A 144,179-nucleotide genomic window follows, 5' to 3' on the forward strand; every position below is an offset into this window, starting at 1 on the left:
AGGGGTCACCAGATACAGCTTCCATGCTCTGCAGACCAATCCACGGAGAAAGAAAGTTTCCTCCTCATAGTGTGCTGCCTCTACATGGTGTTGTCTCACCTTCCTCTCTCCTCTGGCAGCATCTCTCTTAGGAAGGGGTGTTCTCACATCATTACCTCTCATGTAAATCCCCATGCAGGTTCCCCATGAGAAAGTACAGCAGAGGGAGAGTTGCAAGAATTGAAAGTGGACACAACTCCCACTTTAGAGACACCTTGTAATGGCGCTGCTGAATTCAAATGTCTCACCAGAGCTTTGTGTGTACTGAGAATCAAAGGCTATGATAATAAGACAGCAGGTGCATCAAGGTAGAATTTGGTCTAGCTAGTGAAAAGTCCCTTGATTTCATAACCTCTACATTTGCTCACAACATTTTAAAGAGAAAAATCATCCTACCTTTAAAAAAAAAAAAACACACACACACACAAAAACTAAACAACCAAATATAAAGTTCAAACCACTACTGTGTCCCACACACAAGACGCTGACCTAAATTACCATGTTGGGTTTTACTGCGGAAGAGCTTGGCTTCAGCTGTTTTGTTGAGTGCTTTTGTTAAGGCAGCCATTTACAGCTCTTCATACTAGTAAATCTTCAAAAATTTGACCTCACCTTTAGCACAGCCTAGCAATGTATACTCAGACCATTATCATCCGTTAGTTTGAATTTTGATCTTGTAGTTGTCTGTGTAAAACTGAAATCACCATGTGCACAGCTAATACAGGGTTACAATATGCTGAATCAGCAGGAGGAGAAGTGACAATAACTACATTTAGAGGAGGTATTATTTAAAAATATTGCAGACTTTACTCAGGACCCAGAAAGTCTATAGGAGTTAAGGATGCTTAGCACCTCACAGGATGATGTCCATCAGGCAAAATTCCCACCTATCTCAATGGGACACTTGTCTGAGTGAAGACGGAAGGAATTTGCCCAGTGGCTAATGTGATTTTTTTAACCGAAGTAAATTAGTAAATATGCTAAGGAATCTAAATAAAATTATCTGAGCCTTTTGAAATTTTTTATTTCTAATGGTACAAAATGTAACCAGGTTTTTGCACATGCCATTGCTGGGCTTTTGTGCTTTCTTTATTATTATTTATTTCTATTGTATTCTAAAAGCTTAAAATCTAAATATAAAACAAGAAACAACCTGTGGATACAGACAGACAGATGGAGGAGCACAAGAAAATAATATTATTATTTTCCATTATTCCATCCTCAGCAGGGTGAAGGCTAGGGTGTCACAGTGAGCAGAAACTGGCACCATGCGATTACTCTGCAGTATGGGATTTAATTAGCTGAAAAAATAAAACTAAAGGCTAGCTGCTGAGATGTCTCCTTACGGTTTTAATGGGAGGCAATGTTAACTTTGTTCAGTTCTTTACAGGTTTCCAAAACATCTTTTATCTGAATTATTTGCTGTGGGCCAACTTCTAGGCTCACTGAAATCTATGGGAGTTTTGGATCCTGTAAGAGATGCTATTTCTGAATGCAACATTTTGATAAGCTTGTTTCCTGGCGCCTACATCAATAATTACCTGAAAATAATAAACAGCTCTGTACAAGTCAAGATTTAATGTATTTTGGATGTGACTTTGAATTAGGAGTTGAGATTTGCTTGTATCCACATACAGGCGCTTATATACTGAAATAGGGGACCTGCATCTCACAAAACAGGAGAGCTCCAGGATCCAGGCAGATATCACTGGAAGCCAGGGCCACCTTTAGCATCTCGTAATCCCACTCACCCCTCCACCAGTCACAGCATCCAGAGACCCCTTTAAGGAGATAGATTCAACAGCATGGAAGATTCAACAGCCTGGAGGAGAAAGTGAGTATGCTAATGCTGAACAAGTTAGCATTATCTTTCTCCCCTGAAGTTCCATGCAGCAAGTGGAAAGAGATGCCAACACACCCCCAACCTGATTCCTTCTCACATATGAATCCTAAACCCCACAGAAGGGTATCAGTGAGATTGGTAGAAAAGGAGAATGATGCTATAGAAGCAGATCACCTTCTAAGATCAAGATCTGATGGATCCCTACACCCGCTGTTTGTGGAAACCGAAGTTACAGTGTGAGGCCTCATAGCATTTACCACAACCAGGTTACAGGTGGGGAAGAGAGACAGGTCAGGGACAGGACCAGGGACAGATTGGGCAAACAGGACAGAAGGGGTCAATCTGAGGGGAGGGGCATAATAAGCAGAAATGACTGTACCTATTAGAGTACACCCCACTCCAGAGTCTGGAATGGAAGCAGGGGTGCGTCTACGCTGCATGCTTCTTTCAGTGGCAAGTAGTGTATGTACCGGTGTAGCCCCCCCCCCACCCCCCAGCATAGATATAAATAGCAATGGAGATAGTGAGACACTGTTTAGGCGAGTTGAGTAAAGACATGCCTGAAGGGTGTGGGTACGTACTCAAGCACATACAGTTTGGGTGAATGGAGAGCCATGTAGGGGGTCTCCCTGACTTTGCTGCTATTTTTAGCTGGAAAAGTCTCCGACATCAGGGAAAGGCTTTGTCATTTCCCTGCTTCAGGGAAAGTTCCCAGCAGCAGGGAAAGGTTGGCAGAACCGACCCCTTGCTCCTAGAGCCATTCCCCTGCTGTAGGGAGAGACTCTGGCAGCGGGAAAGGCTCAATCTTGCTACAGGGAAAGGCTCCAGCAGCTGGTAAGTTAGAGGTATCAGTATTACAATCTATGGCAGCAGTTCTTAAACTGGGGGTCACGACCCCAACGTGGGTTGTGAGTTTCTTTTAATGGGGTCACCGGGACTTTTGTTAGAATCCCTGCTGCCAGGGGCGGAAGCTGAAGCCCGCGCCCCACAGCCCGGAGCAGATGCCAACACATGAGCAACTTGGCCCCTCTGTGGAATGGGGCCAAGAGCAATTGCCCTGCTTACCACCCCCTAACGTCGGCCCTGATTCTAGACTCTAGAATTCAGAGTAATACAGGACACTGGGATCGTGCAGTAATTTTTGTTGTCAGTAGTGGATCACAGTGCAATGAAGTTTGAGAACTCTGATCTACGGAACTAATCCAAACTCCCTTCATGTGAATGGGAGTTTCCACTGAGTTCAATGGGCTTGCCTAAGTCCGAAACTGTCAGCACACAAACACATATTCCACCTGTGGACAGTGTCTATGCCATTTAATAGCATGAATTAGGTAGGGATGATCATATAACATATAAGGGGTTAACCCATAAATGACTTGTGCTGTAGTATATCAAACCTAACAATCAGAAAGGCATGTTTCGCTCATGCAAGGTATATTCTGTTTCTATTATTCTTGGTTCACAAATATATGGGTCATATTTTCAAACATCTTCCAGACCTAGCTGAATTAAAATAAAATATCATTATTATTATTATTGCTGTTCGCCCAGCTCTAAGGTTTCCTTTCTTAATCAGTATTAGAAACTTTCATCTGATTCAAGTCAGATTTCCTGGCAGCAAACTGTGCTGATCGCAAGTGCAGCCTCTCTGAGAATCCCATTGTTGAGTTAATTGGCTTGAAATCAGTTGTATCTTGGTAAGCTGCCAGTTAAAATTACATCTTTTGTGTTTGAGTAGATTTTTGTATCTCACATAGTTTTGAACACTTTTGAGGAGACTGCCAGCTCTAATGCCATTAGGTAATTTTAAAATATGCATGTACTATGTGTGCAATACTTTGTGTGTTCATAATAACCATGAAATACATCCCTTAATTTCTGTAATCGTTAAAGATAGTGCATAGTATTCTCACATACCAGAAATACAAAATAAAGAGTCTTGGCAATGGTTACTTGTTTGGCATTCTGTGCGTATTCTCATATCAACAAAGGAAACTGTTCCTTTCAATGGAAAGTTCTCTTTGGCTTTAGACAGGAGATAAACATCCATGCTCATACCGTTAGATTTGTCAGCAGTTTCTGACACAGCTGAACATGGGGGGTTACTGATTCAGCTGAGCCCTCACAGGAGTGGACAGACTGACACTTAGGTGATTCTAATACTTACTTTCAGAAAGATTCATAGAGGAATGAATGCTTTTCTGCCTCATGACCACTCTTTTGTGGAGCCCTCCAAGGATTCCCCTCCTTGTCAACATTTATATGAGACTTCTGGTTCTACTAGTCATGTATGCTATAAATACTCAAGGGATGCCCCGTGTTACATCTTCTTCACACTGAACATAGAGAGCACTATTTCACAGCTTACTCAGTGCCCCAGTGGAATCAGCAGCTGGCTGAAACTACACTGAGGCAAGTTGGAGCGAATGTTGGAAAGCAGGAGATATGCTTTGAAGAACTGACCTATACCACATCACTTTCATTCAAAGGCATCTACTCTCTGATCACAGTCTCGGGACCCCTCTGGGCTCTTCATTGCTTTTGGATAGTCAAATAGTTCTAGTAGCCAAAAATACAACCATCTTTGGTAGGGCAGGAGGCTTCACCCCTTCCACTCCAATGCAGATATGGCCATATGTGCATCACCTCAAGGATCAGTGATTGGAATGCTCTATACCTGTCTGAGAATGCTATTATGGAATCCGATGGTACAAGATGCAGGACCCTGTCATTTAGCTAACACAGGACAATGAGAAGTCATCACCCAGTGTTCCTCACTTCAGTGCCCCCCTAGTCTAATGCAAGATCCAATTTAAGGCCCTAATCTTGATCTTCAAACCATTTGGGCCCAGCTGTGCAAACTTTACACAAGCCATTGAGGAAAAGCCAAACAACATGAATAATAGTGACACAGGTCAGTTCTGAATTTACTGGGCTTGACTATCTCAGAAACCATCCCTCTATCCAGGAACTTGAGCTAGCACAACAGTTCCCTTCCACAGGAGCACCAGAGCTCATCATGCTGAGGGTGTGTCACAAGTACAAGGGACTTCTCAGCAGCTACCTAACAGTTATGGAACCCTCTTCTGCAAAATGTTTGAACACCGTCACATCTGTCCACTTTTGAAACAAATTGTGAGACCCGTCTCTTCATGTTAACATTCCCACAACTTCCCAGGAGTGGGGTAACAAGGAGGGGCAGGAGGAGGATAGAGAAAAGGAAGAAGAAAATCAGTATCTATTTACTTGGGAAAGGAAGAAAATACAGTCTTCATACTTAGGGCCCCTAGCTAAAGCCCATTGAAGTCAATGGCAAAATTCCCACCGACTTCAATGAACTTTGGTTCAGGCCTCTATTTATTTATTTATTTATTTTGTAATTACAATTCTGTCCAGACACCACGGTGATGGGCAAGATTTTCTATGTCACACACATTGCACTATGTGTAATATGACTTCCAACTAACTACAATAAAGCACCTGTTTGAGAGCCATAAATAGGGCTGGCTGACAATTATGGTTTTGCTTAAATTAATTTTTTGCAAAGTATTTGCTAGCCATGGACAATATTGATTTTTCATTAAAAAAATGAATACCCCAAAACCAAAAACTTCAGGGTTTTTTTGCCAAAACCATTAATATTTCAAGTTAGAAATGCACTCATGGTGCCATATGCCTCCACTCTCCTCCATTCTAATCTATATAGATTTTACAGCGTTCATCGGCGTAATATTTGAGTGCCTTCCCATAGTGCATTAACCAGCATGAGTACACAATCTGTCACATGTGGTTTGTTCTCTCGTCCTCATCCACAAGAAGCATGTGCAGTGGAGAGTCTTGTTTTGGTAGGGTTTTGTTTGGTTTTGTTTTTTTATATCGATACCTGTTTCTGTTGTTTATATTAGAGAAGGCAATGCGGTAGTATAACCCAGCTGGACTACATATCTTCTATGACAGGGGGGGGCAAACTACGGCCCGGGGCCACATCCGGCCCTTCAGACGTTGCTCTTCACGGCTCCTGGAAGCAGAGGCATATCCCCGTTCTGGCTCCTATGTGTAGGGGCAGCCAGGGGGCGCCACACCTTTCCCCCGCCCCAAGTGCCGCCCCCACAGCTCCCATCGGCCGGGAACCAGCGCCTGTGGACAGCGCAGCATGCAGAGCTGCCTGGCCATGCCTCTGTGTAGGAGCCAGAGGGGGGACATGCCACTGCATCTAGGAGCTGCTTGAGGTAAGTGCCGCCTGGAGCCTGCACCCCGACCCCTTCCTGTGCCCCAACCCCCAGCCCTGATCCCCCTCCCACCCTCTAAACCCCTCAGTCCCATTCCAGAGCACCCTCCTGCACCCCCAACCCCTCATCCCCAGCCTCACCCCAGAGCCCGCACCCCCAGCTGTAGTGCCCACCCTCCCCACACCCCCCAACCCACTGCCCCAGCCCGGAGCCCCCTCCTGCACCCTGAACTCCTCATTTCTGGCTCCACCCCAGATCCTGCACCCCAGTTGGAGCCCTCCTGCCAAATTTTTACCAAATTCATGAATGCCCACTATACAATTTCCATACCCACATGTGGCCTTTGGGCCAAAAAGTTTGCCCACCTCTGTTCTGTGCGGTACTGTGGCCATGGACTCTCATGATAAACTGCCTTTCCTCCCCATAGAGCCCAAATTTTCTGTGGAAATTTTTTTTGTCCAACCTGCTCTGGATGCAAACAATATCTGTTTTTTCCCCTGTATTGGTTTTAAAACAGCTGTGAAGATAAGGCAAAATATTTCCTAGTTAAGTACATGCAGCCAAATTCTCCTCTCACACATTGCTAGAGAAATCTATTGAGATCCCATGTCACTTGAGAGCAGAATTAATTTATTTTCCCTCCAGTGTATTCATTTCTTTTGAGAACAAAGTGATTAAAATATTTAGACATATCTTAAAACAATTCTATAAACCGTTTGATCAGGCAGAGAAGGTAGGAGAAAGTTTAAATTCAGCGGATAATCATTTTTTTTTCTTAAACTGAAAAAGATATCTGGCAAAAGAAGTTCATCTCTTTCATGCTAAGACTTGCTGCTCTTTGAAAAGCAGACACTGGGGTAGAATTGTTAAATGCAGCACAAAGGAGGTAAGATCTGTGTGCTTACTTTTCTCTCTTCAAGGGAGACTCAGAGAAGAGAAATAATAGGTATTCACCGGTCAAAGCTCATACTGCTGATTGGTGGCTGGGCCTGTGGCAGCCCTTTACAGGAAATCAGACAACATTCTCCAAAGGAGATTTCTCAGTATTGCTGATACTGAAGAAATAACACTGAAACCCATTCAGCTCTGTAAAGCATCTAGCAATGGTGCACAGAATTTGCTTCATAGGAAACAGCATCTCAGAGCTTTGCTGCCTCAGATCACACATATCTTCAGGTAAACCTACATGAATAACTCTTATTTCTGCCTAAACTCTTTTGCTTTTGAACAAGCTTCTCCTCCAAACAGGCGTTTTAAACATGGGAATGATTTATGGTACCCGGCCTGTTCCTTCCCTGACAAACTTCTCATGCTACTTGAGGCAAAAAAGATTGTACGGTATGTAAATGCTAACTGTGCGTAGTCTGCCATATGCAAGACAGCTGCAGTCAAAAACCTCCAGGCTTCAGCATTTTTAAATCATTTTCAGTCTTCAACTGGACAATCAATGTAACCACTTCCAATCAACTGAAATATTAGACCTTTTCTGTTAAGTTCTCTGCATGTGTCAATTTCATTGCTAATTTATATTTCTTTGCAAAGCGATGTGTTAAAAGAGGACTGTATTGTAAAGTTAAATTGAGTTACCCCACATCAGGATTTTATTAAATCAACAAACAGCTTTACTTAAAAATGTTGGTGGGAGCTCCTATCAGTTATATACTAATATATTCATCTTGGTAATACGTTGCTTCTGGCTGCATTGCTAGCAAGTGGAAGAATCAAATGAACATGTTACTAAAATAAATTGAGCAGTGTGCTAATTATGTCAGAAACAAATTAGAAACAAACAGACCGGGTTCATTTCAGTCAGAGAAACAAGTTCTACAGCTTGTCTCTTCTGCATGTGACTTTTTTCCGTTGTTATGGGAAGAAATTTCTACCCCATGTGGCAATTGATAGAACATATATGTTTTTTCCACTATCTAAAAGTGATCCTTCTCCTACTACATTCTACCATCTGTGACTTGATACGGTAGAACTTTTCTATATGAGATATGAAAGGGCGACAGTGGCAGGGTCAAATACTATGCTGACTTACATTCTATGCACCTTGATTGGAGTCAAGGCCTGTGATAGATTTTCTGTGTCAGGCATATAGTACTGCTTAATACACTTCCAATTCTTTCCATTAAAACTCTACAATAAAAAAATATATAAGCCAGGCAATGGAGCTGAATGGGTCCATATAAAATTTTACCCACTGCCTCTACGCTGTTGTCATCTCTAATTAATAGTCAGGCTACATTTAGGCATGTTATTTTAGTTGTTACTGTGGGCTCTGATGTTAAAAACATGGTTGAATATAGTTATTTGAAGGCAACCGAGGGACAGATTATTTAGTCTGTCCTTGGCCAGACTTCTCATTGAGTTCACTGGCAGTGTGTCTGAATAAGGACTCCTTGAGGATGTGTGTGTGTACTGGAGTTGCAAGAGAGTGGTTTATTTGGCAAAGAGTAAGGATATTTGAGATTATCCATCCAATCAAATTTCAAGATCATTAAAACTAAGATTAAAAACTAACATGCACATGGGCGGAAAATGTGCTCACCAAGTTGTACAATGAAACACCTGTGTCTGTGCTTTAACAGAGCGGTTCAGTCCATGGAGACTGCAGGTCCAAGTGCAGCGCTCCATCTTGATCCAGGCAGCCAGACAACTGAAGGAAAATTCGAGGTGAAGCACATTATGCTTCTGGTTTCAAAATTTCTTGAGCTGCCACTCCATATTAACAAGGAAGGATAACTTGGTGGTTTGAGCATTGGCCTGCTAAACCCAGCGTTGTGAGTTCAATCCTTGAGGGGGCCATTTGGAGATTGGTCCTGCTTTGAGCAGGGGTTTGGACTAGATGACCTCCTGAGGTCCCTTCCACCCCTGATAGTCTATGATACTAGCTGCTCCATTTAATGTAATTGGGTGGGCTGGTCAAAGGAAAGGGAAAATAATTGTGAACATTTTTGCAACCTCCCCCCCTCATTGTTTTTTAATTTGACATTTCAAAGTGTCTAGCTTTGGAAAAAAAAATTGATTCATTCTGCTTTGAGTTCCTGGCAAATTGCTAATTGCAACTTGGCTGGTATGTTTGGACAATGCTTTAGAGATTGGCTAAAGGTGTTTCTCCACCAATACACAGAATCATAGAATCGTAGAATATTACGGTTGGAAGAGACCTCAGGAGGTCATCTAGTCCAACCCCCTGCTCAAAGGAGGACCAACACCAACTAAATCATCCCAACCAGGGCTTTGTCAAGCCGGGCCTTAAAAACCCTCTAAGGATGGAGATGCCACCACATCCCGAGGTAACCCATTTCAGGGCTTCACCACCCTCCTAGTGAAATAGTTTTTCCTAAAATCCAACCTAGACCTCCGCCACTGCAACTTGAGACCGTTGCTTCTTGTTCTGTCATCTGCCACCACTGAGAACAGCCTAGCCTCACATAAAAGTTAGCTGTGGCCCAATTCCTGACCATTCCCTAGTGACACTTCAGTACACTTTTTCAAAACTGTTTACACAGTTTAATTTAAAGAGCCATAAGTCACTCAAGGAGCAATAAGATTTTGCTGATTATTAAGACTGTGCAGGGTCTCTCTTTCTTACTATGTGTTTATACAGCACCTAGCACAATGGGACACTTCTCTTGGTTGAGGGTCCTAATGCTACTGCAATAGTAATAATAAGAACAATTATTATTGCAGGGTTTTTTATTAAAGAAGGTTTTTCTCTATCTTATTGAAGACTTATCCTACTTTTCAGCTCCAGTTGAATGTGGTGCTCTAGTGGTGTGACATCCATTCATTCCCATAGGATCAACATCTTAGGGAATGAAATTTCAGCTGGGTGACTCATTCCTAAAACAATAAGAGAGAAGAAACCAACTAGAAATTAGATTCCAGGCTTGAATCACAACAGTACAATAAAACCGTCTTTGGATTTATCTAGTACTCAGAAAACAAGAAGGTGTGCAAGGACAAGGGCAAAAGTTGTAATAATTCTTTTTTCCTCTTGAAAAAGTTTTTTTTTTCCTGACAAAGCATTTTTCAGACTCTGGGTCTTTCCATTTTTATTAACACAAGCAAGCTAAATAGCTATCTAGAGATTTGTCTTACTTGTAACCTGTCCTCTTCCTTCTCTTTCTCTCTAGCAAGCAAAGGTGGGCAGGGCTAATTGGTGCAGTGGGTTATTCCACTAGACGGAGAACCGAAATTGTAAATTTAGATCAAGTCACTCGTAAAAATAATCCAATGATCTCTACCTAGTTCCTAACAGATGTGTCTCCAAATTACAAGTCAAATTATTTCTTCTATGTAGTTTCAAAAGACATCAACATAGTTTCTAAGCGCCTGATATGATGCTGCAAAAGGTAGGAGTCTGAGCTCAGTGGGCCTGGAATGGCGTAAGTGTGGTTTATTAGAGTACTGGGGAAGTTTGCATCATGCCAGTTCTCCACTATGGGCCAATTCCTGCTGGGTTTATTCTCATGACTAAATCTTTTGACTGCAGTGGCACCATTTCTACAAATAAGTTGAGTATGCAGCCAAATCCTATCTCAGCTCTCACTGTCATTGGAGTTCTACTGGTGTTTCCATATCTTTGTCCCTATCTCATCTATCATATCCCATACTGCCAAACACCAAGCATTCAAATTCAGGATGCTCCCTCCCCAAAAATCATGAGATTTGGGGGTCCTCTGATTTCTCCTCTGCCTTTTGAGCTTTTACAGTTCACATTTTCAAGTTTTCACATTTCCATGAGGTCTAGAAACAGAAAAGAAAGGAAATAGATTCTCATGTAATACATGGCTCCAGAAGCTGCAGCTTTAAGAACACCTAATACCATGAGACGTGATAAGTCAGAGCTTGCAAAACTGCACATCTGTATGTTGTCTATACAGTATGAGTTGCTCCATCCTTGCTGTTATCCCTTTAATAGTCTCAGCATCAGATTAACAGTGAAAACAAATCTTTCACAGAAGAACTATAGGCCTAAATTTTTATAAGTGACTAATGATTTTGGGCCGCTAGTATGTGACTTGATGGGGCCTGATTTTCAGAAAATGCTGAGTATCTGCCCTCTGAAAATCAGGCCCCTTTAAGGTGTTCAAACTGAGACACCCAAAAAACATTTTTTTATTAAATGTCGGTCTTGCTGAATTATTATTAGAGAGAAACTGACACCTCATGAGGAAATTTTGAAAAACATTTCATTCATACACAAATATGTTGGTATATTATATATTTCCTGGGTTATTTTCTTCTTCATTCCATCTTCATTATAAAAGATGTATAGGAAACCATGACCTTTCGTAATTAAAGGTTCATTTGCTCCTGGTGCACCTCCAATGAATCACAAGCCACAGCCAACTAGTTGTGCTGTCACAAACAGATGACTGTGACTTCAGGTGAGGAATAATAATAATGCTTTAAATCTATCAAGAACTGTACAAACATTAATTAATTAACAGCAAACAGCAGGAGTGGGTGGATTTTACAGATCAAAACTTTTGTTTCCATACAAATATCAGTGGGCTACAATTAAAATTAGGAAAAGAAAAGTATATGAACAATTTCTCTTTGAATAGAAAGCTTAGTAATTTTTTATGGGGAGGTACCAGAATGTCTTCAATGCAAATTTAAAATGAAAAGGTCAAGAAATTGTACAATAAAGGCAGACAACTCAGGAGATAGCCCATAAATATGTACATGACTGACAGATTCCTCCTCCTACTCATTCCTGACTTTGCCCATTGACCCCATAGCAAAAACAATGCAGTACCATGCATGTGCAATGGGTCTCTAACTGTATGGAGAAGTGAGGCATGTTTCTTGTGGAAACTTAAAGGGGTTATATAGCCAAAGAATAGCAGTAGCCAATACCGCTATTCATTCAGGTACTTCTCTGGCCTTATCATTGTGACAACCTGGGATGCAGGTTATCAGGTCTAGTGACTGGTGCAGGAGCCAGGAAGCCAGTAGGAAAGCAGGGCTGGAGTAGACAGGGCAGGACAGGAGCAAGGCTGAGAACAAGGCAGGAACTGGAAAAAATGCACCTGTGGGCATATATATTGAGCAGCCAGACATCAGTTGGGTTAAGAGCAGACTTGCTAATTTCCTAGGCCGGTCACCCCTGCTACACCTCAGGTGTGCTCCTCAGCTGGCTGGAGGTTGTGCAAGCACAGCTGTAAATCCTCATTCCTGATAATCCTAATCCAAAAATTAAACTTTGGCTCATTTTATATAGTGTGTGGAAGTCCATGATAGAAAACAAAAGTGCTTTGAGGAGGGAAATGGAGGAGAATGGGGATGCTTTGTAACAGGAAGAGAAATGTCATTCCAGGCATTAGGAGAAAGTTATGTTCATAGCATAAACACAGAGAAGTAAGATAAAAACAAATACTCTTGATGGAAGGTTGCAGCATAACACTATTTCTTAGAATTCAGAATGATAACACCCAAGAACCCCCAAAACAGAGACACACACAGCAGGCTGCTCCCTAACACGGAAAGGTACAACTCACCTCACCTTCCCATAGGCTGACTTTTTCCCAGAATGACTCTGATTGTATACTTCCTTCCAAAGGCACCCAGCATGCTAGCAAGATTAGGAAACCACCTACTCTTACAGTGATCGCTTGCAATTTCAACAGAGCCTTCAATACACCACAGAGAAAAGAGTGAAAAAAAACATGAAGGAGACAATGGGAGGAGGAAAGACTGAGTGCAGTGCAGACATGAAGTGATTAGAGATGAGAACTGGCAGGGGGAGGGCTGCTCAGAGCTTTAAAGATATTCTATGGAAAGAGACAGTGAGCTAGAGGAGCCTGTTGACATGCTCAGAGTTCACTTGATTGAAGAGGAGCTTAATTTAATTCAGGTGTGTGAGAGATAACTGTGGTGTGACCCAGATTTTTGGCAGTGGGAACAGAGCAGTAGAATGAGTTTTAGAATGTTATGGAGGAGAAGCAACAATTTGACAAGAGCCCTGAAGAGAGAAGAAAATGGAGAGGTTGTGGATAAGACCAGGTTGTGAAACTGAGAGAGGGTGAGATGGAAAGTTTAGAAGTTCATTGTTTGGCTGTGTTTAGATTAAGGGATAGTGAGGCATCCATGAGAAATACCAGTGAGCCAGGAAGAGATTAGTGGGATGCAAAGCTACACTGATAGTCATCAGCATAAAGGAGATTGCAATTTAATAGCTGACTGACAATTTCCAAATGATTTTTAGCATCAGCAAGTTTAAGAGCCAAATCAGCAAGTATTTGGAGCCAAATGTAAACAAAAAAAACCAAAAAGAGCCTCTCCTGTATGAATGAGCAACTTCACAGACACATACACCTGCACATGTTGTTTGGCAGCACTTACCTCTGTACAGTTTTGAAAGATACTCATGAAGTTCAAACACAGTTGATAAGATTTACACTTCTTCCCCCGCTTACCAAAAATCCATGTGGAATTGTACATGTGATCCCCATCACCTGTGCACACAGATGGTAATGCTAGCACAGTATGTGCATGGGTGCTAAACTGCAAAAGCACAAATGGAGAACTTATTAAGGCCACCTTTGAAAACATGGCCCTTACTGTCCACCTGCTGCTCCCTGCAGTAATGATCAAAACATCCCAGAAACAGATGCTCCCTGAAAAACAAAACAATCCCTTCTGCTTTAAAAATAGATGACATTTTGAATTAAGAACCTGTCTAGTTAAATGAAAAGCTTTATTCTAACATTATGTAGGGCCCATTGCTGCGGCCCATTGCTGCAGCCCTTGCTTACACTAAACTCCCACTGATTTCAAGGGGAGTTCTGCTTACAAGAGAGCTGTAGGATTGGTCCCTTGATCAAGTTAAAACAATATTCAATGGTAATATGTCAGCTAGCTTGTTATTTTTAAAGACCTAGATAAATAATTTCCTCATGTTCACACCGGACTTTCTCTTCACAGACTGACCAGAAGATTTTGTATTAAACGGGTGCCTAGAATCATGAATAGAGAGTAAGTACTGTAACGTGACATTTATCATCCTGTCATTGTCATTGCATTCATTCGTAATTTCATGGTACTGACTGCGTCACAGTAGAGGTAAGGAGACATGGGATCTCCCTACAAGAGCTTACAATCAAATGTCCCCTTCCTGCAAACCCTCAAGCATGCGAGTAAGGGTACGTCTACACTGGCAAGTTTCTGCTCCACAAGTTATACCACTTTTATAAAAACACTGGAATTAAACTGCTGTTGCGTGTCCACACTGTGCTCCTTGTGACGCTGGAGCGCATCTACATTAGCAGCTTTTGCAACGGCAAAGACAGCCGTGCATTGTGGTAGCTATCCCACTGTACAACTGGCCGCAGGGTGCTTTGGGAAGGGTTTGCAATGCCTCATGCGGAAGGCAAAGCGTCACATGATGCAGGTTTTCTAATCCCATTGTTCCATGGGCATCCTACTACATTGCTAGCTGCTTTTCAACTGAAGTGATGGGGTGGGGCAGAGTGTGTGACAGGGAGAGTGTGTGTGTATGGAAGGGGAGGAGAGAGACAGTGTGCTTTGGGGGATGGAGAGTGTGTCAGCATGCTGTCTTGTAAGTTCAGACAGCGGCAGGAAGCAACCAGTCCTGAGGCAGGGGGAGGGGGAAACCCGGTCATCAGTCCCCACCTCGGCTTTCTCTCTCAGATACCTCTCTCTCTCACGGACACCTGCCTCTTGTTACGAATTATACCTAATTGGTCACGCACATAAACTGCTGCGAATTATATCTGACAGGTCACGCATACAAACTGCTGCGAATTATACCCAATAGGTCACGCACAGTTCTAGTCTAGGCTGAGGCACACGAACAAAGTCCACAACTGCAGAGTTCCCAAAGATACTAAGTTTATTACGCTCGAGCGTGGTGCCCCCCTGCTAATCAGGAGGGGACCCTGAATGCAGGTTATACAGAGATTATATACCTTTTAGCAAAGCATGTTGCCCTCGTGCATCGGAAACCTTAGCCAATAGACAAACCCTTCGCTTAACCACCACCTATCCCTGCTAAGTGCATCCCCCGTGCTAAACCATTACTTCAACTACACAACATGGTCCTAAAGCAATGCACCAGTAGCCTTTCTTATCAGGATGGAAGGCTCACATCAAGGCCAGGAGGCAGGAAGTTAGGAACAGACAAAGAACAGAAACCGGGAGTCGAGACAGGCTGGAAACAAGGTGCGGGGGGGATTCACAGGAATGCAGTATCTAAGGAACACTCCTCCTGGTGCATGATTGTTTGCTTTTAGACAATGGTGGGCCCCAAACCAAAATGGAGTCACATATGCACATATGCTAACTTTTCCTTAACACTCTGTGTTCAATAGCACGAGCTTCCACATTAGTGGTTTGCTTTGTGTCCCGGAGCAGATCAGCACAGCACACAACAGCTGTCAGAAACGGTGCTTTGAAAGGGGTGCATGTCTCCAGGGAAGTCGAGTTCAAAACAATGAGCAGAGTGGTCACTTGAGGCATTATGGGACAGCTTCAGAGGCCAATTACAGTGCAGAAAGCAATCAAGTGTCTACACTGGCAATAGAGCACTGGAGCCTCTGTGCAAATAGCCTTACGACTCTTGTCGAGGTGGTTTTTTCTGCAGCGTTGTAAATGAAGAGTTTCTGTGCACAAAGTGGGTTGGCCGTTTGTATATGTCTGCAGTTTGAGCGCAAAAAGCTGCTTTAGTGCACAGAAACTTGCCAGTGTAGACAAGCCCTCAGTAGAACATGGTTTACGGGCCTAGACCCTAATGACACAACAAAACAGAAGGGTACAGTTGAGGGAAGAGAGAGGCCGGGCCTACACCAGTAAGATTATATAGTTATTCAGCAAAGACACATGTGCATCGTGGTGAAGCAAGGATATTTTTTACATAAATAAATGTCTTTGACTCACTTTTTGTGGGAATCGTAATAGAAGGCAATGGCTCCGTGGACTAGCTGAGGAAGAGTGTTCCACGCACAGGGGATGAAGTGGAAAAAAGCTTAAGTATTTGCAGGACCAGCCCTTAAGAGAAGAGCTTGCTTTTCTGCCCACTGCTGTTCTCACCCTACCGCTTGGACATGTGGAGGGAGAAGCGCCACCCTCACATCATTCTGGAGATGGAGGCCACTGTGGACCTAGAGCCAGTCAAGTGGGAAATGGGTGGGGAGGACCCAGCCTGGACTGCTCTTGCAGTCACTGCTACTTTCTCTCTGCCTCCTGGGGGATCTGGAGGAAGACAGAAGTATATATTCTCCAGTCCATTCTTCCTGCCCCGCAATCTCTCTCCCAATGTTTGTGTTGTCTTTATTCCATCTGTGTAGTGATAATAAGGTGATTGTACATCAGCATCACTACCCTGTAGCCAAAGCTTGTGAGATAATTAATAGTTTTATTTTTGCTGTGAGGTTTATTCCCCCCACCAACAAAGAACTTTTTAAATAGTAAAATCTCCTGTAATTGAGTAGCATCCGGGATAGTCCTACATTCCCAGTTTTCCCCAAACTCTCATTCACTTCAGCGGGAGGCACTTTGTAAACAAGAAATGCTGGATTTATCCCTATAGGAATACTTCTCTTTACAATCACTCCAGCTTTTATTTACTGTGTGGGCTGCTATTGGGCTCTAAAGTCCAAAATAAATTTTGCCATTTGCTTTCTAAAACATTACACAAAATGCATGAAATGATAATTTTACTAAAGTATACAGAACACAATATTTTTCTCATTGTAAATTTATGATGTGATCTAGTTTCAATTGATACTGACGACAAAACTTCCACTGCCTCAGAAAAAGGGGTTGTTGTATAGTTCCTTCTTTTTATCCAGCAGACTTCCTGGTCTCGTTGTGCCATTCTGTGATGTTGCATTGTTGACTATGTAATTCTTGTCAGGCACTCAGGTACCATGGTGATGAGCATGATACAAAGAGGAAGACAGCTATAATCTGAACACTTGAAACAAATAATATGTTAGATAAAAGCAATTGAAATTTGAAGTTTATAATTAGGAGATGTTTTTGTTTAGGAAAAAACAGGTTTTGGTCTGAATCTTTGTTAGTAGACGTATTTATTTGTATTATGATAGCATGTAAAGGCCCTAACCGAGGTCAGGGTGCCATTGTGCTAGGCACTGTGCACATACATAGCAGGATACAGTCTCTCCTGAATAGCTCACAATCTAAATAGACAAGATAGACAAAGAGTAGGAGGGAAAACAGAGACATAAGTGATTTGCCCAAGGCCATAGAGCAAATCAGTGGCAGAGCCAGAAGTAGAAACCAAGTCTCCTGAGTGCTAATCCACTGATCTGCACTGCCTCTTGTGTTCATTTTTCATTTGGGAAAGGTGAAGGTTAAACATGCTTAGAGAATTGTTTTCACTCTGCATTAGGGGCATCAATAACACACACTGGTGCACAGCTCTAAAAATATAACAAACTGAAGCCAGCTGTAACCTCAATTTAGCACCAACTAACTTAAAAAAATCTTGATCACATGTCTCTCCTTCTCAGCTGAGATCCCTGGGCCCTGGTTTTCAGCAGTCCTGAGTACACTTTTCTCATTAATGGAGGTGGCCCAATTAGCACACCCAAATTAGCAGAGAATCTGGAAATATAAGTTATGATGTGTGAGTACAAATAGCTTTTCATTATCAATATCTGGCGGAAGGGTATATTAGGAGTTACTCCTAATTTAACAGTGTCCCTTGAAGAGAATGTCTAAGCCTAAAAGATTCAAAGGCAAGAACTAACTTTTCTCCTTCTAAAAGTTATTTAGCCTCTTTTCTGCCATACCCAATCATGGATTGAACAGAGACACTGGATTTATGGCTTATTATAACAATCTGTAACCAACTAACCCCCTTTTTTTGTCTTATGTCTGCAGAGGTGTTAACTGACCACTCTACCTTGAATGATCCCTTACAATATGTGCTAACAACTTATGCTAAACAATCTGTTCCATCTTGCATTTTGCTGTGACACTGCTAGTTCCTTACCCAGATGTGAAGAAGAGCTAAGTGTGACTCAAAAGCTTGTCTCTCTGGCCAACAGAAGTTGGTCCAATAAAAGATATTACCACACCCGCATTGTCTCTCTAATACCCAAGTGTAGATCTCTTCACTTGCAACCACAGACAGTAATGCAGCTGGGAGCCAACTCTCTTGCCTCTGCTATTTTTGTTTATTCATTTCATAGAATCATAGAAGATTAGGGTTGGAAGAGACCTCAGGAGGTCACCTAGTCCAACCCCCTGCTCAAAGCAGAACCAACACCAATTAAATCATCCCAGCCAAGGCTTTGTCAAGCCAGGCTTTAAAAACCTCTAAGGATGGAGATTCCACCACTTCCCTAGGTAACCCATTCCAGTGCTTCACCACCTAATATCCAACCTAGACTCCCACGCTGCAACTTGAGACCATTGCTCCTTGTTCTGTCATCTGCCACCACTGAGAACAGCCTAGCTCCATCCTCTTTGGAACCCCCCTTCAGGTAGTTGAAGGCTGCTATCAAATCCCCTCTCACTCTTCTCTTCTGTAGACTAAATAAGCCCAGTTCCCTCAGCCTCTCCTCATAAGTCATGTGCCTCAGCCCCCTAATCATTTTCATTGCCCTCCGCTGGACTCTTTCCAATTTTTCCAGATCCTTTCTGAAGTGGGGGGGGGGCCCAAAACTGGACACAATAGTCCAGATGTGGCCTCACCAGTGTCGAATAGAAAGGAATAATCACTTCCCTTGATCTGCTGGCAATACTCCTACTAATACAGTCCAATATGCCATTAGCCTTCTTGGCAACAAGGGCACACTGCTGACTCATATCCAGCTTCTCGACCACTGTAATCCCTGGGTCCTTTTCTGCAGAACTGCTGCTTAGCCAGTCGGTCCCTAGCCTGTAGCAGTGCATGAAAGTCTTCTGTCCTAAATGCAGAACTCTGCACTTGTCCTTGTTGTCCATTTATTCAAGTAGAGAGGACAAAGATGCAAGAAATCCATTGCAGTATTCTCTAGCCCTGTCAAAAGATGTCGGGAGAAATCCTGGCCCCACTGAAATCGATGGGAGTTTTGCCAATGAGTGCAATAGGGCCATGATTTCATTGCCATCCTTTTGGTTTTCATGCTACTTTTTAGAAGTTCATTATTTTCAGTGGCACAGGGTGGTTTTATTTTGTGTTTGTTCTTCTTGCATCTTCCCAAAGACCAGCCAGTTCCCTAACAAGCTGACCCATCATTATTTCTACTGTAGAGAGAGCCATCTATCCTCTGATTCAGTCGCAATGATTAGAGGCTATGGACTGCGGCATCCAAGCTTCCCCTCACGCTGCCTCACTCATACCGACATTGCATCTTTAAGCCTCCAGTTTATGATGGTTTCACTTGCTACCAAGTGCCACGAAGTCACTGACCATTCAGTGCCCTTAATGATCCCTTGCCTGTTTTCTGTGCTCACTGTTAGCTCAATTTACTTGTATTTGCAGGTTAAAGATACCTCATGCTGTATCAGGATTCAGCAGCACGCAAGGAGAAAGTACCCAGCACTGTAGTTTTAAATATTCACTTGTCAGTTTGGTAAAATATAACAGAATGCCCCAAATGCCAAAAGGAATGCATTTGTTTTTACCTCAGTATGATGGGGGTTATGGATATACCTGCCATTAGGGAATGGGGCTCATTAATTCCTGAATACTGAACTGAAGAAGTCCCCCAAGACAGAAAATAACTGGCTTCCCACTTTTCATAAAATCAAACACTCTCCCAATGTATCTTTTCCCCTCACTTTGCTTCCTTCTCCCACTTTTCCCGTCATCCCTCTGTTCATACTGCCCCTAAGGCCAGGGACTTCCCTTCTCCCCTCATGCATCCATGTGTTGGGAGCATTACAGACACCTAGACATGCCTACACACTGTTGCTGTTCTAGAAAGGAAAGTTGCTGCTACTACAAGCCCATAAATGTTATTTTAAAGCTTTTGAATGTTTTCCTGTATATTCTATGGGTATATTGTTTGTGTGTAGGGCCTAACTCTTTGACATGGAGGCTGCTTCAGACCACTCTGGCAGTGTAAAGAGGTCTTGAAGGGGTGCAAATGTAACATACATTCACTATGAGGCACTTTTACACTACCAGAGTGGGCTGTGTGGGGAGTGGGAGGAGGGAGGGGGGAGGGCAGGTTGGACAGAGATTCACACGCTGAACTTGGTTCATAGACTTTGGTAGCAGCAATCAAGCATCAGCTAGTTTGCTTGAAGATTTGAGTTAAACTTCAAGGGAAGCACCCCATTGCCAGGTCCTCCTGCCAGGAAACACCAAACTCGCACTTACTGAATTAATGGCTTCCTGGTTGTCCTGGTATTAATTGGGGACGTGAAGGAAGCCAAATAATTCAGGGCTGGGTTGTCTCTGTTAATTGTTTGTGCAGCCCATTTGTGGGTGTGTTACTGTGATTCACACAGAGGCAGTGAGTCTGTTACAGCCCCAGTTAGGGAGCCCTGGTTTTAGTTCAAGCTATAGCACCTGGTGCTTGTCGCTCTAGAGCAGAACTGAGAAAATAGTGGCGCTTTCTGTTCAGGGGCCACACAGAAATATAAAATTAAAAATAGTCCTGTTCAATTGGAACCGAAACACATTTATTTTTTGCATATTTTTGTCAAATTCAAAATGGAAAAAAAAATGTTATAAATTAACCAAAATGTTTCAGGTTAGCCTGAAGTGAATTTTTTCCTCACAGGTTTTTCATTTTAATTCAGCTGTTTTGCATGGTTTTGGCCATTGTGTGTTTAAACAGAATAAAGGCCAAATTTAATATCAAAATACCATTTAGAATTGAAAAGTTGAAACAAAGTGTTTCTAAATGAAACAGTCAAAATGAAGCCTTTTGAAATTTCTCTTACCCAACTGAAACAATTTGTCAGATATGACCCGAATTTGGCAAATACGTTGGACCCTGAAAAAAAAAAAAAAAAAAAAAAAAAGCATTTTTCAGGAAAAAATTTGTAAAAATAATACAGAAGTCACCCAACTCTGCTCTGGGATTCTCTGATCCAAATCACAGTATGCCACTCATCCCATTGGTTCCTCGCACAATGGAACTGGTGCCTCTGAATGCCACCACAGTACAAATAATAACCACCAGAAGAAAGAAGGTTTTCTGTGGAAAAGCTCAGCTTGTATTTCACCAAACTTCTGTAAGCCGGGGCTAAAGTTCACAAAATCACTGAATTTCTTGACCAAAGATTCCATGGAAATAGATTTGATGTTCAGTGCAAATATTTTGTAGATCTCTCAAGTTAGCTTCAATTTAACTTGGATGAATTACCATTGCTACAACATTTGCATTGTGTAATTTTTATTTAATAGTGTAAACTTGCAAGCTTTTATTTTATTTTTTGTTTTGGCACTTTAAAACTAAAATGCACCAAGGAGATACAGCAAAATTCACATCAGATGCCCCACATAGATTTTGTGTGTGTGTGTGTGTGTGCGCGCACACAAACACTAAGGTAATAAACTAAGGTAATAAACTAACAGAAACATGTATGCCAGGAGGTACCTCTGAATTTTCATTGAATTCTGTAGTATATGAGAAAAAATTATTAATAACAGGCATTTACTGGTCAAATCTGTCTGAAGAGTGATCCTCTTTACTGTTGATATTTTTTGTGGGGAAAAGAGATGTTGCCAGTTCTCATGGTATAATCCTAGCTTAATCAAAAGGATACACAATATTTATTTTCTGAGCTCTCTCAAAAATAAAATACTTACTCTAGACAGTAAGATCTGCTCAGATTACTGTACCTAAGGGCACAGGGAGGGGAAAATGTGATGTCAGGAAGTTGTGAAAAGCTGTCAAGACCTGTGCTAAGGTATAGGTAGACTTGGCAGAATTCTTTTTTTCTTTCTTTAAATAGTCTCTGTGAATAATATTGAAGTTTAATTTTAAGATTTTTGTTTGTTTCTATCAATTTAAATTTTCACAGTTGTGCAAAATTGTGGGGTTTAAGCATTTTTCTACCTTTTTTTATTTTAAATTTTCATAGTTGGAGGAAATTATAGGGATGTCAGACAATTATTTAGTGACAGCAGACATTGAGATTCAAAAAGTTAAAGCTTTGGAACCATTAAAGACAAATTGTCATCATCACATATCAAAATGTACAAAGTAAATATCTTTAAATCAAACTCTAATAGAGTTCTCAAGAAGCATTTTTGTTACTTTGCCTATCGATTATTTCGATTATCATTGATGGAAAGATTTTTTTGACTGTTTCTGCTTGTGCTGTGAAATCAACATTTACCAACATTTATTGATTAAAATCCAATCCTTCCAACACTAGTTATGGGGTGTATAAGCAGCTATTGGTCTGTGTGTATATGATAAAATCTCAGTTCTGATTAACTAGCAATGTCTGAGGTTGACAGTTCTCTGTCTGATCCTACACTTTGTATTTTTCTAATTTTGCATTTCAGTAAAAATTCCCATTTCTGAATATTTCTGCACCTCAAATATTAATTGGGGCCATTATGCATACACATGCCAGTTTTTATAACTATAGAAATTCAGTGATTATTACATGTGCTACTGTAGATTTCAGCCCTGCAAGCACTTAACTATGCATGTAACTTTACTCAGCTGAGTAGTCCCTTGAAAATTGCTCATGTGCATAAAGTTATTCAGTATATGCAGGAACAGGGCCATAATCAGTGAAATAATGTAAAACTAATATAAAAGTGTCTCTCTCGTCGCCCCCCTTTGCAATTAGAGTAACAAAACCCTTTGAGCTATTCTGTCTAAAGTGTATCTGATCACAATCCATTGAGAATTAGCTTGTTTGGTCTAGCAATAGTTTTCCTATTTGGTTTTGCTTACATGACAGAGTATGGAAATCAAAAATCTTCCTCTTCATTGTTGTGTTACTATTGAAGGGAAAGATCTTGAAAAACACAAATGGGAGTTAGGCACCAAATTTAAATTGTCTTTCTATGGGTGCTGAGTGCGTGACTGACCCTTTTGCCTTTGAAAATCTTTCCGCTCCCACCTTCTGGCCTTCAAACAACCCCCACAAACTCAATCAGCAGCAAGCTCCCCACAGAGCAGGACATACCAACCCAAAATGGTACCAGACCCTTCCAGAACAACACATGCGAAACCTGCAGACATCCCCCACAACACACCTTTCAAGATCTATGGGTCTTACATATGCCTATCACAACATGTGGCATACCTCATCCAGTGCCCTAAATGCCCCAATAAAAACTATGTGCGTGAAACCAGACAACTACCATGCTCTCAAATGAATTCACACAGAAAAATGATAAATGACAAAACACAACAACATCACCCAGGGGTGAACACCTTTCACAAAGTGTTCACTCTATATCTGACCTATCAGTCCTCATCCTGCACAACAACCCTTTCAAAAGACAAACCTGGGACTGGGAGGTTAAATTCTTTATTTTGCTAGACACTAAAAATCATGGTCTTAATAAAGACACTAGATTTATGGCTTATTACAACAATCTATAAACCACTAACCCCCACTTTTTGTCCTATGACTACTGGGGTATTAACAGGGCACTTCACCTTGAATGGTCCATTAGAATATGTGCTAGCTACTTATGATAAGCTATCTGTTTGATCTTGTATTTGCCTGTGACACTTTTGAGTACCTTTCCCAGACCTTAGGAACAGCTCTGTGTAGCTCAAAAGCTTGTCGCTCGCACCAACAGAAGTTGGTCCAATAAAAGATATTACCTCACCCACCTTGTCTCCCTTAAAGGGGTAAATCAATGCAATAATAGTAACAACAAATAATAAAATCCTGATCTATTTTACTGATCTATTATCAGGTATAAATATGGACTCCATTTTTTAAAAAACAAGTGTACAGATTTTTTCTTTTCCTATTTGTGTTTGATTTTAGAACTGTCAGGTTCTGGCTGCTCTCTGTAGGTTGGAGGACTTGGCCCATTCCAGTCTTTCAGATATTGCTCATCACACAAGACTGAAACTCAAGTTGCATCTTTCCTAATTCTCATTTGTGCGGGGTGGGAGTGTTGATTCTATGACTTTGATCCTGCAATTAATAGGGTGTAGGCAGAGTGGTGCAGAACTCCAGTCAAGTCGTGGGACTCCATGCGGGCCAAGCAGTCAGTTGTAGAACTGGGAAATAAGGTATGTAGGCACCTAGTGGGATTTTCAAAAGCACCAGGTGCCTAATACTCATTGATTTTTTAAAATCCCACTAGGCACCTAAACCTTTACAGATCAGCCCCTACGTGACTCAGGAGTCTAAGGCCATGTCTGCACTATGGTGGCTACAATGGCACACCTGTGGCACTGCAGCTACACCACCATAATGCAGATGCTTCCTACAGAGACAGGGGGAGATTTTTCAATCATTGTAGGTAAGCCATCTCTCTAAGCGGCAGTAGCTGGATCAATGGAAGAATCCTTCCATTGACCTAATTGTGTCTACACGGAGATTTAGATTCATAGATTCCAAAGCCAGAAGGGACTGTTGTGATCATCTCGTCTGACTTCCTCTATAATGCAGGCAATAGAACTTCCTAAACATTAATTCCTAGGGTGTACCTTTAGAAAAACATCCAATCTTGGTATAAAAATTGTTAATGATGGAGAATCCACCACAACCCTTGGTAAATTGTTCCAGAGGTCAAGTATGTTCACCAGGTTGGCATAGCTCCATTGCCCTGAGTACCATAGCTATGTCAATCTTACTTGTAAGTTCATTCCCCCTGAAGCATCTGGCAGTGGCCACTGTCAGAGATAAGATACTGAGTTAGATGCACTATTGGTCTGACCGTTCTTAGGTTCTTAAGTGTAGACCAGGCCTAAGTCTGATTGATTTTCAATCAAACTTAAGTGCATAAGTCAGCTTTGAAAATGAGGCATGAACTCTTAAATCACTTAGGCCTTGCAATGCTGAATGGAGCCATGCCTAAATTACTTTTTAAAACTGGGGCCTAAATAGCATAAAATTCAATGTTCCCTCCCACTCTCTACCAAAAATATTGTCAATGTCCCTGTAAACATTGCCAGAATAGTCCTCCAGCACAAAGATTGGAGGCAGAACCTGCTATTCTTGACATTTCTAACATAAAATTGAAAAACAAAACATCAAAAATATTATAGGCTTCTTTTTTACATCATAAAAGAGATCAAAGAGACCATCTAGCCTTTGCAATTTACCTTTCAGTATTATGACACTCGCTGGGTGTAGCGTAGAAATGGGGTCAATACACAGTTCCCACAGTAGTACATTTTGCTTTTTTTTTCTGTTCCATTTTGTAATAAAGTTCACCATGAGAAAACAGGGACATTGATCAGAACTGTAGCCAATAGCTTGCCAGTGTCCCTATAACACCCAACAAATATAATATTTCTTGTAAAAATGCATTTCAAATGAACAAAAAGCCCTTGAAATAGCAGACACCTAAAACTGCCAGTGTCAGACAAAACCAGCACTTTCCGTTTCAGCTACAACCCCAGCTGTGGCTTCTCGTTTTGAAGTACTCATAGGTGGGGCCTCTCTGAGAAGACAGAGCCCTGATGTTTTAAAATGCAGGCCCTGATTCTGGAGTGCACATTTACTCCTTGCTCAGGCAAAGCTCACAATGAATGGGAGTCAGCACTTGCACACTAGGGTGATGGATCAAATACTTAAAACAGATTAGATTAAAGGTAGCTTTGATTGAGAAAGGAGCAGAGAACGAGGCCATACTCTTCAATGCTAATTGTCACCCCGCTTCAAACACTTTTAAAACCTGCGTTTTAAAGCCCCTGGTTTCCCATTGTTGTGAGAGCTGATCCTCAGGTATGTCAAAGGCAGAAGATGCTGCAGCATTACCTGTCTTTGAAGTACATACAGGGGTAATTCTCAGGAATGAGAAAATGGGCGTTAAGTCTACTTTCAACTAAACTGCTAGTAGATTTAGAGCCTGTGTTTTAAAATGGCAGGCTTCTCTGTCTGCAGAGAGGAGTTTCAACCCCAGCTGTGAGTACTTCAAAGGCAGAGATGGAATTGGAAATACAGGCTTCCACACACACTGGAGGTTTCAGGCAGAGACTTCCATTTTACCTCAGTTACAGAATTTTAACCAATTAGAAACCATTTCCAACTTTCATACGCAGTTTTACAAACAAGTTTTGGGTGGGGAATACAGCTACATTTTAATTATTTGAAGGGAATTAATCCAGTACGTTTTTAAAAACATTTACATTTATACAGGTTGTCAGCAAAATGTATGTTGCTCAAATTCAAATTATGAATATTCCACCCTCCTGAGCAACATAAGTGGTAGAGTGCACAGCACTACCTTGGTGGGAAGCGTCTCCCACCAACATAGCTACTGCCCCTCATTAGGGTGGTTTAATTAAGCCAACGGGAGAGCTCTCTCCTGTCAGCATAGAGCGGCTACATGAAAGAACGTACATTGGCACAGCATAGACATAGCCTTAACGTGTGTTTGTAGACTGCCTAGCACAGTTAGAACCACTGTAATATTTAGGGATTTCATCTACCACTATGTATCCAGTACAGTGGTTACTGAAAAAGTCAGCTCTTACCAACACTTAGCATACAGTGCTATCTGAGATATAGCAGTATTTCCCTAACTTTGGACAGCAAATAACCCATGATACCTCATATATTACAGTATGGTAACTGGAGGGGAATGTTGGGCCAAGATTGTGTCTTTAAGCCACTGCTTGCAACCTGGGGAAGCGTGTGAAGGAGTTCTTCACCAGCAGCTGCTCCCAGAGACACTGCACTTAAGGCAGACTCAGGATGACCTAGTTATCAGTAACGTTGTGAAAACAGAGAAGCGATGGGCAAACATGACTTGAGTGGCCTTTGCTATAGATTTTTCCAGGATGCAGTATGCAAGGCACAAGGAGTAGGGGAAAGACTTGCTCTGGATCTGTTATTTTCAGCGGTCCCTGAGCCCACAGAATGAGACACAAGACTTATCTTTAAAACAAAGAAGTATTTTTTTATTTTTCTTGCATCTTGGACTTTTTAGTGATGGCTTTTTCTTCTCCAATTATCTAGCGCCACACTTAAGAGTCCCTTCTTATTTATGAATGTACTTGGTCAACATTTTTTTATTTTAAAAAAGCTTGTATCAAAAGTGGCCTTAGTCTCTTCCAAATGAAATTTGTGAATATTTTTTAAATTCTCTTATTTTGATTAAATATTGTCAGGTTCCCCCTCTCCCCATTCTCCCCTTTCAACAGCATCTCCTCCCATCCCCCTGTTCTCTGTAAAAAATGCAGACTGTTTTTATTTTATTACTCACACTGTCAAGGGAGCATTCAGGACAGTTTCAAACTCACTATGAATCTGTTCTTTCATACTTAGCCTTCACTTCCTATTTCCTCCCCTTCTCCAGTGGAGAAGCAATAGCCCTTCTTAGTAGTTGTCTGTGGTTTCCAGCATTATGTTTTGTTGCCTGGCCAGCTGGAATTGCTGTCAGTTCAGCTGCTCCATTCAACAGACATTCAAGAGTATCTCTGATTTCATGATGGAGTAAAACATTTCATCTACAGCTGTGAAGCTCTGTCATTCCTTTTAACAAGGACAAAATAATCTCTTTGGGGACATTATCTGCTTGCCCTCTTTCTTACTGTGTCTTATGCCATAATAGAGAACTATGGGGTAAATATACTACTGTAATTAACTTGAGTGGCTCCACTGATATTATTAACAATGCGAAGGTAGCTCAAGTGGCTTATGAACAGCAGCTGTGCCCCAAGAGTGAAATACAGCCACTCCACTGCTATCTGTTATTATTTAAAGCATGTCAAATTTCTGGTTAATTTTGAAAGTTTTAATATAAAACATCACCATGAGTCATTTGCCAGTGCTCTTCTGGAAGTGGATGAATGGGAGAGTAGGGGGAAAATGATGATGTTCTGACACTAAAGCGTTAGGTTTTATTTAACTTTGACATGGCAAAGATGTGCTTACAATGCTGACTGACAGGCTGTTTTCCCCATCTGACATCCATTTTGAGCTAACTGGTGTAACTGATATACAACTAGTGTGACACTAGCAGCCACTTGGGAGGAATGGTGAAAATATAGTTCCATGATAACATTCTTCTCTACAGTCTGGGTGGCAGAACTTCTGCTGCTGTAAGCTGTCAGAGCTCCATTAAGGTCAATGGATCTACACCAATTTAGAGGGGCAGATTCTCAGCTGGTATGTCTGATATGAACACACACACACCCACACACCTTTCATGACTGCACCCCTGGCCCCTAAACATTCTTACTAAAATTTAAAAAAAAAAAAAGAGTGCAAGAAGTTAGGCTCCTGAACCCAGATCCACAAAAGGACTTAGGTGCTGCAACACCTAACATGTAGTTACCCTACCATCTCATGGAATTCACAAACCCTAGTTAGGTGCCTAGGCTCCCTAAACAATGCTCGAGGAGAGATAGGTGTCTAAAAAGGGGATCCATAAAAGCCACCCTGATCGCTTAGGAGCTGCCTAAGCTAGTAGATGCCGAGGAAGACACCTCCTTTATAACCTTTAGCCCAGTTGTTAAGGAATTCATCCAGGATGTGGGAGACCCTGGTTCAATTTGCCTGCTAAGGAGAAGGGATTTGAACTGGGGTTTCCTACCTCTTAACACCCTGATCACTAGACTATCTAGTTATTCACTCTCTTCGGTTCAATGCATATTTAAAGTATTTATACAAAATGGAATAGCTTGAACAGGAGAGATTGAATATTCTGATGTGGGTTTCCCTCAATCTCTCTTGTTGAAGGCATGCCACTTTTATAAATAAATTAAACATGCATTGGGAAAAAGAGCTCACCAGAAAGAATCTACAGCTTAGTGGTTAGGGCACTCACTTGAGCACAGCTGTTCAGATCCCTTCTCCTCAACACGCAGAGTTGGGCATTGAACCAGCATCTCCTACATCCTAGATGAGTGCTCTGGGCTAAAGGAGATCACCTTCTCCCGACCTCCAGTTTAGTGTGCTGTCAGATATGCTCAGAGCACCACTACTGGATCAGGACCCCTAGAGAAGAGAGGTGAGAGAACATCTATCTCTACCTGGTTTGAGGACTGCACCCAGACACCTGCCCTGAGGCAGTAGTGCACTTGCCCAGAGGCAGAAATTTCAGCACCTAGGGGACTTTTACAGCAAAAATGTAGGCACTGAGTGAGTTGAGGCAGCTACAGGTGTAGCCAGTAGCTGAGCAAGGATTTTGTTGATCTCAGTGGCACCTGAAGCTGGGATTTTAGGCCCCTAATTCCCTTTGGACTCTGGGCCCTCCATATTTAAACACGTAAATAAATGGCCTGATTTTCAAGGGTGCTGAGCGCTCAGCAACCACCATTGACTTCAGTGAGAGCAGGGCTGGATCTCTATTCCTGGATAAGAGAGCCACAGCAGGCATCAGCTCTTGACCTTTTAATTTTAAATCTGCATTGCCTGATTTTTGTGATGCTTTATCTAACCATCTTAGCATTACCTTATTGTCCATGCAATGAAACTAGCAATCTATAAGTGCAAAATGTGATAAAATATAAATAAGTCACACTAAGGAGTTAATGAAGGTTATAAATGAAGGCTTTGTAGACCCAAACAGGCTTTGGATCAAATCAGTACGAGCCGTTTCATTGTCTTCAATAGGCTTTGGCTCAAGCCCCCTCAGGAGGAGAGATGTTTTGGGGAGCCAGGCTCCTGCTGAGCTTGGACAGAGATGGAGAGGAGACCCACCAAGGATCACGGAGCGAGCTTCTTAGTATGAATCATGTTGTTTGTGGAACTGTTGGGTTTTCCAAGTGTTGTGTTCGATGCAGAAAAGACTAAAAGAATCTTTAAACCCCAGCCTTTGTTATGCCCAGTATTTTATGGACCTAGCTGGAGAGCTGGCCACCCTGGCTAACATGAAAAGAGATGCTGGTCTCAGATTGTGCAGAAGTTCACATACTTGGTACCACTGTTTCCAACCTCAGCAAAGAAGGTTTGGAGACAGCATTGCCCATTTCACCTGTAGAGGTAGCTCCGCTGGAATCCTTTTGAGGCACACTGGCAGGGGGATGGAGTCAAGTCTGCATGAGCAGTGCTGCCTCTGCTGGAGTTTTGCTGTGTATAAGTAGAGACCTTCTGTATCCCATAGAGACAGTAAAGCTCCTTTTAAAGCACCCTTTTTCAACCCACAAGTAATCTTGAATTGACTGCAAAGTGATCATGCAAAAACTCCTAATAAAAGCAAATGTTGCTTCTTTCACTCCCATGCATCTTTGTTCTCACTCAGATTCTCTCATTTAGGGGAAAGGTTGATCCAATGATTAGGGCACTAGCCTGGGACTCAGGAGACCCAGATTTAATTCCCTGCTCTGTGCAGATTTCCCATGTGACCTCCAGTAAGTCATTAAGGGTACGTCTACACTGCCCTGGCTCGTGGGGTTCTGAAAACAGCTGTGTAGACATTTTGGCTTGGGCTCTCAAGCCCTCCGTTGTCCCTGGGCTTTAGAGTAGAGCTCCAGCCTGAGCCCGAATGTCTATACTGCTGTTTTTAGCACTGTAACACAGGCTGCATGAGCCAGAGTCAGTAGACCTGGACTCTGAAACTCGTTGCTTTTAAAACAAAGTGTAGACGTGCCCTGAGTCTTTGTGCCTCAGGTCCCCATTTGTAAAATGGGGATAATAGTACCTCCTAGTGGTGTTGTGAGGACAAATACATGAACAATTGTGAGGTGCTCAAATACTATAGTAAGGGGTGGGGGGGAGATAGAAGTACCTAAGATAGCTATAGTGCATGTTTTTAAGAAAATTATTATTCTAAGTCAGTTTTTAATTCCTATTAATTAAATGCAAAAATAGGCCAGACTATCAGCTGGTGTAAATTGGTACAGCTCCATTAAAAAGTCAGTGAATCTTTTTTAGTTCACACCAGCTGAGGATCTGCCATTTTCTCTTGGTGCCTTATCTGGATTTAATTTAAACAATTTTTTTTAAAGTTATACAACCTCCTCTTCTCCCCTCCCTCATCCCAGCATGTTTCAATTGCCAAACTTTGCCTTTCTCCTGTGCTGTGCTACCACACACTAGGAGCAGGATCTGCCTTCCAAAAATAATCCTGTCCTTGCACTTTATTACAAGCCAGAAATCAGCAAGGAAGTGCAGGCTCCATGCTGAAGCGCTGAATCAAAAATATGACTGTCTAAATCTACATTCAGTGACATCATCATCAGAAAAATGTATGCGACTCTCTGCAGCCTTGTGCCTCTAATATGATATTTCTAGGCTTCCATCGCCGTCAGAAGGAAAAAATCTCTTGGGTTATCATTGGCATCCTGACAGCAAAAATTGTTTTACTGATGCACACGAATACAAATATGAAGCCAGCAGCATGAGCCTGAGTGGTTTTGTTAACAGAAAACATCTCATTTGAAAAAAAGATAATGCACAAGTTACAAGAGAAGCATAAATCAGGATGTAGAGGATACGGCGCTCATTGGATAGCTTCTCTGAATAGATAGATGATCAAGAAGGAAAAATATGTCTGCCCATTATATCCCCATTCTCTCTCTCTCTCTCTCCCCCTGTTCTATTGAAGAAGATAAGGAGGTCAAAAGGACTTCTTTTAGATCTCTGCACCTTATTGGGTGAGATCTTCAGCTGGTGTAAAATCAATGAAGTTCCACTTGTAAATCTGACAGAATTAAATTTATTTGCATGGGCTGAAGATCTGACCATTGTGTTTATTTTTCTGCATTTGATTCTACTTCTATTCATTGGACTGTCTGCCCAGGTATGTATTTCCCTTTTTGCATATTTCAAACCTACTTAGATTTTCTCGATTTTCCCCATCGCTTACTCCTGTCTGAGAGGTTGGGTTTAGTCAAGTGTATGTAGTGCTGTGCCTTCTGCTACACTTGGATAAAAAAAAATATGTTGCTATTTGGAGCGTTATGTCTTTGTTCTTAATGCTTTGTTTTTGTCCTTACTGTGGCTTATAGTGCATAACTGCATAACTGCAGATATCATATCCTTATACAAATATACTACATTATTGTACGTATTGTACTTATACATTATTTATAAGTAATAGTTCTTAACACCAGAACCATTATTGTAAGTGACAATGTTTGAAACCATTATTGTAGAATACTGCAGTATTACTTCACTAGGAGCCTGATCCAAAGCCCACTGAAGCCAATGGGAGTCTTTCCACGCAATGATGATGAGAGATGATGCAATTATAGTATTAGAGTGACTCTGCTAAATCTTGTTAAGATTCTGAGCATATCAGATGTGAATGAGATGTTTCCAGGAGGCTGAAGGGACACAGACTGAGCTGCAGGCTTGTGCAGTTAAAGTACTAGGCCATCTCTCCAACCAGTCTGTCCCCTATGTGCTTACTAAACACTGCAGTATATGCTTCCTATGCCCACCTAAGAATTGTTTGGCTAGCAGTCTGGATGTTGCCATATGCTAGATGTAAATGCAGAAACAAAGAAATACACAGAGATCAATGAAGCAACACAGGCCACAAGAAAGTAATTTGCTGGTGTGGAGCCAGCCAGCCTCCCTATCAGTTTTGTTTCCTAGCCCAGTGTACTAATACTAGATCACAACATTGCAGAGACAAAAGTGTGATTTGGAAAACCATCTAACACCACAAACATCCCACATATACCAATCACTGATGCACCTGAGCTAAATAAGCTGTGCTGATTCACTGTGAATGTTTGCAGAGTGTTCAGTTACCCTCAGAATTGTTCATTTTTTGCCTGTGGTTCTGGGATCGAGCGGGTCATCAAGGGTAGATCTAGCCTGTGGAATTCATTCCCTCAAGAGATAGGAGCAACTTCACCACTTGCATGCCAAAATGCAAAACTCTGATTTAACTTTCCCTCAATAAGCTCTTCACATAAAGTCTAACTACATTGCAATCATGGGGTCTGATTGCAGCTCATGTAGGCATCCCGAAGCTAGCTTTAATATACCTGGAGCAGTGAAGCCATGACAACACAGGCTTGAGGGCAGGACATACCAGCCCTCCCAGGACCCTGGGTAATTTCTCAGAGACTAGCTTGTACTGCCAAAGCTTCACTGATCTGGTACTCGAGTTAGCTAAATTAAAGTAGCCATAGACACACAACAGACATATACGAAGTCTGCTAACTTTTCAAATTTGCTTCTACAAGCAATGGGATGGAGAGTGAAAGAGCTTGGTATTGTTAGTACTATTTTAACAGTTGGGGGGGGGCACTCAGCTACTACTATGATGGCGGTCATATTCATACCTAGGCAAATGCCAGCATTTTCAAACTTGGAAGCCTCTAGGCCCCTAAAGTTGATTCAAGCACCAAACTAAAGGTACCTATGTTTCAAGATCCTAGCCTAAGTGACAAGATCTTTACACATGAATGTATGTATAAATAAAATGCATAGATATTTCAACTTATAGTGAAGTCTCTCCCGCTCTCAAAAATGGGAATTTTCTTATATTCTTACATTTCAAGAGGAGATTTATGGATATTATATTGCAATGCCAAAGCCACATGTGAAACTTGCAAGTCATTAGCAGGTTGTTACATTCCAGCCCTGCATCTGGAGTAACTGCTGTTTTATTACTCACCTATCTGTGTATGACATTCTCTGTGTAAGAATTTGTGCTTATGTATTCTAGTTTTACCAAAATACGTCCACCTGAATCAATAAATAGTCTTTTCATCTCAGGGTAATGGTGAGTGTTGGTTTTTGGGGAAATTTTTCAGAGACTCCAGTCATATATAAAAGTGGAAGTACTCAAAATAGAAAAGAAATTGAAATATATTTTTGAACATTGCAACACAAGGGGAAAAGACATGACAGAGGCATAATTATTTTTTAGAAAGAATGTTTTTCAAGGTTTTTTTAAAAATGACTACTATTCTTATCTCCAATTCGGTGTGAAAAGACTTCTTCACAAATATTGTGATATAATGAAGTGAAGTCATCATACTTGGCTCAGGCATTTGCATCTATGAACACAGAAACAGGATGAAAAAATTAAGTCACTGTATACCTTTCCCCACAGTACAGTATTATTTTTCTGAGTTGCAGATATTAAGCATAACGGCATAAGAAGCCCTATGACACTGTATATAGAGTGAATAGAAGTTGAGTGCTCTAGGGTCTGTTTTTCCCCCTCTAGATTTTCATTTGATCTGTTCTGTTTCGGGCAGAACCATTTACAGAGTGAAGCATATCACCTGCCTTGCCTCTTGCCCACCTTCATAGAATCATAGAATATTCAGGGTTGGAAGGGACCACAAGAGGTCATCTAGTCCAAACCCCTGCCCAAAGCCGAACCAATCCCCAATTTTTGCCCCAGATCCCTAAATGGCCCCCTCAAGGATTGAACTTACAACCCTGCGTTTAGCAGGCCAATGCTCAAACCCCTGAGCTATCCCTCCCCCCTGAACTAATCACTAGACACTACACATGTCTGGGGGAATAGCGAAAAAGTAGCCCTTGTGCTCCTTTGAGAACAGAGACTGGAGTACTACCTAACCTTTTTGCAGGGCATACAAATAGACAGAGGCTGATGCTTTGCCATCCTTCCCACAAACTGAGCAACTCCATCAGAGCCTAGTAAAATCTGACTCTGGAATTCCAGGGCTAAGAAACCCACAAACTCTTCCACATGTGAGTAGCCCTCCAGCTCCTTCATATGAATAAGGACTTGGGGGTTTGGGTCCAAGATGGCAAACTAGAGTAGGCACAATGCTAAGCAAGTCAGCTTAAAATGCTAACAAAAAGTCACTAAAAGCAGCTTGTTCAGGAGCTACTCGACACAAGTCTGGAAGCCATAACATTTGTGAGATAAAAGCAAAATAGAAAATAAATTAAAATATGATTTTGAACATTACAACACAAGGAGAAAATATATGATGAGGCAGAATTGCTTTTAGAAGCAATGTTTTTCCAAGTTTTCCCAGGGGCTAATAGTGAATGTGATATGAAAGCTGCTGCAATGTCATAAAGAACAAAATCCTATCCAGCTCCTAGTCTCACCTGAATTCTTCATTCCAGATCAAGCTCTCTACCAGTCAGTTCTGGAGGAGTCTGAGAAGCTCGACAGAGGCTAGGAAGTGGGAACAATAGCACTGACTCAAGCTCTCAATGATTCTTAGAGTAGGACTATTAATATTTGCTATGAGCTGGCTAGCCCTTTGAGATGACCTGGGCTCAGCCTTGCCTATGACTTAGCTGCTATCCCTCAGCCTCACTGAGGGACAGCTCAGTGGTTTGAACTTTGGCCTGCTAAACCCAGGGTTGTGAGTTCAATCTTTGAGGGGGCCATTTAGGGATATGGGCCATAAATTGGGGATTGGTCCTGCTTTGAGCAGGGGGTTGGACTAGATGACCTCCTGAGGTCCCTTCCAACCCTCTGAGATTCTGTGACAACAGAAGAGCTAAATGGTGACCTCACTTGGCTGTAATGGGGCTTAATTAGAAACTGACCCCAGCCATGGTGGTGAAGGAGGGTGAATACTATTTAAATAGAGTTGGGAACTCAGTGGAGTGGGACAGAGAGTCATAGATCATTCATGCTAACCTGCTATAAAGTATAGACCACCAACAAGCACCCAACATCTGCATGCTAACCCAACAGAACTGAAATAAAATCAAAGTGTTACATCCCATAGGAAACTAGACTATCATGTGACACAGGCAGAGAATAGGAGGGACTAAGGTGCACCAGGGCCAGAGTCTCTTCCCCGTTCCCTGTGTAATTCAGGCAAATGAGCTGCGTCCACACACACTGGAGGAATATGGGAAAAAACCAGGTCACTGACAATCTGATGAGGGGGGAAATCCCTTCCTGGTGCCACATATGGTGATCAGTTAGACCATGAGCACGTGAGCAAGAACCAGCCAACCTGAGAGAATGTTCAGTACCACCTCAGAGCCCTGACCTACCCCACAATGTCCCATCTCCACCTGCGGCCAACCCTATGCTTCAGTGGAAGGAGATAAAAAAAAAAAAAACCTCCCAGAATACATGGTGAGGGAAATCCCTTCCTGACCCATGCTAGTGGCTGGCTGAAACCCTGAAGCATAAGGTTTAGGAACATATGACATAAACCAGACGTGAGTCCCAGGGATGTTGAGCCCTGCTCTCTTCCGTCACAAACAACCCTGTTATACAACTGCACTCAAAAATTTGTCCAGCTCTCTCTTCAAACTAATTAAGTTGTTTGCCCCCACAACTCCTATTGGGAGGCTGTTACAGTACCTCACTCCTTTGATGGTTAGAAACCTTCTTCCAATTTCCAGCTTGAATTTGTTCATAGCCAGTTTATACCTATTTGTTCTTGTGCCAACATTCTCCTTTAGCTTAAATAGCTCTTCACCCTCTCTGGTATTTACCCCCCTAATGTATTTCTAGTAAGCAATCATATCCCATTTCAGTCTTCTTTTTGTTAGACTAAACAAACCAAACTCTTCCAGTCTCCTCTCATAAGTCCTCCATTCACCTGATCATCCATCTTCTCTGCACCTGTTCCAGTTTACATTCATTCATGTCTCTTGAACTTGGGTGACCAGAATGGTACCCAGTATTCCAAGTGAGATCTTACCAGTGCCTTGTAAAATCTTAATATTTCTCTATCTCTGCTGGAAATACCTTGCCTGATACATGTAGGATCACATTTGCCTTTTTCACAGCCACATCACATTGATGGTTTATAGTTATCCTAGGTCTCTCTCCTGCTATGTCACTTCCAACTGTTGAGCCGCCAGCTTATAGCAGAAATTCTTAGTATTAGATCTTAAGTGTACTATGGAATTTCATCCCATTTTGTGACTCCAGTCTTCAAGGTCATCCAGATCTTCCTGTTTAATGTTCTGATTCTCCTCTGTATTGTCAATGCTTCCCAACTTTTTGTGCCCAGGTCTATTGAATAAGATTGGCCCAAGACTGATCTTTGAGGAACTCCACTAGTAAATCTCCCTCCAGTCCAATAGTTTCCCTTCAGCACAACCTGTTACCTTCTCTCCTTGACCTTACCACCTTACAAGGCTTGTACTGATCCCCATCTTCTCTAATTTAACTAATAAATTCCCATGTGGCATTATGTCAAATGCTTTACTAAAGTCCAACTATGTTAGATGTGTTGTATTTCCTTTATCTAAAAAATCAGGTATTTTCTCAAAGAAGGAATCAGGTTAGTCTGGCACTATGTATCTTTGATATATTCATGTTGCATTGTATCCCCTTTACCATTTACCTCTGTGAATTTAGTTATTCTTTCCTTCACAATTTGTTCTAAAACCTTGCATACTACTGAGGTCCGACTAACTGGTCTGTAATTGCCTGGATCACTTTTTTTCCTTTTTTAAATATAGGTATAATATTAGCTACTCTTCTGTCATATGCTCCTACCCCTGAAGAGCTAGGGAGAGTTCTCTCTCTCTCTGGGAAGGGTCTAAAGGAAGGTCCAGTAGTTTGTGAGTCACTGTGACCAGAAAGCAGAGTTACAGGATCAGGGTTAACTCCTGTGGGGGGATCCTAGAGTGGAGAGGAGCCTCAAGTTAGAGTCTGTGAGGACCAGTGAATTAGAAGCCCATGAGGGGTGGAAGACTAGTTTAAGTAGCACTTAGACTCCCAGCATGGAAAAGCCTGGGGCGTCAATACCCTAACAAGGGGGAAGAATTGAAGTCAAGCCCTGGAGGGGTGAAAAAGCCTTTTGTTTAGAGTCAAGCCCAGGAGAGGTGAAGGACCTTTGGTAAAGCTAAAGCCCGTAAGGGGACTGAACTGTTGTGTGACTTGGCCAGAGGATTGAGACACAGAAGATTAATGAGGGAGTTTGGGGAAGAGACCGGCTAGAAGTGGCCACTGCGGCTGAGGAAGTCCTCTGGCCAGAGGCTGAGCAAGAGGCACAGTCCCCTGCAATGCTGTGTTCAGGCAGGTGGGAGCAACCTAGTGGTGAGAACATGCGTTAACAATATTATAATCAGGCCAACAGGACAACAACATTGGACTAAATTCAGCATAGAAAGTGGGCAATTCCCATTGAATTCGGTGGTGCGGGGCAGGGCTGAATTTGGACAACTCTTTCTTTTAATTGCGATGGTATCTACTATTCACATTCCCTTCCCAATCCTCCTTCTCTTACTCACAAAGAAATATTTTGCTTCTAGCTAGTTGGGCAGAAAACCTACAAAGTATGCATGTGTGATAGCTGTACTTCCACTTGCACCCTGCTGATCCTTCTGCAGAATCCATGACTGAGGGTGAGTTTAGCAGAGATCCACTGCAGAGACAGTTCGTATCACAGTTAATAAGTATTTATATTTCTCCCCACTGTTCTCCTAAGCTCCTTTCTCTATGCTGTGCCTGTAACAGAACGGCTATTGTAGATAAGAAAACACTTGGCACAAACACAGTTATAGGAGTAATAACTACACATTCAACAAACCCCTAACCTGCATTTTTTTTCAAGCATATCTAATTACCTTTCAGGTTCCTAAGGTTCATGCTACTCCTCACAAAAAGAGTTCAGTCAGGAAGTCACTGCTTCAAACTTTGCTGGTAATAACAATGCCAAGTATTTGAGTACATCTGTGAAAGTTATTGGGCGTCACAGGATGGTTTGGATTGAGGGTGTGATATAGGTTGCTAAGCATAAAGCAGTACACAGCATAAAATTAATGGAGAAATTTGGCACTCCCCTTCACTGTGTGTAATGAATCCCTGTACAAACAGTGTTGCATAAGGAGGAAGCAAATCCAACGTGGTGGTCCAGGAGAGAGCACAGACTGTATCACTGAAAGGCATGACAGAGCATGCAATGCACATTCTCCCCTCTTGAGGTACAATGCTCTCCCTGAGGAAGTTTTGCAATGCTGTGCATGCATCTAGATTATAGTACACAGTCTGACCTCACCTGGCCAGAAACACTTCCTTGCTGGCAGAACAAGTTTGGTCTGTGCAGACAGAAGAGTTCTGGGAGGGAAAATGACTCTTCTTTATACTGCCAAATGCCAAATTCCTTCCAAGAGTTTCAAAGTGCAGCACTCTATCGCTTTTAAAAAATGAAATATAATATAATCTGTGTTTAGCAGCAGCAGGTTTTTTTGAAGGGCTAGTTTCAGTAAGTATTTGGAAATAAGAAGAAAGGCTAAGTAAAATATTTCCATCTTTTCCAGGATGACAAAATACGTGCTGTTTGAAACATACCTTATCATAGTTCTGTGCTTTTCTTCAGCCACAGTGATATTTTTTTCAATCTCTTTCATCCAGTGCCAAATAGCCAGACTTGGATTCACTGCAGCAATTCCAAATCAGAAGATTAGGCTATAATATAGATATAAGTACGTACTTAATTGTCAGTTTTGAATACCTGTGTTGTCAGAGGACTAGAGGAGCAGGATTCATACCACATATACTTGGGGATTTGTTTCCCTGATAGAAGCAGCTTTAATTTTTTCTAACCTTTTGTGTTCTGAGTGTAAAAATAGTGCTTGTATTTTTGCAGCTGGTTACTGCTATTCAGCACCAGGGTACTCTCTAGAAAAATGCTAAGGAAATGTCCCTAGTTAGCACTTCTGACATTTTCATTTAACCAACATGGTGGTTAAATTTTGTTATATTTATGTTCCTGTGGGATTATTTCAGGGGTGGGCAAGCTGCGGCCTGGGGGCCGCATCTGGCCCTTCAGACATTTTAATCTGGCCCTCGAGCTCCCTCCAGGGAGCAGGATCCAGGGCTTGTCCCGCTCCAGCACTCCAGTTGGAGAGTGGGCTCACAGGCTTGCCCCACTCTGCATGTGCTGTGGCTCTGCGCGGCTCCTGGAAGCAGCGGCATGTCCCCACTCTGGCTCCTACACGTAGGGGCAGCAAAGGGGCTCCACACAATGCCCCCACCCGAAGTGCCGCCCCCACAGCTCCCATTGGCCAGGAACCACAGCCAGCGGGAGCTGCAGGGATGGCATCTATGGATGATGCAGTGTTCAGATCTGCGTGGCTGCGCCTCTGCATAGGAGACAGAAGGGGGACATGCTGCTGCTTCCGGGAGCTGCTTGAGGTAAGCGCTGCCCAGAGCCTGCACCCCTGACCCCCACCTATGCCCCAACCCCCTGCCCCAGCCTTGATCTTCCTCCTGCCCCCTGAACCCCTTGGTACCAGCCCACAGCACCCTCCTGCACTGCAAACCCTGATCCCCAGTCCTACCCCAGAGCCCGCACCCCCAGCCAGAGCCCTCCCCTGCCCCACATCCCAAATCCTTGCCCCAGCCCGGAGCCCCTTCCCGCACACCAAACTCATTTCTGGACCCACCACAGAGCCCACACCCCCAGCCGGAGCCCTCACCCCCTTCCACACCCCAACCCCCAATTTTGAGAGCATTCATGGCCTGCCATACAATTTCCATAGCCAGATGTGGCCCTCGGGCCAAAAAGTTTGCTCACCCCTGGGTTATTTTGATTTGATCTTGAGATAACTGGTGAGTCTGTTTATTTGTGTGTGTCCTTTTAAAATGTTATCAAGGACATCCATAGTACAGCTACACTGTAAAAAAAGATGCACAAACCTGCATCAACTGAGTCAAGTTTGTGCTATAGTGTTAAAAAGAACAGTGTAGACATTTGGGCTTGATCTGCAGTCTGGTCTCTGAAACAACAGTGGGGGGGGGACAGTCCAGGCTACAGCCGAAGCCCAAATGTCTACATTGCTATTTTTAGTCCTGTAGCGTGAGTCGGGGTCAGCTGAGTTGTGTGTGTGTGTATATATATATATATATATATATATATATATAAAAAATTTTGCAGTGTAGACATACCCCCAACACACTTTCATTGTAGTGTCCTAACAATGTAAATAAAAACATACATATCAATCACCATTTTAAATTTTTTGCCAATGATCAGTTACATAAATCTGCTAAGTAGGTGTTAATAAGAGAAGCTGTTCCAAATGTTTATTTGTGTTTTTTTTTTAAAAAGACATTTTTAAAAAGGAGATAAATATTAACAAATTATCAGTCTTGATACCAACATTCACCTTAGTGAAAAACAAAACATGACTCTGTATGGATGCTGAAGTCTGCCAAGGTGGAACCATTTGCAGTTTGATGGCCTCAGTATTCTAATTGTATTTTATTTGTTTACCTGAGCATCAGTTTTATTCAATGTTATCTACTACTCACAACATTGAATAAAATGTTGTCTTCTGTATATTTTTTCCACTGAGCATCCTATTACTGATGTATTGGGGGAAAGGGGCTTTTTGGATTAAAAATAATATAGGCTCCAATTCAGCAAAACATGTAAGCACGCAGGATAAAATGTTTCAAAAGCACCTAAGTGACTTAGGAACCTAAGTCTCATTTTCAAAAAAAAAGTGATAGTCAGTTAGCAGTTAGGTTCTCCATGCCCACATCCTCAAAAGTATTAAGATCCCGAATTCCCATGTAGGTAGACACCTGAATACATTTGAGGATGTGGGCCTAAGGGCCTATGTGGCCCATCAGTGAGTGTGTATTAGAGAAAATATGAGTTATGAGATATGAGCCCTGAGCTACAGAATCTTGGCTCTTTAGTTCAAGCTATAGCATCCAGTGCTTTTAGCTCTGAAGGTCCCTGATTCAGTCTTTAGTGGGTTAGCCAAGATGGTAGCCATCATACCTACCTCATTTTTGAAAGAGAGACTTCAGTGCATTTGAGAATTTTACCTATGATTAACTTTAAGCATGTCCCGTTGACTTTACTCCACTGATTTCAGTTTTGCTTCATCAGGGTCATAATGCCTGTGACCGATGCTTCTGCTGACCAGAACGCTTGTACTAAGCTACAGTGTTTGAAAAAAGATTTTATCAGAAAAGGAAATGAGCAACACAATGCTCGCTAAACCACAGTATAACAAAATGACCTTGCGATTTCTAAGCCACTAAAGTTTTAATCACACTTCTACATGCACCATGTGTAACATTTTTAACCACAGTTCAGGACCTAAGCTAGTTATTTTACTAGTGCCTTAATAATGAAATTAGTTAACAACTGCCCTGGTAAACACTTATACTGAACATAATTTTGAGTTATGGAGTAGGATAAGTGGCACTGAGATATGAAACAGGATCCTTTGGTCACGTCTTGCACTATTGTTCAGCTGTAAAGTTTAAAACAGACATTTTCCCTGCAAAAATAATGGCCTAGTGTTTCTTTTGAGACAGTGTTTCTATCAAGGAACCTGATCCTGCAGGCATTACTCACATGAGTAATTCTCATCCCATGATTAGTCTCATTGATTTTTTGGGAGTGTAACTACATAATGCACTGGTTCCACATCCTAAATGTGTTCCATGGTCCACTTCTTTCCTGCTGACCTACTTTTGTGTCATTGTTACCTTGTGCTCATGCTACCTGTTAGGTGTATCTGTCTGTTTTCTCTTGTCCTTTATTTAGATTGTAAGCTCCTTGGGACAGGAATTGCTTTTTTTATGTACTTATGCCTAGCACATTGGGGCCCTGGTCTATGAATGGGGCCCCTAGTTGCTGCTGCACTATAAATAATAAATACAATAATAATAATTAATAATGTTCAACCAACCCAAACGTGCCAGTGAACATTTTGGGCCAGACTGTGAAATGTACAATCTCTTGTGAATAAAGATTACTCACAGGAATAATTGTTGCATTATCCGTGGAAATTAGCAATCTAATGAAAAAGCAAATGCCCAGTATTGGACTCATTTAAAGTGCTGAAGTTGGATGTGACAATATTGAATGGGATACTACCAGTTGTTCTGTGTGTCACTGTTCACACGTGGGACAAATTTATGGAGAGTGAGGAGCTAGGAGAAAGGTCAGGAAATGAATATGAATCTCTTTAACTCTTTTTAGGCTGTGAATTGATCCTGTTATTGCTTAGAACCAGATTCTGATATTCTCACTCAGGGTAAATTGCACCTTACCCCTGATGTAGTGCCATTGAAGTCAATGGAACTGTGTGAAGTAAGATACCCCTGAATTTGAGTAAGTGTACCAAAATATGGCCCTTAGTATCACGATTCTTGGCAAATTTCAGATTTTGGAATAGAAACTTTTATGTATCCATTTCATCATGAATTAATCATAATCTATTATAATAGAATCCATCATGCTGAATTCAGCTGGCATTAGTGTAAATGTCAGATGTATTTCTGTAGGTGTTTCATTGCATTTTGTCAGCAATTAAACATGAGTCAATGGACACTTAAAATTAATGCTACCCTACATTTCCTCTTCCTTAATATCTTTGAACCATAAATAATGTGACTTGAATCATGAATTGAAATGGGCATGATGGTACTTTGTGTCAATGAAGGGCACTGTCACAAATATGGAATTAAGATTTCTGAACATGCTCTAGCTAGAGAATGAATATCATTGATGGCAAACGCTGGAAAATGCTACCATTAACTTAAAGGCCACATACTCCCTTCTGCAACAAAGGTGAATGGGTGCTAAATGGCATGGAAAACTCCCTATCATGCAGAAGGAGGGAGCAGTGTCTCTGTTGCACGAATCAGAGACCACAGCAAAACCCTACATAAGAAAGCTGCATTGTTTGGCTCTGTGGATCTGGAGTGAGCAAGCCAGAAATTGAGCTAGGGAAAACTGCTCACAGGGGAATTGTCACCCTTGAAATCTATGGAGATTATGCAGTGAGCTAGTTGTAAGACCCTCTTCCTGCAAATATGTAAGTGCATGATTAACTTTAAGCATGGGAGTAGTCTTTAGAAATTAAGCTTGCAGGAGTTTGCAGGATTGAGTCATAGATCAGTATTATTTTACCTGGGTTTCCCTGCCTTCTAGAAGAAACCCCACTCCAAAGGGTCTCAGGAGCAACTGCAAGTGGACAGGGCATGGCAGGGAAGCAGAGCTATGTTGCCATGAAGGGAGTAATCAGGACAAGAGCTTCATGTGTATGCCCTATTGTTCAGCAAGTGTCCCACTGTCCATAAGAACAGCCATACCAGATCAAACCAACGGTCCATCTAGCCCTGTGTCCTGATAGTGGCCAGTGCCAGCTGCTTCAGAGGGAATGAACAAAACAGGTCAATTCTGAGTGATCCATCCCATTTCCCAATCACAGTTTCTGGCATGGAGTTCATGCCTGGACAGCCATAGGTTTTGGTAGCTTAATTCGCTTTCCCTTGCACAAGAAGTTAATGCATCCCCACTCTAACGGAATGATGTCACTGGAAGTTGGAATTCAAAGTTTCCTGTCACCAATGGGTTTTTCTCCCCCTTTCTTTTTGCATAGGGAACAATTTGGTTCTAAATTGTTAAAAACAAGAACAGGCAAAAGCCAAATCCGCCCATTAGAGGGAAGGGGGGGAAGACATGGGGGGAAGAAATGTCATTCAGCTATACTTATAGTTTCCAGATTTGAAAAACTTCTAAGATACATGGGCCTAATTTTGCTCCCATTGAAGCTTGTTTCCAACATATTACTATTTTCTAATTAAGTTATTTTCTACTGAATCAGAGTCAACAGGAAAACTATAGTAGAACGACTAACAGATCTGAAAAACAGGAAGCTAACTTTGCCAATGAATAAGTAAGTAAATTTATTATTTTTAAAGCCCTGATAAATTATAATAATTTTATTATTGATGTATAGCTGCTTCAAACATTGGCCAGCTAAAGGTCAGATGAATCCAGTGTGGTTTGAAGAGAGCTCACTAAACAGGAAACCACTCAGCTTCATTTTTTGTTCAGTAGCTGCTACAAGAGATAAGACAAAAAAGAGCAGAAGCTACAGGTCAGCTCTAAGTACAGGGGGGAGTTTGGAGCCAAAGGTTTAGAGCTGATATTTTGCTAACCCTCCGCATTTCCTAGAGAAGCTGCTCAGATATTAGGGTGATGGGGTGTGTGTAAATTTATTCCTAATCCTGGTTATATCTAAATTCAAAAACATAGTTATTTTCCTGTTTTTGAATAGTTGGTAGGTGCTCACATACCACAATGATGGATCCATATAAGTACTGGGACAGTAAGATCTGAAGTACAAGGGGTGAGGCGGATGAGGGTGACAGACAGAGCCATCATTCCAACAGTGAAGGGAGAGATCTATGCATATGAATCCTCTGTGCTCACATCTTGGTGGTTCATCGGGGCGCATGTTTAGACACTGGATCAGTACAGATTCAGAAGGCAGAGTGCCATCTACTGAATCACCAATACAGGAGTTATACTATTTATCTACAATGCTTAATTAATTCATATTTGTAAAATGCTTTGAGATTCTTGCATAGGAAAGATGGGTCCTACGTAACTGCAACATATTACTGGCAATACAACCAAGACAGATAAAGAGGCCCCAAAATCATCAATTTTCCCACAGTTACCAAAAATGTTTTCTCACTTAAATGATTAGCAGTTCACTCATTCTGTTATGCTAATCCTTCAATGAGGTTTTGATAAACTTGCTAATATTTTGGTGACTGCATTTGTTCTCTTTTACTTCTTTAGATCTTGGCCAAACATGAATGCAGCAAGTAAGCTAGAGTTAAACCACAGAGGTAAAAAACTATGTTACCATTTATACCATGTTTCTTCTCAATGACATTTTTCATTCTGTTTTCTTTTTACTATTCTTATTACCCTTGGTGTCAGCAATAGTTTGGGATATGCAAAGAATATAGAATCAGAACCCAGGTGTGTTGATCTATTGTAAGAAATATACACAACTCAGGTATCAATGAATGAATGAGGCCAAAAACTACCAGCACACAAGAATAGTGATTTTGTGGCCTCATGCATTAAAAAGTTCTACATCACATGTAATAAGTTATCCTGCTGCATATAAAATGGAGATTTAAAACAACAAACATTGAATTGTTAATGAAATGGTTCATTGCTTCTAAAAACCATGGGAGGGAAGAATGTACAAAGCTTTTTTTTTTTAAAGTGCCTTTTTATCTATATCTATCTTGCCCCATTTAGGCCAAGTTTCATGGGCACAGGTGTCTGTACCATCAGATCTGATTTAAATTATCAAAACAGTTGATCTCTTCTAAAACAATCGGGGGATTGACCTTTTGCAAAAAAAAATCCATTTTAATTTAGAAAAAAAAATTAAACGTCTCCTATTTATAAGGCCCTGATCCTAATTATAAGGTGCTCTCTAGCCTTCATTCAGTAAAGCATTTAAGTACATGTTTAACATTAAGCATGTACTTAAGTCACATTGACTTCATGGGTAAAATTTTGGCCCCACTGTAATCAGTGGGGAAAATTCCCACTGACACCCATGGGCCCAGGATTTCACCCCAAGACTTCAATGGAACACGCTTAATGAAAAGAATGTACATCAGTGCTTTGTGAAATCAAGAGCTCTATTAACCAAACACGTGTGCTGGATGTAAAGCCGGTACCCTACATTTATTGTACAACACATGCATCTTGCCACGTGTTACACATTCACACATAAAGGACGTTTGCTAAAATGTGTACATCCACCACCCCCTTACTTTTTACTTTAAAATAGCATCAAAGGGCTTTTTTAATAGAGGATGTTACAGGGTGTATAAACCCTGCACTAGGTCTGAAGGGGTTAAAGAGCAACTCTGGGCCCAGCTGACCATGCCCAGCCGCAGCTGCAGAGCATGCTCCAGATGGAGGTGGAGCTTAAAAGGAATCCAGACAGCTCTGAAAGAGGCTGACAAGGCAGGGAGAAAGGTCTACCCTGGGAGTTCCTAGGAAGGGATGCTGTAGAAGCTCCTCTGGGAAAAGAGGAGCTTTCCTGCTGGGCTCAGACAGGCTAAAGGTGTAGGTAGTGTATTTTTTTCATTATCTTTTGCTACAGACTACAAAGCTTGGACCATAGAGAAGAGGGTAGGAAGTGGCCCAGGGCGGGCAGCCTTAAAGTGCTTTTGGGTAGACCTTGGTAACTGTCACAGGGCCTGGGTTCCCCTATTAAGAAGGAACTAACCCCTTGGTTCCCCGTATTAAGAAGGAAGTGACCCCCTAACTACTAGGTGATGTTTCCAGCTAGCACCAATAGGAAGTAGGTTTTGTGGTGAAAAGAACCAACTCAGATAAAATAAAACCAACCTGTCTGGTGGTTTCAGTGACGTGTTCTCTTTCGATTCACTTCTAAGTGAACAAGTGGCCACATCACAGCAAAACCTCCCTACAGCTGGCACTTACTGGCAGCTTCCTGCCTCCTCCCCCTAGTCTCGGAAGAGAGGCCAGCCTATTCTCCTGCTCATCCCTTGAATTGAGCCCACATAATTTTTGAGAATCCTGCATGTCCTCACTAAGGCCTAAAACAGAGATGCCTAAATATATGAGATGGGCATTTTTCATGATATTTCCAGACAAACTAGAAACTGCCTAAGAGAATCTTACCCTTGAAAAATTTTCAACCCAATTTTGTATATCAAAGGGGTTTGGAGAGATTGGCTAAGCATCTGCAGGTTGGGCTGTTTATTAAAACACAACTTCCTGTCTGATGTCACTATTAGAAACATAATGAAATCACTGACCTTTCTAAGATCTTCTTGCATTGAAGTCCATGGGTGCAGATTCAGACCCTGTGAACTCCTATTTTAATTAGTGTGACCACAGAATCAAAGTTGTCCCTGTTGTCTCATTTAAAGTAAAAAGGCAATTTTGATACTTGGTACTAATGTGCAATATGGTAACCCGTGGCACTCTGGTAAATGTAAGGGAGCTGTGAAGATGTTTTGACTTTGAATAAGGGGTCACCAACCTGAAAAGGCTGAGAAATGCCAAGTCTACACCAGGTCTTCAGTTTCCAATGAAAATAACAGTGGTAAGAAGAGGTCAATTAGATTGTAGACTCTTTGGCACAAAGACTGTCTCCTACAACACCAGCACAATGGGGCCCTGATCTGACTGAGACCTGAGGGTATGAGCACATTACAAATAATAAATAAATGAACACCGTCCTGAAAAGTGTTCGTGCCCTCAATTGCCATGCACCTTCCAGATGGTGCTCGGTGTTTTGGAAGATCAGGCCCCAATACACATTGTGCTGATTATGTTACATTAGTGTATATAAGATTCGTCACCACTATAGAAAAGGTATTGAATTGAAAGACCATCATGATATAAGAGGAAGATTTTCCCCCCTGTACTGGCTGGTTTGCACTACTCAGTCAGCAGAAAGGAGCTGGACAGATAACTTAACCAGAAAACTGAGGGTTCTCCTTGCGTAAAGGGAATCCCTAGATAGAACAGCACCAGCGCTGTGGCTCTATGTGATCATTCTCACCACACACGGTCAGAAGAGGTGTTCCGAGAAGAAAGGAGGCATGGCTGGGATGCCTCTGAGCTCCAGTGATCCCAGGCTCACAGACTCATGGACATTAAAGGCCAGAAGGGACCATCACGATCATCTAGTTGGACCTCCTCCACATTAGAGGCCACAGAACCTCACCCACTTTACTATCAGAATGGCTTGGGGCTCTGGGCATACAGGTGTAAATTTAAGTTATTGATGTCTTTATGATGCTCTAATTTATGCTGGGAACGAGGCTACCTCTGCCTGGTCCTGTTCCAAATTCCATTTGGTTATACTAGAGAATGTGGCCAATAATATTGATCTGTGTGACTCATTTTCCTGTCATGTTGAGGGTGTTTAACTTGGAACTCAAGGAATATAGAGTCATTTTTATAACTTGAAATAAAAAACGAAAGAATGAAACTTTAAAGCACTGGTTTGTTTTCATCATTATGTTTGTAGGGCCTTATTCTCCTCTCACTTACACTGGTGTAAATCAGGAGTAACTTCAGTGAAGTCAATAGAGCTATAGTAGTAAACTGGTGTAAGTGAGTGGAGAGTCAGGCCCATAGTTTGCAGGAGTCTGTTTCTCCTCCCCCACGGATGACTGTATAAACAGATAACAGTAGTACAGGTACAGTACAAATGAACATTTAATGCCATCTGCTGGGCCATGCAACATTGTGCAATATTTTGTTGCTGGAATCATGTATTGAATCTAACTTACAGAAGAACAATGATGCATAAAAGGGTGTGTTTCTTTTGTTTTTTGGTCAGGGTCAGTTAGAATGTCCAAAGGATCTACATAACACAATACATATTGTGACAGACCCAGACCAGTGGGGTACAGGAGTCTGGTAGAAGGCAAATATACTGGCCGATGGATGAATAGTTTTCTGTTCCCTGAGTGACCAGAGCAGGGGCTGCGCTAGGGCAATCAGGAACCTGCTAGAACCAATTAAGACAGGCAAGCTAATTAAGACACCTGGAGCCAATTAAGAACATACTAGAATCAATTATGGCAGGCTGACTAATCAGGACACCTGGTTTAAAAAGGACCACCCATCAGTTAGTGGGGGGGGTGCAAGAAGGTGTGCTGCTGGAGGACTGAGAAGTACAAGAATAACCAGGCTTCAGGAGGAAGATCCTGCAGTGAGGATAAAGAAGGTGCTGGGGGGGAGGCCATGGGAAAGTAGCCCAGGGAGTTGTAGCTGTCATGCAGCTGATACAGGAGATATAGACAGCTGCTATCCACAGGCCCCTGGGCTGGAACCCAGTGTAGAGGGTGGGCCCAGGTTCCCCCCAGTCCCCCAACTCCTGATCGGACACAGGATAGTTGACCTGGTCTGTGAGCAACACTAGGTGGGACAATAGAGACTGTGGAGATTGTTCTCCATTTCCCCCACGCTGGCCAGTGATGAGGTTAGCTGAGTGAATGGCAGGTTTGAGCCTCTAGCAGAAGCGGCCAAAATAAGGGCTGCTGTGAACCAAAATGATCAAAATGAAACATTTTGATTGCCCAGAACCAAACAAATTGGGGGTTTTTTCAGTTCATGAATAGTTGAGATTTCAACTTTTTGTCCAGATTTGAGACAGGAAGAAATTGAGCTCCCAAAAATATCCATGGGACAGGAAAACCATTTTCTTCTAAGCTCTAACTGTGAGGTGCTCAGATGCTGTGGTCATGGAAACCATAAAACTACTTACAATATTTTTATTTATTTATTATTTAGGCACCTAGCTTTAGGCACCCGTTTGAGAAAAACTTGGCCTTCATAGCCTCTGTGCAGATGAAATAAGGGTGGGTCTGAGATTCCATAAGACTCTTTCCTTACTAATGTATCTACTCAGGGGCAGCTGGCATTTTTCACTATGTGAGCTATGTGAATATTTTCAGTATATTATACAGTTAACTAAATTCTGTTCCCTTTAATAAAATGCTAAATATCACTCTTCTATATAGAATATATAATATTTGCTGTAATCTTTCTGACCATTTTATTTAGAAGACAAGAGCAGAAATATTCCTGGAAAAACATCTGATTTTGTAAGTATTTTTTTCCCTTCCTTTCTAAAATTTTGCTTTACTTTCACTTAGACTTGAAATTTAAGATGGTCACCTGCTGTAATGCTGTTGTGGGAAGACCATCCTTTCTGCCTGAGCATCTGGAATGTAGAGTGGGATTTTGAAAAGTGCTTAGTTTTGGCCTAACTCTGCTCCTATTGGAATCAATGAAAGCTTTAAATTGACTTCAGTGGGAGCAGGATTAGGCCAATGCTTGTTTTTGAAAATACCAAGAATATGGTTCATTTTCTGTATATAGCTATGTTCTATTTTGAACTACAGTAACATTGTATTTAGAATAATCATTCAGTATCAAATCTACAAAAGTATAAGATGCATCTGTTCTCCAGTGTGCAATTTTGTATTCAAATAAACATGGAAAATGATTATTTCCAGATAGGCTTGGAACTTCTGAAGCTGGGTTACAGGAGCAGACTACTCAGCCAATTACTTATCTATGGCCTGATTCTGTTTTACCTGTGTATCTCAAAAATCACTCTGAAGTCAATAGAAGTTGGTGTAAACAAGAATGGCAAGACCATGTGCTATAAATTGGACAATTAGTATCCAAGTAGTGCCAACAGAAGAGCTGGGCAAATAAAAACATTGCAGTGAACTTTCATTCAAATTTGAAAGCTGATTGCAATTCTACCATACAGTAATATTCACCTCCCTGCCTTGTTTGCTTGGAAACAGAAGATTTGCTAGTGCAAGCACTCAGGACTCAAATATTTGAATAGTTATTAACCAAAAGTGACTTTTGAATATTAGATTTTTATTTTAAAATTTACAGTTTGTGATGACTGAGTAATTACATAAATCACTGATGTTCAGATTCACAGAGTCCAAGGACAGAAATACCCTCTGTGACAATATTAGTTCTATTCCCTAGCTGCTTGATTTATGTAACTGAACAGCATAGCACAAATGACACATTGAAAATATTACAGTGAAATGTACAATTTTTAAAATGTGCTTTGCTGGTTAAGTTACACTCTATGTAACATTTTCAAAAGTGACTTAGGAACCAGATTACTATTTCCAAAGTGACTTAGGCACTTAGGGGAGTTTTTCAAAGGCACAAATGATACTCAGCAAAAGTTGATGGAAATTAGACTCATAACTGCTATTTGAAAATCTCCCTCTTATGAGACTGAGTCCCACTAACTTTTAAATTAAAGTCACTTTTAAGTTTGTATGCAGCCTTAGTTAAATTCTAAACTGCAAACAGAAACTCTGCTGCACCAGTGTACTCTGTGCAACCTTTCACCTTCATCCCTTCAACAGTTGAACAAAACTCCCAGTTCACAGTCTGCAGGCATGAAATGGCAGGAGTCAGCCCAACTCCATCAATGGTCGCTGAAGCCATTCAACTGAGCCATTCGAGTGAATGCAACTCCATTGACTTTGGCCAAGCCTGAAGTGAGCCCTGTGTTACCTGAATTTCTTTCTTTTGCTTAGGATAAAGATTTTGCAAAAGTGGGTGAGGATGAATCAGAACATTCACGCGACGTACCTGATGAAGAACAGTATCCCTATGATACTGTAAAAACTTCCAGCTTGGAGGCAATGCATGCTTTGAAAATTTTGCCTGCCAAACCAATACAAGAATCTGAGTATGCAGGTAATTGACTTCTGTGCTAAAACAGAACGGGGTCCTTGGGTTAAATGGGGAAAGCAAGGACCAGATTGTGCTCCGTTTGGTCATTTTTAAAAATATTTAGACCAAGTGCTCCACCGGGTGAAAGATATAGAAAGAAAAATGTGATTGCCAGGATAATCAATTGCATATGAATGAATGTAACATTATTTTAAGGGTACCTACCACATCCTTCAGGAATGGGCATTTTGTTTTTAAATTTTCCCAAGGATTGTCTGTAGGAAAATTCTGTATTTTAATCAAGCCAGTGATTTGTTTTACAGAAGGCCCTATTCAAGTCTCATTTTATCTTAGCGCTTACCTATAATATAATGACACAAGCCGCTGTCAAATTTGGGGTAAAGAAAGGTGGCCCCTACAGGCTATGCTAGTCAGCCCTAATAACTACTTTCTAGAAATTTTAAACCCCTGCCAAAAAAAAAAAAAAAAAAGAGCCATAGGCAGAAATCTCAAATATGTACATAAAATGCGCCCAACAAATAGCAAATAAATTAAATTTAAAAAAACTAAAATCAGTTCTACAGCAGCAAATGGGAGAGGTTTGTATAAAGTAAGGGCCTGATTCAGTTCCCACTGAAGCCAAAGTTTTTTCCATTGTTTTCAATGGGATTTACATTGGACCCTAATCAAATTACTGAGCTCATTTTTTCCTTAGATCCCTCAGCGTGTATGAACACAGTATGGGTTCAACTCAGGGTAGGCTATGCTGAGTTCTAAAAACTTATTTCCAGGCTTTATTTGGAAACCTGAAGTAGCAGCACTCAAATGCTTGATTAAATCTTTTTTCCCCCCCTGCTTGCCAATGGGAACATTTCTGTTAGGAACCCTCTGGAAGCATCCTCTGGTGCTTATCTAAGAGCCCCCTAGAGTACAGTTACTGCCTGGGGAAAACAATGCAAATTTTGACTGATGGACCCAAAGAAAAGCATATTAAACAAATAGACAGCCATTTTTAGTTCAGTTATGACCTGTAGCTGCCACATTCCAGAAAAGAATCTGAAAATGCATTTCAGAAAGACAGACTTTTGTGTTCATGTCCCATTCTGCAATCTTTTATAGGAAATAAAAATACACACTTGAAGTTAATGACTCAGAAAATGTACTGACTTGGAAAAACATGCTCATGTACATGGATGTGTATCAAAATGTAGGCACATTTTAGACAAGCATAAATGTGTATTAGAAACAAATGTAGGTATTGAAAAGACTTCCTGTTATACCTTCTGAATAAATGATAGCGAACAAGAATATAGGGTGCAGGGGACAGTGTCGGACAGCAGTTTAGGCAGGAACCAGTCTAAAAAAATGACTGGTCGGGAGAGGGTTTCTAACCATCTTTTATTATTGTTGTTGCTCTATTGCAGAGGTTTTTGAGGAAAATAGGCCAAGTTGCCTCCTCCTGAGGGGTAACGGAGTGGGACTTGACAAAGACATCCTGGTAGAATTCCTCCCAAATGGCAGAAGATGGAGCTTGCCCTCTTTTCCCAAAAGAATTGGCTTATAAACTCCACAGCTCCCTCAGCCCAGGCCCCCTGCAAATCCTATCCTCGAGGCTTTTTTCAATCAATATCAGCTCTGGGCCAGAGAGGCAACACAATAACTCCATGGCAGTGGAGTTGGGCTTGCAGGGACTCCTCTGGCCACTGTTATGTAGCCCAGGGAGCCCCCACTTTCAGGAGGAATTCCCCAATGTGGAGTTTGCGCAATAGAAAAGATAATTTCTGGGGAGCCACAGGGGAATTATGTGCATCCTCCACAACCCTGATCACACCCAACTTGGATTGCCCATTCCCTGCTTAATACTGCCCCTCTCACCCTGCATATATCCCCAATGGAAATTCCTCTGTAGAGCCCTAGAAAGTGGGGTGTAGAGCCACAGAAGATAGCTGACACCCTTCTTCAATATAAGGGGTCAGATCCATGCCTGGAGGAGCCACTTCCATGTGCCGAAATCACGTGAGTATGGCTGGGACTAATTGCATGAGTAAGATGAGCAGGGAAAGCTGAAGGGTTTGCACATCCTTTATTGTTTCTGAACCAGCCACTAATATCTACGTTGTTGGATCCTCTCATGTCCTTTGCTGATGTTTCAAATGACTGTTCCACTGAATTCAGTGAAATGCCTTAGACGTAGCTTATGCATTTGGCAGCTTTAAAGGTGCTGCCAAATATACTTGGGGGCACTCAGCCACCATGAAGTGGCTAACAAACAAACACTATTCCACAGCTGTAAGTGGTACACTACAAGTGGTGTTCTGGAATGATTAGGTGGTAGTGCTTTATAAATGAATGACTTGACAAAGATTGAATAGAACTTGTCAAAGTACACTAACATTAAATTATTTATGTACTGTTCATAGAATCATAGATTAGAGTTGGACGAGACCTCAGAAGGTCATCTAGTCCAACCCCCTGCTCAAAGCAGGACCAACACCCACTAAATCATCCCAGCCATGGCTCTGTCAAGCCGGGCCTTAAAAACCTCTAAGGATGGAGATTCCATAACCTCCCTAGATAACCCATTCCAGTGCTTCACCACCCTCCTAGTGAAATAGTTTTTCCTAATATCCAACCTAGACGTCCCCCACTGCAACTTGAGACCATTGCTTCTTGTTCTGTCATCTGCCACCACTGAGAACAACTTAACTCCATCCTCTTTGGAACCCCCCTTCAGGTAGTTGAAGGCTGCAATCAAATCCCGCCTAATGCTGATTTTTAAAAAGGGCTCCAGAGGCAATCCTAGCACTTACAAGCCAGTGAACCTAACTTCAGTACCAGCAAAATTGGTAGAAACTATAATAAAGAATTGAATTGTCACACACCTAGATAAATGTGATTTGTTAGATAAGAACCAACATGGCTTTTGTAAAGGGAAATCATCCTTCACCATTCTATTAACAATAACACAAAATGTGGAAATAGCAGAATGCTAGTTGACTTTTGTTTCAATTTTCACCAAAAAGTTTAGTAGCAATTGAACATCTAACTTAATGAATGCCAATGAAAATGAGGTAGGATTAGAGGCTAAAATAGGGAAAGAACAAGTTAAAAATTACATAGACAACTTAGATGTTTGCAAGTCAGCAGTGCTTAATGAAATACATCCAAGAATACTCAAAGAGCTGACTAAGGAGATATCTGAACTGATAGCGATTATCTTATGAAAGTCATGGAAGACAGGTGAGATTCCAGAAAACTGGAAAAGAGCAAATATAGTGCCAATCTAAAAAAAGGGGAATAAGGACAACCCAGGGAATTACAGACCAGTCAGCTTAACTTCTGTACCTGGAAAGATAATGCAGCAAATAATTAAACAATCAATTTGCAAACATCTAGAAGATAATAAGGTGATAAGTAACAGTCAGCATGGATTTGTCAAGAACAAATTATGTTAAACTAACCTGAGAGCTTTCTTTGACAGGGTAACAAGCCTTGTGGATGGGGGAAGCAGTAGATGTGGTATATCTTGACTTTAGTAAAGCTTTTGATAGTGTCTCGCATGACCTTCTCATAAATAAACTAGGGAAATACAACCTAGATGGAGCTACTACAAGGTGGGTGCATAACTGGTTGGAAAACTGTTCCCAGAGAGTAGTTATCAGTGGTTCACAGTCATGCTGGAATGGCATAGTGAGTGGGGTCCCACAAGGATCAGTTCTGGGTCCAGTCCTATTCAATGTCTTCATCAATGCTATAAATAATGGCATAGAGAGTACACTTATAAAGTTTGCGGATGATATGAAGTTGGGCGGGGCTGTAAGTGCTTTGGAGGATAGGATTAAAATTCAAAATGATCTGGACAAACTGGAGAAATGGTCTGATGTAAATGGGATGAAATTCAATAAGGACAAATGCAAAGTAAGAAGCAACAATCGGTTGCACACATACAAAATGGGAAATGACTGCCTAGGAAGGAGTACTGTGAAAAGGGATCTGGGGGCCATAATGGATAACAAGTTAAATATGAGTCAACAGTGTAACACTGTTACCAAAAAGGTGAACATCATTCTGGAATGTATTAGCAGGAGTGTTGTAAGCAAGACATAAGTAGTAATTCTTCCGCTCTACTCCACATTGATTAGGCCTCAGTTGGAGTACTTGTGTCCAGTTCTGGGATCCACATTTCAGGAATATGTAGACAAATTGGAGAGAGTCCAGAGAAGAGCAACAAAAATGATTAAAGCTCTAGAAAATATGACCTATGAGGGAAGATTGAAAAATTTTTTTTTTAGTCTGAAGAAGAGAAGACCAAGAGGGGACATGATAAGAGTTTTCACATACATAAAAGGTTGTTACAAGGAGGAGGGAGAAAAATTGTTCTCCTTAACCTCGGAGGATAGGACAAGAAGCAGTGATCTTAAATTGCTGCAAGGGCACTTTAGGTTGGACATTAGGATAAACCTGCTAACGGTCAGGGTGGTTAAGCACTGGAATAAATTGCCTAGGGAGGTTGTGGAATCTCCATCACTGAAGATTTTTAAAAGCAGGTTAGACAAACACCTTTCAGGGATGGTCTAGATCAGTGGTTTTCAAACTGTGGGTTGGGACCGCTCAGGGCGTCGTGAGGTTATTACATGGGGGGGGGGGGGTCGCGAGCTGTCAGGCTCCACCCCAAACCCCACTTTGCCTCCAGCATTTATAATGGTATTAAATATATTAAGTGTTTTTAATTTGGGGGGGGGGGATCACACTCAGAGGCTTACTGTGTGAAAGGGGTCACCAGTACAAAAGTTTGAGAACCACTGGTCTAGATAATGCTTAGTCCTGCCTTGAGTGCAGGGGACCTGACTAGAAGACCTCTCAAGGTCCCTTCCAGTCCTACGATTCTATAATTCCATTATCAGGATTATTTGAGGGAGTCACCTAGCGTGTGGATAAGGGTGATCCAGTCAATAGCGGCCTGGTCTACACTAGAAAATTAGGTTGACATAACTGCATCACTCAGGGTTGTGAAAAATCTATCCCCCCCAACACCCAACTGGCATAATTAAGTTGACCTAAGTCTCTGTGTAGACAGCATTAGGTCAACAGAAGAATTCTTCCGTTTACCTAACTGTCATCTCTCAGGAAGGTGGATGACCTATGTCAGTGGGAGAACCCCGCCCATGGTGCAGGTAGTGACTACACTGAGCCTACAGCTGCAGTGGCACACCTGTGCCGTAGTAGTGTTTTAAGTCTAGACAAGCTCATTGTGTACGTGGATTTTCACAAAGTCCTTCATACGGTCCCCCACCAAAGGCTCTTAAGCAAATTAAGTGGTCATGGGATAAGAGGGAAGGTCCTCTCATGAATCAGTAACTAGGAAACAAAGGGTAGAAATAAATGGTCAGTTTTCACAATGGAAAAAGGGCAACAACAGGGTCCCCCAAGGATCTGTACTGGGACCGATGCTATTCTACATATTCATTAATGATCTGGAACAAAGGGGGGGAAATTGAAGTGGCAAAGTTTGCAGATGATATAAAATTTATTCAAGATAGTTAACTCCAAAGCAGATTGTGAGGAGTTACAGAGGGATCTCACAAAACTGGGTGACTAGGCAAAAAAAAAAATATGATGGGTTTTAAACTGTTACCACCCAAGAAAGAAATTTTGGATAATCATGGTGAGTTCTATGAAAACTTCCACTTAATGTGCAGCAATGGTCCAAAAGGTTAATTAGCTTGGGAACTATTAGGAAAGGGATAGAAAATAAAACAATATCATAATGCCACATCTTGAACACTATGTCCATTTCTGGCAACCCCATCTCAAAAAGGATATAGTAGTACCGGAAAACATTCAGAGAAGGGCAACAAAGATGATCAAGGGTATGGAATGGCTTCCATGCAAGGAAAGACTAAAAAGATTACGGCTTTTCAGTTCAGAAAAGAGATGCCTCAGAGGGCATATGATAGAGGTCTGTAAAATCATGAATAATGTGGAAAAGATGAATAGAGAAATGTTATTACCCTTTCACACAATACAAAAACCAGGGGTCACCTGATGTAATTAATAGGCAGTTCATTTAATACAAACAAGAAAGTACTTTTTCACACATTGCACAACTAACATATGGAACTCATTGCCATGGGATGTTGTGATGGCCAAAAGTTCAAAAAGGAACTTGATAAATTCATGGAGGATAGGACTAGTAATGGCTATTAGCCAAGATGGCAGGGACACAACCCCCACCCTCGGGGCAACCCTAAACCTCTGACTACCAGACGTCAGAAGTGGAAGACAGGTGGATCACTCTATAAATGTCCTGTTTTGTACACTCTACTGAAGCTCTGGTTTGGGCCGCTGTCAGGCACAGGATACTGGAGAAGATGGACCATGGTTTGTTCCAGTATGGCAGCTCTTATGTACTCTATTTTTTGCCTTTGTCACAGATCAACGGTATTTAGGAAATTCAGCTACTACTCACATTTCTAGAAACACTAAATCCTCTATCATCATCCAGCCAAAGTCCTCTGACTCCCCTCGAGACTTAGGCGTAAGTAAAGATCATACACAAATATAATTCCTTCTTTTTATGTATCACTTAATGCTGTGCAAAGCCATGGGAGTTGCATGGCTAAATCCTTGGACAGCTTTTTGAATCAGTATGATTCAGTGTTAAGACCCATATTTTAGCCTGGGCTTTTCACTCACTTTGCCACATGCAATATTGCTCTCCTTGTTTCTGTAACTTCTTGTGCTGAATGCAGATGTGTCAGCCATATTAATGTCATGTCAAGAGGAGATTTCTAGGAGATAACAACAATTATGGAATAGATTAAAGCCTTGATTAGTGGCTTTCAATTGTTAACTATTTTATGGTATGAAGACGCCAAGTGTGTGTAATGGTGGAGGAAATATATGTGAAGAAATCCATTAACTGGCAAGTCATCTTGCTCTGTCAGGAACAGCAGAATTTTATTAGCTATACTTCCATTACTACTGACCAATATCACAGCTAAACATTTTATATTATTTACAGCAATGCAGATATCTTTCAGAGGAGAGCAGAGTCCCAAACGTTAAAGGTACAATTAAAAAAACTTGTTTTGCAATTAAATTATGAAATGCGATTTTTTTATGCGCTGTATATAGGGGGAAGAACCATATACGTCAGGGAAGAAAGAATAAAAGGCCTATATTTTTCAAAATATCAGTCACTTTAAAAATTCATCATATTACAATTGAGAATCCAGCTTCAACTCAGTAACAACACTGAAGAAATCACTTTCAAGAGGGTACATGTTGTGCCGTTTAGCTCTCCATTCCTCAGAGACAGGCCACCCCTGTGTAAAACTCAGATATAGATGTAGATAGAAGAAATAGGAGAGGGAAAATATAATATATAGAGAGAAGTGGCAAGTCTGCTACATTCACCTTCTGAGCAATTAGAGAGTGCACTGGAGTCATTCCCAATTTCAGATGGAGCAAATCGAAACAGAATCTGGTTATTTGCCTAGCCATTCCACTACATACTCTGATAATTTTCTTTTCATGGTAATGCCACCAGGAGTGGCAGCTGTTAAAAACTCAGCCTTTTTCAGTATTTACCACACACTGGTGTCTTCCGGTTTAACGCTAATTCTATCTGCATCTTATTTCAAAATCCCATAATTTAGAGATACTTGTAAATGCATCCTCCAATGATTTATTACCTATGGGGTAATTGTATATGATAATTAAGGCTACATTTTAATCACTGGTATTTTTAGTAAAAGTAATGGACAGGTCACAGACTGACATGACTATATACCCCTGGCTAAAACTTGGGTAGGGGGGCTGAGGGTGCTTGGGAGGCAGTCCAGGGGTGCTGTAGGTGCTGGGGGGGCAGCCAGAGGCACGCGGCCTGGGAGCCCCGCTGGTGCTGGGGGGGAGGTGGTGGCATGCCACCTGGGTTCCCCGCTGGCACTGGTGCTGGGGAGGCGGTTCACAGCCTGGACTCTCACTGGTGCTGCAGGAGGTGGGAGGAGGGGCTTGCAGGCTTCCTATCCAGCTCTGCGCAGCTCCCCAGAAGCAACCAGCATGTCCCTGCAGCTCCTAGCAGGAGGGAAGGCCAGGGCGGCTCCGCACGCTGCCCTGGCCACAAGCTGTGGGGGCGGTGCTTGCAAGCAGGGGGGCAGCATGCAGAGCTCCCTGGCCCCTCTGTCTATGAGATGCAGGGACATGCCGGCTGCTTCCAGGGAGCCCCCGCCCCAAGGTAAGCACCGCACCACAACCCCCAGCCCTGACCCCCTCCCACACCCAAACTGCTGCTGGCCCAGGGGCTGCCCAAGTGTTCGGGCAATCCCTGAGCCAGCTGCACCGGCTGCTGCAAAAGTCACGGAAGTCACAGAAAATCACAGAATCCCAGACTTCCGTGACAGACACGCAGCCTTAATTAGGATCAGACACTTGTGTCATTTTGCATAAATTAAAGGAAATGGCCAGCTTTTAGATCCTTTAATTTACAGTTTTACTCTGTCACTCTATTAAAATTATATTTAATTTGTTTAAAATAAAAAATATTTCCAAATTTATTGTGACTTTGAGACTAAGTCAGCTCTGGAAGGATTAAATCTTTTTCAAGCTAAATTTTTTTTATTTCTTTAAAAAGTACAAATCTATTGACAGTGTTAGTGCTGATAATTACACAAAGACTATCTACAATTTGCCATTCCAGGAATAAAAATGAAGTCTAGCTTGATCATTTTCGATATTTAGTGCAAAGGCCAAGTTTTAGACAGTAGTATGTATGAGCAGCTGTGAAGACACAATGCAAAGAATTCATCAATCCTGAAACAAAATGTATTCCCCTCCCCCTTTTAGGTCCTGCTGTAAAACGAAGCATAAAGCCAAACATACTTTTTGCTGAAATCACAAGTAAGCAGCAGTATACTAAATAAAGTTTGCAAAAGAGAAAAGGAAAAAAAGGTTAACTACTCTTTAGAAGCAAACTCTGATATAGCTCAAGCGAAAACCAAATGAATGGAATGACACAGAACTTGTTTATGGCCCTGATCCAAAACTAATTGAAGTTGATTGAAGTCAGTGGGAGTCCTTCTGTCAGCTTTGGAACAGCCCTCACTTCCCCGCATTGCCACAATGATTTAAGACCTAATTCTTCAAAGTACTTAAATACATGTCTACCTTTAAGTATGTGCAGGTTGTTGTAGCTGTGTTGTTCCTAGGATATGCAAAGTAGATGAGGCAATATCTTTCATTGGACCAACTTCTGTTGGTGAAAGGTACAAACTTTTAAACCATGCCATGAAGTCAAATGAGAAACATGCAATGGGACTGTCACAGACTGATTTCAATACATTAAAGAGCCCTTATCCTTCAACCCTGATTTGGGGATCAAAGGAAGATTAAAAAATTCTCTGGCTTAATTAGACACTTTTGGCCTTAGGGAGAGCATGCTTGATAGCTCTGTGGCAAGGCTTTGGTTGTACATTGGGCCGTGCAATCTAATGACAAACATGCAATGGCAATACCATAGAGTGATTTCATATAGTCAAGTGCCTTCCTCCTTCATCTCTGACTTGGGGCTCAAAAGAAATCTATAAACTCTATAGGAAATGTTGAAAGCAATCAAATAGGTGAGTTTTGATTTACTGGTTTATATATTTGCAAGTTTTGTACTGGTGTGAAACTTCCTTATTTTGTAGCCAAAAATTTCCTCTTCTTCTCATTTATTATTGCTGTGGAACTGTGGCAGCATGACCTCCACTGTACCCTCTTGTGGTCCCATGTAGCACGGTGCAGCTGAGGTTCTACCTCTGATTCCCCAAATTCACATTCTTCCCTTATTTTAAGGGTCAGTCAAGATGCCTGCGTTCTCCACCAGTTTAGATAAGCTTACTGTCTTGGAGCATCCCTTATGGGGTTGCAACCACTCTGCCTCTCTCCCACCCTTGGAGTTTCTGTGGTCTGGTGTGGCGACTTGGCCCTCTGGCCAGGTCACACTGAAGTCCCCCCCACACACACACACACCTTCTGGACTATACAGAGTCCAAACCAAATTCAAAGGAACAAACTCTTCCACGCTGCCAGGGCTCAGTCCTCAGCAGACTCCACCCCTTTCTCCAGGGGCAACAAAAGTGGGAGGTGTGGGGGGCAGACAGTGCTAGTGCCCCCACAGTGGAAATATTGTGGGGGCTCAGGTCTCATGTAAACTAATGCATGTGTGGGAGTGGTGGAAGTGTGACCACAGGGGTGCCCAGGATCAGGATGAAGAGCAGGTAGGAACTGCTGGGACCCCTCTTTCCAGCCTGAAGCCAGCTGCCCCTGCCATCAAGTCTCAATAGTTCCACTCACTCTCCCTCTGTCCCCCACATTCACAGAGAGCTTCCACTCCCAGACTCTGCAGAGCTCCATCCTGGGACTTTCTTCCTGTATCCCAGCTTCTGTCAGGCTGCTGACAACTCAAGGCTTTCACTCTGGGGTCTTTTCCCTTGTCAGGTTCTCTCCAGGATAGGTTCTTTCCCTGGTCTACCCTAGGCCATTTGTCTGGAGGAGGTTGTCTTTCTCCCAGGCCTACTTCAGGAGTCTCCCTTACCTCTACTGCCCTCTCACTTCCAGGCCAGTCCCATGTGGTAAGATACTGTCTGCATCTCCTCTGTGATTCTTCTCCCAGCAAGACAAAACACCATACCATTTCTCTCTGCAGCCTCCTTTCTAACTCTCCTGTCTTCTCTTTTAAGTTCTTCTCCTTCTCACCTGACTCTTTCTCCAATTGTATCAGCTGTTCATTAAAAAAACCCTTTCAGAAAAACTTCCCAGATCAGCCCCAGCCAATTGTCTGGGGTGTGGACCAGCCCCACCCCCTTAAGTTACCCATGACTGAAACCCAAAAGTGTACTAGAAGCTTTTAAACTACAAATAGCCCTTTCTAGCTGGGAGAGCAATACACTTGGATTGGTCTCTAAGAAGTGAAAGAAACTTTTCTCTTAGAATGGTGAGGAAAAATTCCCAACCGGAGGATGGTCCACCTTTTCCTCCAGTTTCTACTGCTGTGTAGGTACTTGACCCTCTCAAAACTGTAGTCAATGGACTTTGGATCAGGTGGGCAAACATGTTATCTTGTAACTACAGACCTGATTCAGCAAAAACACTTAAGCATATGCTTAACGCTAAGCACATGTGGAAGTGCTATGCTAAACTGAGCCCTGAATGCAGAAATATTATTGAATCATAAATAACATTCAGCTGATTATACAAAGCCTACCAAAAGTCTGTTGCAACTGAACAAACTTGCACAGCACAGAAGAAAGCAGCAAGCTGAGAGCAAGAAGACATGGAGTCTGGTCAGGGAGAAGTTTGCAAAGTTGGAAATCGGAGAAAGACTTGCTGAAAATTTCTGGGTAAGGATAAAAAAGGTAAAAAAATGAGGGTGATGTCATGGTAGGCCTCTACTACAGACCACCTAACCAGGAAGAAGAGGTGGGTGAGGCTTTAATTTAAACAACAAAATAATCCAAAGCACAGGTCTTGGTGGTGATGGGGGACTTCAACTACCCAGACATCTGCTGGGAAAATAACACAGCAGGGCATAAATTATCCAACAAGTTCTTGGAATGTATTGGAGACAATTTTTTATTTCAGAAGGTGGAGAAAGCTACTAGGGGAGTGCCTGTTCTAAACTTGATTTTGACAAATATCAAATAGGGAGGAACTGATTGAGAATTTGAAAGTGGAAGGCATTTGGTGAAAGTGATCATGAAATGGTAGAGTTCATGATTCTGAGGAATGGTAGGAGAGAAAACAGCATAATAAAGATCATGGATTTCAAGAAGGCAGACTTTAGCAAACTCGGAGTTGGTAGGTAAGATAGACTTGCTTCCCATGGTAAGGGGAAAAATGATTCAGTGATTTTATAAGTTGTTTGCTAAGATGCAGATCTATTTGTTCTTGCCCCCTTTCCTTACCAAAGATAGCAACTTGATGGGTGATGGCCCATAGGCTTTGACACCTCACTGGGCATCAACTTGTCCTTTGTCTTTGAGAAACAGGTTTACCTACTCCCCAGACCTGTCTGGTAAACACACTTCAGTGATGATTTCATCTTATCTTCACAACTCCACATATAATGTTACGCACATTTTACCACGATATTATTGACCAGTGAGTTATTAGTTTTCAAATGACATGTCACACGATGTATTTTGTACAAAAATTATTACAGTAGCATGTAGGGTGTGAGTACAGGGGTGCATTCGGTCCCACCAGTTTCCTTAAAGAGGCCAAGTGTGGAGGGGAGTTCTCCAAAGGCTGGTGACTAAAAGGAATCCTCTCTCCAACTGACAGTAGAGGGACTGCAGAGCCACTCTGTAGCCACAGTCTGGCTGGAGGAGGAGTTGATGGTGTCCACCTTATAACTTTTCCCTGGTGGTTAGTGCACTCTCCCCTTGGATGTGGGAGAGACAGATTTCATTTTCCCCCTTTGTCTGATGAGTAGAAGGAATTTGAACGGGGCCTCCCATCTCTTAGAAGAGTGTTCTAACCACTGAGCCGTGGAACATTCTGGACAGTCTGATGTGGATCACCTGCAGACTCTCATGTTGAAGTTGGTCCACTATGGATTGAACTATGAAAGAGTCCTGGGGGGAGAGGGCAGGTAAAGAGCAAGCAAGAGAGACTGACTCTGTAGCCTGATGGATAAGGAACTCACCTGGGAGGTAGATGACCCAAGATCCAGTCTCCCTACTCAAATGACTGTAAGTATTTATCCAAAATGGAACCACTTCACCAGGAGAGACTGAGGGTAACCCACATCAGATTATCCTATATCTCAATAGCGCACACTCCTGGGAGGTAGGACTTGGCTAAAAGCTATCCAATGGACTCCTCCTTTGGCTGTTTTGTGTGAGATAAGCACCTAACCCACCTGACTCTGGGATGGGGTTCCCAGTTGTAGATCTGTAGCATAGATACAGGTTTCAGAGTGGTAACCGCGTTAGTCTGTATCAGCAAAAATAACAAGGAGTCCTTGTGGCACCTTAGAGACTAACAAAGTTATTTGGGAACAAGCTTTCATGGGTTAGAACCCACTTCATCAGATGCATGGAGTGAAAATACATAAGCAGGTATAAATACATGAAAGGATGAGGGTTGCTTTACCAAGTCAGTCTAACGAGAAATCAATTAAATCAATTAACAGCAGGATACCCAGGGAGGAAAAATAACTTTTGAAGTGGTAAAAGAGTGGTCCACTACAGACAGTTGACAAGAAGGTGTGAGTAACAGTAGGGAGAAATTAGTATTGTAACGACCCAACCACTCCCAGCCTCTATTCAGGCTTAATCTGATGGTATCCAGTTTGCAAATTAATTCCAGTTTTGCAGCTTCACACTGGAGTCTGTTTTTGAAGGTTTTTTGTTGAAGAATTGCCACTTTTAGGTCTGTTCGCCTACTGGTTTTTGAATGTTATGATGCTTGATGTCAGATTTGTGTCCATTTATTCTTTTGCGTAGAGACTGTCCGGTTTGGCCAATGCCCCTCTGCCAAGTTTGGTACTTGGCAGAGGGGCATTGCTGGCACATGATGGCATATATCCCCCAGGTTCCCATCTGCATCTTTAGGAACTTACTGTTAAAAATATGTCCCTTAGCCTAAATTCCATCCTATTTAGGCTCTGAAGTCTCCTAAGCACTTCGAAAATTTTAGCCCAGATTTGCAAAAAAAAAAAAAAAGTTACGTATTTAGCTGATGCTTCCATGACATATGTGATGATGACACAAAATAAGGGTAGAGTGGACTGACTGGGGTTAGAGCAGGTGTCTTAAAATATATTTGTAAAGCACTTATGGTGTCTATATCGGACTCTTCATTATTATCTTTAATTAACAATAGTAACTGCACAGTTATAAAAACTATCTTCTCAACGTTCATATTCCTGCTTGGTGCTATTAAACCAGTGGACCACAAGATGGCATAAGGGATTTATCTGCACAAACAAACTTGAAAAATTCCTTTGTCAGTTTCATTATAGAACTGTTAAATATTTAAGCTATAATTACTTCAGTTCAGAATAATTTGTTATGGTTCACTGCTTGCAGGATAAGTTAACGTCTATTATGTTTCATTTTTGTTTAGTTATGTTGTTGGTTCATGCAACTTTATGGAGACAAAGGTGGTGTTTATTTTAAAAAAGCAGATAAACTACAACAGCAAGAGTAAAATACCGTGATTTAAATGCTTGCAGAACACTTGATTAAAGAATGAAGAAAATGTAATCAGGCATATTACAGGAAACACTATAATCATGAAAACAGGATTTGACTTCATAGTCTTATTTACAGAAGTCAGCAAGTACGTTCACTAGGGTAACAGAGTCTTATGGAAAAGTCAGAATTAACATGTAAATTAACAAAACAAAATGAATGCCAGACAACTTGATAACTATAACAAAAATATAATCTATGAACTGTTTTAGAAACATTAATATCAATGCCAAATATTTTATATAACAGATGTGTAGTTAAATCAAATTTCAGTCCCAATGACACATCAACTTTAGTAAAAAAAAAAAATTAACCCAATTTTATATGTGCTCTTACTTCTGCAACTGAAAATGTGAGATCACAAAAATAAAGCTTTTTCCTCTTCTTAACCATAATTGTTCTTTAGTTAGCACACACAATAAACTGCTGTTTGTGAGTGATGTTAGAGAGAACTGGTCTGGACCCAAACATAAAGAGGAATAAATCCCAGCTTTTGTTGTTGTCATGGCAATTACCTGACTATGTTTGCTCCTGTACGGCTGGTCAGACTAATTCTCATCTTATATGGAGATAAGCATAAATGATTGAGAATGGAAGTTCAGAGTGCACCTGAAATCCATACAGAAGTGTGCACCTATGATCCTTTGCTGCCCAAAAAGTGCAATGCAAAGGAGAAAGAACGAAATCCATCCCACCCTCGGGATTTGGGGTCTGTGAATGTCAAGTGCAGAGCAGCTCGCGTGTGGAATCCATCCTCATCCCAGGGCCAGACTGCAAGACTACTGGGCAGTCCCCAGCAATTGCTGTTCCAGCCTTCTGTGTAGATTGTGAATTTGACTTTATGCCCACACAGGGAGTAAGAGACACCCCCTTACACTACCTAGAGCTTGGTCTGGGGTGCTGTGCCCCCTACTTACTCCCTCAAACTTGGAATATAAGGACAGGAGTAGGAATATTGTAGTTTGCTGCTGATGCAGGTCAGCAACAAATTATTAAGCTCTTGGAGCAAGGATGGGAACTGTACTTTAGAGGGATGGTTCTAAGTGCCTTCAAGGGCTGTTCCTCTACTAGCGCATTTTACAGCTTCAGGATTGTGTCTAAAGACACAATCTAGCCCCTATCTCTTGCTCATAGTGTTGAACAAACGAACTACAGGCTTGTTTCTTAAATACATGGGCAGCAGTCTATTAACATTTATTTTAATCATCCCTATATTTAGGAGAAAAAGAAAAAGTAATTGGATCACAGGTAAGGATAATTTCTCTCATTAATGACAATTTCATTGGCTGTCTTTTTTTCCACTGAAAAAATATTAACAATATTAGGGGCTTGATATTGAAAAGTAAGGTCCATTTTTGCAGGCACCACTTTGTGCACCCCAAATAATGATACCCACAAATGTTGATTTTTAGATTTCTGCACCTGTAAACCATGCCCTTGTAGATCCAACTGCACCTGCAGATCATGCCCACAGACATCTAATCATGTGCTTGAACTATGTCTGACACCATAGCATTAGCCCTTGCAATTAACAGCAGGTTCACTTATTTGCGCTCACAAAAAATGGAAGCTGGGTTGGAAGTCTTTTTAAAAGGCAGGCCCTTTGCCATAGCTAGACATGTCTGTGTGTTACGCAGAAATAAAGGCTTAAAGAATTGAATGTGGAGTTTTGTGCTTGTGAAGCCTAAACATTCTTCAGTTTCCAACCTCCTCTTGTAAAGAAAAGAAAAAAAAAAAGAGTTACACGTGTTTGTTTCCTCTCTCTTTCAGCACCCTTTGCCCCCTCCAAGGTAAGCGTTCTAACATAGAACATGTATGCGTTTCCTTAATAGCTTTTTGGGGGATGGTTAAGTAAAGTCATAATAAAACTAGTACACAAGCCCACCCCAATTAGTCATATCAATAAAATGTTTGGAAGTGAATTTACACATTATCATCTAATTAGTATTATTGGGACATTCCTACATTCTAAAACTAAGTTGGGTGCTAGGCAGAACAAAGGATTAAGCTCAGAAGCTTTGTACCTAGGGCCCAGTCCTGCATCATTGAAGATAATGGGACATTTGCCATTGACTTGAATGAGAGAAGGATAAGGCCCCTAGTCAGGAAACCTGGGGTCTGATCCAGCTCCCACTGAAGTCAATGGAAAGATTCCTGTTGACTTCTGTGATTGCTGGATGAAGCCCCAGGGTTCTGTTCAATAGAACAATATTACATTTTAATGCCTGGTAACATTTTTCTTTTATTAATTTGCTTCATATACTCCAGACCTAAATCCTGCTCTTGTGGAACTTCGATGGGAATTTTTGTCATTTACTTTCATGACAAATGGATTGGGCTCTACTCTGCTAATATAAAGCAATTTTTTTATCTTGTTATTCAAAATCAATTTTCCCTTGTTGGTCCTTTTGTTTTCATCTAAGATTAACAATCATCATAAATAAAATATACTTTTGAAAGGACTGCCAAGCTGATTTTACTACACATACAGTGAATGCCATTAAAAGTGTAAATAGCTTTGCAAACCATTAGTATTGCTGCAGTATTCATAATATTCCCTAAATTAAATATAGGGAATACAACTAATACTACAGTAAATGTATATCCTAGTAAACTCAAAGTTGTACAAATGTAGTGATTTCAGTATTCAACACTGTTTAAATATTAGTATATTTGTTATTGTTTGTGCTGTGGTAGTGTTGAGGATCCTTCATCGTGGACTGGGACCTCATTGTGGTAGGCCCGGTACTGTGTCCTGTGCATGTAATGGTAGTATTGCATCTAGAGGTCCTGACTAAGATCAGTGCCCTACTCAGCTAAGCATTGTCCAAATATATAATAAGAGATAGTCCTAATAAAATCCCAGTGCTCTACATGTGCAACCTGCAATTACTAGACTGTTTTATGTCCTCTTTACATCCTAATAGCTCTTCAAATTCAATTTTTGACTTTAGGCCTCTTAAGACACTTCCAAAGAAATATCAGCCACTTCCCCCAGAACCGGAGAGAAGCAACCAGCTGTCTCAAACAAGGAAAATATGTAGTCAGGCTCACACCTTTCCAATGTCAGCAAAGAACACCAGGTAATGGTTACTAAGCATGTTTGTTTCATTTTCTGTTCACCTTGCCAAGGGCAAATTTTTGAGTCTCAGATTGTGTAAGAAAGCCCTGAAAGTTTGAAATAGACCAAAATATGAAACCTGGACCCCTGACTGTATTAAAGAAAATGCCACTTCTTTAGCAGCCATGAATTATTTTTATAAAGAGTAGCTTATGTTAGCTTAATCTGATATTAACACTAAAAGCAAAGTGGGATGGTTTAGTCTGCGGAAGAGAAGAATGAGGGGGGATTTGATAGCTGCTTTCAACTACCTGAAAGGGGGTTCCAAAGAGGATGGATCTAGACTGTTCTCAGTGGTAGCAGATGACAGAACAAGGAGGAATGGTCTCAAGTTGTAGTGGGGGAGGTTTAGGTTGGATATTAGGAAAAACTTTTTCACTAGGAGGGTGGTGAAACACTGGAATGCGTTACCTAGGGAAGTGGTGGAATCTCCTTCCTTAGAAGTTTTTAAGGTCAGGCTTGACAAAGCCCTGGCTGGGATGATTTAGTTGGGGATTGGTCCTGCTTTGAGCAGGGGGTTAGACTAGATGACCTCCTGAGGTCCCTTCCAACCCTTATATTCTATGATTCTGGGAAAAACAGAGCCAATTAGAAAAATGGGTGGAATTTTCATGAAAATTCTTGTGAAAATTTTGTCCCACTTCTTTCACTGAAATTTTGAAAATGACCAGCCATCTCTAAGTATAATAATTGTTTTTGTTTAACACAGATGGTGGACACAGTGGTATGCAAGCACAGAGAATGAGAGTAAAACACAATCCCTGCCCCAAGGATCCTACTGTGTAGAGAGTAGTTCAGTCACATTTCCAGTCAGTTCTTGGCAGCCCTCCTGAATAGGGTGACCATACACCCCGTTTTGGCTGGGACAGTCCCTTGTTTAAGCCCTGTCCTGTCCATCCCGATTTTTTTTTTCAAAAGGAGGCATTTGTCCTGTTTGCTCTTGCTGACTTGATCAGCTGGCAAGGGCAAATGGGACAAATGTCCACTTTTGTCAAAAAAGTGGTGTGCAGTATGGAGGAACATGTTGGGGGAGAGGGGAAGGCAAGCGGAGATGCCACCCCCATGCAGGGAAGAGGCACAGCTCGGGGGAGGCAGCATTCCAGCATGCCCGGGGCAGCAGGGTTCCAGCCACTGGGGCAAAAGTCTCCTGAGGGGGCCCCTGCAGGGGGCAACAGCCTTGCAGTGGGGGAGGGGGACGCACAGAGTTCCAGCGACAGGCAACAGCCTCATGGGGGTGGGGGCTTAGGCAAGCAGCTAGGGATGTCTTGGTTTCTCTGAGAAATATGGTCACCCTACTGCTGAACCTTCCAATAATAGTGCCAACTATGTTTAGTTTGAAGGGGACACAGAGTGCCAACTCATTTTACAAAGGACTACCCAGCAGTCCATCCCTATTCAACAAAGTACTTAAGCTTAAAATCAATGGAACTTAATCATATGCCTAAAGTTAAGGCCATACTTAAGTGCTTTGCTTCACAAAAATGGACTTAAGAACATGCTTGTGTCTTTTTCTAAATGGTACCTAGGTGATTTTAAATAGGAGTTAGGCATCTAGATGCTCTGGAAAATTCTACAAGGCACTTATCTGCATCTTTAGGTGCATAAATACCTTAAAAACTCTGGTCATAAATCTGTTTTTAAAATGGGACTTAGGCTTTGTCCATCAAATACAATTCATATGTAATCAAAAACAGATTTAAACTCTCCAGTGACAAAAGAGTAGGAAATCAATTCCGTTTTTGCACCTAGTCCAACTATTATATGAAATAAATAAAAGTTAATGTAAGAAATCTTGTAGAGCCACTCCCCCTCCCAACTATCCATGACAGGTCACCTCTTCAGCAGGTGCATCGTCCACTGAAATCAAAAAGAGTTATTCCAGTGTGCATCAGCTGTAGCTCTGGAACAAAGAGCCAAAAGGCTGAACTTTAAGCTCATGCATAAATCCATTTCTATTCAGCAAAGCACTTCACTAGGACATTGACTTCAATAGGAGTTAATTGTTTTGCTGAATCAGGGCCTTGATGACTGTTGTCCACTTCTCTGTACTTGTTTGTATCTTGGGTTCCCCTTCTTCAGCCTTGTCTACACTACCGCAGTAAATGGACCTAAGTTAGTCAACGTAGCTTAGGTCGACTTACCATGGTTACCTAGGGAAGTGGTGGAATCTCCTTCCTTAGAAGTTTTTGGTGTCTACAGTGTGCTGCGTCAACTGGAGACGCTTTCCCGTCGACTTACCTTACTCTTCTCATTCTGCTTGAGTACCGGAATCGACCAGAGAGCGCTCTGCCATTGATTTAGCGGGTCTTCATTAGACCCGCTAAATCAACACCCACTGCATCGATTGCAGCAGCTCCGATCTACTGATAGTGTAGACATGGCCCTTCATTCTTCAGGGAACATATATTTATAGTTGAAATAAAAGTTAGTGATGTTTTTTGACAGGGTGGGAAAACTGTTTAGAAGAAATCTTGTAAGCATACAGATCTCCACCACCACACGCACATATGTACTCCCAAAATATAAACATCTCAAATGGACATGTCTCATTTAGCATAATTAATTCCATTTATGCTACAGTTTTTCTGGAAAACCATAACTTTTTTCTCCAATGAATTTGTAGAAAATAAACAACTTGTGAATTTATATAGCAGTAAAACTCCTTACCATGGTCGATAAATACGTTGATGATATTATCAAAGTAAAATTAAAGTACTCAGAATTTTTATTTTACAATAATGAAATGTTTTGCATCTATTTCTTTCTTTTCTAGCCACCTGGAGTTAAATGAAGTAAGTAGTAATCTTTGTATACATTATCAACATAGAAAGTAAATAAAGACAAAATGTAGTAGTCTTAAAGCAGCTGCTCCGTCAATGACAGATCAGTGTAAAGTTACTTGCTTAAATGAGATTTGTACACATGGTTTAAAGTTATCTTCCCGAGCATTTAGATAAGAATGTGTCTCATTCACGCAAACTGCTGTAGAGGTCTATGAAGGTTCAGAGGTACATACACACAAAAATTAGTAATTTTATTGCAGAAAAATATAAATTGTGCCCTTGTTCAACACATATTTGAAAGACAGAAAACTGAAAACACAAGGATAGAGCTTGAAATAATAGGAATTTGCATTAATGTTATAAAAATCAATAATAAGTAATAACTTCTCTATGGTTTGTGGGGGTTTTTAACTATCCTATAGGATTTTAAAAGAACATAATATCTACAATTCTATGCATGATTCAAATCCATGTAGAAAAGTTATTATTCTCTACTAAATCGTATAGGTTTTACAGTAATTTTTATATTATACTATTACATTTCTATAACATTACATTTTATAGGATTTTTCTTTAATGTATTTTACAGTGTTGATTCTTCAAAATGTTCAATTTTCCTACGACTGGCAATCCTGACACCTGTCTAATAAGTCTTTTTTTTTAAAAATGGGGAAATGAGGGACAATTGCAGACCATACTGCCATGGGAATGTTTGCAGACTTTGGACGTTTGCTGCTACTCTGATGTACTAACTGCCACAGAATCACATCTGTCTTGGATTTCCCCACTATCCCATTCGTCAAATAAACTTCCTTATTAACCTTCTCAGATAAGAATGATGTAATCTGAAGGCTTGATTGCGCAACCATAAACTTTTTATAATAATTTGAAGTAGAAATAATCAAGAATACAAATTGCGGTATGAGAGCTGAAATTTTCTAGTTCCAACCAAGGCAAAAATACCTTGAGAATATTCTCTGTCTAGGGTTTTGCTATTTCATCCTCTACTACCTGTACACAACAGGAAGGTGAGCAGATGAAATAAATAAATAATAATAAACTTCCAGAAAGATCAACTTGGGGGAAAAATGGTCATTTTTTATTTTATCCATATGGAGTTCACCCAACCCCAATTATCTATAGGATTAATTTTTAAAAGCAGCTAATATATTTTATGGACTCCACGTTTATTTGCTGAATTACTACAAACCAGGTTATGATACAGTTACTTATTACAGCAGTTTACTGATGTCTAACATTCAGAACTGATGTGTTGGCAAGAAAGAAAAAGATGTTAGTATTTTTTGCTCTGGCTTTTCTTTGACATTTTGACTCATTACAGAAATAAGTAATGAATATATTCTTAACAACAAATGGGAACACATTCCAGTAATTAACCTACTCTACTTGTACCCTTGACAGCCACACTAATATTGGTGCAAAAATACTCATATGTAAGTTTAAAAAACAGAGGCCAGGTCTACACTGCAGATCTGTATCAATATAACTGTCGCTCCATGGTGTGAAAAATCCATACCCCTAAGCAGCTTAGTTATACCGACCTAACTCCCAGTGTAGACAGCGCTATGTCAACAGGAGAGCTTCTCCCATCAACATAGCTACCGCATCTTGCAGGAGTGGATTAACTACACCAACGGTGAAGTAATATCTTCACTAACCGTTACAGTGATGCATCTTCACTGGTGTACAATGCAGTGCTGTACATGAAGACAAGCCCAGATTTTCAGGACAAATAAGTGTTACACAATATGAAAAGAGATTTCAAATTAAATTACACTGTATTAATATAACCCCTATGACACAGATAGTGTGACTATAAACCCTTTTCCATTTACGAGCAATGAGAAAATGTAGTTAGGAAGTAATTTTTAATTAAGATTCAAAGTGCAAGGTGTATACTGATTGTAGAGTGTATTACCTTTTCTTTACTATTAATCTATGTTACTGAAGATACTCCTGTATGTTTAGTGGAAGAAAGTAACATCAAAATCACATAAAGGTCAAATTCCCATGGATGCAATTTAACTGACTTCAATGGAATTACTCCAGGGATGAATTTGATCCATTATGTTTATTATAGTAATTATTATTGTTTCAATTTTTGCACCATAGTATGTTCTGGTCAATACTGTTCATACAATACATTATGAATGAAAGATAATCGTGCTATCAATGAGGTAGGCTCAAAAGAAAAATCCAGTTTTACTTAGAAGCATTCTATGTCGATGCTTGATTTAATGGAAGATTAATTATGGAAACACCTGGCTAAATGCTAATCTCAGTTACCCAGGCACAACATGGCTCACTTCATAAAGGTTGGTTTCAGAGTAACAGCCGTGTTAGTCTGTATTCGTAAAAAGAAAAGGAGTACTTGTGGCACCTTAGAGACTAACCAGTTTATTTGAGCATGAGCTTTCGTGAGCTACAGCTCACTTCATCGGATGCATAGCATATCGTGGAAACTGCAGAAGACATTATATACACACAGAGACCATGAAACAAAACTTCCTCCCACCCCACTCTCCTGCTGGTAACAGCTTATCTAAAGTGATCATCAAGTAGGGCCATTTCCAGCACAAATCCAGGTTTTGTGGGCGGGGGGGGGGGAAGGGTGAGAAAACCTGGATTTGTGCTGGAAATGGCCCTACTTGATGATCACTTTAGATAAGCTGTTACCAGCAGGAGAGTGGGGTGGGAGGAAGTTTTGTTTCATGGTCTCTGTGTGTATATAATGTCTTCTGCAGTTTCCACGATATGCTATGCATCCGATGAAGTGAGCTGTAGCTCACGAAAGCTCATGCTCAAATAAACTGGTTAGTCTCTAAGGTGCCACAAGTACTCCTTTTCTTTTTTCATAAAGGTTGTAATGTTACTGTGAGCAGAATTTGATCCACTGTTTCAGTGAGCCCATTACCGGGACAAACTATGCTTTTAGTTACACCACTATATAAATCCAAAGTTCAGTGATGTTGGTGGAATTATGATCAGAATTTAGCTTGTGATTATATCAAAGTAAACATGTCATTTATATATATACACTTATATCCATATATGGATACATCCATCATGCCAATTTTTAAATCAAGATTTTTCTAAGATCTGCTCTAGTTGAAACAGGAATTCAGGGAAGTTCTATGGCATTTTTATGCAAGAGATCAGACTAGATGATCACAATTGTCCTTTATGACCTTGTAATCAATGAATCTATGAGTATGCAGTTCATCACATAAGACATATATAGAAGGTTAATTCAAGTTGTATAGTTACTGAGGGCCTAATCCAGCTCTATTGAAGTCAATGGGAAGACCCCCAGTTATTTCAATGGGCTTTGGATCACTGCCCACTGAGGATGATTTGAAATATTGCTCCTTATCTTGCTCTCAGTCAAGAAATGGCAAAATTCCCCAACCACTTCACTGAATAAAGGAAGATTGGACAAATGACCAGGGAGGAGTATAAAAATATTGCTCAGGCATGCAGGAGTGAAATCAAGGCCAAATCACACTTGGAGTTGCAGCTAGCAAGGGATGTTAAGAGTAACAAGAAGGTTTCTACAGGTATGTTAGCAACAAGGTTGTGGTCAAGGAAAGTATGGGCTCCTTACTTAATGGGAGAGGCAACCTAGTAACACAGGATGTGGAAAAAGCTAATGTACTCAATGCTTTTTTTGCCTCTGTCCTCATAAACAAGGTCAGCTCCCAGACTACTGCACTGAGCAGCACAGTATGGGGAGGAGGTGACCAGCCCTCTGTGGAGAAAGAATTGGTTCAGGACTATTTAGAAAAGCTGGACGAGCACAAGTCCATGGGGCCAGATGCGCTGCACCCGAGAGTGCTAAAGGAGTTGACAGATGTGATTGCAGGGCCATTGGCCATTATCTTTGAAAACTCATGGCAATCGGGGGAGATCTGGATGACTGGAAAAAGGCTAACGTAGTGCCCATCTTTAAAAAAGGGAAGGAGGAGGATCCGGGAAACTACAGGCCAGTCACCCTTACCTTGGTCCCTGGAAAAATCATGGAGCAGGTCCTCAAGGAATCCATTCTGAAGCACTTAGAGGAGAGAAAAGTGATCAGGAACAGTCAGCATGGATTCACCAAGGGCAAGTCATGCCTGACTAATCTAATTGCCTTTATGATGAGACAACTGGCTCTGTGGATGAGGGGAAAGCAGTGGACGTGTTGTTCCTTGACTTTAGCAAAGCTTTTGATACGGTCTCCCACAGTATTCTTGCCAGCAAGTTAAAGTAGTATGAGCTGGATGACTGGACTATTAGGTGGATAGATTGTCAGGCTCAACAGGTAGTGATCAATGGCTCCATGTCTAGTTGGCAGCCAGTATCAAGCGGAGTGCCCCAAGGGTCGGTCCTGGGGCCAGTTTTGTTCAATATCTTCATTAATGATCTGGAGGATGGCGTGGACTGAGCCCTCTGCAGGTTTGCAGATGATACTAAACTGGGAGGAGTGGTAGATATGCTGGAAGGTAGGGATAGGATATAGAGGGACCTAGACCAATTAGAGGATTGGGCCAAAAGAAATCTGTTGAGGTTCAACAAGGACAAGTGCAGAGTCCTGCACTTAGGACGGAAGAATCCCATGCACCGCTACAGACTAGGGACCGAATGGCTCGGGAGCAGTTCTGCAGAAAAGGACCTAGGGGTTACAGTGGACAAGTAGCTGGATATGAGTCAACAGTGTGCTGTTGTTGCTAAGAAGGCCTATGGCATTTTGGGCTCTATAAGTAGGGGCATTGCCAGCAGATCGAGGGACGTGATCTTTCCCCTCTATTCGACATTGGTGAGGCCTCATCTGGAGTACCGTGTCCAGTTCTGGGCTCCACAGTACAAGAAGGATGTGGAAAAATTGGAAAGTGTCCAGTAGAGGGCAACAAAAATGATTAGGGGACTGGATGGAACACATGACTTATGAGGAGAGGCTGAGGGAACTGGGATTTTTTTAGTCCGCAGAAGAGAAGAATGAGGGGGGATTTGATAGCTGCTTTCAACTACCTGAAAGGGGGTTCCAAGGGGATGGATCTAGACTGTTCTCGGTGGTAGCAGATGACAGAACATGGAGGAATGGTCTCAAGTTGCAGTAGGGAAGATTTAGGTTGGATATTAGGAAAAATTTTCATTAGGAGGATGGTGAAGCACTGGAATGCATTACCTAGGAAGGTGGTGGAATCTCCTTCCTTTGAGATTTTTAAGGTCAGGCTTGACAAAGCCCTGGCTGGGATGATTTAGTTGGGGATTGGTGTGTCTCTAATGTAGTTGCACCAGGCATGCATCTGACTTACCAAGTAGTATATTTGGCCCAAGTGAGGTATGCTAAATCACACCTGTCCTGTGGTAACAAGCAGGTGGAGCAAACAAATATAAAAAATAGTATATTATTGTCACTGAAAGCTTCCAATATTCACTATCTATTTTATCATTCTATATAGGCACCTGGAAAAGGAAGAGGTTAGTACTTAACAGTATATTGCAGATTCCCTGTTTTTTCCTTCTTATTGTAAGAACAACATATTCTGGGCCAAATCTTCAAATAGTGTAAACTGGTGTCATCTTTTGAATTCAGTGCTGGTCTACAGCAGCCGAGGGTCTGGTCTTATATTCCGATTATTTCTTTCAGAATGAAAGTGACAGCCAAAATTTCATAGTGGATGATGCATAAAAGTAGAGTATTAAACTGAAGCGTTCATGTATACAACATGAAGAAGAGAAGAGAAAAGTTTAGAATACCTGTACAGTGATGGAAAGCTTATCTGGAGAAGGACTCTAAAATGGAACTAACAAAATCTCTGTGTAACAACAGTATCACACTTACCTCTCATGTCAAATCTAATTTAAGGCTTGGATTTCTCAAGGAGCCACAGGCCAGATTTTCGAAGACATTTAGATGCCTATAGATGTAGATGGGCACATGGTGGGATTTACAGAGCACCTAGGCGGCTAACTTCCATTGATTTCAGTGGGAGTTAGGTTTTTGATAATGCCACAAAGGGTCTATCTGTCTCTCTAGGTCCCTATATACCTTTAAAAGTTTGCCCCCAGGTACCCAACTTGTATTGAATTCTAATGGATTTGGGTGCCCCTCTCATTTAGGGTGCTTTCAAATTCCTACCTGAAAAAGCATAAATACTTCAAAGTAACAAGAAGATACATTGTTCATTCCCTGACATTTATACCTCCGTATGACAGAGTTCCTTACTTTTTGAGGGGCCTGATTTCTTTCCCTTTGAGGTCAATGGCATAATTCTCATTGACTTACACAGAAAACAGCATTGGTCCATTAACATGAGGATTAATTCCACCCATCTGTTAAAGGGAGAGAAGGATATTTTGTATTCTTCTAGGGAGCATTCTGCATTACTTACCTTTACATTACTCCTTGTTTGGTATCAGGAAAGCTTATGATGTTACCTTGTAAACTATATGCCAGTCATCTCGGGAATAATTTATTCCCATTTATGTCAATAGTTTAGCTCATTTACATCAGGGATGAATTTGGCCCATTAGCTTTTTTTACTGAATCACTTTGTAGTATACATGAATATAGATTAATTTCCTTCTTTCATTACTGTGATTAGGTGCATTCTTATTTGTATTTAGTGCTGTGCAATTTACATGCGTAAAGGAATAATATGTTCTTATTTATGAAATTCCAGATATCAGCAGGGAAGTTGAATTATCTTTCCAAACACGACAGCAAAAAACAAAATATCCTGCATCCAGGTAGGAATATAAGAATTGCATGAGCTTGTACTAGATGGTTCAGAAGAAATAAAAACCCCTGCACCTGGAAAACTATGCAGTACCATACCATGGAGGCATTATTACTTTCTAATACCATTATGTAATTACACCCTGAAACACGACATTTGATGGTCATTGTAATTTTAATTCAAGCTATTGTAACTACAGATGCTCTTCCTATTTATAGTCTTACTGCATTCAGTGCTTCAATAATAACTTATGACAGTGAGTTCCATATATTATGTAAAGAAGAAATTTTCTTGTATATTCTTTGTATTTTGTTCCCTGTTCCTTTCATTGGAAGGTGCCTTGTTCTTCTTAATAAGGAACATCTTTTTGGCCTTCTCTAGACAAGTCACTGTTATATAGATCTGTTATAATTTTTCTGTCTTTTCCCCATTCTAACCCCCATAAGCCTTTTCAACCTCTCTTTGAATACCACTCATACCTCCTTTCTCAATTATTTTTGACACACAAAAAGATGGGGTAGGGAAATTTGAAGTATATAATGATTTAACTTTTGTCCTTCAAAAGATACCATACTAGCATTTTGTACTCACCAACTGTTAATGGTTCACAAAACAGATCCTATTTTTTTTTCAACTACTTGAGGAGAAAGGTATTATACAGTATGAGTAAGTGTGGCAGAACATAGCCCTTAATTGTTTGTGACTAGATTCTTGATTTATGGAACCAGTGGTCCTGTAATTTGCAATTATTCAGTCAAGGTCCTTTCAAATTAAAGAATGTTAAAGACATACAGGTCCTGATCCAATGCCAACTGAAGTCAATAGACTCCCATTGCATTGGAACCAGCCCATAGATTTCACAGATACTAGCAAAGACCAGGCTTTATTCAACTAAGGAGTCTTCCAAGCAGTGAATACACATAGGTGACTGGTAACTGCTGATAGTGTGGGGGCACGACAAGCCACCCCTCGCCACCATCAACTTCCTGGTGACTGCCAAGGCACCATCCAGCAACACCCTCTTGACCATGTCGCCCCCCCCTGACCATGCTACCCTGGGCAGCTGATATGTCGCCCACCCTTAAGGCCGGCCCTGGCAGGTCCAGTCTTAGGAAAAATGGTGTCCTGGGCAAACTTGTATTTTGGTGCCCTAGCCCCTGCTGCCTTCCCTGGCCCCCCACCCATCTCTCTTGGCCGCTGCTGCCTTCCTCCGGACCTTCACCCCTCCCCATTGCCTCTGGACCATGCTGCCTCCCCCCATCCTCCAATTTCCTCTGGCCCCCCACTGCCTCTCCAGATTCCCCACCCACGACCATCACCCTGGCTCCTGCTGCCTCCCTGGACTTCCCACCCACCCACGACCATCACCCCGCCTCCCCTGGATCCTGCTTCCTCCCTCCCCCACCCCCATTACTCCAACTGACTCCCCAAGCTCCCTTCTGCACACCCCAGGATAGTCCACATATGTACTCGAGCAGGTAAGTGTGGCTGCCAGGAGGATTGAGGGCGGGGGGACATGTGACCTCCCCTGTCCTCCGATGCCTATGCATGTGCAGCAAGCTCAATACACATTAGGATTTGATTTCAATAGCACTATTTGAGATTTGTGGCTAAAATTCAGGATACAAATGAGTAAAACCAGTTTAAGCCAAAAATCCCATGGGAAACTTTGACCAATGCACAAATGTTGGTTTAAGGAAATGTTCCTGTTCAGAGACACATGCAGGGGTTCCCTAAAATACAATCATGCAGAGGTATGAGAGTCCATAATGTTTTTCCCCTGTATTACAGAGGTAGTCCTCCGTCAATGATGTGTCATAGGTTGTTTACATTAGGATTGAATTTGGCACAATGACTTTACTGCCAAAAATTCAAGCTTAACATGATTTCTGAAAAATCAAGCTGTGGCTTTCTTTTGCTTGATACAGAGTCACCCTTGTGACCTGTGTGAATCCAAGTGAAACTTGATTGAGTTGCACTTTGTATTTGAGATCATTCAAACCTAAAACTCAGAGCAAAAGTCAGGGGATGTGAATCCATAAGAAGCACAAACTGATGGAAAAGTTTTATGAACCCCCACAAACTGAGATAACCAACTATCACATATAGAGAGGAGAGCAACAAAAATGACTAAAAGGTCTAGAAAACATGACCTATGAGGAAAGATTGAAAATATGGGTTTCTTTAGAGAAGAGAAGACTGAAGGAGTATATGATAAAAGTCTTCAAGTATGTAAAAAGTTATAAAGAGGAGGGTGATAAATTGTTCTCCTTATCTGCTGAGGACAGGACAAGTAGTAATGGGCTTAAATTGCAGCAAGGAAGATTTAGGCAAGACATGGGGAAAAACTCCCTAACTGTAAGGGTAATTAAGCACCTGAACAAGTTACCTATGGTGGTTGTGGAATATCTATTACTGGAGGTTTTTAAGAACGGGTTAGATAAACACCTGTCAGGCATGGTCTAGATCAGTGGTTCTCAATCCATAGGCCACTTGCGGCCCAATCAGAACAAAGCTGAGGCCCAAGTGACATTCTCAGGGCCATACAGGTAATATATGTATATTGTGTGGATGCAACCCACATAACACAGAGAGCTGCATATGCGGCCCACAATGGTAAATCGGTTGAGAACCACTGGTCTAGATCATTCTTAGTCCTGCCTCAGTGCAGGGGATTGGACTAGATGACCTATCAAGGTCCCTTCCAGTCCGGCATTTCTATGATTCTATATTACCACCAAATTTAGAACATGATCCAAAGCCAATGGAGAGATTACCATTAAACAGGCTTTGAATGAGGCCCTGTTATTTACCAATTACAGTGCAGAGTTGTTCCCTATAGTATAGTTTTTATTGCTTTAGCCAATCGGTTTTTTATAAAAAATTCTGAAGCGATGAGTCTTCCACTTTTCTAATCCATGGTATATATGTGTGAGCAGTCTCTGTCTTTAATATATCTATACAGCATACTGTGACCAGGGTCCCAATGGGGGCCAGCTATGATCACTCAGTTAGGGTGAACTGCAAAGAATGGGGCAGACAGTCCCTAGAAGCTGGTGGATATTCCAATACTTAGATTTACCAAGCCAGTATAAAACAGCTTCTTTATTACCTTACTGGTTACTCAGAAGTCCAAACAACACAGTTTCCTTAAAGTGATCCAGCGACCTAAGTCAAATATGAAGATTCCTGAAAATCTTATTTCATCATATAAAAGAAAAGGTTCTACCAATCCCAAAGGATCAGACACATTACCTCACAGGTTAATGAATGTTTCAAATCTTACCCAAATACACACTACAACCAATTCTTATTAACTAAACTAAAATTTATTAAAAACAAGAGAGAGAGTATGGTTAAAAAAATCAATATACATACAGACATGAGTTCAATTCTTAAGATTCAGATTCATAGCAGAGATGATGAGCTTTGTAGTTGCAAAGAGTTCTTTTACAAATAGTTCATCAGTTATAGCCCAATGTCAAAATATATTCAGGGCATACCAGCATAACTAGGACCTCAGTTTTATGACTCAAACTTCCCCTGATGAAGCCTAAGCAGATCTGAGATGACAGAATCAGGACCCAAGGATCTTGTATACAATTTCATGTCCTCTTTGACAAGTTGGGAGTTCCTCCAGGAACAAAAGGCAATTAGGATGACTTTGAAGGAGGTCCATTACTGGTACTTAACTATAGAATTAACATAAGGCAATTTGCTTGATCCTCCACCATTCACAGATTATTTGCTATACATTTCAAAGAGAGATGAATACAGAGATATTCTGTGTTTACAGTTCATTTAAATGCTAGGATGTTCTTCTGATCTCTGAATTATCAGAATACAGCATAGACAGGGACCGCTGATTACATTGTCCACCCAACTCATATATATGTAAATACACAAAAACATTATCTCTCCACATCTCTTTTCAGGGTTGTTTATTTTGCAGGATGTTTAACCCTTTCTAGCCATGCATCACAATAAAAAATTCCAAAGTGATGAGTCTTCCACTTTTCTAATCCATGGTATTTATTTGTGAGCAGTCTGTCTCTAACATAGCTATATAACATACAATCATTGTCAAGAACAAATCAAATCAAACCAACCTAACAGCTTTCTTTGACAGGGTAACAAGACATGTGGATGGAGGGAAGCAGTAGATGTGATATATCTTGATTTTAGTAAGGCTTTTGATACTGTCTCACATGTCCTTCTCATAAACAACTTAGGGAAATATAATGTAGATGGAGTTAATATAAGGTGGGTATGTACCTGGTTGGAAAAACATTCCCAGAGAGTAATCATCAGTGATTCACAGTCAAGCAGTAAGGGCATATAGAATAGCATCTGGCAGGGATTGGTCTGGATCTGGCTCTGTTCAATATCTAGATAAAAATGATTTAGATCATGGCAGAGAAAAGTACACTTAGAAAGTCTGTGGATAATACCAAGCTGGGGGAAGGGGGTTGCTTTGGAGGATAGGATTAAAATTCAAAATGATCTGGACAAACTGGGGAAATGGTCTGAAGTAAATAGGATGAAATTCAATAAGTACTCCATTTAGGAAGGAACAATCAATTACACACACAAAAAATGGGAAATGACTGCATAGGAAAGAGTACTGCAGAAAGAGGCCTGAGGGTTATAGTGATCACAAGCTAAATATGAGTCCACAATGTAACAGTGTTATCAAAAAAGTGAACATAATGCTGGGATGTATCAGGAGTGTTGTAAGCAAGACACAAGAAGTAATTCTTCCACTCTACTCCATGCTGATAAGGCCTCAACTGAAATATTGTAACCAGGTTTGGGTGCCACATTTCAGAAAAGATGTGGACAAATTGGAGAAAGATCAGAAGAGAGCAACAAAAATTATTAAAGTCTAGAAAACATGACCTATGAGGGAAGATTAAACAAAACCAATTTTTTCAGTCTGGAGAAGAAAAGATTGAGGGAGGACATAACAGTTTTCAAATACAAAGGTTGTTGCAAGGAGGAGGGTGAAAATTGTTCTAGTTAACCTTGGAGGATAGGACAAGATGCAATGGGCTTAAATTGCAGCAAGGGAGGTTTAGGTTGGTCATTCGAAAAAACTTCCTAACTCTCAGGGTAGATAAGCACTGGAATAAATTGCCTAGGGAGTCTCCCTCATAATAGGTTTTTATGAACAAGTTAGACAAACACCTGTCAGGAATGGTCTAGTTATTACATAGTTCTGCCTTGCATACAGGGGACTGGACTAGATGACCTACCAGTCCCTTCCAGTCCTACACTTCTAGGATTCTATGACTGTGGTTCCTATGCACCAACCTTTAACACTTTTTAATTTCCCTTTGTAGTCATTAGAGCTCAAACTTAGAAATTTTTTCATGCTACATTCATCTCACACTTTCCTTATCTTCATTCTTAATGTTTAAACAGATTATTTTAATACAAATTCATCCCTGATGGAACTCAATGGCATTTAGACTTTCCATATTTTTCATCTTTGCATATATGCAATATCACAATCCATAACAAATTGAGCATTTGCACTTACTTAACATTATTTACTACTTTCTCCTAGCCCTCCTTGTATGCTGAGTAGTAAAAGTTTTCAAGGCTCAGGTAAGAATCCTAAGATTCCATACAAAAAACCCCTGTAAAACAGGAATGGATAAGTCCTAGTCCACACAAATACATGTACAAATACTTCTATGATGAACTAGAAAATAGCTGTATTATTTTTGATTAATACAATGAGTGCCTATGTGTTTGTTTATGATGAGTTACTTGCTATGGAGTTAAGATCAAAAAGGGTTGTTAAAGTAAAACAGTGACACAGATATGAGTCCTTGGGGAAACACTAGGGAAGCTGTTTATTTGGGGATGCCCTCTATGTGGCTCTATCCAGGTTAAAAATAGCTTACTCTTTCCTCTATCCGGGTTAAAAATAGCTCAGGACAAAGGAGATACTTAACCATTACATGGCTCTGGGCCTACAAAAAGGAGAAAGTGTGGATAAAATAACTCAGGCAACCCCAGGGAGCGTCAGTGAGAGATGACAGTCATACAAGGCGACACACACAGAGAGAGAGAGCATGCTGAAAGCAGTAAAGTCTGCTTCTCCCAACCACAGGTGGGGATTAGCTGAGCTGAGGGGAACTTACAGATGCTTTTAAGGAAAGATTAAGGTGTAGGCAAGGGGAAATACAGAAGAACCTCAAAGATACGAACACCAGAGTCACAGACTGACCAGTCAAGCGGACACCATGTGAAACCGGAAGTAACCAATCAGGCATCAACAGAGAGTAAAAAAAATAAAAGAAAAACCAAGTACTGTACTGTGCCTGTATTGCATCTTAAAGGCAGGCACATCTGGGCTGCCTGCCCTCCACGCCCCCACTCTCGCAGGGCAGCCGCTTACAGCAAGACGCTGGGAGGGGGACATGCTGTTTTTATTCCTTCTCCACCAGCCAGGAGGGAGACACACTGTTTACACCCATCCACCCACCCCTGCCTAGAGGGGGACAAGCTTGCAAACTCATGCTGGGGCTGAGTAAGTTGCTCAGCAGCTGCTGAATCCTGGCCTGGAGCGTCAGCTGCTGGAACAGGAGCCCGTACTGCGCTTTGTTCAGCAAACATGGCTGGGGAACAGGGAGGCCCAGAGATCCAGTCTAAGTGCGTGCACTGAGGGGTACACACAAGAGGAATAAAGAGTGGTCTATGGTGTGGCTGGCCCAGTAACTGTGACAGCTTTGTTCAGTTCTATTCATTTTCTCTGCATCTTTCTGGTTCTGATTACCAGCACTGAATGCATCATTCAAGAGCAGTCTCCTCAGAGTCACAGAGAGAGAAATACTCATTTCTCCAATCAGAAAAGGAGGCTTCTTCATAAAAGCATAGGCCTTTTTATTGCCAAATCACATTGCAAACAGATCAAACCTGCTGTCCACTATCACCCCTGGATAACCTGTGTTGGTAAAATGAAGACCAATTTTTATATGACCCCAAAATTTTATTTGGCTCATCCCTACTTATTGGTTAGTACAGATTGTTGTTTACAGTAATGTTCCCATAACAACACACACACACACACACACACACTAAAAAAAAACCAAAAACCCTCTACTAACCAAACAGGCAAGGAAGAAAGAACAAAATATCTCTCTTTCTTTCAACCTTAGAAAAGCAGTCAGCTATTATGGGGATCGGAGCCACATATTTATCTACTTAGGTAGCTAGATAGAATGTGAGCAGGGTTATTGTTATCACCTACTCTCCAGGGTTGGTTATAAAAGAATGGGACCCCTACTGTCTAAGCAGAAGACTTTACTATCAGTTTGTAATTAGTTGAATGTAGACAGGATGTCTTTCAGGCACAAACACCTGCTAAAGGGAATATCTCCTTGTATTGCCTCTACATGTACAGGCTGATGTATGAACAGTCTTTGGGTTAACGTATAAGAACCACAAGATAGATTACTTATAAATAAGAATGAAGTGGCTTTAATTTGTTTTCTTTTTATTAACAGAGTTTTTTATTGCATTAATATTGCAGCAGGCAAACAAGCCTTTGTTATCAGATTTCTCAAGTTAAGCAGGGTAGGGCTCAGTCAGTTCTTGTGTTTTGCAGGAAGTGAGCCTGGTGGTAAATGCTCCAGCTTATCTCTACCCAGCTACCAAAACCTTTATCTTCTCCCTTGACTACTTTTGCAAATGCATTGATGTCTTGCCAACACAAAAATCTGAGTCACACTGAATTTAGGGGCTGCATAAGATAAAGTTAATATAAAAATAAACACCACCAGGAAAAAATTCAATGTTTTCATGTATTTTTATTAGACCTGCGCTCAAATTTTCAGAAGTGCTTTGTGACTTAGGCTCCTAAATCCCATTTCCAACAGACCAAAGGGCCAAGTTTTTAAAGGGTTTTACGTATCTAAAGATGCAGACAGGCACCTAGGGGGATTTTCAAAAACTTCCAAATGACTAACTCTCATTGATTTCTCTAGGTGCCTGGATACCTTTAAAAATCTGGACCTTAGTGGGATTTTCAAAAGTACCTAACTAAGTAGGTTAGGCACCAAACTCCTATGGAAAATGTCATTTTGGTTGAAATTTTCTGAGTGTTAATAAAAAAAAGTGAACTTTTTTCAACGATTTCTGGAGGCATTTTTTGGTCAAAAATCAATTTTTTCTTGTGGGAGATAAAAATGAAACTAAAATTTTTTTAAAAAAATATTTATAATAGCAGCTCTAATTATTATATTTAAATCAATCAGATCTCCATTAAAAAAAAATTACCCAACACTGCATCAGAATTTCCAGGCTGCTGCACCACAGTTCCACTCAAAGCAGGAGACTTTACAGCAATAAATTCAATGTAGAGCATATGAAATCTTGCTTATATGGCTGCCTTCCCCCCAAGAAAGCAGCAACTAGTTCTGTACCTACAATCAACTGTGGATGCAAATGACAGAGCTTTGGTATCTAGTGACCAGCTGCAAACTGAATACGTAGACATAGCCACAATTTGGCACACACAATTGATTGCAGACACAAAATTATAGGCTTGTTCCAGACCTTTTAAACATTTGGCTCACAGTCTTCATTTAGGAACTGATCCAATGCCCACTGTAGACAAAAGGAGACTTCCAAGAGACTTCAATGGGCATTGTTTCATGTCTTTAAAAATAAATTTAATGCTGTTAGAAGCCAGAAAGTGGTACATACATGCACGAAAGATGCATTAATTTTAAACGCATGAAAACTATTACTTTTCTGTCAAATAAATTGTTTTCAAGATTGGGTGTCTTTGTTATTCCAACATGCAATATGGTCAGAACAGTAATAAACTGATAGTGCAAGAAAGACAGATAAAATATAATGAAATACAGATTGGGTAAATAGACAAGGCCCATGTGATAGACCCCAGAAAGAAAAGACGGAAGATCTAGATAATCACATTTTTCTTTTCCTGTCTTGTCATCATTTATTGTACCCCTTTCCACATGGCATTTTTCAAAACAAACAAAATATTTGTTACATAAGTGACATGCTCATGATATGCTTTTAAATATTGTTACAATAACCCAGTTTTATTCCAATATTATCTGTACATTAACTGTTGTCTAATTAGTGAAAATTAGAAATGTATGACAGCTTTTCACGCCTTCCAGCTGTGCAACAGGTAGCCGATGTCACTTCTCTGAACTCAGACTACCGGGCCTGATCCAAAGCTCATAGACTTCATTGGGAAGACCCATATTAAGTAGAGCAGCAGAGATCCTGAACATTTAGAGATTCCTGTGGATGGGTGGACAGAAGTGGCATTCCCAAATGGTGGGATTGTGAATGGCTCTAATGTAGCCCAGACCAAGCACTGCTAAGGCTACAAACATAGATCCATGGAAATCAAGCACTATAAAATGTGGTAAAATAAAATGTTGTTACCTTTATAGCACATAGATAGCCATAAATATTTTCTGCTAAAGCACTGTTTTGACCATGGGGCCCTTAGAAATTATGTTGTAAATAAGTAGTATATAGTTAATATTTGCAAGTGACTTTCATTGTGCATGAACCTTGAGTGAAGTAAAAAGGAATCCTTGGAAAATGTCACTGGGCCTGATTCTGAAATCAGTGGAGTTATAGCCGTATCAGCCAGATCAGAATCAGGCCCCTTTATTTTTAAATGTTATCACAAAACTGCATTTTCAAATAATAAAGACTACGCTTTAAGGTATTTTCAATAAGGCACATATGCTGGCACAATGACGTGATGGTTGATGTACAGAACAACATGGGTTTTATCCCAATAATTTATGTTTACAGGATCCAGATTAAACATACCAAACTGTTCGATTGAGAGGTCACCATCTCCAGGAAAGCTCAAGCCTTCTGAATGTAGATCACAACATAAATATGTAAACCTGCCAACACCGCATCTTACGAAGCCTGTTGAAAAGGTAAACAACCTTCTGATACATTAAAGAATCAATTTCTTATCAAAGAGATGTAGTAGCATATATTATTTGTATTACCATGGTGCCGCAGTTATAGACCACGGCCCTATTGTGCTGGTTGCTGTACAAGCACACAGCAAAAAGGTGTTATCACTATATTCTGTATGTGTACACACTGACATAGCCACAATAGTTGTAGGCTAACTCATCTAGGCACCTAAGTGGCCTGGAAACTGTGGGTGCTTAGTGTAATGCTGCTTGCCATGAGTCACGAGCATGAATACCAACCCCAGGGAAGACTGTTAAAAACCAGGGAACAAACTGCAAATTAGTTGTAAATTCTGTACTTCGATTTCACCAATCAATAATCAAAGTATAAACTCCTCAGGTGACAGAATAGCCTAAATATGGAGTCACAGAGTCCCCCCTCAAGTACTCAAATCTATCTTGCCACCCAGGTGAGCATATCTTTGTAACGGATGGCTTACACCAAGAATCACAGCAATATTCAGGTTTCAGAGTAGCAGCCGTGTTAGTCTGTATTCGCAAAAAGAAAAGGAGTACTTGTGGCATCTTAGAGACTAACAAATTTATTTGAGCATAAGCTTTCGTGAGCTACAGTTCACTTCATCGGAATTCATCCAATGAAGTGAGCTGTAGCTCACGAAAGCTTATGCTCAAATAAATTTGTTAGTCTCTAAGGTGCCACAAGCAATATTCCGGTTACTCCTGTTACCATCTCTCCATAGGTCACAACTGAGAATATCAAATTCAGGACAAACTGCTGAGAAATGGAGCAGATACATCTCAAAACTGGTGGTTATTCATCTATAACATATACCAGACCAGCAACAAAAGTAAACTTCTGTTTCACCATACTGGTTAACATGCCGTCAGAAAAGCAGTCTCCTTAGGTATTCCAGTCCTTGTATCACCACCAAAAACAAACAGACTTAATGATGAGTGGTTATTTAAAACCAATGTCATCAACCAAAGGGTGCTTCTGATCCCAAAGTACTAACCATATACCCAGGTCAATATAGAACTTAGATCTTACCCAATAATCACGCTGTTGCCAGTCCTTTAGTATCTAATATCTAAAGGTTTATTTGTAAAAAGAAAGAAAGGTGAGAGTTAAAATTGTTTTAAGGAATCAAATACATACAATAAATGCAAGGTTCTTGGATCAGGCTTGTAGCAGTGATAGAATAAACTGCTGGCTTCAGTTAAGCCTCTGGTTGCTTCCAAATCATTGGAAGGTCTTCAGCCCGTTGGTTATAATGCTCCCATTAGTATAGTTCATAATCCAGAAATCAGAGCAGGAAAGAGGCAAAATGGAGATGTTTCCAGGGCCTTTTAAAGCTTCTGCCAAATGCAGGGAAATCCATTGCTCTAGTTTGTGGAAAATTACAGGTGACAGGATGGAATTTAGAGTCACATGTCCATGCATGCTTCGCTTAGTCATAGCAGAAGCAATTAGCCATACTCTAATTAGAACATTCTCTAGGAAAGAGACTGAAATCCAGGACCTTTAGGGTGGCATTCTCAGAAATGCTTCCAGTTCCACGTGCAGAGCCAGGTAGGCAGGCAGAGCTTCAGAGTCTCAATGCGTGGATGAGACAATGGTGTAGAGAGGAGGGGTTTAGATTTATTAGGAACTGGGGAAACTTTTGGGATAGGGGGAGCCTATACAGGAAGGATGGACTCCACCTAAACCAAAGTGGATCCAGACTGCTGGCACTTAACATTAAAAACTGCTCTGCAATCTTTTTAAACTAAGAGATGGGGGAAAGCCGATTGCTGCAAAGGCTCATGTGGATTGGACAGAGACTTCTCTGACAGGAGAGTCTATTGATAGAGATTCTCTAGGTTTTAGTCAGGAGGAGAGGATGGAAGAGGATAAAGTATGAGCCATATCAGACAAGAAACATTCACATAAAGAATCCGACACATCAGAAAAGGGCAGACAAATAAACAGTGACAAGTTTTTAAAGTGCTTGTACACAAATGCTAGAAGTCTAAATAATAAGATGTGTGAACTAGAGTGCCTCATGTTAAAGGAGAATATTGATATAATAGGCATCACAGAAACCTGGTGGAGTGAGGACAATCAATGGGACACAATTATTCTGGGGTACAAAATATATCGGAAGGACAGAACAGGTCATACGGGGTGGGGAGTGGCACTATATGTGAAAGAAAATGTAGAATAAAAAATGAAATAAAAATCTTAAATGAATCCATGTGTTCCATAGAATCATACAATATCAGGGTTGGAAGGGACCTCAGGAGGTCATCTAGTCCAACTCCCTGCTCAAAGCAGGACCAATCCCCAACTAACTCATCCCAGCCAGGGCTCTGTCAAGCCTAACCTTAAAAACTTCTAAGGAAGGCGATTCCACCACCTCCCTAGGTAACGCATTCTAGTGTTTCACCACCCTCCTAGTTAAAAAGTTTTTCCTAAATATCCAACCTAAACCTCCCCCACTGCAACTTGAGACCATTACTCCTTGTTCTGTCATCTGCTACCACCGAGAACAGTCTAGATCCATCGTCTTTGGAACCCCCTTTCAGGTAGTTGAAAGCAGCTATCAAATCCACCTCATTCTTCTCTTCCGCAGACTAACCAATCCCAGTTCCCTCAGCCTCTCCTCATAAGTCATGTGTTCCAGTCCCCTCATCATTTTTGTTGCCCTCTTCTGGACGCTTTCCAATTTTTCCACATCCTTCTTGTAGTGTGGGGCCCAAAACTGGACACAGTACTCCAGATGAGGCCTCACCAATGTCGAACAGTGGGGAAAATCTCTATGGATAGTAATTCCATGCTCTAATAAGAATATAACAGTAGGGATCTATTATCGACCACCTGACCAGGACAGCAACAGTGACAATGAAATGCTAAGAGAGATTAGACAGGCTATCAAAATAAAGAACTCAATAACAGTGGGGGATTTCAACTATCCCCATATTGACTGGGTACATCACCTCAGGACAAAATGCAGAGACAAAATTTCTCGATACTTCAAATGACTGCTTCTTGGAGCAACTGGTACAAGAACCCACAAGGGGAGAGGCAACTCTTGATCTAGTCCTGAGTGGAGCGCAGGATCTGGTCCAAGAGGAAACTATAACAGGACCGCTTGGAAATAGTGACCATAATATAATAACATTTAACATTCCTGTGGTGGGAAGAACACCTCAACAGCCCAACACTGTGACATTTAATTTCAGAAAGGGGAACTATGCAAAAATGAGGAAGTTAGTTAAACAGAAATTAAAAGGTATAGTGACTAGAGTGAAATCCCTGCAAGCTGCATGGACACTTTTCAAAGACACCACAGCAGAGGCTCAATTTAAATATGTACCCCAAATTAAAAAACACAGTAAAAGAACTAAAAAAGAGCCACCGTGGCTTAACAACCATGTAAAAGAAGCAGTGAGAGAGAAAAAGGCATCTTTTAAAAAATCAAATCCTAGTGAGGTAAATAGAAAGGAGCATAAACACTGCCAAATTAAAATGTAATAAAAGCCAAAAAGGAGTTTTAAGAACAGCTAGCCAAAAATTCAAGAGGTAATAACAAAATGTTTTTAAGTATATCAAAAGCAGGAAGCCTGCTAAACAGCCAGTGGGGCCCCTGGACGATCGAGATACAAAAGGAGCACTTAAAGACGATAAAGTTATCGCAGAGAAACTAAATGAATTCTTTGCTTCAGTCTTCACGGCTGAGGATGTTAGGGAGATTCCCAAACCTGAGCCGTCTTTTGTAGGTGACAAATCTGAGGAATTGTCAGAGATTGAAGTGTCACTAGAGGTGGCTTTGGAATTAATTGAGAAACTTAACTGTAACAAGTCACCGGGACCAGATGGCATTCACCCAAGAGTTCTGAAAGAACTCAAATGTGAAATTGTGGAACTATTAACTATGGTTTGTAACCTGTCCTTTAAATCAGCTACTGTACCCAATGACTGGAAGATAGCTAATGTAACACCAGTATTTAAGAAGGGCTCTAGAGGTGATCCTGGCAATTACAGACTGGTAAGTCTAATGTCAGTACCGGGCAAATTAGTTGAAACAATAGTAAAGAATAAAATTATCAGACACATAGAAGAACATAAATTGTTGCGCAAAAGTCAGCATGGTTTCTGTAAAGGGAGATCATGTCTTATTAATCTATTAGAGTTCTTTGAGGGGGTCAACAAACATGTGGACAAGGGGGATCCAGTGGACATAGTGTACTTAGATTTCCAGAAAGCCTTTGACAAGGTCCCTCACCAAAGGCTCTTACGTAAATTAAGTTGTCATGGGAGAAGAGAACTGGTTAAAAGACAGGGAACAAAGGGTAGGAATAAATGGTAAATTTTCAAGCCAGTTGCAACTTAGATCTCACAAAGACAATGCTTGTAGCCAATCCTATAATAAACTGTATAAAAAATAATTAAATAGGAGAAAGAAGCAATCGTTATTTACAATGTTAAAGTAGGTAAACATAAGGCTGTAACTCGTATATCTAAGTTTCCAAAGGTAATGGAAGCTTCTATAATACGCAAACTCTATTTCAGGGGTTCTCAACCTTTTTCTTTCTGAGGCCCCCCCAACATGCTATAAAAACTCCACAGCCCACCTGTGCCACAACAACTGATTTTCTGCATATCCAGTAGATTAAAAGTTGTATTAAACTGATAGTTATACAGTTAAACATACACAGAGATATAATATAAAAAAAACCGCATAAGATAGGTACAAAAATAAAAAAACCCTGAATATTATTTTTGTTTTACTTACTCAGTGTAAACCTGGCAGGGTCTGGGCTTCAACTTTGGCTCTGGGCAGTGAGGCTCGGGCTTCAGTTCCAGGCGGACCCATTTGGCAGCTCCCCTGAAATCTGCTGAGGGGCCGCGGATCACCACTTGGGAGCCATAGCTCTATATGTCCTTTTGGGCTAACCCAGGCTAAGCAGCTGGGGAATCTCTTGCTTATGCCTAGAAAACCTTGCTCCCACAGAGTCCAAGTAGCACAGAGAAACAGTTCCTTCTTCTTAGGGGTTTTTATCCCCCTTCTCTCTCATGTTCGGAGGTGAAAAACTCAGTTGACGGGAGGAAACTATTTCCTTGACTCATCTTCATTGGGGTGGGGAGGCACAGCAACAAAGTTCTTTGTCCTCTTTAACATTCCACAATAGTCCATCAAGTGTCGATGGATCTTTCCTTTTGGGCAGCATATAACACCTTTTGTTGAAGATCAGCTCTTCGCACTATGTCTCTCTCCTGCCTGGTGCTTTATACAGTCACAGAGGTTCACAATACAACCACTCAAATATTCACTTATAGTATGGGATACAGATGTTATAAGTGAGATTAATTCACACAGCAACTCACAAGCATTCAACAAGCAGTCCAAACACAGTCTTATAAATTCTTCTACTCATTTTGACAACACTAACACACAGGTGAGCCAGACTGATTCCAGCTACGTATTTGTCAGTGTTTAACTGAGACAGGGGACTTTGGCACATGGTCTGATAGTGTCACAATTAGTAGCTCCGAAAATCAAGCCAATTACAGATTTATTATGCCTAACTTTAAGCACAGATTTTTAAAAAAAGGTTTTCCTTAATGTAACTATACTACTAGATAAATTGTTTTGGCCACAACGTGTTCTCCTTCAAAAGCAAACTATATCTAATCAGTATATTTTCATTGGCTTTTGCTTCTGCAAACTGTACTTCATTTCTATATACTATGCATAACATCTCACATTTCAGGATTTAAATAAATATGACTGGTATATTGGAGAATTTGATCGTCAGAAAGCAGAAGAGGCTTTGTTACAGGAGAACACCGTGAGTATCACTAATCTTTAAAGCAATGGGTTTATCTCTTGGAGAAAGACAAGATTTACTATGTAGCACTCTAATCTGGTACAGCGTATATGAACAGAGTTGGCAACATTTTTTTTAATCACTTCTGACTTTTCATTGTACAGCTGTTAATTATATTTATTTCAGAAGCTGTAATTTACATACTATCAGTCAAACAAACATATATGGCCAAATTCTTTGCTGATTTACATCCCAGACAATATTAAAGGGAGTTACACCGTTCCTCAGGGCTGCAATGGGCTTATTTTTATGGGATTTTTAATATACGGATACTCATAAAAATGCACACACATCTTACAGTTGTGTCGTACATTAATGTGCTTAAATGCTTTGCTGGATCAGGACTAAGGAAAGAATACCACACCATAGTACACTGCCATATTTTGTCCTGGATTAAATATGCTTATTTTAGCAACATTATTTATTTCTAGGCAAACCAACATTTTCCTTTAAATAGAACAGTACCAGAAGTATGCTGCTATCGGGGCAAGCTTTATGGGTAGAGCCCTGTATACATACAAAATTTGGATCCACATCCATCCGCGGTCTGCAAACACGCATCCACGGATATCCGCAGATTTGCAAGGCTCTACTCATGGGCCCTGGTCAGGTAGGGCCCCAATTTTGAGGGACAGCCCTAGTTAATTTGTATCACACATGAGGCTCCTGACTATTGCTTGCTCCTTAGAGGAGGCACTTGTGACACTTTTTGACAGACTAAGGACCAAGAATTAGAAGTGACAATGTGGAAAGGAGGGGAGAGAAGCTAAGAAAGGGGAGGTAAGGTGGTGGACTCAATCACCAGCATAGGAAAGACAATCAGCAGTGCTCAGATCTGTTCACGGTCATAGTCTCAGGGCTCTGTTCATTGTTCAACAAAAGGAAACATGGAGTCATAACATAAAGTAACAGCACCCAGTCTCAAACCAGCCCCAAAGCCTACTGGTCTTCAGCAACTTTTTGGTCAGAACCTCCACTTGGCCTGTCTAGGTCCACCTTGCCGTCCCCAGCTGCAATTCCAGGAGTCTTCTCTCAGACCTCTTCTGGTTTCAGGCTCCCACATGGAGCTCAGGCCCTCATTTATATTCCTTAGCTGGAAGTCATCAGACCCAGCCCCTTGATGCTGCCCAGTTGGGTTGGATGATTCCCAGTACCTGCCTTCCAGGCTCCTTGCTAGAACAGGGTTGTCTGCTCCCCAGCCTCCCTGACCCATAAAAGGACAGACCATCCTGTTACACAGGACCTAATCCCAAGAGGAAACAGTAATGATTTCTGTAGTGAAATTCTTTGCTATTGGGGTTGAATTCCCTATCGTTCACCTCCTCCAACTGCTGCATCTGCATAATCTTAAAACACGCAGGGTAAGATCAACATTATGCAAGGTTCCTCAAATAGTAAATGTAGCTCGGTCCTCTCTTACATGATCCCTACTGCTAGAACCTCTCTTTAACCAAGCCAAAACATGACAGACTGGGAAAAAATAAACATACTAAATGAATCATAATCGGGAACCAAAACCAGGAATTGAAATCATTGCTGTAAAACTACAAGACAAAGGCACTAATATTACATGACATACATCTCTGTACATGGATGTACTATAATTAAAACAGTCTTTCTTCAGAAAAAAAGCAGTACTCTTAAAAAATGGGTACTGTTGCCAAAAAAAAAAAAAAAAAAATCTTTCATCTAATGTCCCACAAATACACTCCTGAAAGGAATTACAGGGTTAATCTCCAGCAGCAGGAAATTTAAAGTTGCCAGGGTCTTGCAAGAAACTATGCATTGCCATATTTCCTGTTGACTGTCACAGATTCTCCAGCAGACACAGATTTGGAGACCAAGAATACAACTGTTGGCCTTGCATGAACAAGAAAGAAAACAAAAAGAAAAGGAGTACTTGTGGCACCATAGAGACTAACAAATTTAACTGAGCATAAGCTTTCATGAGCTACAGAGCTCACTTCATCAGATGCATTCAGTAATTTTCCACTGAATGCATCCAATGAAGTGAGCTGTAGCTCACGAAAGCTTATGCTCAGTTAAATTTGTTAGTCTCTAAGGTGCCACAAGTACTCCTTTTCTTTTTGCGAATACAGACTAACACGGCTGCTACTCTGAAAGAAAGAAAACAGTAAGTCAAAGTAAGGAAAAAGAGGTTAACAATGGACAAAGCATGAATTCACAAGTGGTCCTGTAAACATGTAGTTAGTAAATAAAGAAATAATTTTAAAAAGGAATGTGTGATAAGTTTGCATCTGCAGCTTTGTTTACTAGCATATTTTGTAGCTTGTGGACAGTTTAGAATTTATGTAATGAGGACACATTAGTCTCTATATAAAATTAATGTATTATGTGCTTTGGAGTTGTGGTAAATCTCTATACCCACGCCACTGCATTTGATCATGATCACCTCAGGGTAGTTTTGCAGAATGTCAATTTTAAAAACACATCAGTGACAAGCCCAGATTCGAGCTCATTTATGGGGACAGAATGGAAAAGGTCTCAGAGAAAAGTCCAAACACAACCAGCACAGTCCGTTGAATTATGTCTTAACTACTTATGCTTAATCTGTTTCCCTTTGTATTTAGCTGTGACTCAGTTAGTTTCCCAGACCTGAAAAGCTCTGTGTAAGCTTGAAAGCTTGTCTCTCACCAACAGAAAGTTACCAGTAAAAGTTACCTCACCAACCTTCTTTCTCCAACAACAAGGCTAGATACAGCAGCATCAGTACTGTGCTATTGCTTGTTAAATACATAAGTTATCCTGAAACTAAGTTCTCTAAACTGTGTGGTCATGCAGCAGCCTATTTAGTGCCATGCAGGCACTCAGGCAACTCACACGGCCTGGACCTGCCACGGCCAGGGGAAGGGCGCCCTTCCCCCGGCCCCAAGCCAGCCCCTGACCTGCCATGGCTCGGGGAGGGGCAGCCCAAACCCAGCGCCAGTCCAGACCTGTTGCAGCTGGGGCACCCTTCTTAGCCCTGGACCTGCCACGGCCAAGGGAGGGGCGCCCCTCCCCTGGCCCAAACCCAGCCCTGGCTCGGACCTGCCACGGCCAGGGCACCTATCCCACGGCTCCAGCCCCGGAGCTGCTGTGGCAGGGAGAGGCACCTCTCCCCCGCAACCCATCCCAGATGCTGCTGTGGGGAGCGAGAGCTGAGGGAAGTCCTCTCTCCCTACCATAGCCCAGAGCACCCTCCCAAACCCAAACTCCTCATCTCTGGCCCAGCCCCACCCCAGAGCCCACATCCCAACCGTCTGCCCCAGCCCTGAGCCCCTCATCCCCAGCCCAACCTCAGAGCCCGCACCCCCAGTTGGATCCCTCACACCCCTGCAGCCCAACCCTCTTCCCCACTCCTGAGCCCCCTCCCACATTTGGCCCCATCCCCACCACATGTATTTTGTTATGTGCACCAATACGAAGGTGATGTGCCACACATCACCTTCGTATTGGTGCACATAACAAAATTCATTCTGCACTTGTGGGAAAAATTAGAGGGAACGCTCTCCTGAAACCAGCCTCATTTATCATTTAAATATTGTAGACAGGTTTCCTGTTAAATAGGTGAATGAAGGAATCTGCAATATTATTTCAGGCCATTTTATGCATAATATTTTTAAACCAAGGTAAGTGGGAGACCTTCGGTTTCTCCGAGGGCTCAACTTTTCCCCAAAGAACTCTAAATCAGCATGAAGCAGCATACAAGAGCTGACAGCCCCTTGCATTGGCTGTATTTGACAGCACTAAACTGTACTGGCCATCCTCACAATGGTTGGTTTGGTAAGCAAAAAAGGGAGTGGTTTGTTTTTTTTTCTTACAGGTGAGTGGTATAAAGGAAAAGCAGCTAACAAAAGCATGCTATTTGTCACAACCTGACTGCGAGAGATATCTCACCAGAACATGGCTTTCCAATACTATAAATTGGATCACAGGCAAAACTTCTCTTTGTATTAGGGAGGGATAACTTCAGCAAGGAGTGGCTGCATTGGTGGTTTGTATTTATGTGGATGTGTTTCAGACTTCAATATAAAAAGGACATCATTCAGAGCATGCTTGCTCCTGCTAGTCTGAGAGGGAAAGGCACACCCTCCTTTCTGTCATTTTAAAGTGAATAAAAGTTGGGCACCTAACTCCTTTAGCCACCTGTGAAAAATCCCACCCAATATTCATCCTAAGACATTATGACTCCACCACAAAAAGAGGGTCCTATTTTATCTTTTAATGTTCTCATGGTAAGGGCTAAGGAAAACTTCCATTAATGTAAAGATACATTGAAATGGATTTTGAAAATATTTCCCCTTCAATAATAAAACAGCCCTCTGGAAAAACCCCATCACTATGAGGTTTTTTCTTTCTCAGGTTAACTGCCAGTGAAAAAATATCTGATCTTGCAACATCGAAGACCTGGAAAGTTTTGCTGTTGACTTCAATAGGTTCAATAGTAGCCCCATAGACACTAATAACTTTTCTTGAACAGGAAAAATGAAGTTCAGGATACCTAGTACATCTAATTGTTATGTCATTTACCTGATACTAAACTATTCCTGAAGTATCTTATAAAAGCTATTTGCTTAATTTATCAAGCAGTGTCTCAAAACAACTTGTGTGATATCTACACTTATTACAGGTACCTACTTAGCAACATACATTTCTAGTCTTACTGTACTTTCAGTGTGGCCCTCACACTTTGTGAAGGTTAAAAATAAAATACACACAAGATAGGCTGCAAATAATCCACACCCACGACTGTAATGTTCAGTACAACAAATAAAATATGTGAAACAGCAGTTGTCAAAAAGGGCACATACTTTGTTTTCCCTGACAGACTACTTTTATTGTGAGGTTGAATAATCCCAAATTAGAGTGGCTAAAAGTAGTTACAGACATGTTCAGATCCTAATTAGACACTGGGCTAATTAAATGCAAAATTGAGTGAATATCTTAATAGCTTTACTGCTAATATTACTTAAATGATGGTATCATCCAAAATGTGACAGGCACATTCCAGTCACAAAAGGAAGTGTCTGCCCTGAAGACCTGAGAATCTGAGGCCATTATTTTGCAAGCGCTTAAGCTTATGACTTACCGGTACTTTATGCATGTGAGCAACCCTATTGAATTCACTAGAATAAAGGCCCTAATCCTGCAATCATGAAGGCCTTGTCTACACTGCCACTTTACAGTGCTGAAACTCTCTCGCTCAGGGGTCAGAAAAAACACCCTCCTGAGCGATGCAAGTTTCAGCGCTGTAAGTGGCAGTGCAGACAGTGCTCCCAGCACTGGCAGCCATGCTCCCCTCGTGGTGGTGGTTTTTTTACAGCAGTGGGAGAGCTCTCTCTCAGCACCAGTGCCGCGATGACACAGCTACATTAATAGCTTTAATGTTGTTAGTGAAGACATATCCTTAAGCACTTACTTAAATTTATGCACAACGTCCTTTTGACAAATGGGGCAACTCAAGAGCGCAACATTAAGTATGTGTATGTAGGATTGGGGCCTACACAATTCTCTTACTGTGTAATTCTATAATAAAATTAAGTCCGATAGACAGCACTGCATTTTTCAGGTCTTTAAAATGTGCAAATACAATACTATTTGAAAAAAATCTAATTTTGAAATGTACTTCCGTCTAGATCCATAAAATTAAATCAAAATAAATTAAGAGGTTCAACGCAACATATAGAATTTATGGTTGTGTCATAAGTTACATTACAGATAGTCCCTGTAATTCCTTTACTTTACATCCAGGTGTAATTGAGGTGCATGAACCAAAACTTTATTTTTAGATGCAATACCCTAGGTATCACACTCCCACTACCTTACATCATCTTCTTACTCTTCTTTCTTCGCATACATTTTCTTCTTAGCATCAGTTTTTCCAGCATTGTAATATGAAAAAGGTACTACCACATTAAAACATTCTATAATACTGCAATATACATCACGCTATAATTCTCATTACTGTATATACAGATTAAGTATACTATGTATATGTAATTCATTACTTAAATCTAATAACTTTACTAATTAAAAATCCTCTCTATGTTATATTGTCATAAGACACCTTGTTTAAATATATAGTATGTTACAAGATCTATTCTGATTACAATATTCCATTATATAGTTCACACATTAAATAATCCTGTAGAATTTACCCCAAACTTCTGGGCTGTTTATGTAAACACATTATTGGAATTTACAAGTATAACTAATGTTATAATTTGTCATGCAGGATGAGACATTCTTGGTCAGAGATTGTTCAACTAAATCAAGTGCTGAACCATATGTTTTGGTCATATATTACGGAAACAAGGTATACAATATTAAAATACGTTTTCTGGAAGACAGCCAGCAATATGCATTGGGAACAGGGCTCAGAGGAGATTATGTGAGTGAAATACCATCTGATATTCTACTTTATTATTTACCTGTTGCACTTAACAGCTCTAAATACTATAGGGGATTAATTAGGTAATTAGTGTTGTTCCCCAGGGGTCTATACTGGGACCAGTCCTATTCAACGTACTCATAAATGATCTGGAAAAAGGGATAAACAGTGAGGTGGCAAAATTTGCAGATGATACTAAACTACTCAAGATAGTTAAGACCCAGGTAGACTGTGAAGAGCTACAAAAGGAGCTCTCAAAACTGGGTGACTGGGCAACAAAATGGCAGATGAAATTCAATGTTGATAAATGCAAAGTAATACACACTGGAAAACATAATCCCAACTATACATACAAAATGATGGGGTCTAAATCAGCTGTTACCACTCAAGAAAGATCTTGGAGTCACTGTGGATAGTTTTCTGAAAACATCCACTCAATGTGCAGTGGCAGTCAAAAAAGCAAACAGAATGCTGGGAATCATTAAGAAAGGGATAGAGAATAGACAGAAAATATCTTATTGCCTCTATATAAATCTATGGTACACCCACATCTTGAATGCTGCATGCAGATGCGGTTGCCCCATCTCAAAAAAGATATATTGGAATTGGAAAAGGTTCAGAAAAGGGCAACAAAGGTGATTAGGGGTATGGAACAGCTTCCATATGAGGAGAGATTAATAAGACTGGGACTTTTCAGCTTGGAAAAGAGACGACTAAGGGGGGATATGATAGAGGTATACAAAATCATGACTGGAGAAAGTAAATAAGGGAATGTTATTTACTCCTTCTCTTAACACAAGAACTAGGGGTCACCAAATGAAATTAATAGGCAGCAGGTTTAAAACAAACAAAAGGAAGTATTTCTTCACACAACACACAATCAACCTGTGGAACTCCTTGCCAGAGGATGTTGTGAAGGCCAAGACTATAACAGGGTTCAAAGAACTAGATAAGTTCATGGAGGATAAGTCCATCAGTGGCTATTAGCCAGGATAGGCAGGGATTGTGTCCCTAGCCCCGGTTTGCCATAAGCTGATAATGGGTGACAGGGGATGGATCACTTGATGATTGTCTGTTCTGTTCATTCCCGCTGGGACACCTGGAGTGGCCACTGTCAGAAGACAGGATACTGGGCTAGATGGACTTTTGGTCTGACCCAGTATGGCCATTCTTATGTTCTTATACAATACGTAGCATAAAGAAGACTAACTTGTTAGGTGTTTCTTTAAAAGTTTCACTTCAGATCTTTTCATTTCAAATAGTAAATGCTTGAAATGCTGACAAATAAGTCAGAGGAGTAATTTAGGGCCTAATCTTGCATGCTCAAATTCCCATTTTAAACCATCAGGAATTCTTCCTGAGTAAGAACAGTTCTGGCCTATATAGTTTCATCCATGTGGTTCCAAATGACATGTACAATTTTTTTAAAATAATTTTTGCTATTTTTTCAGTTTTTACTTTATGCATCTGACAGCACTTTTGAGGCCTGAGTTCCAAGGGCAGATTCCCTTCAGTGGATGCATTTTTAGCAATGAGGAAAGGACCCCAGCTCAGGCACATTGAGTTAGACGGTTAGAATACCTTAATAATCACAGTGTAGATTCCAGCCAGCACTCAGCTCTTAAAGGGACCATCCACTCCAAGAATGTAAATGTTCTATCCCTCAAATTCAAAAGGTTCATCACCAAGGTGTTGCTGGAGCCCACTTGTCTTGGTTGTGAGGCACTCTAAAGTGCTGACTCTTTTCAGATCTGAGCCTCCTAGCTCCTTTCCTGGGACCACAGTGAGAATGGAATGACACTGGCAGTACAGAGCACTATTACACAATGGTACAGAGAGCTACCAAGTTTCAAACATTTTAGTACATTGGAAAAGAAAGACTTATAATATGATCTTATAAATGCAAACAACTTTGAGGAAAAGATCTTACAATGATTTGATAGAAGTAGGAAGGCAGACATATCAACCTTGTCATCTCAGCTAATGGAAAGACCCAAAAGTCAGAACTCATAAGTAGGTTCTAATCTGTGCACAGAGAGCACATGCCCACCCTAGACTGTGGATCTGCATCAAAAGTACTCAGATTACAATGCTGTTCCATTTTCAAAAATAAGCATTTGAATAGTCTCTCGGTTCTTATCACCATAGTGTATAAGACTGGTTGGTTTTAACAAAGTAAATCTATAATTTTCAACATGGAAATCCTGCCGGATCCTGGCAAACGTCCTTTCTGTGTAAAGCCACCAATTCTCCGTCTGGCTAGTTCCCGGGGGCACACGACCTGGGCAGGAGGCTTAAATCCTCCATTTTAATGTTGGCTATATATGTTTTGCTTTGTTTTTAAACTTAACTAAAATAAAGTCTCCTATTGAACAGCATTTCTCTGCAGTATTGGGAAGCCCCAGAGAAGAGAGACTCCCAAGAGAAGCATTTCCTTCTATCACACCAGCACCTGCCTTGGGAAAGGGGGGAGGGAACTGATGCACTGAACTGGGGGTAGAGGTGCAGGTACAGTGAAGGATCAGAGGCACCATGTACTGTTCATCAGAGCTGCCTCTGCATTTCAGATGGAGTAAGCAGGAGGATTCCAAAGCTGCTCTTTCTTGTTTATTCTCTTCTCAGTTTGTCTCAAAGAGGTTAAAACATTTATAAGGCTTCAACAATTAGAGTAAAATTGCAGTCTGTAATTTCCCTGTCTGCTTAAATGCTTTTCAGAGGTATTTGGTACAAATGAATATATTGTTAAGATAAGGTTAATTCCATTTTTGTATCTGGGAGACAGAAGGAAAAAAATAGATGCAGCCCTAGTATTCAAAATCTGTACTTTGCCATCCTCTCTCCAATTCCGCATCTTCACTTCTTTAAAGGAAAACTCTCTTCTGATGGATTTTTTCTGCAGCATGCTTTCACTTTTGGATTAATTTATTTTACCTATTTTTTAAACTCAATTAATTTAATCCAGCAACTCTTTTCCATCCCAAATACTGGTTTTGATCTTTCATATACAGATTGTTAGTTGTTAACTAATGTAGATTTTATCATATATGTTCTTTTTCATACTTTTCCTTGGGAAGTTTTCTGAGAAGGAATCGATTCCACTTAAGCATCTATCCAAGGATACCATTAGGCCTTACGTCTCTTTATGAAAAAGAACTGTATTGACTAGAGTTTAGATTTATCCTAGAAAACTGTTACCTCTCTATTAGCAGCACGGTGACCAACACCGTGTGTCTAAAACCTCATGCAGTTAAACTGGTACAAAGCCATAATGCAATGAATACAAGCAAAAGAGAAAACAAACCAAATTTAAAATCATAACTTTGTTGGTGCCTTTTGCTGGCAATTAAGCCACAGCTGTACACATTTACATACATATTTTGTATATTAAATTGAGCTCACCTGAGGGCCCGATCGTACAATGAGCCAAGCATCTTCTGGGAGTTACTACTAAGCAGTCTCAAATCTCATTAAAGTTAACGAGGGTGGGAGATGCTCAGCACCTCACAAGATATTCCCAACTGGTTAGTTTAAAAAAAAAAAAAAAAAGAAGGAGGAGGAAGATGTTTTTATCTTACTTTCCTCATAACAGCCTAAAGTATCCTGCACTGAATGTCAATTTTAGTTTTTTAGATAGTTCAGTAAATAATAGATTAGGAACGCGCGCGCGCGTGTATTTTTTATATATATATATACACACACACATATACATATATACATACACACACATATATAAAAATAAATCAGTCGTTTTATCCCTTATGGACAATGCCACACTTTAAAAACACACACATGTTGCTGTTTGCTGGATTTTAGGTTACATTCCAAGGGTCTAAAACCCTCTGCCCCTAAAAAAGAAAGCTACTGTGTCCCAGTGTAATATTAAGCAGGGAAGACTACTGGAGGTACAAAGGGGATGAAATGGGGTGGGAGTATGTGTGGGAGAGGTAGGGGGGCGTTATTTCTTATATGTGGTCATTGCTTTGGTTCTTCTTACCTGTTTCATATCAGAAGATAAGGATTTTCAGCATTTCTGTGTTCAATTGTTTAATGTTTTTCAGAAGTTTGATTCTGTGCAAGAAATCATTGACTTCTACACATGTGTTCCCATAACACTTATTGATGGAAAGGATAAGTCTGGAATCCAGAGAGAACAATGTTACCTAACACATCCTTTTAAGTTGAACAGAAGATGCTTCTTACCCTAAGTGATTTCAATCTGTTTGTATAAATGTAAAAATAAGAACACTTTAATATTTAAAATCTGTGTAGAAATTAGATTAGATTTGAGTTCAACATGAATACAATGAAGAGTTCTAATTCTTGAGAAAAGTCTATGAAATGTCATTTCTCATATATGAGACTAGATCAAATTGTACTCTGCTGTGCGTGATTAAAATTAAGTAATATACAAAAGTGAAACTTCAAATAAAGGGTGTTGCGGCATGTACAAATGTCATAGTACAACTGCACAAAAAGGTATGAACAGCAGCTAACTTCTGAGCAATATTTTCCCTGTCTTGCTGATAACTGACAAATTGTTTTATTGCTTATATTAACAAAACCTCTCTGTTATTTGAAAAGTCACTAGGAATACAAAATAAATCCATGAAACAAAACAATGTAATATATTAGAATTTCATTACAAAATATTCCTGCATTTAAACTCAGAGAAGTTGCATCTAACTTGGCACTTATACTGTTTAACCTTTTCACTACTGGTGCAGACTGCAGGTGGGTTTTAAACAATGGAATCACCTGCTCAGTAGGGGACCAATCCAATATCCATGAAATCAATTACAGTCTTTCAACAGACTTCAACAACCACTGGATCAGACTTTAGGGCTGACCTCCATGAGATAGTCATCCCTAGTAGTAAGACTTAACAGTAATTATTCTTTAGCTCCAGTAACAGAGGCTTGCATTTAATTCCCAATTCTTCAAACCCTTATGGAGGTAAGATTATTCACGCAATTAGTCCCACTGAATTCACATCCTTTGCAAACTTGAGAGAAAATCATAGTCAAGAGGCACTAGACTAGAGCATAATTCTGGCCTCTTTAAAAATACACACACTAAAGTTTGTACAAAAAGGATTTTACACACACCATTTGAGATTTATAAGGTTTCTGTAGGTTTCAGAGTAACAGCCGTGTTAGTCTGTATTCGCAAAAAGAAAAGGAGTACTTGTGGCACCTTAGAGACTAACCAATTTATTTGAGCATAAGCTTTCATGAGCTACAGCTCACTTCATCGGATGCATACTGTAGTTTAAATTCAGCTTGAATGTATAGGGCAAACCTTGTTTCTGATGATTAAAATATAACAGAAAACAGAATCAGTCATGGGTCCTTTAACAAATCAGGAACAAGAAAGAGTATCTTGTCTGGCAGGATGCAGGAAGAAAATTGTTACAGAACCCAAATAGGGTATTCCAACCCCTGTTCTAACTTCTACTGGGCTCATCAAGGTGCAGATCTGCCCTGAGAATCTGAAAGCCATAACTAACTCCCAGACAGCCTCTCTCCTGGAACATACTCCATCAAATGAAGCTCAGGACAGAGAGAATCTGGGTCACACTCTTTATCTCAAGTCACAAAACTAATAAAATTCCAGAAGGAAAACTATCCAAATACAATACTATATCAATAAATAAATAAATAAATAAATAATAAAAAAAATTAGATACACACCCATCTGGCCAGAATTTGGATGTCCTTGGCAAGAGAAGAAGGCATGAGATCTGCTGTCAAATTTTTATATCCACCATACAATTCGATTTACAAAAAATGTTCATGTTAATACAAAAACACTTATATTTTGTAAATTTAATACAGGGAGAACAGTTACATGTAGATTAACAAATGAGATACAAAGAACAGTCTTTGTTTACTAAAATAAGCAAAGAAAAACACCCTAAACCCATCTACAATCTGTTTATAATCCTGCACGCAGCACAATTTTTAAGAATACAAAATTGATTAAAGATTAAAAGATGTCAGTCATATTTTGCCAAACAAACAGAGGATTCAAAAGTATTTCCTTAACAGCTTCTACAGAAACTCAAGTAGGTTCAAACATCTGCCTGGGTGGATGAATGTAAGTGAGAACGAATTTGGCCAGAAGTGGTTTTTCATATGTTAGCAGTTTCAATATTTATTAAAATCTGATATGACAGATTTAGAAGTTGAAACTATTTTCACAATTTAAAAAATTGAAACATGATGATGTTTCGCTTCAAAGAACACAAAGTGAAAATCTCTACTGTACCAGTCTAAAAAAATATAAATTCCTGTTTCAAAATAAGAACAGTCATTTAATTACTGAAAAAAACAGAGATAATACAAACTGTATTCCATTGAACAGTTTAGCCTTTCACTATGATACAAAAATTGCAAAGTAATACAAGATCTCCTTTCTGAAAGCACCAGATATCTAAAGAGTTTAATATTGTATTGCAAAATGGTCTGACAGAAAAGTTTCACATAACTGTTTTTGTAAATTAGACCCAAGTCTCAAGATGTGCTTTATAGTTTCAAAATATTTACATTTCAATACAGATATAGTACATACCTTATCAAAACCATGTTTAATTTTCTAGAGTATAAAAAAAAACAAAAAAATATTCCCAGATTAGTAGGTTGTTGCGGGGGCTGGAGGAGTTGTGGGGTTTTTTGTTTTGTTTTTTTGTTTGTTTTTTTAACAAAATGTGTTTTTCCACTGTTAACAATTAGGAACTACAGGCATTTATACAAAATTCAAATGTATAATATATCTCCAGCATCAAATTAATTATTTTTTTACCTGTAGAAATGTGACTGCAAAATATGTGCTCAATTCATCACTTGCTGTACATGAAATTTAAAAAAATAAAATGGTTTACAATTTGTGACAAGATAACCGAGAAAATTCTATACATGTACAGTGGCCAGTTATTAAACTTCACTATCAACCATCCTCCTTCCCCACTAAAAACTCACCTTCATTCAGCCAGGCACTTAGCACATGAGTCATCCTATTGACTTCACTGAGTAGTCACACAGCAATCGATGGGAGTTGATTAGGCATGTGCTTATTATTAGTAGTAGTAGTAAGTAGCTTGCTGAATTGAGGTTTACATGTGTAGATTCTAACATGCAAAATCTTCAAATTTAGGATGTCAAAACAAAGATTCTACAGAAAATGTGGATAGGTACTGGCAATGTAGAGTTCTGCAACATAATCTCTCTTTTTCAAGGCAGCAGTTTGGTTCTCCAGCTAGTTCTTCCTATCTAGGCACTAGCTGCTAGGCTGGCTGGGGTCCTGGTTAAAGGCTCTATCCTGAAAGTGTACATTTCTAATTGGATTACACATAGCACTGATCATTATGCCCTACAGCATGCACAATCCATCGGAATCACATCATGCCAGCCAGTAAAGAAGCCAGACCTCATTTCAAGCACTTTAAGTTGAGCTTCTGCTTGCTTGCACAGTAAGTAGTCACCTGTGTCATCTTCCTGCTCTTACACTTGTGTGGCACAAGACACAACTTGGCCCCTGACTGTACAACACAGAATTAAGCTTTCCTTGCCATTCCACATTGTGGGTCTGATTCTGATCTCACCAATTGCTCATGTACAGTGGTGTAGCTCCACTGAAGTCAGTGGAGTTACTTCTGTTCCTTAAAATTGGAGTTTAATCAGATTCAGCACCAGTTTTTTCCCCACTATGGCATTTTTTTTAAATTTGCTACTAAATTACGATGCACACTTTTTTTATTCATAGGAGTCAAAGATACTCTTCATTAGACTTATGCCTGACCTCTGAACCACTAAGCTGTAGTAGTAAAATCAGACTGAATTCAATTAATTTCACACAGGTCATATAGTTGATATTTTAAATCCCTATTGAACTCGCAACATAACGTTACGGCATATAGTGTCCTAGTGAAGAGAATTGCACTAGAATGTTTTCAGAGCAAATCATTTCCAGGTCTCTTTCAAAAAAGCAAGGGATAGCCATAACACTTATTTCAGGCATCCAAGTGCTATGTAGTGTTTAGTGCTCAAGAGTGGCTTCTCATACAGTTTATAATTCCTATTACCACTCTCCCACCTGCCAAATATAAAAACCCTCCAGTAAAATATTTACTGTCTCCCTTTCCAAACAAATTAATGCAACTCACGTTAAAATAAGAGCAGTAAACTGACAGTTTCTCACTTGTGGCTTTCTAGAGGAAGAAAAAGAACATCCCAGCCTTTGGTTGCTTCTATCAAATGTCTCTGTCCATGACTTATCCATTCTTCCTGGTCTACATATATCCTTCCACAAAACCAACACTTAAACATACACTGCAGTGTTTTAGCTGGTGAAGTTTCCACTACCCGGTAGTTGTTTTTATGGGTCTTTTTTAGCTTCATTTTTAAAAAGTTCTGTTTTTTCATTTGGCTTGTTGTTTCCAAGTTCTGAAATGTAAGCCGTTTATTATACTGTTTCACACCAAGACAACTACTCGTTCTTTCTGATAAAACAACTTTCACAATATTGCCTTTATACTTGTTGACAATTTTCATTATATTAATTACCTCTGCTGAATCAACATCAGGATGATTTAATACAACTACAGGCTGGTTACGACGAGGACATTTTATCAACTGATGTTCTCTAAGTGGTACAAGCCTAAGACGCCTTGCTGTCAAAAGAGGCATCGCCTCAGATATGCAACTGGTTTCTGAGTAAATTCTTGTTTTCTTCTTAGACAAATAATCCCTGGACTTTGCTTGTTTTACCTTATTTTTAGGTCCAAGTTGATCCTTTGAAGTAAGTTTGCTCTGCTTACTTAGCTCATCACTTTTCTGATGCAGTAGTACAAAATTTTGTTTGCTATTACTTTTTGCATTAGCCTCTCTTTTTGGTCTGTGCCTAAGTGACATATTTTGATTTCTGGACTGCTCATTAAGTTCACTCTCATTTGGCAAAGGTAGGTTACTGCTTAGTTTCTCAGAAATGCTGAAAGGAACTGGTCGTGGTAGAAACATTTCGTTACAACACATTGTAGCAGATGACATTTCGTTCTTATCTCCTGCTTCTTTTGTGTTCTCACTCCTAGTGACATTCAAGACCTTCAGCACTGTCCCTTTTGGAATGAACACTGGAGTAGCAATGTGAGTGTTTTTAGTCATTCTACTTTTAGCTTTTGTTGTAGCTGACCGTGATTGTGATGGTTGTTTATTACACAGTTCATTACCAATCCCACCATTCTGCGGTGTTTGAAGTGAAGATGCAAATTGTTCCAATTCAGTAGCAGGAACTTTTTTTTCAGAGTTTGCTAAAGTTTCCTGAGGCAAAGGCATCTTCTTATTAGAAGCACAACATCTAACAGGCATAGGTGAAGCAATCAATGTAGATTTCACATTACACTCCGCAGCAGACATCAACTGAGCAATCTTTCTACACAACATTGTTGTTGACTTTTTATTGCATGCAGTATTATCCCACTTGATTCCCTCTGGGATGTTTTCAGCCCCAGAGCTAAGGGAAAATACAGATGAAATGACAGGACCCTCAGGAGGGCTGTCCTTATTTTCTACATTCTGCAGTTCTAAAGCTTCTAAAGGATTATTTTGACAATCAGAGATCTCTCTGTTTAATTTACTTAAGCCAACACTTGATTCCTCTAAAGATGCACTTTTATTTAAAGAGAACTCTCCCCATCCTTGAGAAGTTTTAAAAGATTCTTTAACCAAACAGGTATCAAACAAATGTTTTTCCAGAGAGCTAATGATCTGGCTCCTGCATTTTTTGTCATCACCATTAAAAGGCAATATGTCCTTTTCTCCAAGGGCAGGAGATGAAGAGGAACTGCTGCTCTTCTGAGCCGCCTGCAACAAAACAGTCTGGGATCTATCACTTTCAGAGGAAGCAGCATATGCACATGTGGACATGTCCAGAGTCTCTTTAGAACAGTATAAATCATTTTTTGCGTATTTTTCCTTATTTGAGGATTTAGGACAACTTATTTGTGATTTATCCTGCCTAGGTACATTTGAGTTACAGTCAGAATTGGATGAATTAAGACATTCAGAGTTCTTTTTGTATTTATTATCCGAAGCAAGCATGTTACTAACACTAGATAAATTTACAGTTGCTTCAGTGGTTAATTCATTTTGAGCAACAGAAGTTATTCTTTTTCCTGTCTCTGTTTGTTCTGCACCTTGATTCCTGAGTTCCTCTTCTTTACAGTTTATAGGTTTATTACTTGTTTCTTTCAGAGGAATAAGTTTAAGAACCAACTGCTGTGTGCCATTCACTATTTTTATGTCTAATAACTGAGCTAAGCAGTTAGAAGGAACTACAAGTTCTGAAGGTGCAATCACTGTTAATGGCATTCCCGGCTGTATGGGCTCTTTTTTTGGAGAATAAACTTCAACTTCCACATTTTGGTTCTCATATATGTTTACTTCAGCTGGTTCCAATACAGTTTTATCTCGGACTGATGTCGTACCTAGGCTACATTCTACATCGCCAGACAAACAAACTGTTTTGTTCATTTCATCTTGCATTTTGCTGCAAGTTGTACTTGATGATAAATCTGAAGGCTCACTCCGAAGAGGAATTTTTTGATCACACTTCTGCTTTTCAGAAAACAAAGTGCTTCTCTTTGGTAAGCAAGATCTCTTTTGCTCTTGTTTTGTAACCATATTCATTGGCCCCTTCTCAGTAACTGTTTCATGTACTCTTCTGGTATGTTTTACTATATAATCATGCCTAACAGCACCATATTCACAGTATTCACATTGATATGGAAAAGTTCCAGTATGTTTCACCAAATGCCGTTGGAATTCTCCTTTGGTGTAGGATACATAGCTACAGTGGGAGCACACAAATTTAATCTCCTCATGCTGAACTACATGCTTTTTATACTGCAAAGGATCCTTTGTTGAAAATCGACATTTATCACAGTAATATTTGTCTGGTTGAAAGTTTTTTACTTTAAATGTTTTCTGAGTTTTACTTAGGGATGGTTTTTCTTGATTTTCTAAATCTATGGCAGTGGCACTGTCAGCTACACAATGGAAAGTCGGTGGCGTATTCAGACTGCAGCTGCCGCAAATGAAACTTTTGTCTTCAGTCTGCCTGGGTTTGTTATGCTTTAGTAAGTCATGTACTGGAAGTTTCTGCACACTTCTGCACTTTATACAAAGGACCAATGGCAGCTTATCCTCAGCTTCAGCCCCTTGATAGACACAATTCTGGCCTTCAGTCCCTTTTGGTTGATTTGCTTCATCCTCATTGGCTTGCTTTGGAGATGTAGTCAAAGAATTATTTATGTCATTAACTTGGCTTGTATACAGTTTTGGTAAAATTTCCCTCATTTTCTTTATCTGCATTTCAAAACAAGTGGCTCTTGCCAGTTTAGTCAAATACAATGGCAATGGACACAAACAATTTTTATAGTGACAGTCTCTCAAATGCGTTGCTTAGCTATCATTCAGGCAACTGCTCTGGAGAGTGTGTATTTTTATCTTTATGAATAAGTATTGCTTCAAGTTCTGAAACCATAAAACTCTATTTTCAGTTCTCTACTGGATTCTCTCAACTTGCAGCACTAAAAAAATAAAAGCGAAAGACTGGGTCAGTTAGTGAAAAAACACTTTGAAAAACTGTTGTTACTTGGTAAGTAAATATTTGCAGTATAATAAAAATAGCTGACTGTTGAAATACAGTTTGCAAATCTGTTTCTCTGCTTTATTAGGCATATAGTACATACAACCATTAAAGTGTACTCAATGTATTCTTTCACAGGTGCTTACATTTTGCAGCTATAATCTGTATTATATAAAATTCACACAATACAGTGTTCTATGGTATTTTCTCCTATGTATTTTTTTTAATTCTTTAAAAAAAATGAAATTTGACATAAGGTTACTGAAGCAGAGAGAAACCTCTCTGTCATTTGAGAGCAAAAGCCAAATTATCAAATGGACACTAGAATACATTTCCATGTCTTGTTTATGCCGAGGACTGAGAAGAAGTAGGTCTAAAATTTTCTGCCCTTACTCATTCAAATCTACCTCAATAGTCTTTGTATTTGTTATCCATCAAGATTACATTCCTAATTACCATGAGTTTGTCTACACCAAGGGGATTTTTAAGCTATTTGGAAATGCTTCAAATATGCAACCTCACTAAAGCAAAGTTCTCTTAGTCAGTGTCAAAGTTTCTAATCAAAATAAATTTGGATAATCATAAAAAAGCATGTAGCTTACAGTTGGCCAATCCTACCACTGATAAGGACAAACCAGTTTATTTGATGTACATTTTTTTATTATTTGTATTGCAGTGCTGCACAAAGACCCAAGTCAAAACCAAATCCCCACTGTGCTAGTTACTGCATAGGTAGAGCCCTTCATGGATACAAATGTATATCCACGGATATAAATCAGTATCCGTGAAACTGCAGAGCTCTCCCGGGAACCACAGTGGCAAAAGGAGCAGAACGTGGGGCTGTCGCTCCCAGGAGCCAATGCCCTGCTCTGGCAGCTCCTCTGGCACAGCTGTACCACCCCCAGCCTTGCTCCCATCCCTTCCATGCAGCTGTCTGCGTCTTCTGTCTGGGGGTGTGCATGCCACTTGAACACAAGAGCGCGACCAGGGATGGCTGCCGGTGAGCCTGGTGCCCACCTCAATGGGTGGGGCTGAGGGCTATACAGCCGCGCCGGAGGAGCTACCAGCACAGAGCACTGGCTCCTGGGAGCAGCAGCCCCACGTTCCGCTCCTTTCGCCACTGCAGTTCCCAGGAGAGCCCTGTGGTTCTGCGGATACTGATTTATATCCATAGCTGTCCGCATCTGTGGGTATAAATTTGTATCCATGCCGGGCTCTATGCATAAGCATACGATCCCTGCCCTGAAAAGATTACAATCTAATTTGAATACACAAGATGCAACAGGTAGGAAAAGGAAAAAAACCACACACACACAGTGGGACAGAAGATGGAGGACAATGGCAAACCATGCAGCATTAGCCTACACAAAATGACAGGTTTCAGAGTAGCAGCCGTGTTAGTCTGTATTCGCAAAAAGAAAAGGAGTACTAGTGGCACCTTAGAGACTAACCAATTTATTTGAGCATAAGCTTTCGTGAGCTACTGCTCACATCCAATGAAGTGAGCTATAGGTCACGAAAGCTTATGCTCATATAAATTGGTTAGTCTCTAAGGTGCCACTAGTACTCCTACACAAAATGTATTTCACAACCTGATAGTTCCAAAATTCTTTGAACAACAACAAAGAGCAACAGAGTTTTTTCCTGTGGTTTTTAAACTTCATGTAATTAGAATCTGATCCTCAGCTTTTGCCTAGATTGCGAGAAAGCTGATATGTTAAAAAATAAAAAGTTTTGTCCTCAAAGCATGCACAAAGCTCAATAAAGATTAATGACATAGACTGTCCTTCTGTGTCGCACCTACCCAAGTAGCAACATGTAAAATCCATTCACATCTTCCCTGTACAACATTTCTATATATGTAGATGCCATTGCATAATGCATATCTAGGTACGGAGACATTTCTAGATGATGTTGCATAGCAACATATCCGTCAGGAGTCACCCTCTCCCCTCCCCTTGCTTACTTATAGGTAGTTAAGGTTTGGGCTATTGCCCCAAGAGCATGATGTTGGGATTACTTAGTAATATCATATGAAGGCAATGCCCATATGAAAGAGGACACTTTTACACAATGATGTAAGTCTTACTGTCAGCCTGAACTTTGGTCGGAATGAGTTCCAGAGACCTTCCTTGTGAATGCACTGTGAGTTCATTTGATCTTGAATCTGTGTTCCATCTATTAGTGTTCTTAGGAAATACTGCCATGGAAAGGGATTGATTCTCAAAGATATCTTGGTTTTAAGTCCATCCAGGGATTTGAGGAATTACCTCAATTTTTATGAAAATCAAATGGCAGCCAATATAATTGATAGTACTGTGTTATGTACTTTTATTGGTTCACTCCACTTAGCAGATTAGGTGGTATGTGCTGAATAAAACTGTAGTTTGCTGATAGCCTTTTGGATGAAGCCAAATTGTAGTAATCCAGTCTCATGTGGTAATAACTGTAGCTAAATTCACATCTGGAAGCAACAGCAGACTCCTGCGCAGCCAAAGGTTGGCTGTTGTACAGCCATCTGGATGTCTATGAGTAGGTTTTATGACTCCAATGCTTTGACAATATTGACAATTGGAGGGTATGTGCCCTCATTAGAGAACTAGATGAAAATTCCTATTTGTCCCACATAGGTTCGTCTCTCTTCATACTAGTATCATGTCTGTCTCATCGAGGTTGAAGATGAGCAAGCCACTTTCCATCCAAGTCTTTATTTCTTTTGGACATAAATATGGCAGGCCTACTACTGTGTTTCAGGTCAAGAAGATGATACAGCACTTTACTTGATGTTTATATTGGTGTTAAATTTAAAATACATTTTCTTCAAAACTTAACTGTTGCATCCACACAATTGTTTTGATGCTGTCTGCAGCACTGAAATCTTAATGAAACTTTATCTCAATAGCAAGGATGAAATGAACATAAATGTTCTCATTGTCAATCCTAAGCGTTTTTAAAAAAAACTATGTGTAACCATCCATAGACAATATAACTGCACTCAACCAAATAGGGAAACAAAACCTTCTGGCTTCAGCTGCCAATTACATGATCACAAAAAAGAGCATTAAAAACTCAAGTGTTTTCCTATGCTATTAAAAAAACCTAGCAAGGCAATTTTCACAAAATATGAAAAAATGAACAAAAGTATATCAAAGAGGCAGGCCTTAGCAGAACACGAGAGATTTTGAAGTTTTTTTGCAACAAAACTATTTAAAGATAGTTTTGATTTAACAGACATACAACTGAGCTATCAGTTGAAAAGCTGAAAGTCTGATACAGTAGAAACTGAACTGGGATATTTTCGATAGTCTATTGTCCCTATTGAGTTTTCTGAACTGAACAGACCTTATATTTAGAAGAAATCCTGTATTTAAGCATGTGGCAAACCCCATGTTCAAATTAGATTTGTATTAGAATCAAGAGAATGAAAATAAAAGGAATCATTCAAATAGTGTTCTGGGAGAAAAAAAGATTAAACAGCAATCTGTTGTCTTAATGACATGCCCTATTTTCTTTGCCAAGTCCCATCACTGGTTATTCTTGAGTGCTGAAAGTCCAATCTGGAAGGTTTTGGTGTGAAGGGTTCCATTTTGTCATTGTGTGGGATAGAATGAATGAGAAGAAGAGAAATATAGATGTTTTACTAAGATGTGAGAATATTCCAGAACATGGTGACTATGAATTGTGCAAATCCACACAGTCTCAGGAGGCATTATACTGCCCATTTACTACACACCAGCATGACAAAGTATGTAGAAAAACTGGACACTTTGTAGCCTACCTTTATACTCTTCAAAGTATTCATAGAGATACAGTGCAGAAGGTTAACTAAAGGAAACAGTTTCTTCAAAGTGCAGCATAACCAAAAGAGCACAGAAAAGCACGGATGACTATAAAATCCAAAGGTATCATTTTGTACGTCTGCTCATGTCCAGCAGCAGCCCATATAACAAAGAAAATATTTAAAGAATGGAAGAGAAGAGAATACTGAAAATGTTATAATGTTGTAATATAAATCTCCTGGAATACTGTTTTCAGTTCTAACTGCGATCTTCAAAAGATGTAGAAAAGTACTAATAAATTTTCAGAAACAATATTGTACTAAAAAGCAAGTGAGCCACCAAATTATACCAATGGAACTTTCTTTGGCAGAAATAATGGTGTAGAAGATATTTTGTTTCCAAATGAACTTCTAGCCATGTAGCACAATACTTAATGTACGTGGAGTTCACAGTTCTTCTCTCTTTAAAAATAAATAGAAATATCAATACACCAGATTTTTTAAAAAGCAAAAACCATACACCAGTTTTTAAAGCTTGCCTTTATTATAACATATACAATTCTTTTATATTATTTCACATCCTGCCAACATGTAAAAAAAATAATCTCCATTTGAATTATATGCAGAACAATTTATTGGGACCTCCTAGAACGTGAATTATACAAAATATTAAGTTAAAAACAAACTGGACATTTTTAAAGCATAGCTTAAATGTATTTTGTCCCATGAAAACAAGAATGTATTGTAAATGCACTGCACAGTATTCTAGGGCCCCAATCCTGTACTGAGAACTACAGAGGTCTACCACATCGTTCAGTGAAGGACCAGGGCCCTCAATTTACTTATATACAAAATGCTGCTATCAACCTCAAGCAGAAAACTACAGAGTAGTCCTATTGCAGTAACCTGACACACGCACCTTGAGATGCTAAATATTTATTGCACCTACAGTTAGTTACCTTTGTAAAAGGTACTTGAGATACCTACACTTGTTTATGATTAGATGTATAATTGCCAGCCTTTAAAATTAAATATCAGAGTTTTCTGTTGCACACATTTATGCCCATAAAAATAATCCTTCAATAGTCTAAGCTTGTTTAACCAGGGTTTAGTATTATACTATTCTATACTTACTAATAAGTAAGGGCTAATAAGAATACAGTAAAGAAGCATGGCATTGAAGAAAACAGAGAACCAAGGGTATGGTGAAGGGTATCTACTTTTAAAAGTATGTATCTCTTAGACCCAGACACTGGAAACATTTTATTACCATGAGTAGTCCCACTCACAGTCTTCTTAGTAGCAGCATGGAAATTTGCTATTGGAAAATATACTGCAAGACATTTAGCCAAATCTGAGTTAATGCAGGATTATTCCCTACAGCATATTAATTATAAATCACTATTTGTGTTTAAATCCTTTGAGGAAATATATTAATTCTACTACTGTCTTAGGGGAGTTTCTTTTGAAACAAATTACAGATAGAACATATTTCATTTAATCATCTATTCCAGCTCTTCCCCATAGTATTTTATTGTTAATTTGTATATTAATGCCATGCACTAAACCTTCCTCAGTAGCAGAACCACTAACCAAAGTTCCTATTCAGTACCAAGACAAAAGATTCAATAGTAATCTTGGGACAACAGAGTAAGTGTCGATGGAAGGGCTCAGAAAAAGCCTAACCCCATGGCCACACACAAAATTGTTGAATAGCCAGAAGTTGCACCCATGTGGGCTGTGCGCCCAAGGAAACGTTACTGGGAACCGACTGGAGCAGACAGCCTGCTCCCTCCCTGCACTTTGCAAGGCTCAAAGCAGGGTCCCCGATCCCTTCCTTGGGGAAAGGAGACATTTCTCGCCGCCTGTAACTACAAAATAAAAAGGGGGTAGGAGGGGGAAGGTTTTTCCCACTAATCCCCGCAATGCTCCGACCGGCCCAGCGAGGGCAGTACAGCCAGCACGGAGTGCGGCAGCAGCAAGTCCTACCACCCCCGCAGCGACGAGTGCAGCCCCCGCCTGGACCGCAGCTCGGGGGACCCCCATTCCGCCGCCCGTGACGAGGCGGGAGCTGGAACAGCAGGACACAGAGCTGCAGCGCCAGGTCCCGCTGCTGGGGACTCCTCCCACGACGGGAAGGGAGGACGCAGCCTCCCCCTATGGCGGGATGGGGAGGGTGTCCCCTTGGGGCCTACTCGAGGGGCTGCCTCCGCCCGGGAGGGAGAGAAGGGGGGGCTAGGACAGCCCCCACCTCGGGTCACAAAGGGGGGAGCTGAGGACCCCGAACACCCACAGCTCAGCCAGCAGCTCATGCGCCCCCCGCCTCCCTGCCGCGGAGCTGCCACCAGCGACCCCCATTCCCCCGCCTACGCCTCCCGGGGGGGCGCGGGGCAGCAACAGCGCCCCATTGCCAGGTACTTACCCTCCGTGGGTGAGCCTGCGCCCCCCACGCGCGCTCAGAGCGCGCCGACGCGACTCCACGCCCTGCGCCGAGCGCAGCAGCCAGCGAGCGTACAGCGGAACTGACCTCAGCGCCCCCCCCAGCCGCCGCGCCGCCCGATTGGCCAGCGCCGCCGCCCCGCCCCGCCCCGCCCGTGGGAGAGTAGAGCTCTACAGAGCCGCCGGGAGCGGGGCGGGCTGCAGCGGCGGCGGTCTTGTTGGAACGCGCCGAGAGGCGGGCGCGCGGGCTGCCAGTGCCACGTGGGGCTGCCCAGGGCCAGGTCTGATGGAGCTTCTGAGCCTCCTGCCCTACGGGCTGCGCAAGGGTCAGCTCCACGGGCCCGCTGGGCATGGCAGAGCTCTGCTCGGGCGCGCGGGGCGCTCTGCGCGCCCGGCGAGGCCCAGCCCCGGCCCTGGGGCTGGGTAACAGTGTGTTCGGAAGAGTCTACAGTGTTTCCTTCGCATGGGCCTGTAACATGGTGGCTTTCGAGGTTGCGGCGCCTACTTGATACATGGAGGGGCATAATAGGGATGAAAACAATCTGTTGCAACAGGCGATTCACTGTAGCTTCCCTAGGGAGTAAAATAATTCTTTAAACAAAGGAACACTGTGGCAGAATAGTGGGTTCAAGTAAAGTCAGTCAGGGAAATAGTGACAATTCAGAACATATAGCAACTGTAAAATCAGCGAGATGTTAAATTTCCCTTACAAACTCACAAACGGACGTTTAGTTTTGTATTCCCCCCGTTTTAGTCTTTCTTTTTCCTGTGATTGTTTGAGAGATGCATTTGTTTATAAATACACATTTGCAAAGCACTGGGCACTTCACTGTCATTTTAAATAATCAGGTACATTATTGTTCTTTACGTCTAAAACAACATTTAAAAATAATTCCTCTTATGAGGGGAAGATGTAGTAAGCATGACACACTATGTAGAGATGTTCTGCAGTATTAAAGCACAATGGTGTGCAACATGAATACATGCAAAAATGTACGAGTGAATCAGTAGTTAAGTGAATTTTGAAATGCATTATAGTATCTCTATAAATATCACAAAAATACTTCCAAAAGGAACAGTATACATGGAAATATGAATATGCAGGGCAAAATATCTGCATAAACTTTATTCTCATATGTTTGTATGTAGTCTTACATTTTCATTTGTTAAAATGTTAACCACAATTTTGGCTCAGATGATGAGCATTCCCAGAAATAAGGTTTCTGCCAAAATCAAAGATGGTCACATCAGAAAAAGCTGTTAGTAATAGCATGAGGAAAGGTTATTTTATTCCAAGGTGATCGTATTACAGTAGTATGTTATTGCAATTGCTCTTTTAAATATCTCATCACTGCCATTGACTCATGCATAACACTTATCAACGTGTATTTCAATGGGACTACGCAGTAGGGTGATGAGCAGGATTTGCCCTTTAATTAGAGTTCAGTAACAGGATGATGTATGCTTTTACTTTTTATTTGTAGTGGAAACTGTCAAAACAGCTCTTCTTACATGTTATTCTCAGGCATTTTCCAACCAAATCTAAATTTAATTTAAAGGGACACTGAAAATTGGCACAAAAATGTGGGTTTTACAAAACTGCAACACATTTTCTCCCGCAAAACATTACATCTCTGGTAAGGTGTGAAATTGGGTATCCCACTACTCTACTTCAAGACGAAGCCAATTTTTACTTGGGCTACATGGTCCTTTTCGAGAATTTTCACCTTATAATAGAGTCTGTCACTACATAAGATCACATCAGTGGTGCAAGGGGATTTTAACTCTTACCAGTATGGTACCAACGCCGCTCTCCGTCACAAAAAATGTTCTGTGACTAGCACCCTGTGCAGATACATAAGAACATAAGAATGGCCAGAACAAAGGTTCATCTAACCCATTATCCTGTCTTCCAACAGTGGCCAATGAACTGGGAATCATCAAGTGATCCATCCCCTGTTGCCCATTCCCAACTTCTAGCAAACACAGACTAGGAACACCATCCTTGCCCATCCTGGCTAGTAGCCATCAATGGACCTATCCTCCATGAATTTAGTTCTTGTTCTTGTTCTTTTGTTCTCTCTAGTTCTTTTTTGAATTTTACAAATTTATACCTGGCAGATGTGGATATTCATGGGTAGAAATGTGTATCTGCGGAGCCACAGGGCTCTCCCAGGAACGGCAGCAGCAAAAGGAGCAGAATGCGAGGCCGCCGCTCTCAGGAGCAAGTGCTCTGCACTGGCAGCTCCATGCCCCCAGCCCTGGCCTCTGGTGGGGCTGTGCAGACCCCAGACAGGAGATGTAGCTGTGTGAAAGAGCTGGCGGCAGTACAGCCGTGCCAGAGGAGTTGCTGGCGCGGGTCACTGGCTCCGGGGAGCAGTGGTCCCATGTTCTGCTCCTGTCGCCGCTGCAGTTCCTGGGAGAGCCCTGTGGTTCCGCGGGTACCGATTTCTATCCCCAGAAATCTGCATCCACAGGTATAAATTTGTATCCATGCAGGGCTCTACAATTCATTCTTGAAAATGTGTCTTTCCAGTATGGCGTATTATCTTAATGTCTTAATGGTCCAGCATACCTGGCCATACTGACTTACCTGCACCATTGGCTCACATACACCTGATCAAGGTTATATTCAATTTAGCAAATATCTATTTTGGTTGAATGGATCCTATGACTGGGACTTATACGGAGTTGTATTTTGTGAGGGGCAAAGCGTCCTTCAGTTCCCATTGACTTCCTTGGGAACCAAGGGCTTAGCTTACCCTGAGCAAGATCCAGATATACACATTGCCTCTGCTGGGCTCCCTTAGATTTGGCTCAGATGCTTGCTGCGCTTTTTGGCTCTTCAAGCGAGAGAGGGAGGAGAGAAGAGATTGGTGCTACCCTTGCACCTGCTACCTACTGGCAGTACTAAAATGGGGGGCTGCCCTCCCTGACCTTTCTTACATACCTTTGTTACCCCAAAAACAGAATTTAGATACCCCTTAGAATATCTTACCTATTGCCCCCTTCCAGACTTACCAAGGCTTCCCTCAAAACAGCCCACCTGTTCACCAATCTGTTCTCCTAAGGTATGGATCTCCAGGGTGGATAAGGAATATCTTGGGCTTGCCAGGGGTTCCCTGTTTCAGAAACTCCTCAGAACAGCTCAGACCTGTTATCCCCAGAGGACACATATACAGCCCTCCTTTTATGATTGACGCAAGCAGTGTTCCAAAACAAGGCCCCCTTTAACACAAATCCTTAGCACAATAACAATCTAAAACACTAATCCCTTACAAGAGTTAAAGAGCACCCCAAACCATACTGTCTTATAATTTGAAATGATGCTAAGTGGCTGTGCCCTATTTCCAATGGCCAGTTCTTCACAGGTCGCTGACAGCAGTTCTTAAATGTTCTTTAGGTCTTACATGTATAAATTCCTTTCACAACACAACATATATCTTTATTAACACGTGCACACACACGTACACTAACACGATTCGGTACTGTAGCTATAACTATAACTTTGTCTGACAGACTTACTTCGTTGACTATGCTGCACTGACTGTGCACTCTCTCTCTCTCTCTCTCCTCAGCTTCTCTCTCTGGGTCTCCTCTCTCAGACGTCTCTTTCTCTCCACACCGTCTCTATTGTCCGTCTCTCAACTGCCAGCTGACTTTCATACCCTTCGGTCAGAACTTTAGATGCGTGACATCATCCTACTTGTTTACCTGCTCCTTCTAACAGTCAGTTCTATTTTTAGACTTGTGATCATTATTTCACCCGCTGACTTCTTGTTTACCACCTTTTCCCCCACCAATTTGGTTTTCCTGTCACTTCTATAGTTCCATCTAATGAATGACTCCTGCTGATTCAAAATGGAAGCCAGAGATACAAAATGGAGTCTGGGGACTTTAATATGGAGTTTCTCTGGTATCATTTTGATGTGAAAAAGTTAAAAATGTTGATAAATAATCATCACAAGAATTGCCATTGATGATGTCATAGGGTACAGATGCTGCTGTGTTTTTTGTTTGGTTTTGTTGTTGTTTTTGTTTGTTTGTTTTCAGTGTGAGCCTCACTGACTGGCTCAGGATTGCAGGGCTTGTGCTATAGGGCTACCGGTGTAGATGCTTGGATTTGGGTTGGAGCCTGGGCTTTGAGACATGGCAGAGGGGTATCTCAGAGCCCGGGCTCCAGCTGGAGCAGGAATGTCTACACTGCTATTTTTAGCTCCATAGCATTAGCCCCCCAAGCCTGAATCAGTTAACCTGGGCTCTGGCATTTGCTGTCATGGTTTGTTTTTGTTTTTTTCAGTGTAGATGTGTCCACAGAGGCAGATCAGTGGGGGCAGGGGGCAATTCACAACTCACAGAGGTATTGTTTCAATTTCTCTGGAAATATCATTGCACTGATTACACTTGGTTGACAGTTTCAAGATTTTCTTCACAACCAGAAGGGTTAGACGTGTTTTTTTAATCAAAATCTGAGAGTCTGGCACACAAGCTAGCAGTAGTTCACATAATTAAAGCCCTCTTAGTCATACGAATGATGAAAATATTAAATTAATCTAGATAAATCTGAGATGATGCAAAATGAAAAAATCATGTTTCATACAACAGAAAGGGAGTCATTTATCTGATATTAAAACAGTGATTAAATGTGTACCTTTACCCTGGGGTCTATTCTTGCCTGGATATGCATATCTAACTCACAGTGGAATTAATGAGACAACTGTCTATATCAAAGGCAGTATAGTCCACTTAGTATTTAAATAAAATCAAACTAAACTCAAGAATGTTGGAATAAAAATGGCCACTGTAATGGATAGTTTGGAGTAGAGCTGGGTGGGTTTTTCTGCAAAATTTATTCACTGAAAAATGCAGTTTCAGTCAACCCAAAACTATTCACAAGTTCATGCTAAGTTTGCCAAATAGTTTTGATTTAACTGAAATGTTTCAGTAACGTCAAAACAAAACAGTCCATTTTGGCATTGCTGAAACATTTTGATGTTTTGGGATGGGGTCACAAAATGGCTGGAAGAGGAGCCCTTCTTATATCTTTTATTGCCCAATGGTTAGGGCACTCAGCTGTGATGTAAGAGACAGGGGTTCAGTCTCACCCTTTTATCTGCTGTGGAGAAAGGGTTTGAACTTGTTTCCCACACTACAGAAGAGTCACTGAGCTTTTGGACATTCTGGTGTGGGGCTGTTTCAGTCTTTCCTGTGGAAGGTGTTCCACCACCATATATAAATAATTAAATAGTCATTACAGCAGGGACTTGGACAGGAGGTCAAATTAGGTGACCTGGTGATCCCTTCTGGTCTTAAACTCTATGACATCCTGAATGCATCCCCCGACTTCCAGGCTATAGAATCCATCTCACTTTTTTCTCTGCTCCAATGGCTATTCAGTTATTCAACCAACTCTAGTTTGGAGGTCATTTTGTGTCTTTCTTGCTACCTTCCAGCTGCATCCAATCCAGGTCTTTTCCACCTTCCTGTAAGAATGTGGTGCCTAGTTATCCCTATTTCTCTAATTCTTGTGTGTGACTTCAACCTTCAGATGAAGGAATCACACTCAGCTGCCTCCCAGTTCCTGTTTCTCATTTCCTTCTTTGATCTCCAGCTCTGGACCTCTTTGGACCATCAGAGAGAAAAATATTATTTGCAGTAATTTCCATAATATATCATTCTCTCTACCTATCTCCTTCATCATTGCCTATGCTCCTTCCATGACTTCCATCTATCAGTCTGATGCTGTCAACCTCTTTGTTCCTTCCCTGGTTCCCCTTCACTCTTTTTGATTCTACCATCAGCACTGCCCTTTCCACACTTTGCCATTTTGTTCCTTTCAAATTTTAGAGATGGCATTTTCCTCACCTTTGTTGTCTCCACTCCTGCTCTCCTCTCTCACCCTTTCCTGAGCTCCTCTGGAAGAAGTCTGATGACATTGCTACCTTCCTCCAATTTAAGTTTGTCCTCTTCCTTCAGCTGTGCTGTAGTCATGGTTGAGCAATCTTATTTCCCTTCTCTTGTGTCTCTAATCCTTGACAAGTCTTCACTACCACTGTCTCTCTGCTTAAATACTCCTCCTTTCTCTATTCAGGATCTGACCAGTTTATTTAAAAACAAAACTGATGAGATCCAGGGGAGCCTTCATTCTCTTCTGATGTTGTTTCTTTTTAACCTGGTGTCCTACTCTGAGGATACTAAATGCCTAAATTATGGGATTATAACCTGTTTTTATGAGTATTTAACTGCAAACATAATTTATCAACCATTTAATCTGCATTGTTAGAAATTTTTGTCATCCATCAGTTTATTTGATTCTATGTATATTTTACAGAAAATTAGACACCTTATATATAATATAATAATAAATTATAAGCAGTTCCATAAACATTTTGGATAAGAGTTAAACAAACAAATATACAAAAACCACATTAACATTGCCAGTAGGTCACTGAGTGACCCCTTAGTCTGATGTTTAGATAATCAGTTCATTTTGATTATAAACTTTGGTCACTCCATACCATTAATGAGTTTGATTTCATTTTGTGTAATGTGTAACAAACAGGCAGTAATATGGGAGTATTCCCAATTCAGTGCAGCCTAAGCATACTGTTTTCAGAAGTAAAACCACTTTGCTTAGGCTAGTGGTCTTTTGTGAGTACTTTGACCATCGAGATTACTAATTAATGCAAATATAACTTTCTTTACTGTTACCCACTCCACTCCCATTTACCTGTTTACAGGCCGTCTCAGAGGTCCAGAGAGTCCCGGGCCACTTCCAGTTTTTGAGGCCCCTAGCCATAATAAAAATAAAAAATGACGACACATGAAAACAAAATAACGCACCAAAAAAAGAGTGAGACATAATTTGAATACTTTTTTGTTTAACAAATGCTTGTCTAGCATTTTTCTGTGCAAATGCACTAATTATTGAGGAAAACTCTAGCTTTCGTGCCATGTCACAGTTGATATTAAGCATGGCAAGCAAAGCCACTGATGCAGGCAAACTGACAAAAATACGCAATGCAATTGTGATATTAGGAAACACTCCAGAGAGTCCAAGTTTGAGTATTTCTTGAAGCAATTCCCTTGGCTTACAATCCAATTTAAAGTTTGTGGAATATATTCATCTGAGGAAGATGACCTCATCACTGAGATCTTTTGAGGTTTGTTTGTTGTACTTTGCTGAAATTGTTCAGCTGCAGAAAGTAGATTTTCATTACTCAGTCTGTTGAACTGCCAAAGAAACCTAAAAAAGGTACAAATTAGTTGCAGTGACTCAAATCGACATGTAAGACCTGAATGAATACAGTCAGTGATGACAAGGAAGACATTGCCCCTATAATGCTGCTCGGCATTGGATTCAATAGGTAAGTTGTGATTGGTGGAGAACTCAGATTAAATGCCAATATTCTGTGCTACTAATTTGGACTCAGTCAGGATCACATCCCCTTGTTCATGAATCTGTTAAATGTCACTGATAAGACTTTCAGTGTTATCCCTCTCAACATCAAGTGTAGCATTGCATGCTTCAATTACCAGATTAATTTGGTGGATCATTGTAAGTAGCTTCATCCACAAAGATGACATCGGAATGTATTCAAATTTGGACATGTGCTTCTGAACAGACTAAAGTTCAGTTTGAGCCTGTGCAGTGAGATTGAGAGATTCAAGCTCATTTAAAGCCTTTCTCACTGAATTCAAATGCTGTGCAACTGGTTGAACATCATGAATCCATGCAGACCATCTAGTTTTGGATATCCCATGCAGTGAAACAGGAAGATATTGCTTCAGAATTTCCCACCTTTGTGGACAGCTACTGGAGAGATTGTACATTTGCTGAACAGTTCCAAAGTAAGTAATTGCTCCTTGCATGATTCAGCACGGTCAACACCTACAAGGTTTGATTTCCACAGCTGGAGAAAATACAGTTTGAATTATGCTCAGGCAGAACTGCTTGTACACCTTTGTATTTCCCAGCCATATTAGATCCATTGTCATAGGCTTGACCAATGCAGACTTGAAAATCTGACTTAAAACCTTGTAGAATTGCTAGTACCTGAGCAGCAATTTCTTTTCCAGTTTTTCTCATGAAATTATCAAACAAAAATTTTCTTCAATTGAAAATTTTGAGCTGTCTATAATCTTAACATATCAAATAACCATAGCAGTCTGTTCCTTGTGAGAACAATCTGGAGTGGCATCAACAATGATTGAAAAATATTTGGCATTTCGAATCTCATCAAGAATTGTTGTTTGTACGAATGACCTACATAGGTCAATGTACTTGTTTTGTATGAGTGTGGAGAGATAATGGACTTGCATGCGCTTTTGCTCTCTTGCAAGTCTCAAACACGTTTAACATGCTCCGATAAAAGTGGGTCATATTTGCTGAGGTACTCAACTGTGCCTAGAAAGTTTCCATTTGCATGATCACCAGTACGTTGACTGGAACCAAAGAAAGCCAATCCTCGCTCAGAAAGAAAAAGGATGGCATTCAGGATGCGCTCAAGAAGTTTTTCCAGTTATTAGTTTCTGTAGAGAGTTCAGTCAAGAGTAAATTCTCAACTGAACTTTCAGCTGATGCTGCCCTACTGGCTGATTTCCATGCAACATAGTTTTCTTTGTGTGACGTTGAACTCTCATGTGATGGTATTCGGTCTTTCAACTTCCTCCAACATCTGTTGATGCTCCATCCTGATTGATCAGAGAGAACTGATGCATTTGCAGCACTTTTGTTCAAAATGAAGCAGGGTGCACAGTACAGAGGTTGTTTTTCCATACTCCAGCATAACCAGTCTCTTGTGCAGGTCTCACCATTTGGAAGAGTTTTTGTCAGCAGATGAGTAGGGAAAGCATGATTATCAGCATCTCGTGGAATATTACTTGGAATTTCAAAACAACTAATTTGAAGAAAAGATTGCATTTGGGTAGCATTGCTCTTGTCAATAACTCCAATGTCAGTCACAGTCAAACCTGTAGTACACATGAATTGCTCTTGCTGCATAAGATCTACATCTTCCTGTTGCTGTTGAAGGAATACTAATTAAGAACACAAAATGAAACAGTCAGGTTATTATCCTTATCACTGGATCAAAACTCAAGTACACAAGATATAATATAACAGGCTGAACTGAAGACAAAGGGATGACATATATGTAACCCTTCTGCCAGGCCAAGTTGATAGCAGCAAGGGCCGGGTTCAGTACACAGGGGTTCCCTCTCATCAAAGCAAAGCAAAACTAGCTTGAGCCCCCACCCAGTGACCTGGGAAAATCTTACACACCCCCTGGGCGTCTCAAAGAGGCAATACTTCTCCTCTCGCAAGCACAGAGTCTTGGAGTAGCAGAGAATCTTTAATAACATGACGTAAATGACATCAGCATTAAACTGGGGAAACACCACAACTAGTGTTCATTAACCAAACCATGAGCAAAGACCCACCCCAGCAAATTGGGCCACATCCTTTCCCTCGGGTTCTTGAGTCCCAGAACCCAAACGTCTCTTGAGTCCAGCAATCCACAAATCACCCAAAGTCCAAAAAGTCCAGCCCCAGAGTTCAAAAGTTCATCTGCAGAGTGTTACTCCCCAGTCTGGCTAGAAATGTGCCTGTGTGTGAGGGGAAAGAGGTAAGGGGCACCTTACGTGACCTGAAGCTGACTGCCGCACAGGGCTCCACTCCGCCGTCTCATGAATGGCTCCGCTCTGCACAGCTCGCTGTCTCACGAACGCTCCACCCCGCCGTCTCACGAACGGCTCCACTCTGCACAGCTCAGCTCACCGTCTCAATAACGGCTCCACTCTGCACAGCTCAGCTCGCCGTCTCACAAATGGCTCCGCTCTGCACAGCTCAGCTCGCCGTCTCACGAATGGCTCCGCTCTGCACAGCTCAGCTCGCCGTCTCACGAACGCTCCGTCCCGCCGTCTCATGAACGGCTCCGCTCTGCACAGCTCAGCTCGCCGTCTCACGAACACTCCACCGTCTCACAAACAGCTCTGCTCTGCACAGCTCGCCTCGCCGTCTCACGAACGCTCCGCCAGCCTATCCACGAACAGCGCCACTGCACTCTAGATCTTCCGGCTCCCCACTACTTGACACAGTGCTCAGTGGTTTCAGCTCTCAGTGATTTCAGCTCATAGTAGTGGGAGCCTTAGTGCTGGTGCACCATAAGGCCAAAGTGAATTCAGCACAGTACCTGTAGCAAGACTCTTAATAGACCCAAATTAGCTCTGACATTCCACAGTGGAGAGAGACAGAGGTGCAGTTGGTGTTTCAGGCCCTCACAAAGGGGCCCACCCCACCAGGTACTAATACTTGTCCCAAGCCTCTCTCAATTCACAGAGTTTTGGAACCCATGTCCCTTGCCTAGCGAGTGCTACTTAGTTGATGGTGAGTTCCTCCATCATAACAAAAGGCCAAGTACAGTTCCAAGCACAGTTCCCATAATCAGGGTAATAACAATTTATTCTTCCTGGCCCAATAACAGAGACACTGGGGATCCCACAACAGCCAAAGTGACCATTTGGGCAGCTATGGCCTCATTCTAGGCGGGGTGGGTGTGCCTATGCAAATGATATCGGCCCCTGAAGTTCTTTTCCACAACTTGCCACACCTCACCACCAGATGTCAGGGTGGAGCTCATCCTGACTCTGCTTACATATATATATATTTATATATATATATATATATATATATAGTAAACACAGACACAGATACAGACAGAGGGATAATGTCCAAAAATTTCAAACGTGTGTCCTCATGAAACTCAGTGTACAACATTGTCCTCACAAATTTTCACCTTGAATCTGGGCCTATAGACTACAAAAGCCTATGATGATGGCGAAGCTACCAAGGTAGGACTCAACCAACCAATCAGTCACCTCTTTTAGCTACCATATGAAGATAATAATGAGGAATTCTCACACATAAATGATTCCTTAGTCAACTAGACGTAAAACTATACAGACGCTAAAATGTAACAATTCTCTACCTTTCAACACGCGCTTAATCCAGCACCAGCTACTAGTAGTGGTTTGTTTATATAATCAGCTGATCAGTGTCAGAGAGGACATGTTCATCATGGTCTAATCTTGTGCCATCAGAACCGATATATTTTTATTAATATTTATGAACATTTTAACTCTTTAATATGACAAATCTATATCAGTTAACAAAAAGATTATGTCTTTTAGCAAATCACATCTCTTATTTGCTTAAATTTGCAGCTCTAAGCTGAGAGAGTTTGTCACATTTTCGTCCAATAAGGATGCGCATAAAAACAAGTTGCAAAACTTATCAAATGCCAGAAAATTAACAAGTGTCTAAATTTGAGGCCCCCTTTGAGCTTGAGGCCCAGGCCAAATTCCTTCCTGGCCCCTCCTCTGGTTGGCCCTGCCTGTTTATATACCTGCTTCATCTTGTCATAATCCTAGAGTAGAGGCTGTTTTTGTTCTACTTAATACAGTGGAAGCTGATTCCTGACTGGGGTCTCTATGTACTATTGTAATATGAATACTAAACAATAGGAAGGAAAAACAGAAAAAGCTCCTCAATACATAGATCTGAGATTGAGGCACTTCTATTAGAAGATAGAGAGAGAGGCTTAAATCATTCTGTGCAAATTATTTCATCTGATAGGAGTAAAAGAACAGCTTGATATGGCCCTTTTGCTATCAGTGTTGAAGACTGTTCAGTTATGACAGATATTTCCCCTTTTTTAATTTAACAAATATGTGAAACTCCTGATGATGAAACAAATAGTTTATTATTGTGTATTTTATAGAACAATTTAGCATCTATATCCCTAACATCTGTTATGGTGTTTAAAAAATGAAATTTGAGTTGATTTGTTTTGGGTTGAATGATGGCGGATTTATCTTATTTTAAGGTCAGGCTTGACAAAGCCCTGGCTGGGATGATTTGATTGGGGATTGGTCCTGCTTTGAGCAGGGGGTTGGACTAGATGACCTCCTGAGGTCCCTTCCAACCCTGATATTCTATGATTCTATGATCCTATGATTCTATCTTCCTGTTTTTTAGACATCTTCCAGTGGCTGTCCTGTTGTTCCTAAAACTAAATATGGCAAAAACTTGACTGCTTATCTTTTCTTTTAAACCCTTCCCCTTTCCCTCTCATTATCTTATTCATTTATTTTATAGATAGCATCTTAGTTGTGCTTGGAACACTACCAAAAAAATAAGCAGTCATCCTGCCCCACCCTCACCACTGGAGGAAATGGGAGTTTTGCCATTTACTTCAGAGGAGCCAGGATTTCACCCATGGTCTCTGTCTAGAACAGCTAATATAATTCACATGCTTTATACTGCAGAATGTGATTTTTAAGTCCAAAGACAGGGAGAGTAGGAGTAGGAAAGATATATAAATTTTTATTTGACGTTTTTGTGTTTATGCACACTAGCAAAGAGTAGAAGAGTGCAACCCAGCTAGAAGGGCTCAAACATCCAAAAGTAGGGTGTGGCACTTGTGATGGGTCCCCCGCCCTTGCTGTGCCACCTGGAACTGAGGTACCACTGAGCCTGCCTGACCCACCAGCCTGGGTTCCCTTTCACACTGTGGTGCTTTGATAAGTTGCCAATCTTGCTCTTTCACCAGCATACACACAGGGATACACCCAGCTGCAGCTTCACACATAGATGCTGAGATCAGTTCTGCATGGGAAAGCTCAGCTAAGGCACCTCCCAGTTGCTAAGGCACGCACCCCACTCTGGAGCGTAAACCCAAAATTATGCCGTCCCGTGGTGTATATGGAACTGTACAGCATAAGCTCATAAAATTCGTCCCCTCCCTCAATGTGGAGAGAGCGATATACACAGCTTTCTGCCCCAAGTTAGGATTTCCACACACACTGGTTTAGACAAAACAAAACAAAAAACTACAAAAGATAGATTTTAACGGATTATAAGTGATAGCAAACAGACCAAAGCAGATTACCTAGCAAATAAACAAAACTACAAACACACTAGATAAGTAGGGTATAAATTAGGAAATTCTCACCCTGAGTGATAAACAGGCTGGGAGATTCTTAAGGCACAAGTTGCCTTGGCTTTCCCAGGTTTTTATACACAGGCTAAAAATTCCTCTAGCCTGGTACCATCACTTCCCACAGTTCATTCCTTGCCCCTCAGGTGTTTCCACGTGTGTTGTTGTAGGGAGACTGAGGTTCCATCATGATGTCATTGTCCCCTTTTAATATCTTCTTCCCACTTGCTGGGAAGCTCTTTTACTGTGACCTGGGTCAAACAGTTCCTATTGTGTAGTGCTATCTCTGAGAAATTTCTATTGTACACAGTTCCTGGGGTAATCCTTGTGCTTGTGTACATTTCCTCAATAAGCCACTAACATTGTTTGGCCTTTTTACTGTTGTACCTGAAAGGCTGGTTGTGGGTGTTTTCAACCTCACAACTTGTTTCAGTAACACATACATAGCCAAATTTCATAACTTCGCATATGACAATAGCACATACTATCCAATGACATATTAATGTCTGGTAGATCAAGACTTTTAGAATGATACCTCACAAGGCATACTTTGTACAAAACATATCCTAATTACATGACAGTGAATATTGGGGTGCCAGGGTGTCATAGCACTTACTAGGCATTCTTACTAATTGTTCTATAAGCTTTTGTTAAAACAAGCAGTCTTGTATGTTCCAATCAGAGCAAGAGGGAGCTCATAAACATAAAAGTTAAATTTTTAGGCCATGTGTACACTATCACTTACATCGCCAAAACTTATGTCACTCAGGGATGTGAAAAAATACACCCCTGAGTGACACAAATTTTGCCAGCATAAGTGGTAGTGTGCACTGAGTTATGTCAGTGGGAGTGCTTCTCCTGCTGACAGAACTACCGCTGCTCACTGGGGCATTTAATTATGTTGATGGGAGAGCTCTCTCCTGTTGGCATAGAGTGGCTACTCAAGAAAACTTACAGTGGCGCAGCTGCACTGGTACAGCTGTGCCACCATAAGGTCTTTAGTGTAGACATAGCCCTATTGGACTCAGTGGCTGATGGATGCAGGTCGAAGAGATGTGTCTGCTGTCAAGGTTTGTCCCAATACCTGTACTATATTGGATACAGGTGGGTGTTAAATCAGCCTTTACTTATTAGGGAACCCCTTAGAATAGACTTTGGTCCATATGGTCCACTGTGGTCTATTTTATGGATCTAGAGGGGAAGCTGAGAAGAAAGTATTTGTCACCCCTCAGGTTCAGAGTTTACAGAATTTACTTTTAGCTTTTAGCTAGATGCTTTAAATTTGAGTACATTATAGAAGCAGAGCTCAGTGAGGTGAGAGTTTGTAGATTATTTGATTCATCTGGAATCATTGGGGAAGAATAGCGCCCCACAGAGACCTAGGGAATAGATATTTTTATATGCTGAGCTCAGTACATTTACCACTGTGGATATGGGCTACAGCTATCCTATCTCACCATAGACCACTCAGCTATTAACCCAAGAACTGGGATGCTGCGAGCTGGAAGGAAGCCTAGACATTTTTTTTTCTGACGACTGGAAGTGGTTGGAAGAGAAAGAAGTGACGCTCCAGTTCTTCTCAAGATCTGAAGAAATGTAAGTGGCACACTCTACATTTTAAGGCCAACCTCTAGAGACTGAGAAATAATCTCTGACAGTTAAAGGGATAGAATGTGTGTGCTAAATTACAGAAGTATAAATGTTATGTTGAAATGTTACATTGAAATGTATGTAACAGCAGCGAAGTGGTAGAGGTCTACATAAGGAACTATTTAATAGCTTTTGTTTAAAGTTATTCAAAGGTATTTAAATAAAGTTTAAATAAAGTTTACAATTTTTATTTTTCATATTAGATGTTTGTAAACTAAGCAGTTATGTGATGTTCTCTCTTTGAAGCCATTACTAATACCTGCATTTAGGGTTTTGAATACCATAGCCTGGGGTGGAACTCTGTGTAATGCTTTCTGAGAAAACAGAATTATTGGCCTGTGCTTCAACAAAGAGCTAAGCTGAGGTCAGGAAAGGAGAGTGTGATATTGGTTGTACATAACTTACCCCCATCACCCTGTTACTGAAAGGGCACCTAAATAAACATGAAGTGCTGCTGCTACTACTACTCTACTATTAATCAAAGGGATTGATCCTGCACATGTCAGTAACTTTATTCATCTGAGGAACTCCAATAGGACCATTCATTTCAATAAATGTTGACAAGATCCAGGCCTTTATGATGGCAAGAAATGACAAAGCAATCTGCTGGATATGATTTGTGAAGGTATATATGGAATGATGCATGGCTTTGGTTCCCTTCCGCATTCCACATTGAATGTAAAGGTGTGTAAGGAATGAGGCAAAGCCTGACGGAGCTTTTGCTCATTCCATCTATCCACTGAGTGCATTCAGTGCCTTCAAGAGGCAGCAATGGAGTATTGGTGTGGAATCTTTAACAAATGTTTTCTCCCAACTGTTTATCAAACATATTAATTAAATAACAAAAAGAATAACACTTCAGAGCTTTAACAGACTGTATAAAAATAATTTTCCCCTTGATCACTTTTATCTTCCTTGGTATTTGGGATGTCATAATACATAGATTTCCCTAATGTGAATTTCTGTTGTTTTAAGAAAATAATACAAAACCTTCCTTTCAAGCCTTCTGTATTCATATTAAAGAAAAAAGGGTCACAAATCTGATTTGTTTTCTTATATTTGCATGTTGTCTTTAACAACGTATTTAATGATCTTTATCAAAAAAGAAGACTTTGATTCAGGTTCTTATATGGAGAAGGCTCCATGATTACTTGAATTTTTTAAGGTTAAAAGAAGTCTTTCAAGAAGTCTTTCATACCTTTATTAATTATAACGATGGCAAAAAAGTGCACAAAATATTTTTTCCTACTTTGCAGGTCACCTTTAACTAAAATGAAATTTAACCCTAGCCTTCCCCCTACTTGATACTTTGCCCACTGCTATGTGGTCATTTAATAATTTCTTGTTTCCCTGACAGTGTGCTTATACAAGCCAAATGACTCAATATTTCAAGTGAGTCTTTGAGACACACAGTATCCATTGCTATACTAAACTTCCAATATATTACTTCTGTAGTGCTCCCTTGGAGCCTGCAAACCATACATGGGAAAGGATGAAAATAGGGTTAAGATATATTATGAATAGTTAGTCGTCTTCTTAGTGTATGTGCAATGTGCCTCAGGTGGCATTTGACCAGGATTCATCACTGAATGTGGACCACTGATTGGATCATTAGCTTCCCCGGTCCAGGCTGGGTACTGACGGGGGCATGACGTGAACACTGATCCATGCCCCCCAATAGTCAAAGTATAAGGCATTGGTTTCTGTATAAAACTCTGTCATATTCCTCTCTCTTGTCATGTGAGCCTATGGGACACATCTGTACCTTGTGCATTTGTGCAAATGCCGTTCCAGCCAAGGCAGTCCCATGAAACTTATTCTAGGAGTGTTAGATATTTTCAGAAGTTATTAAGCAAAGAAACAGAAACAAGCAAAGAAAGCAAATCAGAGCTGTTCATTTGTAACTTATCTATAATTGAGCAGTAGAAGAACACTTTCTTTTCTGGCAATGTTATTTGGTACAGTGCCAGAACCCATACACAGCTATATAACTAAGTCAGTGAAAACCATGCACTTTGCAGTTGCGACTGTTACTGTACACTGCAGTTATTTTTTATTTAACTGATCAATATCATTTTTCTTTAGTCAATCTTCACTGCAGCCTTCTTTTAAAAATTAGCCAGGTCATGCATAAGTTTGAAACTATGTCTCTAAACAGAGCTAGCTGGGCACTGGGATAGCATGCTGTGGTTCTCTCTCAATATCTCCTGCTGAAGCAATTCCAGTGTGTATACATAACTAAATAAGCATTGGACTTAAAGACATGAACTTGGAGTTCTCCCTTCCCTACTGAGTGCATTCATCACTAGGCTATTGCATCATGGTCAGGCTCACTCTCTGGCCTAATGACTATTCAAGTATTTTTGTACAAAGTGGAACAGCTTCAACAAGAGAAAGTGACAAAAAGAAAAAAGGACCCAGATTAGGCTGACCTAGCCCAGGGGTTAGGGTGGTCTCTAGCAATGTACGTGATCTAAGTTCAAATCCCTGTGTCAATGACTATGTATACAGAGTGAAACAGCTTCAGGCGAAAAGATTGAGATCTCTTCCTCTCTTCCCTCAACATGCACACCAGAGTATCCCATACTGTGGTGGCTACAACACTCTCCTGCAATGTGTGAGACCCCCATTAAAATCCCTGCTCGACGTCAGACAGAACTGAGTCTGGGTCTCCTGCATCTCATCTGAGTTCCCTAACCAACAGGCTAAAGGTATAAGGCAGGCTCCTCCTTCTCATTATGTAAATTGTGCCTAAGTCCTGGTTGTATTTTTAATTTTATTTATTTATTTTGCCAAAACTATTTGGTAAATTTATATCAAATTCACAAATTGTTTTGGGTCAACCAAAATTGCATTTTTCAGGGAATAAACTATATGTCTGATTTTTTTTTTACCCAGCTCTATTTTTAATTATGCAAGGAAAGTCAGTATAAGAGAGCTTTGTTAATAAAATCACCATTTTCCAGCATATGTTCTGCACAGCTCTGAAGTGATTTTTTTAAAAGTACATAAAAATTAAATGCACAACCTTAACTCAGACCTGAAGTACTCAGCTCTTGAAGCATGTAAATCTGACTTTGAGAAATGTCAGTTTAAAATAAATACAGATAATAGATAAGAGTAAATGGTGTTTTGAAGAGGCCGCAAATATGTTTGGGGTTTTTATAAGCAAAAGTAGAAGTTTGTTTCTTGAGAATGTGTGAAATGATGCAAAAAAGTGTAGTAAACTGTATGGCTGTTTAAAGCATATGAAGATACTTCAGAAGCTGAGAAATCATACACTGTCAGAATGTATATACTTCGAAAAATTATATGGTGATAATTAAAGTAGTTTATGTTGATTTTGAAAAACTGGGAGCATGGACTGAGTGACATAGGTTTGTACTGGAACAGAAAAGTTGTGATTGTGTGTGTGTTGTGCAATAGCAAAGTTGGCAGTATGTGGATAGGTGGGTTTCTTAACATTACCTTAAATAATGACTTCCTAGACTTTTAGGCCCCAGTCTTGCAAACAAGCATTTGCTTAACTTTGTGCATATGAGTAACCCATTGACTTCAAAGTTAATCATGTGTTCAAGTGGTTGTAGAATCAGAGCCTTACACCCAGATCCACAAGAGTATTTAGGCTCCAATCTTCAGTGACTTCAATGGAAGTTTCAGAGTAGCAGCCATGTTAGTCTGTATTCGCAAAAAGAAAAGGAGGACTTGTGGCACCTTAGAGACTAACAAATTTATTTGAGCATAAGCTTTCGTGAGCTACAGCTCACTTCATCGGATGCATTCAGTGGAAATGAGGATCCTAGGCCTTACTGATTATGTTGAATGGAAATATGCTTGAGCCACCTTAATTTTAAATTAACAGCTTCTTTTGTGGGAGCTAGATAAAAACTGCTTGCCTCTTAGAATGTCTAAAATGTATTTTAGAGTGAGTGATTTAGTTTTTCTAGGCATTATTAGTCTTATAATTATCACTGGAAAATGCATACAATTATAGAAAGGATTTTTGGTTTTAACTGAAATACCAATTAATTGGCCTCTAGCTGATAATGGATTCAGTTAATCTTTTGAATTATGCCTATTGATTTTATTTGGCTTTTGAAGACAATCTGATGTCTCAACAGGCACATTTAGAGATATTTTTAGTTGCAGTAAATTATTTTTAAAAATAATGAGGCTAGCAACAAGGAAATCTCTAGTCAAATCATGTGATTCCAAGATGAGAACACGTTTCCTGTAAGTTGCAAGTTGGTATTTCTTTCAAGGAAAAAACAGTCTTCCATCTTCAGCCTATAATTATCCATCTGATAGCATCAGTAATCAGAATTCAAGAACAATCAAAGAAATTAGAGTAGAGAAAGTCCTAGACCCTGATCTTGTAAATACTTATGTATGTGCTTAACTTTATACACTGAGTACTCTCACTGAAATCAATGGGACTGCTCAGAGTGCATAAAATTAAGCATATGCATCACTTTTTGCAGGATCAGGGGCCATCTGGGTCAAATGAACAATCCTTCTACTACAAGTGCAGGATTGTTCCCTATATTTCCCATTCCCTAATGACATTAGCAATGAGGCTTCCACTCTGTCATATGAAACTATTCCACTGCTGAATAGTGTTCACCATGAGAATTCCCCTTCCCTTTCATTAGTGTTCCCAGTTAGAATTGGTTCATTTCACTTTTCCTTCTACTGCTTAATTTCATGGACCAGCCTAAATAATTACTTTCCCTCCCTTCAGCTATTTGTAAACTTTATTGGCTTCTTAGTACTGTCCCCATTTTAATAAGGAAACAACCCTCCAATTCTCTCATTGTTTGATTTTTTTCCTGTATTATCTTTTCTTGGTTATTTTCCAACTTATTAACTGTTCAATTAAACTAACAACTCAGTTCAAAAAAGAGATTCATTTTTAAAGCAAATACCTTCGAAGCAGTCTTCACTTCAATCCTACATTCTATTCTGTCTCACTATTGCTAAAAGCTTGACCTCAGTTAAAATCACGTATTGACTCTAATGACAGTTTCCAGTGCTAACCACCTCTGAAAATCAGACCATCTTCATTTAGTTCACAAATGTGGATTTAGTAGCTTAACTTTAGGCCTGCAGCTTTGCACATTTTGGTCTTCTTTAGAAACAGAGGTACAAACCTTGTCTTTATCATTTGAAATCAGCGAGAGACTTGACTGAAAAAAGAAGACTTATGTGCCAGAGCTCTGGAACAGTGTCTACTCTACAATCAGGTTTGTCTAAGCTATTGCCATTTTTGTCTACTAAGCTCTCTGGACTAGATTTTTAGAGGTGTTTAGGTATTTAAGAGATTCAGATAGGCACCCAGTGGGATTTTCAAAAACATCTAGGCACCTAACTCCCATCTGAAAACTGTGCTTTTGAAAATTCCACTAGGCACCTATCTGAATCTTTAGGCACCTAAATACTTTTAAAAATCTGGCCCTCAGTACATATCACTCTTATTTGTGAAAAAACACTGCCTGTTAAATTGTTTACAAGTAGTCTCCAACTAAATTTCAAAGTATTTTTTTTAAATCAGCCTTGAAGTGGTAAGCCTCATGCTCAATGGGAATTGGTGAGAATAGCTGACTTGCATGGTATACATTTCTACATTTTGTCTTACCAGGTGGATCACAGCTAACCTACCAGGTGTATTGAGCTTGTATTACAGTTTATTTGATTTATAATTGAGATACTTCCTTTTACTGAATTAGAAAAATCATAAGGACTAAATTCAGCCCAGTATCTACAAAGTCACAGAGGGTTTGAATATAATTGTCAGGTGATCAAACAAACTATTGGATTTGTGACTAAATTCTTCTTATATTTGAAAGAGGGTTCCCTCAAATGAAATCTTCATTGAGAGCTCCAAGCACTTGATTCAAAACCCACGGAAGCTCGTAGTCTTTCCATTGATTCTCAATGGGTTTTGGATCATTCCCCAAATATATAAGCCATATATCCATGTAATATGTTATAGACCTAGCGTGGATGAAGTATGCTTGACGTGAGTTGCGTGTTGACAACCGAAGCAAGAATCTGAGGTTTTAAGTGGTCAAGAGCTGTTTGTGAAAAATAACTTTGTTATGAGAAAGATGGAGAAATACCAGATAAGGAAATAACATTGGGGGCACTGCCATGACAATGTACCTGTTGCAATATATCTGCCGCAGTTGTAAACAAGAACTGGGGAAAGCAGAACATCTTGGGCCTGTGACTGTTTCTAAACATCTTGGGATTTTGCAGTTTGCTCAGAACTGTCTCTTTGAAATTGCCCAGACAACTGATGACGTGACGGAGTGGATTATAAATGATGTTCGATACACTTGCAATTTGGAGTCGTTTGTGGATCCAGAGCCCTGTTTGGATTAAGATGTGGTAATGCTGGCTCCCCGCATCTTCTGATCAGACTGAACGTCAACTGGCCATCAGGACATCAATTCTGATCTTCAGACTCTGGTGTAGTATGCTTGAGTTATGAATGTGGAGTGAGTGGTTTATTTTGTAAGCAATAAAGAGTATTTGTGAATTATATACCAACACTGTGTCCGGTATCTCCCTGCTCCCTTATCTCATAGGGATATCTGCTGTGGGTCTAGCAACCAGGGAAGCAATCATTTAAAACTGACCTAGGTAATTATCTTAATCAGTAAGCTGAGTTATTTATGGAAGCTGCTTGTGAGACAGATGCAGCTGCAGCTCAAATAACTCTCATTTAATCTCATCACTATACTGGATATATTGCTGATGCAAAGGCAAGCCAGTAAAGACAGCTTTAAGAGACAAATTTGAAACAATACCCAGCAGCACAAAGCTTGTTTAATTGTTTCATCTCTATAATCTCTGAAATGCGCAAATATCTCCTACAAACTGGAAGCATTAGATTTACTCCATTCTTTATACAGCCACAATGCTGTTTATTCACTGGCAAGTAGCTTTCAACTAGTGTAGGTTTGGGCATTTTTGATTAGAGAGGTTACTATGTCACTGCCTGGAAGTGAGTAAACTGTTAAATACTGATGTATTCACAGTGCCTTAAGCAATGTGCCTAGAAAAGAGTCACAGATTTTTATTATGCCAAGGACTATATTCATTTCAGTGAATCTGATAATTCTAGACCTTACCAAGGCAGGAAGACTCATCTGCATAAGGAGTGAAACAATTGCACATTACACCGTTTCCAGACCCCTGAGTTTCACTACTTTTGAACAAAAGAACTCAAAGGCTGCAAGTAAATGTAAAACTATCCAATGTATGCACAGCTGAAATCTTAATTTCCTGCCATGGAGGCAGAAGTTTCAATGAACTCAGCCCAGGTTCACAAATCTGGACAGCATTTACACCAGCTGAGGAGCTACTCCTGAAAGTGTCAGAGGTCCCTTAAAGTCATTAGAGTTATGACAATTTATACAATTGAGAATCTGCCCCTCAGGCCTGAAATGTAACCTAAAACTAAAGCAGGTAAATTTCACCTGTGGACAATTATCTTTTACATTAGCAAGTTGTGTGCTATATTTGGTTTTAGGTTCACTAAATGATTTTCTGTCTGTGCTGTCTTTGTAGCCCCCAGCACCATAGTATCCAAATGTTTTTAACTCAGAAAATGGATTCTGCCACATCAGCTGTCACATTTGTTAACAAAAACAGGAACTGCTAACCATTCATTTGTATCATCCGTTACTACATAATTTTGCCCTTAAAATTTAGCACACGACTTTTTAATGGAAATGTTGAAAAACCCAGAATGTCACTTGAAGTGTCATGTTTTGCTGTTGTATCTACTGTCACATGGTTTGCAGCAGTATGTTAAAGGGGATTCAACTAGATTGCTGGATTTGGCCATTATATATCTGGATGGATGCAATTTAGTTAGACTTGCTGATGCAGAACCAACCTTCTGTACAAGACACACACACATCAGAACCATTTCCTCTGAGTTGTGGCAAAAACAGGAAGAGGAAAACCTGAGTTAATAAAAAGCAAAATTAGTTCTGCTTCAGCTGTACAATAAGACTACATTCATACTAATCTGAGATATTGATGAACTACTTAAACTGAAAAATATGCTAGATTGGTCTAACTGCTATAAATATGAACTGAGCTGTTGCTGCTGAAGGTGTGTGAATGGTTCATGAAGAAACTAAAGCCAATTCAAAAGCCCAGAGTTCGGTACATTTGTTACATGAACCTTAGCCCGCATTCAGACAAACGTTCTGGAACTGGGCTGACAGTGTCTGCACTGTCCTATCCTTAATACCCTACCACCTGGAAGGGAAGTACCACTCCTACTTTTTGCTGTTCCTCCCCCCATCCCATCCCTGTCCACTAGGGCTTCAAAGGATGCTGAAAGGCTGCTTCTCTTAGCAGGGACTTCAGGTATGGACCACCACCATCCAGTTCATAATGGGTCCCCTATGTTGGGGACAGGATTTGATTATCACTGAAGAAGGCATCAGGAACTGGGAAAATACTTCTGCTGCAGCATCTACTAAACGGATACAGATGGTACACCATTGGTGATGAGAAGGAAGAATGATTTCTTTGTATTACAGCAGAATCTATATGCCCCAAATGAGATTGTGCTACATATACACGTAGTAATAGACAGCCCCTGCCCTGAAGAGTTTACAATCTAAATACACAAGACAGATAAGGGAAGATTGGTGAGTGATACAATATAAGAACTGGGTTTTGTGCTCCGAGTTCCTCCATAGTAAGGCATCTGTGTGTTGAATTAAAACAAAACACAATATGGATGATTTGTTCCCTGTCTGGTGCCAGTACAAATTACATAAAAATTAAAGACATCAGATACCCAAAGAACTACTGGGAATTTCTCATTTATTATATTCCAAATAGGAAACAAACACTGGTGAAGGTTAGACTTGGTATACTCATGGATCACTTCAGGGACCTGGCAGAAGAAGTGAAATTGGCCAACATAGGTGAGCTCAGCTCTTGTCAGTACCAAGTAAAAGTGAGGAAAGCAAAACACTGATACATACTTCTTCACATATGAGGAATTGTACATGAACCTGAAGCTATTAAGCAAGTCATGCATTTTATTTAAAAAATATTGGAAACCAAGTAATGCAGGAGCAGCTGATGTAGACAGAAAGGTTTTGGATTGTTTTGTGTGATGAGAACTTATTTGGATTAAATATGTCTCCGCATACACAGAAGAGATACTAACTTCCTGTATGCAAAACAAGCAAGACTTCTGAAGCAGATTTTAAATTAAGTAGTAGGAGAAAAGAAAAGAGCTTTCATTTAATTCAAATAATCAGGTGTGTACTTCCAAGGCAGTAGATGGAGTTGATCTGAACCAAAAGATGAAAATTAAGACTATACTTGAAATTATTTGGGTTATGGTACAACAATGAAAAATACAGGGGAAAATAACAATATGCATGTGCTACAGACCACAAGAGCTGAGAGAAGAGCAAGTGAGGAAAATTATAGAACCACCTCTCAAAGTGCCCAGACTTGTAGAATATGTTTAGCTGTATTGTCTGTCCAAAATAGATATTCACTGTAGCTACACCTAAGACAGCTTTATGATCCACAAAGTCAGAGAACTGATCCAGAGAAGCCATCTTGGATATACTTACTGACAGAGAATGTAAGAATAATATGGAAGCTTAATATTAGTGACAACATGCTACTTTAGTTCATCATAGGAAGGAACCAGATCACAGAAGGCAGAAGTTCAAGCAGATTTTAGGAAAGCAAGTTTTGGGGAATTAAGAAATCTAGCAGGTCTGGTGTAAAATCTTGCTGCAAATCTTTTTAAATGCAGCAATAGTTAATCAAAAGGTTTAAGGCAAAAACCTTATTTTTTTAGATTCTTCAATTAAAAATGTAAAACCTGTAATGATACTGTATCGCTACCAGATGAAGGAACTGGCCCTTTTGGTTTGAATTGGCTGAAACTCTACCCATCTGTTAAGTAAACTAGGCTCAGGGAGCTTGTGGTTTTAAAATTTATTCTTCAAAATAGATAACGCTTCTCTTTATTTCTTCCAGTAACTGAATTAAACTCCCCTTATCCCAATCATTCATTGCGGGCTATTTTTGTAGTATTGTCTGTCCCTGCCATATCATGCTGTTTTAACAGAAAAACACTACCACTTATGTTGTGCTTCTTTAGTGATGACCTGATGCCATACCACTTTGAGCCATATAAGCCAGAAAGATTTCACAAGTTAAGTAGGGATGGGTTGGGCGGGGTCAATATTTACAGGGGAGATTGCAAATGAACAACTTGTTGCTGCAGAAAGTGAAGTTGGTTCTTCTGTCCTAGTCACTACTGAAACAATGCCTCAGCATGATGAGAGAGAACACTTTGCTGATGTCTTTTAAAGACAACAAAACTGAGCTGACCACTTTTAATTGAAAATCCCATTGGGCTTTTCATAATATCTTAACAGCTGATGTTTCAGGTCAAATTCCATCATAGGCAGTTGCATTCTGCCAGCCTAAACTCTTGTGTAGTGTTGCTG

At 40.6% G+C, this 144,179-nt stretch overlaps 2 protein-coding genes and 1 long non-coding RNA gene across 3 annotated transcripts; 2 read left to right on the forward strand and 1 right to left on the reverse strand.

Moving 5' to 3' along the window:
* The first annotated feature begins 7,180 nt into the window (after window positions 1–7,180).
* On the forward strand, window positions 7,181–78,971 carry CLNK (cytokine dependent hematopoietic cell linker). The gene is made up of 14 exons (XM_043544648.1): window positions 7,181–7,287; window positions 14,053–14,103; window positions 44,617–44,688; window positions 45,603–45,652; window positions 50,388–50,428; window positions 51,908–52,070; window positions 58,481–58,584; window positions 59,071–59,116; window positions 67,509–67,537; window positions 68,060–68,079; window positions 69,244–69,372; window positions 72,184–72,202; window positions 77,656–77,674; window positions 78,880–78,971. Exons 2-14 carry the CDS (start codon window positions 14,093–14,095, stop codon window positions 78,948–78,950), a joined length of 774 nt encoding a protein of 257 aa, XP_043400583.1. The 5' UTR covers window positions 7,181–7,287; window positions 14,053–14,092; the 3' UTR covers window positions 78,951–78,971.
* Window positions 39,329–119,114, reverse strand: ZNF518B (zinc finger protein 518B). The gene is made up of 3 exons (XM_037898059.2): window positions 119,001–119,114; window positions 105,152–112,741; window positions 39,329–39,416 (listed from the first exon to the last, which is right to left on the reverse strand). The coding sequence occupies exon 2, from the start codon at window positions 112,521–112,523 to the stop codon at window positions 109,350–109,352; it is 3,174 nt and encodes a 1,057-aa protein (XP_037753987.1). The 5' UTR covers window positions 112,524–112,741; window positions 119,001–119,114; the 3' UTR covers window positions 39,329–39,416; window positions 105,152–109,349.
* LOC122465390 lies at window positions 84,520–105,351 on the forward strand. The gene is made up of 5 exons (XR_006290197.1): window positions 84,520–84,546; window positions 88,756–88,889; window positions 94,650–94,727; window positions 101,002–101,157; window positions 105,216–105,351. It is a non-coding gene; the product is annotated as an uncharacterized LOC122465390 (long non-coding RNA).
* Window positions 119,115–144,179: the final 25,065 nt, after the last annotated feature.

The sequence above is a fragment of the Chelonia mydas genome, chromosome 4, assembly GCF_015237465.2.
Source record: "Chelonia mydas isolate rCheMyd1 chromosome 4, rCheMyd1.pri.v2, whole genome shotgun sequence".
NCBI lineage: Eukaryota > Metazoa > Chordata > Testudines > Cheloniidae > Chelonia > Chelonia mydas.

What these genes read in the sequence shown, in the direction of transcription:
- ZNF518B (XM_037898059.2), bottom strand. Translation starts at nt 112,523, where the DNA reads ATGCAGATAAAGAAAATGAGGGAAATTTTACCAAAACTGTATACAAGC.
- CLNK (XM_043544648.1), top strand. An exon ending in CTAACTTTGCCAATGAATAA is followed by an intron (nt 44,689 to 45,602) that starts GTAAGTAAATTT and finishes TTACTTCTTTAG; the next exon opens with ATCTTGGCCAAACATGAATG. An exon ending in AAAAAGTAATTGGATCACAG is followed by an intron (nt 67,538 to 68,059) that starts GTAAGGATAATT and finishes TCTCTCTTTCAG; the next exon opens with CACCCTTTGCCCCCTCCAAG.